General features: G+C 45.1%; 1 protein-coding gene across 1 annotated transcript; it reads right to left on the bottom strand.

Moving 5' to 3' along the window:
• Positions 1-1,945: 1,945 nt before the first annotated feature.
• On the bottom strand, positions 1,946-117,011 carry Susd1 (sushi domain containing 1). Its single transcript, XM_059255808.1, has 17 exons — positions 116,951-117,011; positions 116,298-116,411; positions 111,849-112,004; positions 99,380-99,532; positions 98,619-98,798; positions 77,051-77,230; positions 67,233-67,330; positions 65,836-66,022; positions 54,889-55,001; positions 51,703-51,895; positions 37,526-37,617; positions 35,970-36,156; positions 24,657-24,753; positions 21,458-21,716; positions 12,855-12,894; positions 3,100-3,193; positions 1,946-2,791 (listed from the first exon to the last, which is right to left on the bottom strand). Coding segments are annotated over exons 1-17 (2,205 nt in total). The 3' UTR covers positions 1,946-2,790.
• Positions 117,012-144,179: the final 27,168 nt, after the last annotated feature.

Consider the following 144,179-nt stretch of genomic DNA (forward strand, 5'->3'; position numbering starts at 1 on the left):
GGTATCCCTTGTTCCTCTGCTAGTTAGGAATCCAGTTAAGGAGGGGAAGTATTATGGTGTAAAGTTTAATGCTTTCTTCACGCTTATGGGAGAACAATTTAAGAACAGCAGGAAAATGAAGCGAGGTTTCTGCAAACGCCCACCACCTGCTCCCGTTGTGTGTGTGCACAGAGCGACTCCACATCATAATGTGAAACAATCAGAGGAAATAACAAAGCCTGTGTGTTTGCTATTTTTGTGGCTGTAAATGAACTGTTTTTACATTTCTACACTGTACTACAAGCTGACGATTTACTTAACATTTCATCAGTTATTGAACCAGAAGCTTTTTTTTAATTAGACAGGTGAGATTTCTTCTTTTCAGTGGTAATTATGCTAAGTCCCCACATGGGCAACTATATCTTGGACAGTTATCCTAGAATGCAAAATTAGGGAGCTATGGAAATATTGGTCCTACGTAGCTCAAAGGACAGGGGACTAGCAAGAGCCGGCAGCTGGCATTGAATACACAAGTCTGGGTGTTGCTTCCCTCTGCTGTGGGATATCTTTCTGTAAGCTGTGAATATATGCTGTTACCATAGGTTAATAAGTAAGCTGCTTTGGCCTATGGCAAGGCAGCTCAGAGGCATGTGGGAAATCCAAGCAGAGATACAGGAAAGAGACAGACGGGAAGAGGAGATGCCAGCCTGCCGCCCAAGGAGCAACAAGATGCCAGCCGATGGGTAACACCATGGCCACGTGGCAACATAGAGATTAATAGAAATGGGTTAATTTAAGATGAAAGAGTTAGTTAGCAAGAAGCCTGAGCCATAGGCCATACAGAATGTAATTAATATAAGCCTCTGTGTGTTTACTTGGAACCTAGCGGCTGTGGGACCAGGCGGGACACAGGACAACTTCTGTCTACATCTCTGCCTGACTTTTCCCAATTGAGTAGAACACAAGCCCCCACCTCGCCAAGTTGGAACAGCTTTATGGGCAGTTTGATGGCGTTTTAGTCTGTTTTCTGCTGCTCTAACAGAATAGCTGAGTATCAGTGATCTAAAAAGAACAAAGAAGCTATTAACTTGGGCTCAGGGTTCAGGAGCCTGGGAAGCCCAGATGCATCTTCATAACTTCTGATGGGGGCCTCTTGATGCTTCAGAGCACATTGAGATGCAGAAAGGAAGGATGGATTCACGAGTACCTTGTGATCTTGTGGTAACTAAGCCAGTCCCAGAAGAAAGGAAAGAAGGGTGCTAACACCTCCTAACATTCAATTCTGCTTGTAAAGGTCCCACCCCAATCAAATTTCGCCAGGAATTTCGTGGAGATAAACCACATATAAATCATAGCACTGGGCATCAGGAGACCCACAAGCACCTCACAAGCTAGCAGGGAACACACCTGCCATGGCCCTGGAAGGATTCTCTGTCTTCCTCAGGACCACAGGAGTGCACAGCTCCAGGGCCACATTCTGTGTTCCACCCTGAGGTTATACCATGTAACCACTCCCCTTTTCTTTCCCCCACGCTTTTAATTCTGTGGGTCTACTGAGAAAGGGAGGGAGGGAGAAGGAAGAGAGAAGCCACAGCCTTGGAGTTGAGCTGTGGTCAGAGAAGAAGCTGAAGAATACCAACTGGGTTTTCAAAGTCAAACTGAATGTACTCTACCTGTATAGTCACTATATGGACAGTAGACCAGCCCTGCCTGTAGCTAATGTTTCATGGGCCATGACACAGTCTCAGTCATGGCTACTGAGGTGTAGATAAGGTATGTCAACCACCATTTTCCCCTCCTCCAAAACTCATGTAGATGTTGGCCATGAACTAGATGGATGCTGCCTTAACCCACTCCAAAACTCATGTAGATGTTGGCCATGAACTGGATGGATGCTGCCTTAACCCACTCCAAAACTCATGTAGATGTTGGCCATGAACTGGATGGATGCTGCCTTAACCCACTGTTTCTACATTGCCACCAAACTCAAATTTCTCAAGGGAGGCAGAGAACAATTTTGTAGATGGTGAGTAAGAAAAAACAAAACAAAACCAAGGGAAGAATGGTCAATATTACAAAATGTGTTTTACTGGAAAGTGAACATTACTTTTGATCTCACATAACCAACTGGAATTGTATCAAAGCAATACTGCCCAACAGTCATGAGGGAACCCAAGAGAGTAGCCAGGCTACTGTAGCTTCTAATAAGTTTATCAGTTAACTGTAGACAAGGGCTACTTCTAAAAATGCTTTAAACCTTTATTCATGTCAGTGTTCTTTATCCAATGACCTCTTTCAGAAAGCTAAATTCCAGCCCAGACTTAAGCCCATCTCATTACCTACTGTGAAAGAATAGATCCTGAACTAATTAGCAGGGGTACCTAAAGGAAGACCTGGAAGATTATATCCGGTGTCTACAGGAGCTGACTCTCAGGCTCTGTGGCCTGTGGTCAGTATGGAAGCTGACTCTCAGGGCTGTGGCCTGTGTACATCTGATGTCTACAGGAGTGGACTCTCAGGAATGTAGCCTGAGGCTGTGGTCAGTATTACACTGGGCATGAGTCTCAAGTTCATGGACACACACTGATCCTGAAAGTAGGAAGGACATAAACGGTTCTCAAGTTTTCTCCTTTTGGGAGATTCCACAGAGATGGCTGCCGTCTGGAATTCAGGAATGAGGCCATGCTGGGATGGAGAAAGTCTCAGGTCCACACAAGGGCTTTGGATGGGAGCCCCACAGTCCAGGCACCTGAGAAGCTGTAGGAACTCTTCCTCATCAAGGCAGTCTTCCCATGCAGTGCTCACCAGCCATCTAGACGTAGAGAGAAGGTACAAACAGTGCACACTCTGCTGTTTCTTCACTGGGGGACCCCGTGTGCAGCTCATACACATGTCCACAGGCAGTCAAGCCCGCCTGCTGGAGTGACCGGCCGTCATCACTATCCCTGCTTTTCCTCGGGTCAGGAGGTCATCCCCTTCCTCCTCCCAGCTTCCAGGTTAGTCACACTGGCGACCTGCTGCCTGCGCCCTGACCCTCCTCATGCCCAGCTGTTCTGCATGACTCCCACCCCAGACTCCCCTCCATTCCACTCATTTTTCAAAAGTGACAGTCTCACATACCATACTGCTGAGAAGGATAGGAATGCAAGAATGGCCACAAAAGCCACGGAGCCCAGTCCAACCCCCACCATCTGCTGCGGTGTGAGGGACGAATCTGTGGGAAGAAACCACATGATGAGCCTGGAGCACATCCCCTCATGGCCCTCCCAGGAGATCGACATCCAACTGTGAGCATTCTGTTTTAACCCAGAGCTGGGCTTCATTTAACAAAGAATTCCAAGAATGCCCCTACAGTGCCTCTGTGTCCCCAACAGGTCCTGCAGATGTCAGACCTCAGGAAACCACAGTTTCAAAGTATTTCTAAAAAGGAAGCATAAAACCAAATCGTATTAAAGTTACAAGTGAGAAAAAAAAAAAAAACTTGTGGACACACCAAAGCTACGTGATACATGCTGTGTACAGATCTTCTCTCAGGTCAGCTACACTTGATAGATTTTTATGGGCCATTTCCCTTCACATGGAAGAAGTCATTCTGACATCATTTGAACATGGGCTTCAAAAATGTTAGTCAGCACCAGTGGTGCTGTTTTGTTGAGCACAGTTGACTCTATTTCCCTATATTATCAGCAGGATAGGAATGCCCTGCTCGGCTCAGCAGGCTTCTCTGAGGATTTTTTAAAAGTCCATGTAAAAGTACTTGGAACGCATGCTATTTAGAGAATGTCACATGACAACTCCAGGGAGATCCCTGGTTACAAAATGAAAAATACCCATATTTGTGGTGCACATTTGGGCCAAGAGACTTAATTCAGAGCTTCGTGACTTCAGCAAAGGCTCTGTTTTTATTGGAAATACTTAGTTAGCAGTCGCTGTGTGGCATGCACTGTTATAATCGCCTCACATGGGTTAACTCTGTCTCCTGTGGTAGTTAGTCCTAAATGTCAATTTGATTGGGTTGAGAGACACCTGGGAGATCAGGAAACGACACTCCTGGTTGTGTCTGTGAGACAGGAACTGAGAGGGAATACCTACCCTGGATATGGACATCACCATCCAATAAGCTGCGGGCCTTGATGAACAGATGCAGAAGGGGGCTGGCTGGCTTGGGCTCACCTACCCTCTCTTTGCTTCCTGGCTCCGATGAGGTGGGCAGCTTCCTCCAGCACATGCTGCGCTGCCTCATTCAAGAAGGAGCCCTGGAGCTAGTCAACTACAGACAGACAGCCCTGGGCCTGTGAGCCCAAATAAACCTTCCACGCATGTAAGCTGTTTTGTTCAGTTACTGTGTTATCATGACGAGAAATTAACTCATACATCTCCTAATGACTGCTTATACTGAGAATCATTATTATTCCCTCTTTATAGATGAGGATCTGAGGCACAGAGTAATTAAGCACAGCTCAGATGTCTATGCCCAGCTTAAGGGCAATTTGGTTCCAGTGGAAACTCTGTGGTGTCCCTGGCACTCACAAGTATAGCCATGGAACATACCTCTACTAATAGTCAAGCAAAACTCACTGTCCCAGGAAGTATTGTCCCAAGACTTTCTAGAAAAACATGGACTGGCCAGGTATATGGTATACATCTATAATCTGAGCACTTGGGAAGTTGAAGCAGGAATATCATGAGTATGAGGCCAACCTGGGTTGCATAGTTAGACCCTATCTCAAAATAACAACGAGAGAGAGAGAGAGAGAGAGAGAGAGAGAGAGAGAGAGAGAGAGAGAGAGAGAGAGAGAGAAAAGAAGAAGAAGAAGAAGAAGAAGAAGAAGAAGAAGAAGAAGAAGAAGAAGAAGAAGAAGAAGAAGAAGAAGAAAGGGAGGGAGGAAGGAAGGAAGAAAGAAAAAAGTTATACTTTGTGTAATCAGACCAAGAGGGCAAGAAGGTCTTGACACTGTAAGAAGCTAAATTATCAAATGGAAGAGGGTCAGTGAGGAAATTGGAAGTTACTTGTATCTTACATATGAGAAGACTTGACCAGCAGATATAAAGACAGTGGAATACTAGGTTGGGGGAAGAACATGCTAGAATAAAACAGAGTGTCTAGGAACAAAGCCAACTCCATCAAACCATTTCACAGCTTGAATACTGGAATGATGGTGTCCAAGTCTTTACCTCAGCACCATCCCTCTCTACCAGTGGGACTTGAAACCAGCTCAATGATGGTGTCCAAGTCTTTACCTCAACACCATCCCTCTCTACCAGTGGGACTTGAAACCAGCTCATCAGCCCTTGTGTGTTTCAGTTTCCTCTCCTAGGGAAACTGTAACAATAGCACCACCTTCCAGGGTTACTGTTACAAATAATGACTTGTCACACAGCACCAGCCACCCAGTAACCATCAACAAATGTCAGCTACTGTTAACTGCTGTTCACCATTGTTTTGTAACTGTTTCAAGTAACTGAGTGAAATAATAAATTACCTATAACTGGTAAGGAGAAAAAAATGGTTAATTAGAATGAAGTGATTTTGATCACTAAAGCATATTCAGGTAGATTAAAGAGTTAATTGGAATATGAAAGAACTGAAAAATGTTGGTGAATATTTATATAATATTAAAGGTGGTGAGAATTGTCCGATTATATTTATTAAACTGGGAGCCTTATAGACTTAACCACATTCAAAAGCATGCATTTTATATACACAAAACTACCATTAGTAAAGTTAAAAAGCATCATCTGCACAATTAGTGAGGTTTTGGGTTTTTAAGAGAAAATACTACTTTTAATCCCAGCACTTGAGAAGTAGAGGCAGGCAGATCTCTGAGTTCAAGGCCAACCTGCTCTACAGAGTGAGTTCCAGGACAGTCAGGGCTACACAGAGGAAACCCTGTCTCAAAACAAAACAAAAACAAACAAACAAACGAGAGAGAGACAGACAGACAGACAGACAGAGAATTCAGCGTTGGAGACGGGTGGGGGTGAGGAGGGCTGGTACTTTCATTGATTGCTTCATCAAGGAACTCCTCCTCCTCTCCAGTTTCATTATCAGTATTTCCCCTTATATTTTCCCCATACACTTCCTCCACATTTTAATCTTTGCTAAGTGAAAACATTGACCTGAAGGACTACAGACTGGAGTCCACGCTGTGTGAGTCCTGGATCTGCTGTTGATTCATCAGGAGTTACTAGTTAGGAGATGTCAGCTTGCACCATCATGTGCATCAAATGTCTAGGCCCATCTACAGCCCTCCTATCCCCACTGTGTCCACAGGGCTGTTGCTAACTGTTATCAGAAGTCAAAATACGCGGTTGTCTGCCCTGCTTCCTCGGGCAGTGAGTCTGTGTCAGAAGGAAAGGAGAGACACCTAAGTGACAGCTCATGCTCCGTCTGACTCATTAGAAACACAGCCACTGTCGCTATCAGAGAGCCAAGCCATCACCTGATGATCTGGCCTGCCTTTGACCTCAAGCTATCTTCATGAACACCTTTGGTGGCGCCTCCTTTGCCCAAAGTCCTCGTCCACTCCCCAGCCCCAGCCTCTCTTCCAGATCTCACAAAGGGCATCTGCAGTTCTTTATCTGTCTTATTTGAAAATGGTATGAGCCTGCTCTGATGTGCTTCGTATAGGCGGAAAGACATTAACCAAACCCCTCACAATCCAAAAGGACAGAGGCAAAGCAGGAGCCAAGGAACCCAGCCTCCCCCAGACCATCCACCCGCAGCATCCACCTCAGCGGTTGGCCCAGCTATTCCTTGTTATGGACATTAGTACTAAAAAGTGACCTTCAACCTTTGGGGCTGGTGAGGTGGATGACTGAGGGGTTAGGAGCACTCCTGATCTTCCAGAGGGCTGGAATTCAGCTCCCAGCACCCCTGTTGAGCAGCAGCTCACAACGACCTGTACCTCCAGCTCCAGAGGACCGGACATTCTCTTCTCACCTCTGAGGGTACTGCACTCATACAGCACACACGCACTCAGACACAGGCACAAGCATAAATAAAAAGAAATAGGGAGCGACCTTGACTTATTTACATAGCATAATTTAGACTTCGGCTCCCAGGATTTCCAGTTCTTGATTACATATCTTTGGTTCACTTTGCACAGACTTTCAGGCTAAGCACATTCAGTGGGTGTGGCCACACAGCTTCTTCCTCCGAGAACGCCTAACTAATAAAATTTACAAGTGGCCAATTTGAATTATAGTTTTTTAATAGCCTTGCCATTCTCTGGCTCCCCTCCCTTCCACAGTTTCATGCTGTGGGACCTTTTATTTTCCTTCTGAATCATCTGTAGAATATTCTCCTGGAAACTCAGCTGAGTGACTCATGTGCTGTGTTAGTCATTCTTAGAGAAAGTAAATACCTTTGAACCGTAACCCTCTTCTCCACAGAGACTCTATTCTGGGAGTAAACAGTAAACGGGTCTCTCTTTAATCCTTAGCTGATGGACCACAGGTGCTGAAGAGGAAGTTAGACCCAGGGACAACCTTGACGACTTCCTCTGGGCGTCGACACGTTGTTTTCAGAACTGTACACAAGTATGGTCATTTCCTGAAAGCAACTGATGCCATCAAATGGTACAAATAAATTAGCACCATGACTCTGACTTGGGACATACATATTTAGAGAGCAGTTGTGCCTCAGTTTGAAGACAGAAGAACAAGAGTGCGTTTGATTTCTCTTTGTTATTCTAGGGTCTTCTTATTTGAGTTCCCTGCAGTGGGGGGACTAGAAAAGGGGAGGAAACAGGAAAGAAATCAGAGGTAATTAATGGTCGATAAAGCAGCAACAGTGCTGGGTTCATGTTATTGTAACTGAACACATTGCCATAGGTTTAGATAACTGTAAGGCCGCTGATTAGCTCACAGTTCTGTGGTGCCAGTTCGGATACATTGTGATGGGTTCTCTGCTCGGCACCTTTGCAGGGCTGGACACCATGTGTTGAATGCCCGCCTTTCCTCCTTTTCTTATGGTCTGTCAGCAAGGGCCTCTCTCCTGCAGGTCACCTGCACCTCTTACCCTGTGGCTCTTCAACGCTGGCAGGAAACGCCCAGTGTCAAATCTGTCTCAGTCCCTGACCTGTAGACCCAGGTTCAAAGGTTTGGGTAATACGTAAGGCCTATTAGAATAATCTCCTTGTTGAAGACACCATCCTCAAAGGGCGTCCTCCACAGCATCACTTAGAATAGCCTTTGAATGAAGAGCCAGGGTCCAGAAACGTGAGAGACCCCTTACAGTTTAGTTCTACCTACCACAACTCTGAAGGGGTGTGTGTGTGTGTGTGTGTGTGTGTGTGAGAGAGAGAGAGAGAGAGAGAGAGAGAGAGAGAGAGAGAGAGAGAGAGAGAGAGATATTCCCTAGGGGATTGGTTCCAGAAAACCCTCCCCTAAGATACCAGAATTTTTTAATATTAAAGTCTCACATGAAATGTGTTTGCATATAACCTATTTACAATCCCTTTCATACTTTTTATTTCTCTCTGGATTACTTAGAACACTGAAAACAGTGTAAATGCTAAGCAAATAGCGGATATACTACATTGTTTTAGGAATAATGACAAGGGAAAAGGCCAGCCTATGCTCAGGGCGGCTGCCATTGGGCCAGCCTATGCTCAGGGCGGCTGCCATTGGGCCAGCCTATGCTCAGGGCGGCTGCCATTGGGCCAGCCTATGCTCAGGGCGGCTGCCATTGTTTTCTGGACTATCTCAATCTGCAGTCGATGGAACCCACAGACGCAGAACCCTAGAGACAGCTGGCTGGCTCTGCTCACCCGCACATCCACCTTAAGCTGGTATCTTACAATTTTTCTCTGTTTATTTAATTTGACGAGTATTAAATCTATATTTCATTCTTCATTAAACTGGATTCAATGCCCTGTAGGTGAGCTTCTGAAGCATGCCAAGCAATGATCCAGGTTTTTGTTTTCAGTATTCAGTATTCTCTCCAAGTGTTCGAAAACTCGTAGAAAAAGATCATTGTCAGCTGCTCTGCAGTTTGGGAGAATAGCTAAAGAGAGAGGAAGGTGTGACCCCAGGAGTTCTGAAAAGCTTCCAGAAGAGGGTGTTTGGTTTTCATCTTGAGCAGGTGGACAGCCCCAAGCAGCGAGTCACAGGTAGCTGACGGGCATTCGGGTGGGAGTAATCAAGTCACTGTGTGATCAAAGACCTTGAGAGAAAGATAGAGACTAGCCAGGACACCCATCCGGACAGAGAAGAAGGAGAGAACTAATCAGAAGGCCTCAAGACACAAGGCTGGGAAGCCATGGAAAAGCCTGGAAGAGCCACCAAAAGAAACAAACACTAAAAGGAGTCGTGCAGTTCAGAAGGAGTCCGTGGCAGCAGGCAGGCTGGGAGAAAGAGAGGAAACCTGAACCCCTGTTATGGGGGATGGTCAAGGAGGCTTTGCCATCTGTCTGTGCGACAGGGATGAAGGCCTGAGCTCTGTGCGACAGAAATGGAAGCCAGTGTAACATGCAGGCTGAGAGAGAACTGAGGCATCACCAAGGACTGGGCTTTCACTCCTGTGCCTAGAGAATGTCCCCTGATTATAGTTTGCCATCATCCCGGTGACTCAAGAAATCACAGACTCACAGTACTTTGTGGCTGGAAGGAATCTCAGCCCAGGCAGAGGCAATTGAGGACTGGCCAAGCTAAATACCATTTCAAAGACACTGTCTGATCAGGAGCTTGACGGAGGCGAGGAAGCCCAGGCCTCTGCATTTGACATCAAATGCAATTCCCTGGCTTTGTTAGTGGTGGTACTGTGCAAAATATAAATACAAAACTCAGCACTGGGCAAAAGCCAGAATAGGAACAAGGCTGTGTGTACTTCAAGGACCTGGAGTGACCTGGGGACAAACCTGGATCACAGTCCTTTCCAAATTACCTTCTGAAATGGGAGCTGTCCTAGTCAGGGTTTCTATTGCTGCTCAAAATACCATGACCAAAAAGCAAGTTGGGAGGAAAGGCTTTATTTGGCTTACACTTCCACATTGTAGTCCCTCATTGAAGAAAGCCAGGACAGGAACTCAAACAGAGCAGGAACCTGGAGGCAGGAGCTGATGCAGAGGCCATGGAGGAATGCTGATTACTGGCTTGCTCAGCCTGCTTTCTTATAAAACCTAGGACCACCAGCCCAGGGGTGGTTCTACCCACAATGGGCTGGGTCCTGCCCCATCAATCAATAATTAAGAAAATGCTCTACAGGCTTGCCTCTAGCCTGATCTTATTGAGACATTTTCTCAGTTGAGGCTCCAGTGACTGTAGCTTGTGACAAGTTGACATAAAACTAGCCAGCATAGGAGTCTTCACTTTTTATTTATTTATCATCATCTTTGTCATCATTATCATTATTTGGGTTTTTGAGACAGGGTCTCACTATGTAGCCTTGGCTGCCCTGGAAGTCATTATGTAGACCAGGCTAACCTTGGACTCAGAGAGTCACCTGACTCTCCTCCTGAGTGCTGGGATTAAAGGTTCTCAGTACTGATTCCTAAGTTAAGGGGAGAGAGGGCCACTTGCAAAAGCCACTCAGATATTCTCAAAATCCTTCCTAGTCACCACAGAAGAACCACAGCCTCCTCTCTGGCTGTTTCTTCTGCCTAGTTTGAATGTTTCCCAATCTTATCAAATAGTCACTGGGTAGGGTGGATTCCAGAAGCTGTTGTCTGTGTCAGAAAGCCTGCCCATCTTAATTCACAACTCTTTTCCTTGTAAGAACTCCATTCTGTCCCTGGAGCTCAGGGAGTGGACTGGATGAGAGCGTTTTGGATGTTGGAATGTGTGATTGTTTCCTGTACCCCTCTTTAAACCGCTTCAGAAAAGAGAGCCCAGCCACGCGGCACACGTCTCTGGTCAGAAGGCAATCTACAATACAAGAAGACTGCCAGATAACTCACCTGGCCCAGATCCAAAATCAACTTCTCTACCCTTAGTGAAGAAAGTTTGAGTAGAGATAAATGAGGGAAAGTAAGATGAAGGGAAAGGCAGGCAGACAGAAGCCTCACCCCCTCAGCCCCTCCTCCACACGTCCTACTAATGGTCCCTACTGACAGTAACAGAGCGCCCATTGTGAAGTCCATCCCTGGCAGTCCGTGTGCCTGGCTGCCCCACCACTACAGCCCATTGTCTCATGTGGCTGTGCTCAGAAGTATGGATGGGGTGACAGTGTGGCCCAGGGGCAGAGGGCAGCATCCCTCAACCTGTCACCAGGAAAAGGTCCATACTCAAAGGTTATAAACTTAACAAGATTTCTGGAATTAGCTACAAACTAATGGAATTCTGGGAATCAATTCCACTGGCTGGCTGCCTATTGGTTTTAAAGAAATGTCCTGCCAGGGAAGCCCGAGAAACAAGGATCTATGATTACCCAATTCCAGAGGCAATTTCCCAACCCCTTGGATAACTCTGTCCGCACAAAGGGGAAGGTTTAGCACCTATCAGCAAGAGCCAGCTCTGAAGCAAAAGGAAGGAGGAGGACTTCCCATCCTGTGGACCCAAGTCAGGAAGCCTGATTCATCACGTGCCCTGTGCCGCTGCTAGGACAGCGAAGGTTTCACCTACCCAGGAGGCGGCCACTGTCCAAGGCACTCATGTTTGCCATTTGACGTCATACACTAAAGTTTGAGAGTGATTATGTTTTCCATGTATCGGGATTGCACATCTGGATCTGATCAAGAAGAATGCACAGCCCCTGGATTCCCAGCCTTGGAGCTAGATACAGCAGCCAACCTTTGAACTATGTTCTTTTCCTACATTCCTTTTGGGGTTTTTTTTATTTACTTATTTATTTTTCCTATACGTAGGATAGTTCTAGTTCGTTAATAAATTATTTTTCTTAATATAATTACACATCATTTAATAGTGGAGACAATGCTGAGAAATGTGTCAATGGGTGAAAATGTCATTGGGAAATATCACAGAATGTTTGTTCTTCGGCAAAATAGCATGAATGGCTATGTCTCTAGCTGACATAAACTTTTTGTTCCCCTTTTCGGCAGGGTCTTGTTATGGATCTCAAGCTGACCTCAAACTCCTCCTCCTCCTCCTCCTCCTCCTCCTCCTCCTCCTCCTCCTCCTCCTCCTCCTCCATTTGTCTGTAACTGCTGGGATACAGGCACATATGGTCCACGCCAAGCTTTAGGAGATGCAGTCTTATGTGCCTTCCCCTCTATTTGTGGTCCGCCACTTGCCTGAATTGTCATTACTGGTATGTGACTACTGAGTATGTGTATGTGTGCATACATGGTGTACAGCCAAATAGCAGGCCTCAGGCTTCTTTCCAATGCCCTTAACTTGATAAGAATCTCCCCCTTCTCAGTTCCACTCTGGTGGAATAACTGCTCACACTGCTCTGTCCCCAAGAAGTCAAAAACACAAAACCCAACACAGACTGATCCCTATCTCAAATCCACGGTGACTCAGCCAATGGAAAGTCACTTAAGCTAGGAGAAAGGACTCCTCTAAACTGTAAAACTCTGTCCTCACTGAAGTTGCTCATTTAGAGTGTCCTGGGGGCTCATATCTGCTATCACAAGGCTACAGAAGAGAAACAGAGGCCAACTGGCACAGCAGGGCGAGAGGCCTGATGGCAAAGATGCCCCCACTCATGGTCCTGCATCCAAGTTGAGATGTCTTGAGGACTGGTGACAGCTTTCTGTATAATTCCCCGAGCTCCCACCTCTTTAGTTATGGCTCTGCGCTTAAATACGTCCTACCCTAAGACACGAGACTGTCCGCACTTTTCTGAAGATGTCTTAACTTGTATATCTGTTGTCATCTAGGACCATTTAAAACAAGTCCTCCATATAAAACTGGTGCCGCAGCTTGAACATGGGAGAAGGACAGCATGCATAGAAAGAACACGGTTTTACCTTTCACCTCAGCCCAGACGGCACAGGAATATCTTCTCACCTGGAAGGGAAACAGAAATCCATCTAAGTAGGAGGCATAGGGCATCATTTTAAACAATATAAGTAGGAGGCATAGGGCATCATTTTAAACAATATAACACAGATGCTAAATCCCTCCTTTTCACACTCTAATCTGAACTAGAAAAACCTTTTAAGTCCCATCTAGCTTTTTAAGTGTCTGCATTTATTTTGTGTTGCTGGGTAATAAACCCAAGGCTTCACACGTGATTTACCACCTCTTACACCTTATAATTCAGTCATCTATCACCAGTATTCAAGGGGCCAGCACGGGTAACAGGTGGAGAAGTCTGTGGGTTTCCAAAAGAGCTCAGAAAACTCCCACCCTGAGTAGACAACAGAATGTCGGGAACATCATTCCTGCTGCCAGATTTGAGCAGCTGGCATGGACTGTATGAGGACTGGGCTGAAAATTCTGAGACCACACACACCTAGGTTCACCAAGAAGCAGTGGTGGGTGTTATAGGCAAGCAATGAGAAGCTCTGGTATGTAATAATATTTTGTCTATCTAGATGAGGCTTAGCAACTCCATTCACCCCAAATGTGTCCAAAAATCAGGAAGAAAGCAACAGGAGGAAGCAAGAAATCTATAAACTCACTAGAATGGAGCACCTCATCTTCTGGCCATTGTTAGCACACACATACCTGTCGATCAGGACGTCTGGGACTCTTGTACATGTCTAAAGATTTGGTACAGTCTCCCCTAGGGGAAGAAGCTAGAGAACAACCTCTCCAACCTTATTATGAGAATCTCTTTCACGTAACACACTTGGACATTCTGGTTTTTATGTTGCATTGTTTTGTTTTGTTTGTTTGTTTTTCAAGACAAGGTTTTTCTGTCTGGAACTCGCTTTGTAGACCAGGCTGGCCTCAAACTCACAAAGATCCGCCTGCCTCTGCCTCCCAAGTGCTGGGATTAAAGGTATGCACCACCATGCCTGGGGCTGGTTTTCATGTTCTTAAAAAGGGGGTTTATTGTTTTTGGTTTTTGCTTTTTAAATATATTTAAACTGAAAATTTCTGGGCAAGTTTTAAGTAGCCACAGGTTTTGAATATAATTACACTCTGTCTTGAGGCTAAGTTTTGAAATTAGAAATGGAGAAATATGCTTGTCAAGACAAGAAGAAGCAGCCAGGCGGTGGTGGCGCACGCCTTTAATCCCAGCACTCGGGAGGCAGAGGCAGGTGGATCTTTGTGAGTTCAAGGCCAGCCTGGTCTACAGAGCGAGATCCAGGAAAGGCGCAAAGCTACACAGAGAAACCCTGTCTCGAAAAACCAAAAAAAAAAAAAAAAAAAAAGACAACAAGAAGCAAAGGGCTCTCCGATAGTAAGGTGGTTACTAAGGAACTGAAAACATGACAGCGGAGAAACTGACGGGCCGAGTGAGCAGGAAGGTCACTGAAGTGCCTGGATCAGAGGCGTGGTTTATAGAACTCACCCTGGCAGTAGCTAGGGCAAGGAGATGGGTAAAATAAGAGACAAGAATCTGAACAAGTGATGGGCAGAGAAAAGATGGCGAGCTATGGACAATGCCGGCCTAAAAAAAAGAAAAGAATGATTTTAAAATGGCATTAAGGTGACAGAACTGACCCAATTTGATGACAGAACAGAGAAGCTGAGAGAGAGGGAGGAGTTGAGAATTATTCTTCGCGTCCTCCTTTAGCTACGGGGCATAATGGGGCATGGATTAGGACAAATATATGGAAGAAAAAAGAAAATGGAGATGTTGGAAGACTTATACTTTCAAAGTATGCCACGAACACAGTGTAGTACTAGCACAAAGACAGACATATAAGTCAGTGAAGCAGACTATAGCATCCAGCAATGAATCCTTGCAAATCTTAAATGGTCTTTTAATTTAAAAAAAAAAAAAATCTGGTACCAGATACTGGGGTGAAAGCTGAAAGGTCAGAGAAGCAGAGCAAGCCACAGCCACCACCTATTACCTCACCAACTCCGCGAATCCTCTGACTGAAATCCTGAGTCTTCACCCAAATGAGTCTCAGCTGAACTGCCTTAGTTCCTGCTTCCTCATGGCTTATAAACCTTTCTCTGCCCAGACATCACTTCCTGGGATTAAAGGCATGTGTGCTTCCCAGTACTGGGATTAAAGGTGTGTGCCACCACTGCCTCGCTCTGTTTCCAGTGTGGCCTTAAACTCACAGAGATTCAGACAGATCTCTGCCCCCGAGTGACAGGATTAAGGGTGTGTGCCACCACTGTCTGGCCTCTGTGTCTAATCTAGTGGCTGGCTCTGTCCTCTGATCCTCTGGCAAGCTTTATTGGGGCATATAATATATTATCACATTTCCCCTTTTTTGTCTAAAATAATAAAAGGTTATAACTAATATAAGTAAAACTATATACAATAAGTATATACAATATATACAATCAGGAGTTGCATTAACAATGTCCAGTCCATAAACATTTGACAAATTCAGAGAAAATACTCCATTATCGATCCTATTTTGGTGAGTCCAAAATGTTGTACCTAATTCACTTTTTATCCTAACTTGTATTACCAACCGAAAACTATCTTTTGATGTCTTTCAAACTTATGCACTTTACACCTCTTTAGTGAGTTTCTTTTCTGAATTTGTTAACAAGGAAAACTATAACTATCTAATCTTCAACTCCCTCAGAGACCTAAGAAGGAAATATTAACTGAGTAAGCAGGAAGTACAAACAAATGACTTCCAAAAAATCGTGAGAAATAACAGAAACAGCTGGCTGCCTGAACAGTCACCCAAGATTTCTCTGCAACGTTGGGGCATCCATTTTTGGCCTACAGCCCTAGCATATCTGACTGACTCAGCTGTGAAGCAGGATTTTCTAAAAAAGAATCTATGTAATTAAAACATCTTAAATGCTATATTCTATAGATCTCTGAAGTGTTTGAAGATGACCTCTTTATCTAAGATATATCTTTGTTTGACCTTGAATACATACCTAACATGACTACAAATTCGAGTGTTAATGGGTGACTAACTACTAACTTGCATTTCTTTATATTCTAATCAGTTGGTAATAATAACTTTCAAGGATTAGCAATTTGCATTACATTGTTAAATGAGCTGTATAGGCACAATACCTTGAACAAGAGTAGAAATAAATATACAATATTTTCTCACAAAATCAATCTCAAATTTGTATCAATATATATAATTTGTATACAATATACAAAAATTCAATCCATTGTAAAATATTTAAAAATAGTAGTTGCTTTCTGTAAGTAGATTCAATAATCTACCTTTTTATTTTATCATATCCATAGTCTCCCTTTTTTCTTTTCAGAGTAGAATCAATAATCTACCCTTTATCCATCACTTCCCTTTTTTTTTTTTTTTTTTTTTTTTGGTTTTTCGAGACAGGGTTTCTCTGTGTAGCTTTGCGCCTTTCCTGGAACTCACTCTGTAGCCCAGGCGGGTCTCAAACTCACAGAGATCCACCTGCCTCTGCCCCCCAAGTGTTGGGATTAAAGGCATGCGCCACCACCGCCCGGCCACTTCTCTATTTTTTTCAGAGTAGATTCAATAATCTACCTTTTATCTTATATCTATATTCTCTTTTTTCTTTTTCTTTTTTTTCTTTCAAACAAGAATCCTAAATCTAATCTCCTTTGTTTAGACTTTTTCCTGACCATTAACAATAACAACTTGTAACCAACCATCCTAAACAATGACAATTATCCATAACCCATTCAAAGACCAAAAACCACCCACCCCACCTCTTGGGAATGTGTGTGTCGTGTTCTTAAAATTACTTCCTGCTGTCTAGGGTCAAAGGCATCTTTAGGGAACCCTGAAAAGAAAATTTTTGAGTTAATTGTCAAGCCTTGGGAGAGGTAGCTATATCATTTGTTGTCTGGTCTCTGCATAATGGGAACTTGCAGGGCTAGTCTCAAGTCCTTGTTCGAGTAGTCTGTAAAACTGGATCACCTCAGCTAGCCATCTCAAAATTGTCTTGAGCAGTTTGTAGTCCAAAGCCAATCTCTGGGTGGTGTTTGTCAGCTTAGTGGTATTATCCTGATGGAATCTTCATTGTGGGGTTCCATCATCTTTTTGGAGACTTCAAAATTGCATTGGGTCAGATTATTCCTTTTCTTGGTAATTTTTTCCAGGTAGTTCTCTCTTCTTCTTTAGATGTTTATCTGTTCAAACATCTTTAAATTCTTCAAGATGGTTGTTTTTATTTTCCTGAAAAGACAAAAACAAATCCCTTCTCCAACTCTAACTTTGGGGAGTTTCCAAATCTAATCTTTGTCAATTTTGATTTATGGTTTCTCCTTAAATTTTTGTTTTATTTTCTAAAGCTGTTCTATCATCCAGAGCAGTATGGTTTTTCACAATAGGCATTAGGGTCTTTAATTGCTCTGGGAAGGGGTTTCTTCCATGATGGCAGGAAAGGACTCAACGGAATTTGTCATGGGGGCCTGCAAGAGGCCCCTCAGGGCATTTCCCAACAGCAAAGGCAAGGAATTACCTTGCCTGTCCCTTTTTGATCTACATTCATTAGTCCAATGTCTGTCTTTGCCATACCTTCTGCATAATCCAGAAGGGAGGGGCATTCTGTTGGGATTATTTCTTGAAAGAAACGTTTCTAGGAACGCCCTGTTTACAGTTCTTTTTAGGTGACCGTGTTGACCACATTTGAAACATCTGACATTACTATTTTTCTTCAAACCTCTGGAATCACCTCTCCTATCCAAGCATCATCATGGTCATTTTGTACAATATTAATTGTATCTCTGATTCATTCCTCCAAGGGTGCTGATCTTGTCTTTAACAGCCTAATTACCCTTTTGCATTGCACATTAGCATTTTCAAAAGCCAGAGATTCAATTATTATATGTCTAGCTTCTGAATTTAGTATCATTCTACTTACTGCTGAAGACAGCCTTTCTAAGAAATCAGTGAAGGTTTCTTTTGGTCCCTGTATAACTTTTGTAAATGACTCAATTTTCTTTCCTACTTCTTCAATTCTGTCCCAAGCATTAAAGACTGCCATGTGGCATAAAGCCAGGGAGCGGTCATCATACAGAGATTGCCTTTCTACTTTAGCATAATCTCTCTCTCTAAAAAGTTGATTTTGTGAGATTTTCATACCTCTAGCCCTACTTCATTGTTCAATGGTCTTAGCCTCATCTTTCTGCCAGGTCCTCCATTGTAATTGTGGACCAGCTTCTAGGACAGCTGTAACCAAATCTCTCCAGTCTTGAGGGATAATTCTATCACAAGTTGACCACAAGTTTAACATCTGCTTCACAAATGGGGAATTCATACCACACGACACATAGCTTCTTTGAATCTCCTCAAATCTAGCATTTTCACAGGAGTCCAGTCAACTCTTAATATAGCCTTGAGCATTTGGCAGATCCTGTAAGGTTACTGGATAGATTAAGGTTGGCTGTTTGAAAGCCTTAGGCTGTTTCTCTGTAACCATAATGCAATGCTGAGATTGGTTTACCTTTAAATTCTTCTGTCTGGGTCTGAATATCTCTATGATATGTTTTAACAAGTTTTTCTAAAACTTTTATCTTGGCACTCATATTAACCAACTTTTTTAATGATAAAACAAAAATGATCAAACAAATAATATTTATAATTGACATTACATCTATCCCATCAACTTAATTATCCTCTCATTTAATTGTTCTATTTTCAGAACATTAATCGTATTATCAAACAGAGACCAAACACTCCCCATTGTAAAAACATTCCTCATTTCTTAATGTGGGGAAAAAAAAACTTTCTTTTAACTAATTCCTCCCTTTAAGAAATCTTAATTGACTCACCAAATCTGCTGATAATGAAGATTCAGATGATGGTGTGGCAGCAGCCCGAGGAGGGGGCCCAAGGAAAGCCAGAACCCACCAAGAGCGGAAAGAGGACAAAAATCCAGCTTTCTGCATGGGGGAACATGTGAAAGCAGCTAATTCTGGGGTGTATGGAGCCTGAGCCTGGGGAGTTTGCTGCAGAGAGGCTGCAACAGAAACTTAGCCAGTGGGGTAGTGACTCTGGCCACATGCAGCTCATTCTTGAGCTGGGGCCTACAAGACCACAGTCAAGTGGCTTTTTCATGAGTTTATGCCCCACAAGTTGGATGCCAGATGTTGTTCGAATCTTAGATGGTCTTTTAATAAAAAAAAACCCGGAGCCTGGTATCAGGGTGAAAGCTGAAAGATCAGAGAAGCAGAACAGCTAGTCATTAGTTCTTACCTCTACAAAATCTTCAGCCTAGAAAGAGTGAGTTCCTGTAATCCTCAGCCTAAAGAGAGTGAGTTCCTATTTCCTCACACCTTATATACCTTTCTCTGCCCAGACTTCCTGGGATTAAAGGTGTGTGCCATGACTGCCTCGCTCTGTTTCCAGTGTGGCCTTGAACTCACAGAGATCCAGACTGATCTCTGCCTCCCGAGTGACAGGATTAAGGGTGTGTGCCACCACTGTCTGGCCTCTGTGTCTAATCTAGTGGCTGGCTCTGTCCTCTGATCCTCTGGCAAGCTTTATTGGGGTACACAATAGATCACCACACTTGCTTATATGTCGGATCTTTTTGAAAGAAGCACTTGCAATAGTTGGTTTTGTCAACTCAATGCAATCTAGAATCACCTAGAAAGAGAGTCTCAGTAAGGGACCATCTAGATCAGGCTGGTCTACAGCATGCTTGTATGCAGGTATGGGAGGTTATTTTTATCATTTTAACCAACAGGGAAGACCCAACCTACCATGGGTGGCACCATTCCCCATATTTGGGTCCTGGACTACATAATAGTGAATAAAGAGTGCTGAGTAATCATTCTCTCTCTGCTCCTGACTGACTAGTTGCTTCAGGTTCCTGCCTTGACTTTCCCAAATGATGTGCTGTAACCTGGAATTGTGAGCTGAATAAACTCCTCCCTCAAAGTTGCTGTTTGTCAGGGTATTTTATCATCACAGCAACTGGGCTAGAAACTAGAACAAATACCAAGAATTCAGTGGGGACCAGTCTTTAAACAAGTAGTGTTCACAGGTAAAAAACACAACAAAACCCCAAAAAACTAGGCTAGACTTTTACCTAATGTCAAATGTAAAAATTAACTCAAAATGGATCAAATGCCCAAAAGTAAGACTTGAAACTACAAAACTCCTAGAAGTCAACACAAGTAAGAATGTCATGTCGATGGCTTCTTGTGACTCCAACACAGACAGCAAAAGAAAAATAGACAAATTGAACTTCAACAAAATTTAAAACTTTTGTGCACCAAAGAACATTAACAGTAAAAAAAAAAGGAAGAAAATATTCTCAATTTCATCTCATAAGAGATTAATATCCAAATTATAAGAGCACTCTGAACACCAAAAAAAAAAAAAATCGAACAACTCAATTTAAAAATTAGTAAAGTACAACGGGCAGTGGTGGTGGATGCCTTTAGTCCCAGCACTCAGGAGGCAGAGGCAGGTGGATCTCTGTGAGTTTGAGGCCAGCCTGGTCTGCAGAGTGAGTTCCAGGACAGCCAGGGCTACATAGAGAAACCCCGTGGGGGGAGGGGGGGAGGAAAGAAAGAAAAGGAGAAAAAAAAAAGGAAAGTACTTGAATAGACACTTGTCCTAAAGGAGTGACAGCCACCAGGCACTTAAAAGATGCTGAACATCCTTAATCTTTAAGGAAATGCAAAACAAGACCTGAGCAAGGCACTACCTCACACCCATTAGGGTGCCTGTTACATTGATATTTCAAGGTAACAGTACTCTGGGCTTAGGCTTCCCATTCTTAATCCCTATATTATTGTCACCAAGCAGTCCTTGGCCTCTCTGCTGCCCGTACATAGTCTTAAGAAGTCAGCCTCGGTTGGCTGTCAGCACGCCGTGGCTCGTCAGACTCCTGTCCTCGATTACAGAATGTAATAGATGCCTGTTTTAAATATGAAGAGCCTCACAAACGAGATGGCTACGTACTTTCGCTTCAAATGTCTCAGCCGAGAGACGTTTTGTTAGTATTTCTGTAATTTTCCTAGTTTCCAACCCATATGATTTTACACCCAGTTTAGAATTCTCCTAGCTCATTACATTTGCTAATTACGGAAAGAAACGCAGCTGGCAGAGATGAAGCTTTCTGAAGAGAGGGCTGGGGAGAACGGGGCCTATGAAAACTAAGACAGGGCCGTCTGATTTCTGTGTCCGCCGCTCTCTCCTGCTTCTCTGGAAAATGAGGGAAGGCAGCAACCTGGACAGGCATAAAGGATGCAGCGGATCTAAACATTCCTTCCAGCTCGGACTTCAGCAGTGCTGTTGAATGCTGGTGCTCAGGAAGCTGGAGCCACAAAGTAGATCAGTCCCCAAGCAGACGCAGTAAGACTCCAGAAGGGTGGGCTGTCATCTCTGCAGGTCCCACCCACCCACCCTTTAGAAAGACAGCACCATGAGGGAAGAGTCACAACGTGTTTCTGCACTTATTCCGCATGGCATCTGCCGCAGATATGGGGGCTGGGGGAGGGGCCATAGTCAAACAATTTAAATCTCATGTGAAAGAGAGAGAGGTCACAGCACCATTTTAAAAACTATACCTTATTCCATTCACTTGTGATCCGCAATAGAATGCAGTAATCATGTCCTGGTTTCAAAGGTGCGTTGTAATATTCCCCATAGTACAGCCTGTCTCCAATAGGTAGCTCCAATGTGTCATCGGGAACATCACTGGCCAGTACTTCTGCAGCTACATATCCATCAGCATGAGAGGTGTTGCCAAAGAATGAAGTCATACCTTCAGAACCACAAAAGAACGTGCTCTCCAAGGACAGGGGAAGGACCAACAGCTGATATGAACTTAGGAAAGGAGAAAAAAAAAGCAGAGAAATTGGCAAGGGCCCCATTAAGAAGGGAGATTTTAGTCATCAGGCCCTTAACCAGATGTGCATTTTATAAAGCTCACTATGTACTCCTGTTTGGAGGACTGTGTGTTTGGGTTTATTGAACTCATACTATGCAATAAGCACCTTGGAGGCACTAGAGACACAAGAGTGGACAAGAAAAACTTCTGGCTCACATGGGATTTAGTGTCTGCAATTCCAACAGTCATGGACCTCCAAGTTTACCCACAGCCAGATGAGAAGAGAAGTCCCAGCTTCCCCAGCTGGGAGAAACTGGTGCATGCATCACTCACTGCCTTGTGTCTGTCATACGGTTTCACGTGGGCAGTGGGAAGGGTTTAGAAATCACATGAAGGTCAAGCACCTACAAGAGTGAATGTGCTAAGTCTGAAAAACGGCTCCAGACAGTCATGTGGTGACTTAAAACAGAACTCATATGATTTACATTCCCCACAGTTCAGAGGCTGACGCCAAAGTTCACGCCAACCCAATGAGCGGTCAGGAGTGAAAAGTCACCACGAATTAACCTGGGCTGACAGGATCCTGGGAAAGTGAAAAGACATATGGATCTGGTGGAAACGTCCCCTAAAGGAGGGGACAGGAACACTAGCAATCAGGTGTCATTTTGTCATGCATTTTAGTAATATTTATCCACCGAAGGGGAAAACCAGCCAGAAGGACGTGTAAGGGTGAAATCGAATCATGTCCCCCTTTCCATTCCTACCAGCTCGGCCTTTGTTTCCCACCTCTGGCATCATAAACGTACGAACATCTGTCTCTACTGAACTTGACAATGTGGGTTTGCAGGACTGTCTCTCACATCTGCAGGCCCTTTCCCACTTCCTTAGCTATGATGAACTCCCCATAATTGCTGGTTGAGTTGAATTTTCAATAAAGGGAAAAAATGCCTGGATCAGCATCAAATATGATTAGGGTGATTTCCAAAACTCATTAGGCCACGTAATTCTATTTCACCACCAATTTTGTATTTCCTGCTCCACATTTCTAATGCCCCATTTCCTGCTCCCAAAAAGCACATGAATCACTAGGTTAGGAGGGGGAGTCCACCCCACAGTCACTTTGGAAAGTCTCCAGACACCTGCTATGTACCCAACTATGTTAGGTGTCCCTAGGACCCTGACTTCCACAGAGTCTGGCTCACTTTCAGAAAAGGACTCTGAACAAAAGAGATTAAGCAAAACCTGCAGGGTAACAAATAGTTACCAGCAGCAACAATAAACATTGACTGAGTTCCCACTGCCTGTGGGGAACACCTGGGACAGCTTTCCTGGGCACTGGAAGGTATGGTGGCCATGAGGCCATGAGCAAGAAGCCCCACGCTGTCCAGAAGCACATTCTCAATCTGTCTCATCCTGATAGGTGAGTGACTGTGGGAAGTTCAAGGCTCCCCTGCATCCAGTCCATTCTGTACATGGCCCATCACAGGGCAGCCTTCTATTTGGCCTGGTAATTATAGGAATGCCCAGGTCCCATCCCAAACCTACTGGATCAAAGTCTCCAGGACTAGAGTTGGAGCTACTGATAAAGCATGCTAGCTGATTCCTGTTAGCTAGTAAAGATAAGAGACATTAGCCTCCAGGGAGCCCAGGGACAGGTCTGACCACCCGCCCAAGCTCTGTGTGCTCCATGCCAGGGTTCACACAAAAGACCCAAAGCAGACTCTGGCCTGGCAAAGCTGCTACGTGCAGCTCTGGCCAGGCAGCCAGGCTGTGGGAATGGCATGCTCACCTTCTGGTAAACAGCCCCAGTGATGAGACGAAGAAGCTGTTGCAGTGGTCTGGAACCGGACCACCTGACCAGTTTGCAAGGACTTCTCCCCACCGCCCTCTCTGGATGACTCACAGGTCTCCACTTCCTGTTTTGAAGGCACAGGCTGAACACCGCCACAAGGGTCGGCTGTCACTTGGCTTTTCTTTTTGCCTGACGCAATTATTTGGCTTAAGTATCACATCTGCTCTTGTAAATTCATTCAGGCAAGGATGCCATGACTTCTGTTCTCCTTACAGCAACAGAATTACAATACTTTCCAGTAACTTACCAGGAATCCAGAAACAGAGCTGTATGGGCAATGTCTGTCCCTGAAAAGACTTGACCTGCCTGAAAGCAGGGTAACCCTATCTCCAGACTTGCCTTTTCATATTTTCAGAATATCTCATATTTATTTTTACCTTGGTTGCACTGAAAGGGTCACTACACTGAAAGGCTAGGGGTGATAAAAGGCCGAGCAGGTCAGGCCCCGCACATCGTAACTCCGTGACCTGCTCCCCATCTGCAGGCCAATCTTAATCTTCCTCTCTGAGAAGGGGGTTAATTCAACTTCCCTAATCCTTCTGTGACCTTTGTAAATAAAATGCAAAAACTGAGCAAACCGTGGTCCTCCAACAGAGGTAAATTGATTCCATCTTAATGCCATCTGGAATCCCAGCAGGTCACTAACTACACAGTGTCTTGCCTGTAACTCAATATGTGAACAGATAAAAAGCATTCTCTAAATGACCTTTTCAGAAACCACTACACACACGCTCAAGATCAGCCTGACATGAAAAGGGACATCCTGTCACAGTCCTGTGTCCCCCATCGTTAAAGTGATGCAAGGAGCACTGCCCGATGCTGTCAACCAAGGTCTGTGACCACACCAACACTTAATTTCCTGAGTTATGCTGCCCAAATGCCTGTCTCTGGTCCCTCACAAGTTTCACTCTTGATTCGGAAGGATGTTACTGGGATGAAAAGCCCCGCGTGCATTCAAGGAAACAAAGTAAGAGTCCCTGTTGCACTGCCCAACGCAACCACCCAAATTCAGCCACCCCCAGGGAGTCTTCTCACTCACATAGTGGGACCACTGGGCAACTGTGGGGAAAAGACAGGTACTCACCTGATAGGTCCATTTATCTCCTCGGCTTTCCTCAGCCTGAAGTGTGGTAGAGGCCTTCCTTGCACAGTGAAAAATTCTACCTCTGGAAGCGGGGGCTCTGAAGACATTAAAGAGGAGGAAAGACGGGGGAACAGGAGGTTAGATCAAGGAAAAAGCACAAAGAAAGTGGTCCTCCAGGATGCCATTCCAGTTGTTAAACCAGAAAGTGAAATATCCATACACGAAAAAGACAAATATTGTAGAGTCCACTTTCGTGAAGCATCTAGATTAGTCAAATTCACAGAGCGGGTGGCCAAGGACTGATGGGTGTGACAGGGTGCAGAGCTCCCTGCTTAGTGCTCAGAGGTTTACGTGGAGTGACAAAAATTTTTGGAAACAGGTAAAAGTGGTAGAGGTTGCGCAACATGGTGAATGACCTAAAGCTTGTAACGTATATATTTAAAAGTGGTTAATATTGTTACATTTTAGGTTGTACACATTTTTTTTTCACAATAAAAAGAAGTGATAACATGCTCCCACACCCACAGGGGTTCTGATGGGTCCTGCGGTTCTGATGTTTGCTAGACAAATCCTTATTTGGTAGGTGCTATGGTTCAGAGATGGTTTGAAGGCGCCTCCCAAAACTTCGGGCATTGCAAGCTTTGTTCCTAGAGCAATGATGTGTAAGAGGTGGCGAACCTTCTAGATGTAGAACCTGGTAGAGGCTGAACTGGTCACTGAGGGTGATGCTCCTGGGAGTGACTGGTGCTGGTTCAAGGAGTGAGTTAGTTCCCAAGAAAGTAGGTTGTCATAAAAGGAAGAAGACAGGACCACCATGCCTGTGCTCACTGCTAAGACACATAGACACTTCCCGACATAATCCATTAAGAAGCCATCCATGGAGCCCTCGCCTGGGGCCAAACTCATGGAGCAGCCCCACCTTGAACTTTTAGCATCCTAAAGTGCGAGCTGGAGAAACCTGTCCCTTTTCCAGCTTTGCACACTTTATTACAGCAACAGAAAGAGGACTAAAGTAGTACAAAGGACCAGTGCGTCCAATTTCTATGTCCTTATAATCACAGTGTTTTGTGTGTCACACACTCCTGCCTCCCAGCTCTTGACCACCAGATTCCCTGGGGGTTTTTCACGGGCTGAGAAAAACACACTGACTGGCTGACCCCGGTGTTCTACCACATCACTGGTAGTTACATCCAGGAGGTCAGTGCGCCAGCTGCCAGTTTACCCGTGGGCAATGTAAAAAGAACCATTTGGACATTGGTATCGCACACTAGATGTGTCCTGCCGATGTTTCACTTTAATGGTGCTCCCCAGTAAAGCTACCAAGAGGGCAACATGTATGGACACAGTCGTTCCTCCCTCTCTTGCTGTTCCTACTTGATCTCTGCATTGGGAACATCCTCTCCGAAGGATTATGAGAAGCGCCCACCTGTCCTTCTAGCCATGTGACTCATGAGATGGACTACACTTGGCTGCTGTCCCCTCTGGTCACACCTTTCTTTCCTTCCCTTTTGCTTTTTCTTTTCAGGGTATCATCTGGACACAGGACAGGTGTTTTCACTCCATATCCAACCTCCACGCACTGGTCAAGACAGGTCTGAGGCCAGGCCTACAACTGTCACATACACTCAACTTCTCCACAAGTGGAGTTCCAAGTTTGAGGTGGCAGGGTCTCGGGAAGCTTTCTTTTGTCTCAGCTCAAGTTGGTTTCACCAGCCACAGAACCAACAACCACATACTATCTCACCATTTTTGTTTTGTTTTGTTTTGTTGGGGGGTGGGGGTTGAGACAGGGTTTCTCTGTATGGCCCTGTTTGTCCTGGAACTCACTCTGTAGACCAGGCTGGCCTCAAACTTGGAGATCCACCTGCCTCTACCTCCTGAGGGCTGGGATTAAAGGCGCGCACCACTGCCTGGCCTCTATCTCACTCATGTATATTTTTAAGTTTTCCTAAACTTAGAGGTGGTACCGGTGTGATTAGTACTCTTGACATCTATTCTTTTGACCATCTACAGATGAGGAAACAGAGTGTAAGTTCTTTGCCCATGAATACCCTATAGCAGAGGCAGGATAGGAACACATTCTCTGCTACTCACCTTTCTCATTTACCCCCTCACAGGTCTCTTAAGCGCCTGGCTCCACAAATCTTCCACTCAGTGAATTAATAACACCCATTTTTAATACACTGAATGAAGAAAGGCTTTGTAGCATGTCAACTCCAGGGCAAGAATCCGTTTTCACAATCATACTGCAGTACCAGAGTGTCACTCACACCAGAGAGACAAGGCAGAGTGAAGGTTCAGAAATAATCACCAAGGTGATGGGTAAGACCAAGGCTCTTGCTTCCGTGACTTCTGTCTCTAGCTGCCCATCTATAAAGTGGGAATAAGAACAACACCCACTTTGATCCTTAATTGGCACCCTGGAAAAGGTAGTGCCTGTAATATTTGGAGTGCCTTCGAGGGGCCACGGCTGCCTCAGCTCCCTGACCTGATCAGTCAGTGACTTGAAGAATGTCAGCCTGGATGATGCCAGTGCTTCTCATTTAAAGGTGATTGTCAGCCAGGCGGACAAATAACTTGATGGGATTTGATGCAGAAAGAAAGATCTGTATCATTGATGTCATTGACTAATAACATCCACAAGATACCTCATTAACCTGTGGTGGTCAAGTTGGGGGTCTTTGGGGGAAAGGTTCTGGGTATCTCCCTCTTCATCTCTTCTAAAATCTGAAATACAAATTCTACTGCGCTATTACACCAGTTTAATTGTGTTAAACCTCTTTCTTGTGTTATGTTTAAAAACAATAGATAAATTTAAGAAACCATTTTCTTAGTAGTAGCCCCTCCCCTTCCCATGCAGTTCCTATGGGACTGTCACTCATGGTCCTCCAAACCCTATCTGGCCCAGGCCCTAGAGACCATGGATCACCACACCCAGGACTATCAAGAACAGTGATCCTTGTAACTGAGAGAAGACAGCTCCCTGTTCTTATTCTTGGATCACAGCTTAAGTACCACATATGCCGGTAATGCCCATCTTTCCAGGTCTGTGTAAAAGACCTCAGACAAAAAGAAGGCGGAGCAGCTGAGCGACAGCATGGGGCCCTGACGGCCCATTTGGGGATGGACCTTACTGTGCTTCAAGAGAGATCCCTTCCTTGACTTCCATCTGCGATCCAGTACATTCCACAGGCTTAGGCTGTTTGGAGCTGGTTCCTGTCATTTACAACCCAAAGAGCCTTGACTAATTTTAGAATGCTTCCAGCCACCCTCACATTCTGCTGAAGGGCAGAACACACAGCTGCGTGCCCATCGGAGGGAACTCTGGCACCAGGCCGGAAGTGGCTCTTCTGTATTTGTGTGAGAACTACTGTGAATCTAGGCCCATCCCCGACCCCATGGCCAACCAGCTGAGCTCTGGCAGTGGAGAGAGAGGGAGCGGGTAGGCCTGGATCCAATCCGAGGATCAGGAAATAAGGACAGCTAAAGGAGATCTGGATCAGAAGTACAGCGGAAGAGCAGAAGAGAGGGTGAACTGGAAAAGAGAAACGCTTCCAGTCTGAAGAGGGCCGGTATAAGAGACACCAGAGAGGTAGGACATCATGGAAGACAGAGAATGGAGGAACATGAGCTGCTGCTACAACAGCCACTGAGTCACCCATGATGTCACTCACCAGAGCGTGGAGAAAGTTTTGAAGTAGCTCATGTCTCTAGTGCTGAGCCTGACATATGTGTGGAGCTGTCAGGAAGGAAGCCAGAAATCCACACCAAACCTAGAGGGGCTTCTGAAGTCACCGTGACACAGGTCACATCCTCACTGCCAAGAGCTCCGGGAAGGGGACTCACTGGGAACAGGCCCTGCTTACAGGCAAGGCTTCACAAAACACCTTCGCTGAGGGCCTGTCTTCCTTTCGAGAGGAATCCAGAGAGAGAGGTCACGATACATCTGAGCAACATGGCTGCAGAAGTGGTAAAGGAGAAGGAAGCAGCCGAGGCCAGGGCAACAAGGCCCTTCATCTGAGACTGCCCTCCGGCCTGAGTGCCATCACCATGCTGATGGTGCTCTGTAGTAACAGTAAGATAACTGTCCCTTACCTCACAATGCCTGTGATTCAACCCAACGGGAGAAACTGATCATGTTTGTTTTGTTTTTTTGTTTTGTTTTGGGGGTTTTTTTGTTGTTTTTTTTTGTTTTTTTTTTTGGTTTTTCGAGACAGGGTTTCTCTGTGTAGCTTTGCGCCTTTCCTGGAACTCACTCTGTAGCCCAAGCTGGCCTCGAACTCACAGAGATCCGCCTGGCTCTGCCTCCCGAGTGCTGGGATTAAAGGCACGCGCCACCACCACCCGGCGAAACTGATCATGTTTATCACTCAGCCTTCCTCATGCTCTTCTCAGGTGCTCCTCTGTTCTCCTCCAAGATAAATAATCCTAGTTCAGTTCATCGCCTGACTACCCTTTCAACCCAGCCAGTTTCTTTCCACCCTCCAGAGCAGCAGAACTAAGCTCACGCGCCCTGGAGAAGGCAGGTCTAGGGAACAGCAGGAAGGCTATCTCAGGCATGTTCTGAGCACCTAGTGTAGGATGCAGCTTACAGTTTCACGGTGCCACTGCCACCTGGCAGCCAATCAGCACATGATTTCCAGGTAGCTTTCTGGCTTGCTTGCACAAGGCCTTCCCGACTTGATCTGTTCCACACGTTACAATTCTTAAGAAATGTAGAAGCTTGAACCCCAGCGTGCTGATTCTTGCCCCATTTCGAGGTGAAGTAACCCTGACTTCCTGCTCTGTTACCCAGTATTGTTCCTCAGTTCCAAAGTTGCTGTCCTGAGCAAATCTGCTCTCCTTTCCATGGTCCTTCTTACTACATCAAACTCAGCAAAGCAAAACAAAACAGTCCTATCTGGGGTAGGAAACGCAGTCTTTTGCCCTGGGTGCCTGGTACGGCAGCAGGACCAGAGGCAGAAGCTTTCCATACCATTCAGAAGCTCCAGTAACTTCGATCCTCTACTAGAAGCAAACCATGAAAGGCTATCAGGTGTTATCATGTGAGAAAACCTTGAAGAATCCAGAGAAAAGTAAAGACAAAATTACAAACAGAAACAGTACAGGGAGGAGCATGCGATCCAGGAAAACCACAATCCAACAAGCTGAGCCTATAACACAGATATTGCTTCAAAAGGCAAGTGAGAGGTGGCTTAGGTATCGAGGAGAAGAAAATTCCTATGTAGATTCAGCTTCGTGTCTTCAGTCAGAACAGTCTAAATGAACCCAGATCACTACCAAGTTAAGAAAATACTAGAGAACAAAAATTACCCTAAATTTCAGAGATGAGGGACATCTGTTTTTTGGTACCATTGGAGGACGAAACTTTAAGACATCAGTAGAATTTGTTATATGAAATTTTCAAGTATCTGGCTAGAGAGATGCTCAGTGGATATAAAGCTTTCCCCATTGCTTGAGGGTCTGAGTATGGATCCCTGACGTCCATGTAAATGCCAAGTGTGGCAGTGTATCTATAACCTCAATGCTAGAGGTTGGGAAAAGTGGATGAGACAGGAGGATCCCTGAAACTCACTGGCTAGCCAGTCTAGTCAAAATGCTGAGTTCAAGGTTCTTCCTAAACATACATACACACATACATACACACATACATACATACATACATACATAAATGTGGAGTACAATAGAGAAAGATGCATAACAACTTCTTGCCTTCATACTCACAGATATGTATACACACACACACACACATACACACACACACACATGCACATTCACCCATACATATACTATACACATGTTAAAATGTCTAAATGTCAAAAATAATGAAAAGAGCCAGGCGGCGGTGGCTCACGCCTTCAATCCCAGCACTCAGGAGGCAGAACCAGGTGGATCTCTGTGAGTTCGGGGCCAGCCTGGGCTACAGAGTGAGTTCCAGGAAAGGCACAAAGTTACACAGAGAAACTTTGTCTCAAAAAACCAAAAAGAAAAGAAAAAGAAAAAATGAAAAGAATAAATTATCTTGATGTGGGAAATGTATAATATATATCTAAAGATTAATACTGCTAAAATAAGCAAATCACTGAATCAATAAAAGGAAATGCTATAAATGCAAATGTATTAAGTTTTTTTCATCTAAAACTAATGACAATGAATTTTTTTAAAAAGGAAATTTTTACCTGTACCAAAAGTAAGCAAAGGTCCCAATTTTACGGTATAAGCACACGGGATTAAATCAAAACACAATTCTATTGCCTGAGAACTCGGTATAACGCTGCCTTCCTGAGATTTCTAGAACAAAAGTGTAGGAGGAAAAATGAAGACACCTCTTTGCTAAACTTCATGCATGGCTCCATGCAACCAAGATGTGCTCAACAGAAGCTCACAGAAACAAAGAAATGGGAATGTCCACCGTAAGACATCAATACAAGGTCAGACAAGCCTTCCCCACCCACAGAGCTGTGAGGATCGGCCCCACTATATACCTCTCAGCATTTTGCATAGGTATTTGTACATAACCAGTTAATAAATATTGCCTGAATTCAAGTGTTGAGTTTCAGCATGGTCCTTCTACCATATCCATCACACTCACAGCAATTCTGGCTTTTAGGTTTCTGATTTAAGGAAACCTTCCCATGCACTTTTTTGTTTGTTAATTTGTTTTGTTTTTCTGAGACAGGGTTTTTCTGTGTAGCTCTAGCTGTCTTGGAACTTGCTTTATAGACCAGGCTGGCCTCGAACTCAGAGATCCGCCTGCCTCTGCATCCCAAGTGCTGGGACTAAAGGTGTGCGCCACCACTCCCAGCCTCATACACATTTTATATGGTTAAAATTTATGCAAGAAAGTGACCCAAGTAGCCCATTTCCGGGGGGAGGTCATCTGGTCTCAATGAAGACTAACAGGAACTGAATGGTTTTAGTGAGTGGAGTGGAGAGTGGTCCATGTCCACTGTGCCATTTACTTTGGAGATCTGTGATAGAAAGTAGCTGGGATATTTCAGGGAATTGGAGAAGGGCATGAGCTGCAGAAGCATGGGAGATTCTGGCCTGACCCAAGACTGTGTCTCCAGGAATCAAACAGCTTGTATTTATCAAAGACTTTGAAAGGAAAACAGATGAGTGAAAGCCAATCCTTATCCAGATCTCTAATGCAACTTTAGCTCCCCCTGACACCAGGTCCTGGTGTCAGGATCACTGAGGTGCCCTGGAACCAGCTGGGAAGAATGGGGTCTTCACTGAGGACACAGGGTGCAAAACCTTTAAATAATTGGTGGTCACCCAAAATGGAACAGAAGTCTGCAGGAGAAAAACTCAGGAGAACTGGTCCTGCATGATGCTCCCCAGTGATGTCACTCAGCGATAAGAAAAGGGGTTCCAGAGGCAGGGGCGGAGGGAACGGGAAGTCCACATCTGTAGATCATCTTCTCTTTTTGTTAGCATGAAGGCCAGTAGAGACAGGAAATTTCTCACACGAGTTCCCAGCATTGGCACTGAAGTCAAACATAGAAATGACTTCTGCCCTTCCATCCCTTTCCCTTTTCTCCTCCAGCTTTCTGCGTTCCAGAAGAAACAAACTGACTTCAAACAACAACCATGTCATGTAGAACAACTGGACTTTATCATCACATCCACAAGTACACTTACTTTTGCCCCCACTCCGCCCCCCCCCCCCCCCGGGATCCACCACCACCACTTCTCTGGTTTCCTGCCTTGTCTCTATGAAAAGAAAAACTCCTTGGGGTCTACATCAAGGATGAAAGCTTGTTTGTTCTCCTCCCTGCCCTAAAGAGAAGCATGAATAAGCCTGTTCTAAAGAATGAGCCGCCTCATGCAGCACAGGAGCCAGGAGCCAGAAACTTCCCTTATCCCCAGCCAGCACCCGCTCTCCTGCTTTCTCCTGTCTGTCTCTACACTCCTCTTCATCTCCTCTGAGGTCAGCAATATATTTAAAGTTCTTGTTTTCATCGTTCCCATCAGTAAGATTTAGTTTAATGGGAGGCTCACCGAAGGGAAATTCCACCCGCTTTTCTTCTGGGAAAGCATCCGCTCTGTTTTCCAGACCCAAATCCTTAACCTAACATTTCTGGTAACATTTCCAAGTTCCTGGCTTTGCTAAAACAATGAATGCCACACACATCTGGAAGATCCTTTCACATCAGCATACCGGGTTCTCTTTTCTCTCATTTTTATGGGATGAAAGGGGTTTTTTTTTTCTCCCTCAACTCTTTAATAAAGTCTTACTAATTTGAATTTTCATGCTTTTAAAAAAAAAAAAAAACCTGCCAAGTCTAAAGCAAGGTCATATAACAGCCATGATCTCAATGCACTAAAACTGGCTGCACCGTCCCAGTGAACTTGAACAGCTCGACAGTGCCCCCTGGTGGCCGTGAGCACAGACACAGGACACGTGAGTGACATTTAGCCTCAAAACAAAGCAAAAATACATAAATAAAGACAAAATACCTATAGCAAGTTGTTCTGTGACTTACACATATATCCCATGGCCAGCCCTCTCCTGGCTTCACACACAGAAAATAAAAATAATAAAGTGTAGCTGAAATATTTTTAAAGCAGTAAAACTTACCCAAGTATGACAAGGACCAGAGAATAGGACATAAACGTTCAATTGAGCATCACTTGTCTCTGGCACAAAATACTCAGAATTTCTCTTGAAATTAGATTTTATAATCTAACTCCTCAGCATCAATTACCCCCTGGCCATTATTTGACAAATATGGATTTAATTGTGCTAAGTGTCATTTGTATTTGTTGAGGAATTCAATATAGAAACAAACAAAGGAAAAATTTGCTTTCAAAAAAACTCCATTTTTAGAGGGGGAGAAAGATAAGAAAACAGTTTTTAAGATCTGAAAAACAAGTTCTATGAAGAAACTCAATGAGGGTGAGTGGCAGAAAGTAATAGGGTAGGGGCTGGAGAGATGGCTCAGGGCTTAGGAGCGCTGGCTGCTCTTCTAGAGGAGCTGAGTTCAATTCCCAGCACCCACATGGCAGCTCACAAACATCTGTAACTGTAGTCCCATGGGATCCGACAGCCTCTTCTGGGGTGCAGATGTACACGCAGACAAAACACCCATACACATAAGTAAAGAGATCTTCAAAAGAAAGTAACAGGGTAGAGAGTGAGGAGGGCATTTTTGAAAGGATGGCCAGGTGAAGCCCTCTAAGGGTGTTATGGTTTAAATATGTCCCCCAGATATCGTGTGCCAAAAGCCCACACATTAGCAGTATTTGTGAAGCAGGACTTTCGGGAGGTGATGGAGTCATGAGGGCCTTGTCCTTACTACGGTGGGTTAATCCATTTATGGACTCACGGGTTATTGGGAGAGTTGGTCTGAATAAAACCCAGCTGTCTGGTTATGCCTTCTCCACCTCACCATGTGATACCCTGTGCCAGGCCATGGCCCAGCAGGAAGGTTCTCACCACCTCTGGCCAGATGCTGTCCTCCAGTCCACCCTTTCCAACATCCAGAACAGTGGGCTGAAGGAAACCATTCTTTGTAAATCACCCAATCTGTGGTCAGTTGTAGCAACCGAGAGTGCAGTGAGACAAGGTGGTACCAATCACACCTGAGTGCTCATGGGAAATCACAGAGAGATCACGCCAATGGAAAAGCAGGGACAATGCTTACCTAGTTAAGAAAAAGCAAGAAGGAGAAAGAGAAGGAGACAGCTGGTACCTGATGAGGAAGGAGATGAGGGGGAGTCGAGTTAAAGGAAGTGGTCCAGGGTTGGCGTAAATGCTCTATGCTAAAAAAAAAAAAAAAAAAAAATGGATTCTAGTCCAGCTTTAGAACTCGCTGGAGACCTTTGAGCAGGCACCATCACATTCTTACTGACGCCGTAGCTGCTGGGTGATCCTTTTAAAAGCATGGTGAAAGCTTAGGTTACAGTTTGTGGTGGAGAGCGGCAGCCAGGAGTGAAAGCAGGAAATTGGCTACACAAGCCAGGCGTGGTGGTGCATGCCTGTAGCCCTAACACTTGGAAGGCTGAGGCAGGAGGACCACCTGATTGAAGCCAGCTTGGGCTACACAGAAAGTATGATGGGAAGCTGAAGAAGGTAAAGTAGCTGGGGGCAGGGGGGGACGGGCTCATTGTTAAACAAGATATTGCAATATGGGCTTGGTAGCGTTAGGAATCATTCTGCACTGGATGGAAGTTGGCAAGGAGGGATGGGATCGAGCACACACTGGAGGGGATGGCAGCTTTAGATAGGAACGGGGACACGAGGGAAGGCCATATACATGGAAGGAAGGTAGGAATGGAAGGGGTGAGAAATGAGTCTCCACCTCAGCATTTTTAATTTCTCATTGAGACAAAAAGCAAGAAGCGACATTTGGGCTGGAGGTCAGGGGTCAGGGCTCAAAGACTTGAAGACAGCAAGATAAGTTAGCAGAAGGCGAATTGACTGGAGGTCTAAAGGGAGACTGCTTACTATGCTCCCGGCACTAACCTACACTTAAGGCAGTTGCTCCAGAATGCGAGTCTATTGATACATTCACTGTGTGAGTGTGTGTAAGTCACAGGGCAACTCGTGGGACTGGCTCTGTCCTTCCACCGTGTGGGCTCCGGGGACAAATGCCAGGCTCAGGCTTAGCGGCATGTACAGTGGAACCATCACCTTAGTTTTGGAGATAAGGTTTATCACTGAACCTAGAGCTCACCGATTCAGTTAGCTACCTGATCAGCAAGCCTTGGAACCTGCCTGCCTGACTCCAGCACTGAGTTACATGCCTGACATTCTAAGTGAGTGACGGGTCCCCCCGATGCTTGTACAGTGAATAATTTGACCACTGAACCGTTTCACTACAACTAGAACACTAGTTTAATGTGTCACTAGAAAAGAGTAACAAGAAATCTTTTCAGGTATGAAACGTCTTAGACTTGTTGGCTGTTGTTGTTGATGATGACGCTGTTTGGTTTATTTGGGGATTTGGCTCAGGCTGACCTCACACTTGTTATTGAACTCTTGACTCTCTTGTCTCTACCTCCCAAATGCTGACTGCGGGCATGAAACTCCATGCCTGGCTGAAATGTTTTAAATGTTTCAAACACCCAGAAGGGACTTAACTCACAGGCTTATACAATTTCAATGTAATTGACATTTTGTTTCAGATAATTAAACAGTGCAGGCACAGCTGTCGGCCTCTTCGGCCCCCTCTGCAATCCCACATCCTTCCTCCCTTCTCTTTCAAGTTTCATTTATCGTGACAGAAAGCAACAGTATTCCTTATCTGGGCTGCCAACAGCTCTGCGGCAACCTCATGAACGCGCATGCTGTTATCCAAGCTTTACCTGCTATCTGGGTTGTCAGGTGGAGGACCACAGGAAGGGTTGAAGACAGAGCCTGCAGGCTGACGTTGTAGTTGGTACCGGGATGCAGGTCCAGGCATATCTCAGGGGCCTGGCTGCTGCTGGTGGTATTAAAGACTATTTCCAGAACAAATGCCTTCTGATACCATCTCTGGCCCCAAATGTGGAACTGAAAGATAAAAAGCTCACGGGGTGAATCATCGGCTTGAAGGTTCTGAATGCCTCGAGAACTACACGCTTACCAGTTTTCTCCCCACTCCCTTCTTCGTCCCCTCTCTCCTTTAGAGTTTTTTTTTTTTTCAAGAAGTAAATGCAACAATAAGCTAATAGTCAATTTTCAACACTATACATATTTTGTACATGTGGTGATTACAATACCATGAGGATAATACATATATTTTATCGTAAAAGTACACAAACTGATCGTTATGGTTGATAGCTGGAATCGCAACCCTCGGGAGGCTTGATTTATTTATATTTTTATATTTTATTTATGTGTGTAGGGAGTGGGTGGGTGTGCCTCTGTGCAGGTGTCCACACTGAATCCCCTGGAGTGGGGATCACAGGAAGTGTGAGCTGCTGGGTGTGGGTACTGGGAACCCAACTCTGGGCTGCTGCAGGAGCAGCAGACACTCTTGAGTAGTTTATGCCATGCTGCCCTACAAAGGCCAGCCTAGGAGACTGACAGTAAAACTGTCTCAAAAATAAGATGAAAGAGCAAAGCTCAGAGGCCCCTATACAGGCAGCTTGCTCTTTTTCATCCTTGCACAGACAGTGTGGAAGCCTGCCAGCAAAACCACAGAAGCATAGCCAAAGAACATTTTCCTGGAGAGAAAATCAGGAATCTAACCAGGCACAGCCTGATTAGGGAGCTCCTTTTCGGGACATCCCAGGAGCTGAAGCTGGAGACCTTTCTCTTCCCATGACCACCTTTCACTCAGTTATCATCTACCTTCAGAGAGTGCCTGTGACTGTCGGGGCAGCACACTTAGACCCTGGGCTCTGCACAGACACCAGTGTGCTCAAAGATAACCGGACTCCTACCAGAGACTCTGCCTGAGTATTGACTCTGCACCAGGATACACAACTCGAGAAACTTCCACGATTTCTTACCACCCCCAAGGAGTCTGTCTGTAGACAAACATCGGATGTGGTTGTCAATGCTTCTTACTCAGTCTTCAGGACATCTGCTGCCAACAGCAGCCGCAAACGTATTTTTCAGTCTTGTAGATCTAAAATTTCTTTTTAGATTTATTTATTTTTATTTTATATGTATGAGTGTTTTATCTACATGTATGCGTATGCACGTGTGCATGCCTGGTGCCTGCAGAGGTCAGAAAAGGGTAGTGAATTTTCTGGAAATGGAGTTATAGATGATTGGGAGCTGCCATGAGGGCATTGGGAATTGAACTTGGGTTCTCTGAAAGAGCAGCTGGGCCATCTCTTAACTGCTGAGCCATCTCTACAGCCCCTAGATAGGTTTTAAGCCTTCCACGTAGTACACATATCTGCAAGTAAGGTAAATTTTAGAAACTTACTAAATACATCTCTTCTACATTGGCTGACTTCAGGCTTCTCCATCTCAGGCAGGTTTCATTATATATTGAAATATTAGTGATGGTCTGTTTTGCTGCAGAGGGAAAAAAAGAACTGAATTTATACTGTATGGGGAAAAAACCCGCAAACCCACTAACTTTTCATTGAACTATTTTCTAGGAAAGCATTTACATAGGATGAATTCAGCAGTATTGTGATTCAGAAGTTAGCGGCAGCAGTTTTCAAAAGACACCATGTCCGTGTTTAAGTGACTGAGTCCTGGTGAAGATTTAAGAACCAGAGATACCCAGTCAGAAAATTCCTCTTAAAATATTTAGGCTAGTCACCGTCGACCCCCTGGGTTTACTAGGTTTAAGTCAGAACTCACTGCCCTGGGCTTTGGGAATCAGGGGGCATCTGTTTGAAATTCTGCATTAAAGGGGACATTTCAGTAGGAGAATCACTCTGAGGAACTGAAAACTGCCATCTCAAGCAGCCTGACTTTTTGTGAAAAAGTGAGGTTCCCCTGACTTGTGTTTCCACACCACGTTCTCATAATCTGCTCATTTTCATGCTCATGGATCTAAACGCCAAAACACAACCTTAAACAATTTGTTCCAAATGCACAGCTACCAGACCACCTTACTTACTGCCAACCCTGGTACCAAAGGTGACTACAACTATTCCCTGGACTGGAAATAACATAGCTGAAATGCTAGGCGTGTCATAGGAACACTGCAGTGACCACGATTAAAAGACGACTCCCAAGGCACCTGGAAGGAAAGTCCCATGGGAAGCAGGGCTATCCTGGGCAAACCTCCGACCCGACAGGTGTCTATGAATGAAGCTGAGTTGGTAGATGTGACCCTCCTGTGTGGGCTGAGCATGTTACAATGAGAAAACTTGCTCCACATGTCACAACCTCACTTCAGATGCTACAAGACAGCAAGAGAGGAAGAACCTCGGGTCTGGGGGATACGACCCCACTGCTCGGTGACTGAAAGGTGGTAGGACAGAGTAGAAGCAGGGACCCAAAAGACCTAAGTCTCTGGACACTTGAAAGTGCAAAAAATATTTAATGCTATTATAATGTCATTGCTTATTCTGTTTTGTTTTTGTGGGATTAGGGTTCAACCTGGGACCTCAAATATCCTAGCAAGCATCCTTCTGCTGAGCTACATGCCCAGTCAAAAACGCCAGCATGAACAATACTATCCCACCAGTATGAGATCACACAAAAAGTAGACTGGTTTCCAGTCCGTGTAACTAGATGATTCACAGTGCCGAAGCTGTACAGGGGATGGCAGACCAAACACCAAACAGTCTGTGCCAAACTCACTGCCTGATACACACACAGGGGATGGCAGACCAACACCAAACAGTCTGTGCCGAACTCACTACCTGATACACACACAGGGGATGGCAGACCAAACACCAAACAGTCTGTGCCGAACTCACTGGCTGATACACACACAGAAGACACAAGAGCAAACAGGGCTGGAGAGACGATGGCTCCGCAGTTCGGCGCGCTCGCTGCTCCTGCAGAGGACCTGGACTCAGGTACCAGCGTCCACAGGGTAGCTCACAAACATCTGTAACTCCTGTCCCAGGAAATCCAATACCCTCTTCTGACCTCCATGCACACTGCTCACACACATGGCACACATACATACGTGCAAAAGACTCATACATACAAGATTTTAATTTAGCTGTTTTGAGATAGGGCTCACTCTGTAGACCAGGCTGGGCTGGAACTCATAGAGATCCACCTGCCTCTGCCTTCTAACTACTGGGATCAAAGGTGCATACCATCACACCCAGTCTTTTTATTTTTTATTTTTGAGTAAAATTGTATGTACATATCAGCACATAGAAGTGGGTAGTAGTTCACAAAAAAAAAAAATAATGACCAAGAAAAATTTATTCCCAGAATACACACTCATGATTGGAAAAGCTATTACTAGAATAAAAGAGACTGCGTGGTTACTTTCATATTCATAATGGCTACTACATTTAAATATATTCCTGACTTAAAATCTTGGTTTACAAGGACTCAACTTCTCAGAAGCCCTTTTGTGTAATCATGTTTATTAGAATTTACCATGCTCAGTGGTAAAATAATTAAGCAATTTCTTGTAAAATTACCAACAATACAAGGATGTCTGGTCTCAAGGCTATTATTTGGTATTAGTCAGGACATTCTAGACAAGAAACAAGAAAACAATGAGGTACGAATGCCAAAACGAAATCGGGAAAGGGATGTAACTGCCAGTAAGTCTCAGGGAATGAAGAGCACACCAACTGCCTGAAGACAACAGAGAAACAAGACAAGATCGCGGGATCTTGGCAAAGTGCATTCAGACAGATGAACCGGGGAGCAAGCCATTTTCTTTCCGTGTACAAGAAAAGCATGATTGTCTGGGTGATGCCCTCAGATGTACAACCTCAGCTCCTGAGACGATGGCTGTGTGACCTACAAGGGGTGATTGAGACAGAGAGATTAGCCTGGATTATCCAGACAGGCTCAGTGGAATAACCAGGATCGCTATAAAACAGGATTAGAGTTAAGGAAGGGGGATGTAAAGCTGGGGGTGGGAGGTGGGGTGGAGAATGGCTCAGTCAATCATGCTGTGAAGATGTGAGAGTCTGAGTCTGGATCCCCAGCACCCATATAAAAGGCTAGGTGAGTGCATCTCTAACCTCATCCCTGGGTGGGTGGGTGTGGGGAGGGGATGGGTGGATCCCTGTGGCTCATTCAGCCAGTCCAGCTGAATTAGTGAGCTCCAGGTTCAGTGAGAGACTCCAGTCAAAAACGAAGGTGGAGAGTGACTGAGGAAGACACTTGATGACGACCTCTGACCTCCACATGCATGGGCGCACACACACACACACACACACACACACACACACACACATCACACAAGAAGGAAGGAAAAGGGGTGAAGGGGGCAGGGGGAAGATGAAAAGAAGGAGGAGGAGGAAGACTGGAGGGAGGAGGGGTACTCTTGGAATCCCGGCACTTCAAGGCTGAGGCAGAGCCGCAGGACTATGCAGGGAGGCCCTGTGAGTGACAGAACGCTGCAAGCAGAGAGCAAAGTGGCAGAAGGTGGGGCCACGAGCTGGAGTCGACACACAAGCAGACTCTAAACTCTAGGAGTAAGGAGATGGGGTCTCCCGTCGGACCCTTAAAGGCACGTGGTCTGTTCACACACCGGCTGCAGTGTCTGACCTCCGCGACTCTGTGACAGTCGACCTGTGCCGTTTTAAGACACCGGGTTCTCAGTGATACAGCAAACCACCAGGAAACTAGTCCAAATAACAAAATACAAAACTGAAAAGACCCGACTGAAGTGATAACAACTCCAAGTAGCCTAAGAGAAATCTAACAGAAATATCAAAAAAAGTCAGCCAGGTGTGGTAGCACAGGCCTTTTTAATCCCAGCACTCTGAGTTCGAGGCCAGCCTGCTCTGCAGAGCGAATTCTAGGACAGCCAGAGCTACACAAAGAAAACCTGTGTTGAAAAACAAAAACGTAGAAGCAGAGGAAGAGGAGGGAAAACATAAAAAGTTGGTAAAGGGTATAAAAGAAAATAATGCATAGAGAAACGTCATGAACGGAAAGATTGAGGAAACCACAGGACGAAATAGAACCAACAGAACCCAGTTTGGCACGAAATAGAACCAACAGAAGCCAGCTGGCACACTCAACAACCAGAAAACGATCACTGCTCTTCTTTGGGGAGATTAATGAGAAAAAGCAAACTGGTGATGGTGGGGTTGATCAACTGACAAGGGACATGACCAGACACAATAAAACCATAAGGGGCTGAACATCTAGCACCTGGGTTAGGCAGCTCACCACACCTATAACTCCAGACACAGGGGACTCCAACAACCTCTCTGGCCTCTGAGGGCACTGCATTCACACGTACACACCCACATGCACACAGATAATTACGAACAAAATAAGTCTTAAACGAAAAATACAGCATTACCTCTCCACGTTCTTTGTGATGGTCCCAGCAAGAGATCTTTCTTGGATAGATATTTTTCCTAGTTCGCTTATCTACCATAGATGTGCTCTCTTTACAGTTTTTCCATGCTTCATACTTTAAAAAGGGTACCCACCCCCCTTTAAAAAGCAATCTTTTTGGTTTTGTGGGAGGTTTTGCCCCTCTAGGAGTGATATCTGCCATGATCAGAATGCTGGAGTAACGATATATTCTATTGTTAGTAAAGGAACAAATAAACTAATCAATGGGAAGGGCAGAATCAATCAGTAGGCCTATCCACTCGGGGGACCTTAGAGATGAGAAAACAGTACTTCAAATCAGTGGCCAAGCAATAGTAGATTTCTACCTGGATATAATCAGAAAAAGATGTTCTCAACTGGAGCAAAAATTAAATTTAAAATATACTATAAAATATGTAAAAGAATAAATAGTTCTATAATCCTAGGAAGGAAAGACATACTAAGACAAAAAACTAATTTTAAAATGATTTTTCTTGTGTGTGTATGCTGCCTGCATGTATGCTTGTGTGCATACGTGCCTGGTGTTTGTGGAGGTCAGAAGAGGGTGCTAGATCCCCTGGGACTGGAGTTACAGATGGTCATGAGCCACCATACAGGTGCTGGGAACCAAACCTGGGTCTGCTGAAATACTAGCCAAGTGCTCTGAAGCACCGAGCTATCTCTCCAGCCCCTAAATATTAATTTTAAAAAAAAAATTTGACTAAAGGAAGTTAACTTTTCTGTGTGGCAAAAGATATAATAGCCAAGTTTGAAAGGTAAGTCACAAACAAGGGTGGCAGTGGGGTTGAACAAAAAGTGGCCGCCCTAAAGTTTGAATCTGAAACGACTCCCACAGGCTGACATTCTGAACAGTAATCCCCCAACTGTTGGTGATATGGGGGGTGCTACCAAGCTCTTAAAAACTGCCTGGCTGGGCATGGAGATGCAGTCCTTTAATCCCAGCACTCGAGAGGCAGAGGCAGGGGGATCTCTGCAGCTGGGTCTACAGAGTGAGTTCCAGGACAGCCAGGTCTACACAAAGAAACCCTGTCTCGAAAAACCAACCAACCAACCAACCAGAAACCGGCTGCTGAAGTAGGCCACAAGGGACGGATCTGTGTGAACTGCAGCCTGGCCCTGCCTTCCACCTGTTCCCTGCTCTAGTCTAACCGCCTCCGCGTGGACAGCTGCCACCGCAAGGTCCACCATGGTGGCTGGTGCTCTGCCATGCCCTCTCCACCAGGAGGAACAGAAACTTCGGGAACCATAAGCCAAAATTAATAAATAAATAAATGAACCTTTCCTCCCTTAAGCCATTCAGTGCAGGTGTTTGGTGACAGGCACACCAAAGTATCTACCACAGTCTGACAGCTGGAACACTAACCACGGCAACAGCACAAAGATGGGAGAAAAGGGAAAAGGCGACTCCCAGGGCAAGTCCAACAGGCCTTTCAACAACAACGAAGTTCCCAATTAAGATAAAGGAAGGGCAGGAGCGTGGCTCAGCATCAGAGAGCAACTGCTGAGCCATATGCAAGGTTCCCGGCTCAGTCGCCAGCACCAAATGAAAGCAGTTGTTGTTTACTGGGCTCTCAAACACTAAGAGTGGTCATATACGATGCCAGCAAAAACGTTTTCCTAACAAGCTTCCATTGACTATTAGTATGCGTGTAACTGGCACAGTCTCTGTAAAGGTGATTTAAAATCGAGGTGAGACTCAATGTTACAGAGCCATGGGGCCCTCCAAGTATGCAAACATCAGCCATCTCTTCAAATTTAAGATAACATTCTTTTATGAGACACCAGTATCTTGTATATTACTAAAAAAGAAAAACTTCTACCCAGTGAACAATCATGATTGTTTCCTTATCTTACCAAATTATGCTGCTTGAAAGCTTTTTCAGACTCCTGTAAACACTAAACTTGTATCATGTTATAAACAAAAATGTTTCATATTTGCTGTCTAAGATTTCTCACTGTTTAATTGCAGGAGCAGTGTCTGTACTGGGTGAAAGTGAGGGGTGTACCCATGTGTGTGGAGGCCAGAGGAGGACTTCAGGTGTCTTGCTCTATCAGTTTCCACCATATGCTCCTGACAAAGGGTCTCTCACTGAACCCACACCTACGCTGGCAGCCAACAAGCCCCAGTGACACTCCTGTCTTGGCCTAGGCCCCCACCGTGGTTATGAGCATACACATGAGTGTGCTGGCTGTTTACATGGGTCCTGCAGACTTGAACGCTGGTCCTCACGCTTGCACAGTGTGGCAGTTGGAATGAGACTATCTCCCACTGGTCCCCTGTTGGTGATGTGTGCTATTTGGAAAGGTTCAGGTGGGGCGGCAGCAGCCTGCCAATTCTAGTTTGCTCTCCCTGCTTCCAGCTTGCTTTTGAAGATGTGAGCTCTTAGCTTCCTGCTCCAGCTACCACGCCTGCAGCTTACTGCTTGCTATGCCTCACCCTCACCCCCACCCCCCGCCCGTGATAGACTCTTATCCCTCTGGATCCATAGCCCAAATAAACTCTGTCTTCCACGGCTGCCTTGGTTATGGTGTTTTGTCACAGCAACAGAAAAGCCGTGAATACACAGTGCCCTAGTTAGGGCTTCTACTGCTGCAGCGGAACACCACGACCAGAAAGCAAGTTGGCGAGTGTGATGGCGATCAAGAAATGGGAGGGCACACCCGTGAGAGACTTTTGCTTAGTTTGAAGTGGGTGAATCCACCTCTCGTCTGGACCTTTGAGGTAGGAAGACACACACTTTGATCTGGATCTTAAGGTAGGAAGACACAAGTCTTTAATTAGGATCATGAGGTGGGAAGACACACCTCTAACCTGGGCCACACCTTCTGCAGGAAGCCTATGTAAGGACACGGAAGAAGGAAGCTTGTGCTCTTTGCCGGCTGGCTCTCGCCTCGCTGGCAAGTCCATTCCTTCCCTGGCATTAGAGCCCTGCTTCTTTGGGACTCATGGCCTGCCACTGTTGGATTAGTTGGACCATAGGCTTTCAGTGGTTCTAATAAATCCCACATACACACACACACACGCACACACACACACACACACATATTCATTCTATAAGTCCTGCTACTCTAGAGAACCCTGACTAATATAGGGAAAAGGGTTTATTTGTCTTACACTTCCAGATCACTGTTCCTCATCAAAGGAAGTCAGGACAGGATCTCAAACGGCAGGAACCTGGAGCCAAGAGCTGATGCAGAGGCCATGGAGGGGTGCTAATTACTGGCTTGTTCCCCATGGCTTGCTCAGCCTGCTTTCTTATAGAACAGAGACCACCTGCCCAGGGGTGGCACCACCCACAGTGGGCTGGGTCTTCCCCCATGAATCACTAATTAAGAAAATACCCACAGGCTTGTCTGCCTCTATCTTATTGAGGGCCCCCCTCCACTCTGATGACTCTAGTTCGTGTCAAGTTGACATAAAACTAGCCAGCACACACAGCAAGCACTCTTACCTGCTGAGCCATGGACATCACCCCGGATCATGTGATATCCTCATACGGACTATCTAGAGTTTTAATGAGGGGCCCTTCCTAACGTCAGTCCTTCCTTCCTTCCTTCCTTCCTTCCTTCCTTCCTTCCTTCCTTCCTTCCTTCCTTCTTCTTTCCTTTCTCCCTCTAGCCTTCCTTCTGTGTGTATGTGTGTGAGTGCATGCGTGTGTGCGTGTGCATGTATGTGTGTGTGTGTGTGTGTGTGTGTGTGCGCGTGCGCGCGCATGTGTTACTGAGGATGGAACCCAGGGTCTTCTGTGAAGCATGCAAGCACTCTATGATGGAGCTATATTCCCAGCCCAGTATTTCTTTAAAGTGCACTCCACATTCCCAGCTTCTCCTGTGAGCCCCTGACAGCCATTCCGATGCTGACACTTGATGTCACACCTTCTGTTGTTTCCATGGTCTTCTGTATGAAGGGTGCTTTGTCTCCGTGTCAAACCACTTGGAAAAATTTCTAAAATAGCAATGAAACTCAAGACACAAACATCACTAATGACTGTAACTAAATATATTAAATGACACTGTAAACAGCCGATCACACTAAGTTAGGACCAGTTCGAGGTGTACATGGGCAAAGACAAGTTCACAGCAGATAGACACCTGACTGTAGGCAACGCTAAGAATTCATAGATGTCAAAATGTGGAAATGAAGATCTTAAAATCAGTAAGACATACTACACACTTGCAAATTAACAGAAGGGTTTCCTGAAGGGAGAAAATTCAATATCCTTCAATAATATGCAAGTTAATAAATTAGCACACTTTTACATGAACTGGTAAGAAAGTATGCCTATAAGAATACCGCAAGGACAAAAAAAATAAGAAATAAAAAATCAAGATGCCCCTTCGCCGTCTGCTACTGGAAACGCTGTGCACATGCCTCTTGCTCCCGTCCCTGGCCATCCCTCCATCCTCCCTTTTCCCACCCACTGGGTCAATCTAATCTAGAATAATGGAGCTGAAAAACCAGACCTGCAAGAATGTCTCACAGAAAGGAAGACCTGGCTCTCAGTCCAGCAGGCTCTTGGGAACTTTGCTTTCTTTCACACTGTGGAAGAGCGACTCTGGGGAATTCAGGCATTCCTCCTTCTGCTCAGCAGAACCCCACAAACTTAGAAAGAGCACTTTATACACTGAATTGTAGATCTTTGTCAGTGGTCCTTATTAATCTGGGAGCTCTGGGGTTGGGGAGGGGTGAGATTCTGTCACCTCTGTGTTCCCAGGAGGAGGAGAGTGGCAGGCAGTCTTGGTCATTTAAATGAAGCCATCAGCAACAAGGAGGCCGTCAAGCAGCTGACATTAGCCCGGTGGAACAGAAGCTAGAAGACTTACTTTCTCCCTGGGGATGGCTAATGCTCATTATTAACCTGACAGGAACTGGCCTAGAGACCAGCCTGAGGGACTGACGGAGCTACTGAGCACGCCTGTGAGGGACTGTTGATTAGGTTAGCTGGTAGGGGAAGACCATCTCAACTACAGATGGGTGGGGTCCCTGCATTGTATGACATGGAGACCGTGGACAGATTGGCAGCAATGTATGTCCACCACCCTCTGCTGATGGACTGTGGTGGGATGGGTCCAGCTGCTCCAAGCCTCGATTGCCTTGACCTCTCCACCATGGTGGACTGTTCCCTTCTACTGGAGCCAGATTAAACCCTTCCTCCCTTAAATCACTTTTGTCAGGGTGTTTTATCATGGCAAGAGCAACGGAAATTAATACACGATCTTAATTTTACTTAGGAGAGGAGTCACTTATTATGTAAGTGTAACAAAAATATAAAGGGGCATATAACAAATATCATTAGATAAAATTAGGTAATGCTTAACATTTTACAGACACAGTGTGTCACATATAGACTGGTTTTCCATGTGAACTAACCCATGCAAGTGCTCATCACAAACTCACCACGTAAGTACATCACTCCCATAGTCACAGCTAAGGTAACTAAGGCACAAACAGGTTAAGTAACTTATTCAAATACATAGATCTGGCAGATGTGAGATTTGAATTTAGACAATCTGGTTCCAGAGGAACGCTGCCACACCACCTGAAATCAATCATGGGAATCCAGAAAGAAGAAAACTTAGTAAAAGGAGGCAATATATGGACTACAGAAAAGGGGGGTTCAAGGTAGGAAAAAAAATTGAACCAGTAAGACACAGAGATAGAAAGTCGGTGCTTTGCCGGGCGGTGGTAGCGCACGCCTTTAATCCCAGCACTCGGGAGGCAGAGCCAGGCGGATCTCTGTGAGTTTGAGGCCCACCTGGGCTACAGAGTGAGTTCCAGGAAAGGTGCAAAGCTACACAGAGAAACCCTGTCTTGAAAAAAAAAAAAAACAAAAAACAAAAAACAAAAAAAAGTCAGTGCTTAAGAACATATTATAGAGTTCTAATTAGTCCAAGGAAAACCATGGTCCCTTCAGTCTGAATCTCTCTACATATTCTCCAAAATATTCTTCAGGTCACAAGGAGGAACAGATAAAACAACATAAAAAGCAGTGCTATTCGGCCTGGGAACATGGCTCAGGGGGTAAAGTGTGTGTGCACTGAGCAAGCATGAAGCCCTGAGTTCATGTCCCCAGAACCCATGTAAAAGCCAGGAACAGTAGCTTGCGTCTGTAGCTCCAAGGACGGAGGTGGGGAGTGGGAGGTGGGGGTGGGGGTGGGGAGGTGGGGGTGGGGAGGGGGAGGGTGGATACTAAAGACTGGGTGAAACAGTGAGCTCGTTTCAGTGAGAGACCCTGTCTCAAAAAGCAAGGTAGAGAGTGACAATCAAAGACATTCACACCCGCCTCTGGGCTGTACACATGCATACACGTGTGAACACACTCCCGTGCACACACAGATGCACGCAGCGCAAACACACACCCACAGCCATCATTCTAACTGGAAAGCAGAGCGAACACAACAAGCTTAAATAGAACAAGAAGCACGAAATCCCAGCCTGGTTCTCTCCACTTCCTACCAGCAGAGAGCCGGGGGGGCGGGCGGGCGGGGGCAAGGAGCTAGAGTCCTTCACAGCAAAAGAAATGCCACTTTCAGCATGAAAACATAGGACGAGGGACCAGTCACCAGAGCACTGGCTATGGAGAGAGGCTATGGCATGGGAAGGAGCCGGGAGCGGCTGAGGAAGTCACTGCTCCTGGAGAGAAAAGGCGAAGAAGAAAGAAGCGTGTGCACGTGGCCTTGGAGTCGAAGGGTTGAGAGGAAGAAACACGAACTTTAGTGCAAGATCCCACGTACCGGAAGAACCCTAAACTAGAACAGATGATTCATGCTCAACCAAAGCGCAAAACCCCAAAGCACCCTTTCCGGCGGCTGCACTTCGGCCCAGGACTGAAGAGGGCGCTCTTCGCCCGGCTAAGCTCTTCAGCCGCCTCTGCAGCCATCGGCTGGATAGGCAGGAGCAGTCTGTTCAAAAACAAGGTTTCATGACCGAAACCCTGCAGCCTGGACAAGCTATCTTTGTTTAAAATCACAAACGAGGAAAAAGAATACACAAGAAATAATCATTTGCGGCTATGGAGAAGATCTCTCCAGTCAGGAAATCAAAGCTCGGAACAGAAATAGACAAAGTAGGAAGGAAATTAAACAGAAGTGACCAAATCCAGGAAATCGATGAAAAAAAGGGACAAGATGGCGCTGGGAATAAAAGCTGAATTTCTTGGTGTCTATGAAAGAATAGATTTGAATAAAATTTATTAAAAGGTAATAGAGAAATTTTAAAAATAAAATGAGATTTTTCTTTTCAAGACAGGGTCTGAGTATGTAGCCCTGGCTGTCCTGGAACTCACTCTGTAGACCAGGATGGCCTCAAACTCACAGAGATCCTCCTGTCTCTGCCTCCAAGAGCTGAAATGAAGCGCTTGGCCTAAAATGAGGTGTTTTTCTTTTTTTTTTTAAAGCACAAAAGGTCAAAACTGAAGTGGCTGAAATGAAATACAGGTAAAGGTCCAAGATATACATAACTAGGGTTTCTGACGTGGGGAGGAAAAACATTGAGACAGAATTAATATTTAAAAGTATAATTCAAGATAATCTTACAAAAAAAACAAAACATACTTGAATATAAATATCAAAATGATACTCCAGGTACCTAAGAAAGCTGAGTCAAAATGGCCTCAAAACCTACCCAAATACAATGATCACATTTTAAGGATAAAGAAAAAATCCACAGGCTCTCCACTCAAATAATCAAAAGAGACGGAGGGTTAAATGAATCACTTCTGAGTGAAATGAAAAGATTATACATTTCTACAGTTTCGTTCCCTGGAAAGAATGTCAGCTCCTACCTCTTTTAATGTTTCTAAATTTTTGTCAAGCTTATTCTAGAAATAGTTAAACACTTGTAAACATGTACATCCCTGCTGGAGAGAGTGAGAGGACAGGCGTGTTCTTAAACACGCACACACGGCGTGGTCTTTAGGAACCTGCAAGTCAGTGAATTACATTCCTAATACAAACTCTTGGGGTGATCACGGATATGCATATTCAAGCCCCTGATGTTCAGCATCGCAAAGGGCAGCTCCATTGCTCAAGGGTGCTAATGACCACTTCCCTGCCATACTCCTTCCACAAAGGAAAAGACAATTCCTCACTCGTTCACCCTCAAGGGACAGTAAACACACGACCTGCCGGACAGGAAGCTACCATTCCTCCGGTCACACTTCCCATTGCACAGAGTTCCTGTGTCACAGGTCACCGAGTAAACAAGATGCAGATTGCTGATGTCTGCAGCCTGTGGTATTTCATGTAGCCCTAGCCTCCAAGAAGTGGGTAATAGGTTATCTGCCCACTGCCATCTCTCTGCTGTTCAGCCCAAGGCGAACATATCACGTCATGAGTCTGTGTTGAGGGTCATCCTGGAAATTGCCCAGAACAGTAAGGATGATATTTTGTCTATTAATCCTGTGCGATCCCATGTGGAAAGGAAGGTTAAGACTTGGTTTCTCACTACAAAATGTGAATACACTGACTGGGCAAAGACAAAGATCAGAGCTGCCTCAGCGAGGTCTCCAAATCAGGAATGCAGAAACAGAGGAAGTGAGTATTCGATCATAAGGAAAAATACATGATCAGGCCAATTTTAGTACACTAGCTTCCTGGAATGAATATTTTAGTTACTCCCCTCCCTCCTCCCCTCTCTTCTTTCTTGTGTCTCTGCCTGCATGGACCTTGTCATTGCCCAGAAGTGGCTAAATTGCATGTGGCTAAAACAACACCATCAAAGATGTGGACTGGCAGAATCAGCAGGGCAGAGTTTGCTGGAAATTGGACTCTGGGTGCACACCTGTACCTTCTGACTTGGAACTCCTGGGACAGAGCCTGTGAACCTGTGCTTTAATAATTCTCCTGTAATCCCAAGCTTGCCCACTTGTGAGATAAACAGTGAGTGCACTAGTGTATTGAGAACTGCAGTTTCCTAAGTACAAAAGCCAAACCATCTGCCCCCTACCCACTCAGAGCAAAAGTGAACCAGAAACTGAGGTCCTGAGAAGATGGGGACAGCCTCATCATCCTGCTGCTTCCTTCAAAGGGGCAGCCTCTTTCCCGGGATGTCTCGAAATACGACTATTAAAGAATTAAAGAAATGGTGGAAGGGGCCTGGCAATGTGGCTCACTAGGGCACACTTGCCTCCATGTGCAGAGTGCTGGGTGGGTGGGTTCTCTAGGGAAAAGAAGAAAGGAGAGGGAGGAAGGGGAAGGGAGAGACCTTGTGTCCCTCAGCACTAGCTGGGAGCTATGTGGTTAACACTGCTAGCCTCTATGTGGCTTCCAGGAAAGTCCACAAAGGAAGAGTTTCCAAGGAGCCTGTGTGTCAATAGACCGCTACTCTGAGTCAGGTTGTTGGAAATATGATAATAAAAAATCCAAGAGACTAGTGAACACGAAGCAGTTCTTAAAATATCATTCTGTAGAAAAGACAAAAAAAAAAATGGCCAAGTCATTGATTCTGTCCTCTTCTCCTATAGTCTGGAACTTGCATCCCCTTCCAAACTGCCCATCTCATAGACCTAGAACACAAAGCCTCATCCAGTGAATAATCTGGGGCTTGAGGCTACCCCTTTTCCCCTGGGCCCAATCACACGGATTTGTCTAACCCTCAGAGGCCTGAGACAAACAGACCCCAGCCTCCAGCTAGAAAGGGAAGGGCCCAATGCCTCCTGGAACTCCAGTGCACTCCAGCTTACCTCATACTGAAACTGGACCATAACACCCTATTCTTTAAATGTGTCCATGCTCCCGTATGGCCCAAGTGTGAGCCTTCTTGATTCTGTCCAACACAGTGGGGATGGTATTTCTGTCTCCTGGAAGATATTTCTAGTTGTCTCTATCAATATCCTCAGAGCCAAAGCCATTTTGAATTTGAGATGAGAGACAGAGGCTTCCAGAATTCTCTCACTCTAAGGCTGCCTAGAATCCCCCACAGGAAGCAGCATCTCCTTGCCTGGACCCTCTAGAAGCCAAAACACTACACAAAGGGACAGAATGGCAAAATTTGAGCATCCTGAACACAAAGCAAAGCTGGTAGTTTGTTAGAACTAGAACACAGGGCTCTTTACCCTACCCTTCATGTTCCCCACATTATACCACTCAAGTCTCACATCTAAGTTGTTGTCCTGAGGTACAAAACAGAAAGGCATCCGTGCCTACCTGTTAGTGCGGTTGTTATGGTTATTTGTGCCGAGGGCAGCTCAGTGCTTCGCAGAAGGGTGATGTTTATTGTGTAATCAGTGGCTGGGTACAGATCTAAACACACTTCCGGAGCTCGGTCTCTTGTTGTAAAGTTAAACAAAGTGGCATGATAAAAGTTTTCCAGATACCACCTCTGACCCAGAACTTTGACCTGTCACAAGATGGAAAGTGAGCGTTGCGTTAGCTTCCTGTCGGCTTGCAGATTTCTAGACTTTAAGTCGAGGGGAGGTACGACAAACTTCCTTCTGTTGATCTTCTTAGAATTATCTTTAAGACACCAGCAAGCTAAACTGAGGACAACCTTTACAAAGCCACTGTACCCACCCTACCCAGTTTCCCTCTCAGCCAGGTGTAGGGCTAAGATTAAACTGCATCACCACTGATGGTTAGGAGTAAACACATCTCAGATGAATAGGACGGAAGGCTATTCTAAAGCAATCCCTTGGTGCCCACTCAAGTGAAAGAGACTGTGATGAAGTTACTGGGCAAAATTCTTTCCATTTTCTTCCATCCTGAGAAACCCATAGACAAGCCCCACCGTGCGGGTACAAGCATCATGAGAACTACCCCAGGCTCTGCTTTTAAAGCAACAATGCCATCTCCCTGCTCCTTCCTTCCCGTCAGAGCTTAGTAAAAGCCTGTGGAGGCATCACACATACTGCTGTCTGAATCATCCCACTCAAGCAACATTGAGTGACAAGGGGAACACTTCTGTGACGATTCCAGAATAATCGGATCAAACATTAGCAACCAGTGCACTTTATCTGGTGGATACTGTGAGTTTAATGGTTCAGTTGGAGCTCACGTCCTAGGCTCCACCAACCTCCATCCCTCCTCATTACGTCAATCACTGAGTTTCCTCTTTAAATTTAAGGCTAAAATCTAAGCCTTAAATCTTCATCCAAGACCTTGATAACTAGCGCATAAGATTCATCCTCAGCTAAGTCCTCCTTCTCTTGGATCCTTCTCTTGGTGTCCTTAGGGATAAACCATCAAAACTCGGCCTCAGAGTTCCTTGAGCTCAATGCTACGAATGTTCTCCACTCCATTCCAGCCTTCCACAGCCATGCTCCAGGGTCTAGACAGCATCGCCAACAGAGGATCACAAGATCTCACGATGCCCTATTCTTCTGGACAACTCTCTAATACAGGTAGTACATTCATATATGATATGAACAACGTTATATTCTCTTATGCAGACAGCTTTTGAAATGTTCGTTTTCCCCCAGTGTATTTATCTATATTTCATGTGTTACATAAATTGATCACTGACACATTAAAAGTTTAGTTTCCTTTTCAATTTTATTCTTCAATTATTTTAGTGTAGGGAGTGTGTGTGTGCGTGCGTGCGTGCGTGCGTGCATGCATGCCTGCCTGCACGTGAATGCCCAAGGCTGGATATCTTCCATTATTGCTCTGTACTTTATTTTTTGAAACAGTCTCTCACTGAACCTTGAGTCCACTGATTCAGCTAGCCTGGCTGGCCAGCAGCCAAAAGGGTTCTCTTTTGGCACACACCCGTACCCTGCTCTTTAGGTAGTGATGGGGTCCAAACTTAGTTCCTCATGCTTGGGGTGGCAAGCACTTTATGAACTGAGGCATCTTCCCAGCCCCAAGAATCACTTGTTGTCTTAGTCAAGTCTCTGGCTAGCTAAAATAAAACTCCTTTCAGTACTAATTTGAAGAACCATTTTAATCATAGAATAAACTATTTGGGTCCTTGAACGTGTCTCTAGCCCCAGGGCTCTTTCCAACATGGAAACTTAAATACCCACTTACATGCTTAAAATCCTCCAGTGGCTCCTCACAAGCATTCAAATTCAAAGCAAGGCTTTACCAGCCATTGCTGGGCTCTCTGACTCCCCTCTTCCCACCTCCGCCTCCTGGCTTCTCCGGTTAGCGCTGTGCCAGCCATGCACCCACAGCTCCTTCCTTGCCCTTGCTCCAGCTAGTTCCTGCTCATTCTATGACACAACACAGTTTCCCTTCTTAAAAAACTACACCCTGGCGGGGAAAAGTGGAGCCCTGGTTCTTCTGGAGGACCTGGGTTCAATTCCAGCACCCATAGGACGGCTCACAACCATGCGGAACTCTAGTTCCAGGGGATCCAACACTCCACTTCTGGCCTCCATGGGCATAAGGCACATACATGGTACATACACACACATGTAGACAAAACATACACATTAAAATAAAACATAAATTTTTTTTAAAATTATACCTGGGAACACGCATGTGCAAACACCACACACACACACACACACATACACACACACACACACACACATACATACACACACACACACACACACACACACACACACACCACACACGTCCCATTCCGTTATTTATTGCATTTTTATCAATGACTCATCGTACCACATTACAGTTGCCTGTTTATTTGTACATTCCTACTTGTTTGAATTAAAACTTCCAGGTCATAATATATGATATCCTCTTGCTAAATATCTATGGAATGAATAATTAATAACTTTATTGCATGCTGCCAGAGTTGCTAGGCACTAAATACGACAACAAAGCAAATCCAGATCCCTTCCTAAATTTGCTTATGACTTGCTTGGCTGTAGAAGAAAACTGGAGTGAAATGAAAGCCAGCAGCCAGCAGCCACCCAATGAGCGTCTCAAAAACCCATGCCCAATGTGTGGATCTGAAGGCAAAGGAGGATATAAACATTAAACGCATTAAAACTTAAGTGTGAAGGCGCAGGCAGGAAAACGGTAGAAAAATCACCAAGTACACAGTACCTTCTTTGAACTTAGTTCCTCCTCACGTCCATCTCACACGCACTCATCTCTAGAAACGGCATCACAAACAGTGTCTTTAAATACTCTGGACCATCCATTGGAGATAGCCCACATTTTTTGTAAGCCGAGTTGTGGTTTTGCTAAAGATATTTTAATATAGACTTGATGCTAGGACACCCCCAAAAGCATGGGTGTGGACTCTTCAAAGAAGAGTCACAGCTCAGGGAAAAGATGTGTTCAATAAATATTTTAAGCTCCGGGGTTAAGAGCAAGAGAGATGCTCAGGAACAGAATAATGCATACCCAGTGTGGGAATGAATCACTCGATTTTTTTGAATGATAAATTCTATAAAAGATAAGAAAAAGGGTTCATCTTACTTGGTACATTTGTTCTGATCCATCTTTCCTAGAATGGCTGCTGTTCAACCTCAAACAAGTTTCATTAAATACTGAAATATTGAGAATTCCGCCATCTTCTAAGAGATCATCTTCTAGAAGACAAGAGAACATATAAAAAGGTCAAATCACCAAGGAGACAAACCATGGCTGAACGTAAGTGCAGCTGGGACCCTTTGAAGGGCCGGTAGGTGTTTAATGTGAAGAGCACAGCATTTACATTTACATTTGGTATTACAGACTTAGACTCAAGCGCTAGTTCCACGGTTTGTTTGAATGTTTGTGAGTATTTTCAATTGCTCTCCACCTTATCCTTCGAGACAGTCTCTCACTGAATCTGGAGCTCCCCCCCCCCAATTCTGCTAGACTATCTGGGCAGCGCCCAGGATCCTCCTGTCTCTGCCTTCCCAGTGCTAGGATTGATTACAGGTGTGCTCCACGTCTCCTGGGTGTGTTCCGTGGGTTCTAGGGATCAAACTCAGGTCTTCACACTTACACAACAAACGGTTTAACAACTGAGCCCTTTCCCCAGCCCTTGTCTCTTTTCTGGTTTTTCATTTGTTTGGGGGTTGGTTTCCTTTTTAAGATTTATTTATTTTTGAGTGTTTTGCCTGCATGTATGCCTATGTACCACATGCCTTCCTGGTGCCCTTGGAGGCCAGAAGAGGGCATCAGATCTTCTGGAACAAGAACAACCAATGCTCTTATCCACTGAGCCATCTCTCAGCCCCCTTGCTTTGTCTTTTGAGCCAGGGTCTCACTTTGTAACCCTGGCTTCCTTGGACTTGCTGTGTAGCCCACTCTGGCCCCTTACTCCTAATCCTTCTTCCTCAGCCCCCCTAGAACTGGAATTATGGGCACGCACCACTACACCCAGAAATGCACCCTCTCCTGAGTTGTATGAACTCAATGAGATTCAGAAGAGTTTCTTATGAATCTTGATTTTCTCATTGTGAAATCACGTTATCCAGCTTGCTTTCTTATATCATGGGCGGTTGGGAGAATTGAGTGAAATGCTGAAATATTGCCAGAAACTACTCAAGCTGTGACCTTTGTAGCAGGTAGTTGTACTTAGATGGACTGTGTTAAAATGTCCTGAAGTGTATCTGTGGACAGATGTTCTGAGAATGAGGGAAATGGTGAGTAAAACCTATGGGTGAGGAGTCTCGGGGCTGGTGCTTTCCAATGAAAATGACCAGAAGTGGACTATGTGGCAGAAGATACGCGCTCTCACAGCAGACACACTGCTCCAGCTCTGTAGCTGTGCTCAGCTAAGGCAATTAACAATCAGGAGGCAGGCTTGCTCTAACCATTATTTAGAAAAAGTCATTCCCCACCTCCTGTGGGCAGAACATTCCTGCAATCCTTTATTTTTTTTAATGCAGTCCAAAGGAAAGACTCCATAGGATGAATTGAAGAACCCACTTTGAGTCTAGGAGTAATTTCTAAGGAAAAGCAAATTTCCTAACAAATAAGCCTTTACATTCTCTGCCAATGAAAAAAGGTAGTTTGTTTCTTTGTTGGTTTTTCTTTCTATAGTGCTGGGGATCAAACCTGCAGCTCGTATGTGCAAACCATGCACTCTCTCCTGAGCTGCATCCATGGCTCCCAAACAAAAGCTTAAACATCTATCAGGGAGACTCTCTCCCATGGGAGTCTGTGTCACCTAAGAAGTAGTCATGAGAATGGCAAATCACTCCACTCAAAAGCTGGATTGCCCAAAGCATTTTCAACATTGCTAACATATGCAGCACAAGGCAATTAGCTGGGAGACAATATTCCTGACTGTAACTGGAAAATGTGAAAATACGGTTCTAAGAGTTTGAAGACCTGTCAAGCTTCTTTACCTTCTCAGTGTTTAACATTTTCACAAGGATATCAGAGGGGGAAAAACAGCCACAGGATTTTGAGGATCGTCCAATGTATATGTGTATGAAATGTACAGAAGAAACAGCACATAGCGTCTATGACTGTCCACAAACACAACACACACACAGAGGTGCTCTCTACAAGTTCCCACGTAGCAGTCGGAATTCAGAGGATGACGGTGCCGGGAACAAAGGCGTCTGGCTTCTACTTCCCACACCCGCTCCTGACAGAAGTGACTGAGAATAACTAAAAATGGGTCAAAATTTGCATCTGGGTCAGAAGGAAAGGTTGGTTGCCATATGCAAGGCAGACACACAAAGACATCCAGGCTTAACACAGTGTAAAGAGACCAGGCTATAGGGAGGCTCAGAGCAACTATCCAACCTGCCTTCCAAGCAAATGCACATGGTCCTCAAATTTCAAAGGAAGGACTAGAGAACTCCAGACCTCGGAAGAATCTAGGCGGGCTACAGGACAAGTCAATGATGAACATCCTTGTGGAGCCACAGTCCATCAGCCCCCAAATCTAACTGCACATCAGAACCACACAGACACTCTAAATGGTGTTTGGACATCTATGGCATGTCTTAAAATTCACCCGGCAATTCTTTCAACCAAAGACTAACCGGGCCCAGTGCTGCTTAGCTTCTGAGATAGATGAGATCAGGCACATTCTGGGTCATCTGGCTGGAGACTCACCGGCCAATTCTGAGAGGTCAAAAAGTGTATTCACTACCATTGCTAATGCCAATGTTCACTCTTCAGCACACTGGAGATCAGCAACAAGGAAGAGCATCTAAGTGGAGGCCCCAGGGCCAGAAAGCTCCACGTGACAAAACCCTGGGCTGACAGGACAGCCTGACTCTGCAGCTTCAGTAGGCTGCCGCTGCATCCTGAAGCCAGCCAGTGCTGCCCAGAGAGACAGGGCTCAGCAGGTCCGAGAAACCGGAGAGGAGGCATGGAGTCAGCGAACTACTGGACAGATGCACAGACACACGTGCGGATGTTCTCTGAGGCGGCAAAGCTTAATTCTTCATTTCATTTTTCCTCTTTCTGCTGCTCCTACTCTTCTTTCTCTGTTCTGTTCTAACCTGTTGTTTTCCTCCTCCTCCTCCTCCTCTTCCTCCCTCTCCTCCTCTTCCTCCTCCTCCTCTTCTCTTCTTCCTCTTCTTCTCCTCTGTTGTTCTCCTCTACTTCACTCAGTTTTCACTTTCCCTTTTATACTTCCTAATACAAAGATTTCTATGCAAGACAGCCACAAGTGACATATTTCCAAAAACAAATGAGAATCTGTTTGTTTGTTTGTTTGTTTGTTTGTTTGTTTGTTTGTTTTTTGAGACAGGGTTTCTCTGTGTAGCTTGGATCTCGTTCTATAGACCAGGCTGGCCTCGAACTCAGAGATCTGCCTGGCTGTGCCTCCCGATGGCATGCACCACCACTGCCCAGCTCACAAATGAGAATCTTTAGGCAGGAAGAAATCACATTATGATCACAAAGTAGTTGTTCTTCTTAGTAACCCACAGGTAGACAAACATTTTCTTTTGTATTAATTTTCTCACCATAGCATCTTCACCCCCAAAGCAATGGTTCTTTTATTACTGATTAACAAAGTTGTAAGCAAGCCAAGTATATTTCAGCCAGCTCCTTTTGTAGTGGCAGGATACTGTTCACAGTTTCAGTGTAGCAGATTCCTACAAAACTTTACTCAAGTGGTCAGCTAAACATCTATCTTTCTTGACACACAATAAGGTCATTTAATTTCCTCTCACAACTTTGTTGTTATTAGGTTTTTTTTTAAGGTACATACCAAAACCTGTGAACTGGAACTCAGGCTTAACCTTGGGTGTAGGGACATAATTGCTTTTTTTTTTTTTTTTTTTTTGATCATCAGCCTGTTTTTCCACAGGCAGAATTCATGGGTCTATAATGCATGAAATGTCCTGGTTCTTATTTCCCGTCCTCTGCAAATCTCACCTCTAACAACGGGGAAGGAGATTTCTAGCCTCTTTTTTGGTCTTTTTTGTATCTCTTATTGGAGCAATTGACAGAATAATCTGAACCATTGCCCTCATCTTTACTCAATGTCCCAACCACCTGTATCTAACTCGGAAAGTCCAGTTAAATCACAGATCTAACTAATCATTATCGCTCTTATAAAAATCATCTTCACTATGATCTGCAAGTAAATTGCCCAGTGAGGAGTGGGATTTTCCCATGAAACAATCATGCTTTATTGGATACAGTGGAATCCTTTCACGTAGTAACCACACCACGCCAAATACAGCAGGAACCCAGCAGCAGCAAGCAGGAGGAAGTACAGCGGAAACAAGGGGCATTCTAGAGACAATCCCCCCCACTCCCCACCCGGGCTTTGCCTCTGCAGGGTTTACTCAATGTAGCTTCGCTACTTGGTGAACTGAACTCCGTAAGCTCCATGGTTGACTGCAGCTCCTCTGACATGGCCACCAATACAGTGCAGAGCTGGCCCAAGACTAACCGCTTCACAAGTTAACGGAATAACCAGCTCAGCAATTACACTGAGGGGGCTGAACTTCCCTCCCCTGCCTCCCGCTGCCCCTCAAAGGTTCACCCAACCTTTACAGGGAGGTCTGAGAGAAGGACACTGATATTTTCCAGTGAAAAGTAAGGTCAAAGGGAATGACGTCCATCCTATGAGGAAGCATCAGGCTAGACAGCGCTTAATCATCCTGGGATAAGTGATCTAGAAGCCTGTGAGATGAGAAAGGGAGGAAGGCATGCGTACGAGGTCAGGATTTTTGTTGCTGTTGCTTTGTTGTTGATAGTAAGATTAAGCAGCACCCGCCCGTTCTGTACTTTCAATAATAACTTCTTAAAAACATCCGAAATGATTGTAATGAAAGAAGAATGTACTTGAAAGGAAACGTTGAGAGAGGTAGAAATAAAAAAGAGAACTAGCTGAGATTCTCCACACACTCCTCAAAGAGGAAATGAAAGTGCACAACAGAACTTACAGTGCATTACACACACACACACACACACACACACACACACACACACAGAGTAGGTATGGTACGCACTCCACAAGGCAGAGAGAAAAGGACATGAACATTAGAAGGAGAAATCAGAGGGTTTCACATTGGTATATTTGGGAAAATAAAATTGAGTTGGGAAGAAGCAACAGTCTGCGATGGAGATTTGGTGAAGGAAATGGCTCCTAATGTGTGGACAGATCAAAGTCCCCCAGGGCACTAGAAAGGCTGAGCCAATGCCCAGCACCCACACTCCCCATACAGAAGCTTCCTGTCCTCACAGTTGAACTCAGTGCCTGCAACCAGGCTGTCAGTGGGTACTCACCATTTGCGTGAACACGTGACTACTGGCTTAACTTTACTGCCAAAGGAAGCATTTCTGATATCCACAGTGAAAATCAGATTACCTCATAGGATTAAAAACGGAGGGAGGGGGAGCTTGAGGTGTAGCTGGATGCTAGAGTCTGTGTTAGTTAGCATGTGTGAGACCCAAGGTTGATTTTTCAGCAACTCCTCCCCCCTCAAAAAGAGACAGAAAGTCACACCTTCTCCCAAACCCTCCACTAAGGCTTTAAATCCCAAAGCCAATGTGATCTGTTCACAGAATTCTTAAAACAAGTTTATAACTCAAGAATTTATCTCCACTGGAACTTTCGTTCATATGTGAAGGCAACAAAAGACGTTCTCAGATAATCGTAGACCCAGAAAGGATCCCATTTCCACAGTGAAAACAAGACAGAAATCATCCTTTAGACAGGTGCGCAGAAGTGGAGGAGGAAACAGAGAAAGGGACTTCATGAGATTCGCAGTAAACACTGCACCCATTAAAACACAGGCCTAAGGTTAAATGGCTGCTGCAAACATTGCTATGAGCCGTATGAAACAAAAACAAACGCCAGACCAAACCAACAGCATAAGGAAAGTAAGGGCAGAAGTAGAAGCGAGTGTACAACTCTGCCTTCCTTGCTTATTCAGAGAGACGTTAGCGCTGTGTGAGCGTTAACATTGGTAATCAGAGAAACATACACCCAAATCAGTTCTTTTAAAAACACAGTCAACTGCAGAAGAAAAACAAAATATGTACTGCCAACTCACTGCCAAAAGAACCCTGTGGAGATGATAGAAAGAAAAGAGACAAAAGGCATAGGAAAATAGCATGAAAAAAGAAAATAAAATGTTAGAAGGGAAATCCTAACCCAGGAAGCATTAACAGAAGCCTGTTCATTTATCTGCTCCAATATTAGCCTTTCCCCCAGAAATGTTCTGTGTGTTCTGACCATGGCAGCCTCATCCAGACATGGCATGCTGTTAACTATCCAGAATAGTTAACAGCATGCCATGCAAAAGCACAAAGAAATTGAGAAAGTCGGTACCACATCCAAGTGCAATGTAAGCCGAAGGACGTTAACCAGATAGAGGGAGGAGCCATTTGCTGCTAGTGAGAGACTCTATCCACACGCCAGGACCATCGAGAACTGCAGCATCAAATCATACAAGAGACACCAATTAGCATCCACAAGAGAAGTAGAGAAAAATGAGAAACAACCACTGATCTAATAACAAAGACCTGAGACTGATCTTACTCCACTTACATGCCAACACATTACATTCTTTCCCAGCATCCACCACGGTGAAAACAGCCCAACCAAGCAGTAAGGTCCCCACAGGTGCCCATTAAATCCTCTAAGCATGTCAAAATGTAATAAGACTGGAAATTAACATTGAAGTGCAATTATTAAAAAGAAAAGGCTAGGGGGCTGGAGAGACAGTTCAGCGGTTAAGAGCCCGGCCGCTCTTACAGAGGACCTGAGTTCAGTTCCCAACACCCACCTCAAATGGTTCACAACCATCTGTAACTCCAGCTCCAGAGGATCCAACACAGGAAACAGAAACAAAATAAATCTTATAATAACAATAGAAGGCTGGAGGCAGGGCAAGGAGTTTAGTGAGAGATACAGGAGATGACCAACAAAAATAAACAGGATGAAAATGCCATAAGGAAACAGATTAACTTCATATACTAATTTAAATATGTATGTATTATTGTGGTAGCTTGTATGACAATGGCCCCCATAGACTCATAGGGAGTGGCATTATTGGAGGTGTGGCTTTATTGGGAGAAGTGTGTCACTGGGGGAGGGTTTCGAGGTTTCAGAAGCTCAAGCCAGGCCCAGTGCTCACCCTCTTCTCCTGCTGCCTGTGGATCTTGATGTAGAGCTCTCAGCTACCTCTCCTGCACCATGTCTGCCTGCATGCCACCACGCTTCCCACCATGATGACAATGAACTAAACCTCTGAACTGTAAGCCAGCCCCAATCAAATATCTTTCCTTATAAGAGTTGCGGTGGTCATGGTGTCTCTTCACAGCAATAAAACCCTAAGACATGTAGATAGATATGTGTGCACATCTATCACACTAATTGTGTGATGTGATACAACTATAATTAATTTTTAAAAGGGGAAATCAGCACAGCAATTGTACCATTAATGGAAGTACGAGCAAAGAGAACATATATTAGCACACTTTAAAATAATTATTTAAGCCAAAGGGAAATCGGCACAGCAATTAAGTCACGCCTTGGAAGCCAAGACAAGAGAATAACTGACAATGTCTCCGGGATCCTGTCAAAACTTCAATCTGCACGGAGAGGGACGCCTTCGGGACTTTCATTATTAAAATGTGGGTACATGCTGGGTTTGGCATTCCATTCCAAAATTTAAAAATGTTCTGGGTATGATGGCATATCTATAATCCCAGCACCAGCGAAGTAGAGGCAGGAGGATCAAGAGTTCAAGGCTAGCCTCAGCTACATAGTAATTTTGAGGATAACCTGGGCTACATGAGACCATGTCTCAAAAACAAAAAGAAACAAAATCCCAAGAATTTATAAACGTATCAATGAAGACAACATAAAGAGAAGCCTGGAGAGGAAATAATAAAACCTAGAATGGATTTAACAAGGTAGAAATGGGAAACAGAGTTTAGAAACCAGAGTCCATTCTCTGGAAAGAGACTAAACAGACAGGCTGGGGCTGGTGGTTAAGTACACAGGCTGCTCTTGCAGAGCAGGGCATGACAGTTCACACCTTTAATGCCTGGCGGAGGGTCTCAATGAGTGTAAGGCCAACCCTGCTGTCTATGTGGTGAGCTCCAGAACAGCCGGGGCTACATAGTGAGACCCTGTTTCAAAAACACCAGGAAAGGTGGAGAAGAATAGAGGAAGACATCCAAGGTCAACCCTGGGCTTCCGAACACACACACATACAAGTAGGTGAGTATTCTAACACACACACTCACACACACACACACATTTAAGATCACACTTTTTGTTCTAGGGGCAAAGTCATTTGAGGGGTCATTAAGTATTGGTGAGAATGGCCGTCATTCTGACTTAGAGACAGATGTGTTTGAAGTCCTCCCATGACCTCTTCAAGGAGTGTCATCCCTGAAAGCCCACAGGAGTTCATTCACTACAGTTTCTCTAGTTACGTATTGATTTCTTATCTTTTCTTCACGTTATATACCTGAAATAAAATAATTTTTATTCATTAAAAAGTCTAAAGAGCTGCAGCGGCCAGGACCGTGCTGATGTCTGTGGTCCACGTTACTACCGAAGGCCAGGGGGTTGTCCGCGGTCTGTGCTACCACCTGAAGCCTGTTGCCAAAAACCACGTGGAAGCCCATGACCCTTGCTGCCCTGACCATAAAGGGCGAGGAAGCTTTTGTTGCAGTGGTATGGATGACGGCAGACTCACAGCTGAGAATGAGAGACAGAAGGCTTCTGCGACAATCTCTCTCCCCCATCCCCACCCCCAAATTAACATCAAAGAAACAGTCTAGACATGAAGCCATTGAAGAGAACTCTTTAAAAATGAGATAAGGAAGCTGGAGTGTAGCTCTTCACAGCTGATGGCTTCTGGTAGGGGTGGGGGTGGGGAAGGACTCGTTTTTCTTTAAAGGGCTGGCTACTGGGTCATCTACCATGTTCCAGTGAGTGTATGGGCAACACAAATTGGACAACCACCTTCTGCTTCTTCTCCTCCTCCTCCTCCTCCTCCTCTTCCTCTCCCTCCCCCTCCTCCTCCTCCTCTTCCTCCTCCTCCTCTTCCTCTTCTTCCTCCTCTTCTTCTTCCTCCTCCTCCTCTTCCTCTTCATCCTCCTCCTTCCTCTTCCTCTTCTTCTGCTTTGGGGGAGATCACAAGGGTTGGGGGCAGACCTGGGAAGACTGGTAAGTGAATGTGATCAGGTGCACTACGTGAAATTTCCAAATAATCAATTAAAATATCATGCTTTTTAAAAAAAAAGTCTGAAGAGGCCTAGCTTCATAGATGGTCTTATATCATTTCAAGAGGCAAACTGTATCATTATTTCTCCCCGATCTTAGGTTGTCATCTCCCAGTATATGGCGACAGCAATAGCTGAAGTAGGCTTTCTTAATGGCACACCAGACAACTAGTTACAAATTAACTTACCTAAAATAATAAATGGCACCAACTGCTGCCGCAAGTTTATCTCCAAGGTATTATTAAATACAAATTCTCTTCATTAAGTATTTGTAGGGTTTTTTGTGCATATGTGTGCATACACACATGTATACGCGTGACCACAGAGACCCGAAAAGGACATTGGCTCCCCTGGAACTGGAGTTACAGATCGTTGTGAGCTGCCCTGTGGGTGCTGGCCACCAACCGTCTGCAACACAGTAAGGACTCTCATCTGCTGAGCCGCCTCTCTGGCCCTCAGGTCTCTCTGGAAGAACTGACGTGCTGTGGAGACGGCTTAGTTGGCAAAGAGCTTGCTGCGCAGACCAGAACATCCGTGTTCAGAGGCCCACACCACTTCCTCTAACTGTGTCACAGTCTTAAATCCCGTGACAGTGACATGCAGTAGTTTATTCCTACTTTTTGCATACATGCTTGAATTTGCATGTGTTTGTACTTGTGTGTGTGTTGGGGGGGGGTGGTTAGGGGGGTGCAAATCACGTGTGTGTGGTTCGTGTGAACCAGAGGCAACACTGGGTGTCCTAAATCATTCATGTTTTGAGACAGTCTCTCACTAAACCTGGAGCTTACTGATTTGGGTAGACTGGCTGGTCAGCAGGCCCCCGAGGTCCTCCTGTCTCCCAGTGCTGAGATTTTAGATGCATAACTACTGAGGGCTTTTAACATGGGTGCTGGAGATCCAAACTCAGGTTCTGTGTGCTAGGGTTTCACTCTGCAGCCCTGGCTGGTCTGGAACTCACTATGTAGACTATGCTGGCCTCAAACTCACAGAAATCCACTTACTTCCACCTACAGAGTGCTAGAATTAAAGGTGTGCACCACCACCTCTGGTTCCTATCCCACCTGCTTAAGCTCCTTTTGGCCCACTCCCCATTTACCAATATGGACCTTTCTGCACGCTAAGGCTGCCTCCTCCTCTCATGTAACCACTCTTTTTATTTTTTTTTTTTATTTTTATTTTTTTTTTTGTTGTTGTTGTTTTTTTGAGACAGGGTTTCTCTGTGTAGTTTTGGTGCCTGTCCTGGATCTTGCTCTGTAGATCAGGCTGGCCTTGAACTCACAGAAATCTGCCTGGCTCTGCCTCCCAAGTGCTGGGATTAAAGGCGTGCACCACCATCGCCCAGCCCATTTAACCACTCTTGACCTGAGTCCCCAGCCAGAGCAGCTCATAGTAAATGAGAAGGTGACCTTCAGCCTCTGTTCCTCCTCTTTCTTAAGCAAAGGGAAAGAAAGGCCTGTTGGACTTCCCAGCAAACATAGGCTGTGAGACGCTCTATTCCCTGTATACATGCAAATCCCTGGCATCATCATCTAATGTCCTTTCTGTCACCACCTACTTCTCTCCCAGGGCTCAGTGGAGAGATAATCGTCAGTGCCACTCATCTGGATGACAACAGAATAAGACTCTATCCTCCTACAGCTCTGGTTCTACCGCGGGGCAGCCTCATCCCTCCACTCACACCAGCAGAAACCCCCTGCCCTGCTGGTTTCCCACATCCTGCGCTCAGAATTCTCCAGGAGGAAACGCCACTTCCCTTCCACCTACCAGCCATCTGGAAAGCAAGGATGGTGGGCACAGAGCGCCGGGGAGGGGCTGCCGAAATGCTCATGGTGTAATTGGCACCTTGTTGGAGGTGAAGGCACACTTCTGGGGTCCTGCTGTCTGTGGTCACATTGACTGTCTCCTCATGAACGGATTCCACAGCATCTGGTTGCTGTCTTTCGATGTGTATCTTTAGACGAGGAAAGACAAGAGAATTCACCATGACTCCGGACAGAATGATCAAGACGTCATGGTGCTTGGCGCTGTTTCTTTGCCGTCCCATTTCAGACACTGGGTAACCAGGGAGGAAGGATAGGGCCAGCTCTGCCATGAGGGACCTGAGGACAAGGTCTAATCATCCCCGGGACCAAGCTGTGATGGTCCTAAGCTGTGATGGAAGTGAGAACTCTATTTGGGAGTGCTCTCCTGACCACAAATGACCAACAATAAAAGGAGGTCCCGGTACCTAATCAGCATATACTTCCAGCCTTGCTGAGGGAGAAAAGTACAAGTGCTTGGAAACAAGCCACATGAGGATGCCAAACATAAATGCATGTCCCACAATCACACTCTGTTGGATGGCATATACGTTAGACATAAAATATGCACATATCTTAAAAATCCCATCCACTTTTTTAAAAGGGCACTGGAGCTGGAAAACAATCAGACTGATCTTCCCATTTCTCTTTCAAACCATACAGTTGGTAGACACCAGCATTAAACAGCATGATTTGGTGGTTGTTCCTAGTTATGGAAACATCATTTTACTTTCATGGTTACTTGTGTGATATTAGCATATAAGACCCATTAAAGAAGATAATTCTTTTCTAATGAAAGGAGTTTAAAAGTATCTTCTAGCCAAGCCACAGTGGCACACATCTTTAATCCCAGCACTCGGGAGGCAGAGCCAGGCAGATCTCTGTGAGTTCGAGGCCAGTCTGGTCTACAAAGTGAGATCCAGGACAGGCACCAGAAACTACACAGAGAAATCCTGTCTTGAAAAACCAAAATAGTATCTTCTAAACTTGTCTCAGGGTTGTGTTGGCTCTAACAGAAATGTCAATGTGTGTTTTCAACACTCTTTGCTTAAGGAGGTATCCCAAGAAAGTTTACAAAATGAAGGATGTTCACCCAGACTTTGAATATGTGAGCAAGACTCTACACTCAGTGATTAACTATGCTGTTTCATAAGTTAAAATAGCCATAGCTTGTTATTATACATTTGCAAATAAATGTGATTTCACTTTCTGTGACTGAAGGAAGGAAAGGACAGTTGAAGGGGAAGGGGGGAGGAAGGCAGCAGGAGGGTGGGGGTGGGCGAAGCTCCTATGTAGGCCAAGTCCTCCTGGCTCACATTTCCACTTCTGCATTAGCAGGGTAAAGCAGCTCACTTTACTTACCATGTACACGATCTCGGAGTTTATGCTTTCTGGGCTTACTTGCCACCTCACACAGGTGTCATTAAACACAGACACGTTATGAATTTCTATCATTACTTCTAGAACAGAAAAAAGAAAAGAGAAGAATTGGCTCATGAACTGCATCAGAGGGCTTTGGGGAAATCCTAGTGGACTGGGTGCATCTGTCCAGCTGGTGTCTCCCCTGCACACTAGTAACACTCTGATTCGGAAGCAGAACTGAGCAATCCAAGCAATCCCAGATGGTTCATCATGAACGAGCCTGGCCCACTGCCTGGCCAGGCAAAGGGTGAGGAAGAACTCCAACTGTGATTAGCCTGATGGGCCACTGGATGCCACTGGTATTCCATCAGGGAGGCAGTCCAAGGGCCAGAACAGAGTTCTGATTGGAAGCTTCCCAAAAACCACACAAGGAAGCCCGGCTTCTGCCTCCCTCATCTTACCCTGGGTGGTAGAGCATTCACTCAAGTAACCGCTGTTCCCAAAAGGGAAATGTGTCACCACAAAGGCAGATTCCTCAGGAGAAGCTTGGGATGAACTGAGTAAGTTCTCCCTAGAGTCCTGATTCACCCTGGGACACCTCTAGCAGAATCCATGTGATCTGATCTGTGGGAAGCCATGTTTTCTCTGGGTTCTGCTTGTTCTAAATAACTCTCACTTCTGTTCCATGTGGTGAATCTGGCAATGTGGGAAGACATAAGGGTTCCCTTAAGTGAGATAGTTTCCAATGGACCCAGCCAGCCAATCACTTAAAAGGTGTTCAGTGTGGTATGGGGAAAACCCACCTTTTCCCTTCTTAAAATCAAATTTCCTACAGATATGCAAAGCTATTCCTATTTGCAAATGACATGATCTTATTTGCATACACTCCTAAGGAATTAAAATTTAAAAAACAAACAAAAAAATCCATGAAGGCTAAGAAAAGAGTTCAGCAAGGTTAAGGGACACAAAGTTGATATTCATTTCACAATAGAAATGAATGATTAAAGGAAATTAAAGCATTTTTTTTTTTGAGTTGAGGATCGAACCCAGGGCCTTGCGCTTGTTAGGCAAGCGCTTTACCACTGAGCTAAATCCCCAACCCTAAAGCAATTTCTTTTGCAATACAATCCAAAAGGAGGAAAGGAGAAAACAAAACACCAAAACACTCTTAAGGTAGGCACTGCACTATCCTCCCTGGAGACAAGAATTCTCACTTCATCCAAAAGGAAAAGGAATATTCCACGGCCCTGTTTCCTGTGAACAGACATCTCAGAGGTTCCTGGGTCTAGTGTGGGCCAGCGCTGCACATGCTGTGACGACATGCTGGTGCCACGCCTCCTGATCCGAGGCTTCCTTGCTGTGACACATACTCCCCAGCACATGCAGCCTGGAAGAGGAGAGGAGTTGAACCCTCTGAGGACAGGAGCTAGAGGATGGGTCACTGTCCTTTGTTCCCTGGAGGTGCTGTCCTAGGTGTCCAAGTTTCCATAGCCTTTCAGAATGCTGTACCAGCAGTGGGCAATCCCTCCTACCCAGGGAGACCGGGGCTGTGGCATCCTCACACTGGTTCTTTCCTTCCCTTATTACCCCTCTGGGTCCCGGATCCTGCTTCCTGGGGTTTTACTCCCCATTACATAATACTACAAACTTCTGGTTCTGTGTTGGGAGAAACTCAAGGTTAAGTCCTGCGTCAAGATACGTGAGAAGGCTGCTTGACTCATAAGCACGAGGACTCGGGTTTGAGCCTCAAGACCCGCGCTTGTTTGTTTGCTTGCATACTCATCTACTGTGGTTAGCCGGATGGGCCACTGGTGTTCCACTCAGGGAGGCTGGAGCAAGGCCCAGAACTGGGCTTCGTGTTATATGCTTATAACCCCAACACTAGGAAGGTGGCAATTGCTGGATCCCTGTCCCACCTAGTAGGTGAGCTCCAAGTCAGTGAAAGACCTCATTTCAGAAGCCCAAGTTTGGTTCCCAGCATCCACATCAGACAGCTCACACCCACCTATAACTCCAGCTCCATGGGATTTGATACAGGCACCAGCAATCACTGCACACACCCTTACAGACTCATTCAAATTCAAAAAGCAAAACAGATGGTTCCTGTGGAACAATATCCAAGGTGACCTCTGGCCGTGTGTGTGTGTGTGTGTGTGTGTGTGTGTGTGTGTGTGTGTGTAAATGAAAACTATAATTCCTCTAACTAGCTCCTGTTCCTTCCCTATAATAAATCTCTTCTCAGTCACCAAGAGGAAAAAAGAGCCTGAACCTTAAACACCTGCAGAATTAACTCATTTCTCCTGTACAGAACCAAGGTCAAATTTGGATTCACCTGGTCTACTGATCTCTATGTCCATCAGTGATTTTATACATTTACTAAATCATTGTATCCTGGCATTATCTAGAATCTATGTCCCACCACACCTGTTTTTGGGTAAAGCCAAGCTACCTATTAATAAGTAAGAATAAATTGAGACAGAGAACAAAACACAAATCTCTTTAGAGATATCAGAGTATCAGCTATGAAGCCTAAAAAATCCCTAAGTTTCTACACCAATGCTTCTCTTCAGAACACAGGTAATGTGGAAAAAAGAATCCAGTTAGCAGCATGAATAAGCAAAGGAATGTAATGACCCTGTTGGTTCACCTCTTTGGGTAGCAAAGAGGATGCTGATGCCAGTGTACCAGCCTGGACACACTTCAAGTATTACTGGCCACTTCTGCTGCTGCCCTTCAAAGCCCCAGAACCTTCAACATCTCTGCTCATTCCTACGGCCTTCTGATGATAACTCAGCAGCTGGTCCAGAGGAAACAGCCCCCCTCCCCATCTTCTCCCTGAATTGCAAACAGTCTTCCTATTTGGGGTGCCTGTGTCGCCCAAGTAGAGATTAGAAAACGGTTTCCTTTCTTGTTCTTCCTTTTTGCTCATTCACTATGACAACTGTAAATGACATCTCAAAGATGCCATCTGCCTCCAGCCTATGCCATGCTCTGCACAGATGGGACCCAGATCTGATTATAGAGATGCCAGATATTCCATCCCAGAGAGCAGCTGAGCATGGCTGGTGACTCTTCCCACCAAGTACCTACAAAAAGGTGAAAAGACTTTTTTTATATATATAAAAATACCAGGTGTTGACTGTCTACATCAGTGCTGTCCTTTGAAAACACGACACTTGTACACTAATTCTAACTATGCCAATAACCGAAAAACAAATACAGGCTGATAAGATGGCTCAGTGGATAAAGGTACTTGCCAACAAGTCTGATGACCTGAGTTTGATCTTGAAACCCTAAGGAGAGAACACATTCCCATAAATTGCCCTCTGACCTCCACATGTGCACAGTGGCATGCATGCTCCTACACATACACACCAAACAAACACCATAAAGTTTGAAAAGAAGGGAAAAGAAAAAGAGGAAAACACATGTAGAAAAGCCTTTGAAGCAACCTCCTCTTCCACTCACTGCTCACGACGTACAGCATTGCTGCCCGATGCCAAGCATCCTACTGAGTCTGTTTGATTGTGTCTGGGCTGTGAGGAAGACTAGAGCTCAGGTCTTCCCTCAAGGAGCATGTTGCCTAATGGAAGGAGCAAACACAGATGCAGGCAAACTGCAACTCAACAGCGTTATCACAGGCTCCACACAAATACTGAAGGGTACAGAACAGGAAGATAACAGCTCTCACTGGAGGGCCCGGGAATTTCAGGTTGGTACTGGAGTGAGGCTGCCGAGGGAAGCACAGGATGGAACTGGGGAGGGGATTGCTTGCCGGATTAAAGACAGACACTCCTCCAAACAGAGACAAGCTGCGGGGTAATGATAGGGACAGTTTTCCATTTGGAAGGAAGCACTAGAGTGCAGAAGAACCGGAGGTCATAAAATAGAACATAATACTGTTTACTCAATGACAACTATACGTCAGGCTCGGACTGCTCTTGACAGACGTGATCTCATTTTCCCAGCAGTCATAAGAAGCAATAATAAAACCAATAAGAGTGAACACTTATTGAGTTATAACCATGGACCAGAGAATATGCACAGGACTTGAACCTTCAAAATAACCTGATGACTAGACATCACCATGTCCATTTTATAGACCTCAGGTTTGGATATTAAGGAACCTGCAAGGGATAGACAGCATGAGGGACTGAGTCTGGACTCACAATTAGACATGTTACACCCCACCACAAAGAGCCTTTGCACTGAAGTAGTTACTCAGGCAAGAGGTTAGGACATGAAATTGGGGTACTGTATTATGAAACAAGAAACAATTCTGAAGGAGATGAATGGGAGGTGAGGAAACAGAACAGAGAAGAGTCCAGGCTGACTGCCAGCCTTTGAGCTCAAGGGTTAGATGAATGGCCCTTCACTGCTCTCCAAAGAAACATGAGAGGAGGCCGAGCGGGCCTGTAAAAGAGAGCGATGAACTGTATTGAGGACATGCTAGATATGAGCTGTCTGCTGACTGCCCACTGGAAAAATCGCCTTAAGAGCCGTGGATTTGTGGGTGAAGTAGAAGACTCGGGTGAGTGAAAGACACACAAGCAGGTCATGGAGAGGGGCTCAGTGGCAGAGTCCAGAGAAACACTGATGCCCAAGGAGACCCAGGGAACAAGGGTAGTGCAGGGAAGAGAGGGGAGTGGCTAACAGAAGTATGCCCAGGAAGTGAAGGAAAGGAAGGACATGGAGGTGGGTCTCTTCCTTGGAGCAGTCTCCCCCTTCTCACTCAGCTCCCTCACTCCGCCAGGTAGGGTGTCACATGTCATTAAGGCCCAGAGGCAAGGTCAACCTCCCTCTCTCCCATCCTTCATCTTTTCTCCTTGATGAAATGCCCACCAATGCTTAGACTTGGGCAGAAGTAGGGAGAGCAGGCCTTGGATCTGTCCAGTTATAAGACATATAGACAGCTCCGATTTGACAAAAAGAAGGGCCCTTCAAGGCTTAGCTATAAACAGTCTAATTCTTCCTTTCTTTGTGTTAAGTCCTCAGTTAAAGTTACATAAAATCGGTAAAAGTGGCTAAATTCCTAAAGTGTTACATAGTTTATGGTGATTTTTTTGTGGCATATGAATGAATAAATGTTGATATGTTCATTGGGTGTTAATTTTTTGGGGGGTGTTAATTTTTCATGCACATTAGGAAAAATATATCTAGGTGTTACATAGTTTATGGTAATTTTGTGGCATATGAATGAATAAATGTTTATATGTTCATTGGGTGTTAATTTTTTGTGCACATTAGGAAAAATATATCTAGCTCATCAAAGTCATGATATACCACATACTACAAAGAATTCTTGGTTGGTACATTAAAACTACAAGTTTAAATTATTTGTCAGGTATCTTAGTTAGGGTTTCTATTGTTGTGAAGAGACACGATGACCACAGCAACTCTTATAAAGAAGACATTTAATTGGGGTGGCTCGCTTACAGTTTCAGAGGTTCGGTCCATTATCATCATGACGGGGAGCACGGCAATGCACAGGCAGATGAGGTACTGGAGTAGTAGCTGAGAATCCTACATCTTGCAGGCAACAGGAAGTCGACTGTGGCATTGAGCGAAGCTTAAGCAAAAGACCTCAAAGCCCACCTCCAGAGTGACACACAACAAGACCATAACTACTCCAACAAGGCCACGCCTCCTAATATTGCCACATCTTTTTGGGGGCCTTTTCTTTCAAACTACCACATCAGGCAGGGTGATAGATGTCCATAGACTTAGCTGCTTGGGAGGCTAAGGCAGGGATATCTCTTGAGAACAGTAGTTTAAGACAAGCCTGAGCAACATAGCAAAATTCCATCTCAAATGTGCCTGTGTGTATAAAATGTGTGAATATATTATGTATATGGGTGTATATACATATGTGTGTGTATATATTATTTTTTAAAAACAAGCTATGTAAATAATTCATTAGTTATATCAAAGATCATCAGGGTAGTATGCAAATATTTCAAGCTTGGAAGAACATGAATAGGAAAGTGTGGGATTCCAGGGCTCCCAGACTTGAGTTCAAATCATAACTCCATCAAGTACTAGGCACAGAATGACCCTAAGAAAATGGCTTAACCTCCGTAAGTCTTAGATCGCTCAGCTATGAAATAGAAATACTTGCTTTCCAAGTTTTTCTCTGAGGAGGAAACGAAGCCAAGCATTAAGGGCCCCAAGAGAACCCTGGGTGTGCAAGCTGGTGTTCAGTGAGCATCGTAATGATGTTGGTAGTTCAAATATTACACACATATTCAGATCCAACCCCGCTGAGGGTCTATTGTAGTCATGTGTCTATTTACCCCAGATGTCCTTTCTTGTCCATTTAAAATGTGCAGAGCTGCAAGGGAGCACTCACTGGGGTGGTGACGAGGGCTGACAAGCAGGAGGGACAGAGGGTAACAGAGCTCGGTAGCATTTGTAGTAGTACAGTAGTACAGCATAGGGCAGGTTATGGAATGCAGAAAGATCCTGGCAGATCAGCAGTCTGTGTTTCAAGAGAGTTGTTACTCCCCCCAAGAGCATGGAGTGATGGCGAGATGGAGCATGGAGGGTTAACCTTGTAATTATTAACCCAGACTCTAAACATAAAAGCTAAATGACCTGTGTAGAATGGAAGCCGGGGACAGCCTTATCAAGAACAAATCGGACTCTTTGATCTTGAAGTAAACTGACTCACTAACATGAAGCTTCCACCTTGGGGTTTTTCCAGACACTAACATACTTGCTTAATTCCCTGCTGTCTGGAATTTCCAGTTCAAACTAGCCTGGGAGAAAAAAATCCCACCACCTTCGGCCTTAGGGAAGAAGGTCTGACCACCTTGTTAGAGTTCATACTCCACGAAAAACATTACAGATCTGTGCCACTAACACAGAGGCACGGGGCTCCGAAAATAGTTTACAGTAAATAAAAACAGTCTGTGTCCAGAGAGGTCATTCCACCCAGCTTGGAATTAAAGACAGAAAGAGGAGTGAATGGAGTGAAAACCAGAAAGGATGGTGATGGGAAGAGGCTAAAGTGGACCCTGAATACAATATAAACTACACAGGGGGAGTCGGGATGGGGGGACCAAGACATTGATGAAAACCAGGGAAGGAAAAGAGAAGAGGGGGCAGCTAAGCAAGAGTCATGACAACCAGCATCTCTCGCTTTTCCAGAAGCTTCTCCAGCCTCCCCTTCCATGAATTAATCAGCATGTAAATCGCTCCCTTTATCTGTGAAAATCGAATTTAGCTGCCAATCGTGATGGAGGGCACACAAGCCTCCTCACAGAAAGAGCCTCGCTCCCCGGGAGAATGCCTTTTTCTCTCCTTAAATCAAAGCTTGCATAAGCCCACGGAACAGCTGCAGCTGGAGCCACAGACTTAGTGAAAGGTGGAAGACTGAGGACAGTAATTATAATTAGCGGTTACATAACATGTTTGTTCTTCAAAGTGCTGTGCAAGGACCAGCTAATTAATAGCTTACTGTGCTCCATGCTGATCCCCTGGTTTTTCATGTAGTGACTAATCCTTGTGCCCCCACTGAATTCTGAACGGTGGCAGCAGAGGGCCTTGAGCAGCAGGCCAGGTGGCGAAGAGGCCATAGCTCTACCCAGCTCCCTCTCCAAGCCATTCCTGGGGAAGAGTTCCTGGAGAAAGCTGCCTTACCCTCCAGATAAATCTTGGAGGTGCTGATAGAGGTGTGACAGAGAGCATCAGTCTAGGCCACTTTGCTCTTAGAGAAACCAGAAGACCGGGCCCCGGGAAGTCCTTGGTCTTTGCTACAAGCTTGGCCTTGCTTCTCTGCTCAGCCAGCCAGACATCTCCAAAACAAGCCTGCCTAGATCTCTGGGTTCTCATTTTCTATTTTCTCCCCACTCTCTAGCCTACATCTTTTTGTATTGATGATGGAGATAGCTAAATGTAAGGATTTTCTGTCTACTCCAAGGATTCTTTACCCACAAACTTCAGCAGTCTGTGCTGGTTTGAATTTCTGTACAAAAATATTACAAGGACATATGAACATGTATTTCCTTGGGGAGAGGTCTGTTTCTTCTACCACACTGTAAATTCCAAAACATTAGTGCTTCACACATAGTACACACTAAATAGACATCTTTGGGATGAATGGATGGGTAGGATAGATATCCTCAAATTTCTCTCTCTCAGGGGTGGGGAAATGGCTCAGTCCATGAAGTGTTTGCCATACAAGTGTGAGGACCTAAGGCAGATATCCAGAACTCCCATAAGAAAGTAGGGCACGTGAGCTACTCTTGTAGTCTAGTGCTAAGAAGACAAACAGACAAATCCTTGGGGTTCACTGGCCAGTCAGATTATTCTAATTGGTGATCTCTGAGCCAATGAGAGACCCTGTCTCAAAAACATAATAATACGGTGGATGGGTCCTAAGAAACCACATCTGAGGCTGACTTCTGGTCTCCATGTACACCTGCACACACATGTACAAATACACCTGCATAAACACATACACATAAAGAAAGAAAAATATAGTTAAAGACATAGTGTTGTTAGGGGATAATCTTTTCATACACTATGAAAATGTGTCTCTGCCAAGTCACCTTATGATTGGTTTAATAAAGAGCTGAATGGCCAATAGCTAGGCAGGAGAGGATAGGTGGAACTTCTGGGCAGAGTTAGGAACTCTGGAAAGAAGAGAGGCAAGTCAGATATACGGTATGGAGGAGAGGTAATGAGTCACATGGTAGACTGTAGATTAATATAAACAACATAAATAATACACATATGTATGTATGTGTGAATGAATATAATAGAGTGTTTCTCACCTTTAAAAAGTAAGGAAAATGGCATATCCTACATTGTTGGTGTACCTTAAAAATAGTAAGCTAAAGCTGGGTGGTGGTGGCACACACCTTTAATCCCAGCACTTGGGAGGCAGAGGCAGGTGAATCTCTGTGAGTTGGAGGTCAGTCTGGTCTACAAAGCGAGTTCCAGGACAGCCAGAGCCACACAGAGAAACTCTGTCTTGTAAAAGCAAAAAAAAAAAAAAAAAAAGCTAAGTGAAGTAAGCCAAGCTAAAAACAAACAAACAAAAAACAACTCAAATACCATATGATTCTACTTACACGGAATGCCTAAAGTAGTCAAATTCCTACGAGATAGAAAGCAGAATGGAGCCGGGCGGTGGTGGTGCATGCCTTTAATCCCAGCACTCGGGAGGCAGAGGCAGGCGGATCTCTGTGAGTTCGAAGCCAGCCTGGGCTACCAAGTGAGTTCCAGGAAAGGCGCAAAGCTGCACAGAGAAATCCTGTCTCAAAAAACCAAAAAAAAAAAAAAAAGAAAAAAAAAGAAAAGAAAAAAAGAAAGTAAATGGAAGGGTGCCAGGGTCTATGGGGAGTTCCAGTTTTAAAAGATACCTGGATACACATAACACCAATGAATTGCATAGTGTAAAAGAATCAATATAATACATTTACTTGTATTTTGTGTTTTGACACAATTACATAAAACTTAACTCCTTGCATTTTGCCATCTTTTGTCTGAAAAGCTGTCTTGCCAAAATGTGTTAAGAGTATGAGAAAATGGTTCCATAGAATAGATTTTTCTCAGCTCGCTAAGGAGAGAGAGCAAAAAAGCATAGTGAATTATGGTGTTTTAAAAGATGAATGCATAAAATTCTCTATATAACTTATTTTCCCAACCTACCTTCTAAATCATCAAGATTAAGCTGAGAAATCTAAAGCCAAGTTCCCACCCAAGTAAACAGCAGAGGCAGGCACAATCCAGAGGGAGGTAGCTTCATACTCCCCGATCCTTCCGCTGTTGAGGTCCCAGGTAAGAGGGGCCCAGCAGACCGGAATCTGTACCTGTGCATGTATGAATGACGTCACTCCAGGAGCCTTTCTCTGTGCAAACAGAAGTGATCATTCCTCCAGAACTCTCAAAGCCCTCCTGACAGACATAGTGAGCCACACTGCCCAGGCTGGAGGTGTGATTCCCCACCAAGATGGCGTTCTGGACTTCAGGAGGGCTGCCACAACTGATCTCTGCAATGAGAGGCAACAGGACACCTGTGAGGAGCCCTGACTTCCATGCCTGCAATTAGTAGCTCAGAAATAAACATTTCATGATGACAGAGGCCATTCATCTGGGAAAAGAGAAAACCCAAACTCCTTCAAATAGTTCAAATATAATTATACAAAATGAAGGTTGTTCAGAAGTACAGGAAACTCGTATGCCTGGATTTAATGAAATTTTCAAACGTGCACACAGAGAGAAGAGACAAATTATGAGATGGCTTACTCATGGAGCTCCTTGTCTATGAAATAATACTCCTTAGGGTTCATTTGCATCCTAAAGTTCTGTAGAACTTTTTACTATGTATCTTCAAATCATTAACTCTTGAGAGTGCATTGTAGCAACTGTTGTCAACTGAATATAAATAAAATATTACAAAATCCTTGACATTCTTAAAGCAAAGCAATTCAGAAAGTGTTTCTCTTCCTGCATTCAACTTACAGGCAATTCTCAAGGGAAAAGGACACTTGCAGAGAGACAGATCAGAAAGTATTGAACTGATGTGAAGTTTCTCTTCTACAATCTTAAACGCTAGTGGACTATTTACACAGAACTCTATGTGAAAGAAAAAGTATGATGTAACCATCTCAGGCCATCCAAACCAGACCTCAGAACACAAGGCAGTCATCTTCAGACACTTTTAACTTTCAAAAACATCCTGTGTACCTTTTCTGACAAAAATTCAGAACAATTTAATAAAATACTGACTTTACAAACACTTGTAAGGCCAGCACTTAGGGGGCTGAGGTAAGAGACTGAAAGTTCAAGGCCAGCCTGGGCTGCAGAGTGAAACACTGTCTCCAAACCCAATACTTGTGGAATGAGCACATTATTTCTTAACCCTCCTCCTCTTCCCCTATGGCTACAGACATTGTTCATGGCCTCTGAGGTTTTTTCTTTTTAGTTTTTTTCTTTGAATTTCACTGATTGGCATGACTTCAATGATAGGGCTCATCTTTCAGATCTAAGCCTACTTTGCCAACATCCTTTTGCCCCTGCTTTCTTTAAATTATTTCAGAAAAAAAGGACATAAAATATGCACATAAATATGAATGAATATGCAATATGTCTTGAATATGGAAACATCAGAAATGACCCAAATGTTTATCAAAAGAGAATTGGGTGCTAGGTGTGGTCCTGCCTTAATCTCAGCACCCTAGAGGGAAAGGCAGGAAGAATAGGAGTTTAAAGCCAGCCTGGGCCACAAGAGGCCCAAGAGATGATAGAGAATATTAGGCAAATAAACCACAATGCTACTGAGTAAGTCATAGAAAGACTAGAAAGATTCACACACTGATGTGAAAAGACATCCATGATACAAAGGCATAGTATTGAGTCCAACAGCAGGTCTCTTCTAAATACACAGAAGTCTCTTTTGCATGGTTTTCCTTCTTTGATCCCAAAGTTAATTACATACATATGTTGAGCAATGGATTGTGTAATGTATGTTTCAAAAAAACACAGGAACTTTAAAAATACTGCTTACTGTCTGTTAATAGATTCTTATAGTTCCTTCCCCCCCCCCAAAAAAAAAAAATCAAAAGTAACCTAAGCTGATAAGAAAACGAATCAGGCAGTGGTGGTGTACACCTTTAATCTTAACACTCGGGAGGCAGAGCCAGGCAGACCTCTGTGAGTTCGAGGCCAGCCTGGGCTAAAGAGTGAGTTCCAGGAAAGGCGCCAAAGCTACACAGAGAAATCCTGTCTCAAAAAAACAAACAAACAAAGAAAAAAAAGGAAAACGAATCAGAAAAAACTGGGGAGGGAGAGACAGGTGTTAGGAAACACATGGTTGAACTATGAAATTGACAAGGTACACAGATAAGTCTCTATAGCCATTTAAATTGGACAACTTGAAATAATATTCTTAAAAGATTTTAAAGGTTGAGCAACATTAAAAAAAAATTTAGTAACAGAAACACAATTCCAAAGTTTTTCAGTAAAACTTGAGCAGCAAGGCCCAGGGACCATGTAAAGGTAAATCTGTCACGGATGCCACAGTGGGCCGGGTACAGGTACGAGGCTATCCAAGGAAGAAGAGCAGCATACGAGGACTGGGAGCGTAGCTCAGCTAGTAGAGTGCCCTCAAAAGCATGCTGCAAGTTCCATCCTCATCCCCAACACCACTAAACACAGAGTAGTGCTGCCTGCCTGCACCCCAGCATAAGTTCAAGGTCAGCTTTTAATCCCCGCACTTGGGAGGCAGAGGCAGGAGAATTTCTGTGAGTTCAAGGCCAACATGGTCGACATAGTGAGTTCCAGGCCAGCCAGAGATAGACTGAGAAACACTGCCTCAATAAATAAATAAATAAATAAATAAATAAATAAATAAATAAATAAATGAATGAATGATAAAAGTTCAAAGTCATCCTGGGGTCACACACACACACACACACACACACACACACACACACACACACACACACCGGGGGTAAGGGACAACTATAGTGATTCCATATGTAACCAGTAGTCTCAGCTGCACCGAGAAATGAAAATGGGGAGGCAGGGACCCCTTGTGCTATTCATTTTGATGTTTAGTTTTCTACTTCATCTGTAGAAAGCCAGAAAGGGCTGCCATTCCTGACATCCACAACTTCAAAATAAAAGTTCACTTACTGAGCTAAAGCATTCAGAATAAAGAAAATGATGTATTATGTTCCCACAGCTCCATCAACCGTGCTTGGCCTTAGAACAGGCAGCCTCACTAAGCATGCTGGTATAAGCTGGCAGCCCAGTTACCTGGGAGGCTGCGGCACGAAGATCTCTAGTCCAAGGGCTGTCCGAGCTGCACTGTGAGTTCAAGGCCAGATGGGAAAATGCAGTAAAACCTTGTGGCAAAATAAAAGGTAAAATGCAGAACAGGGGTATAGCTCGGTGGTAGAATGCTTGCCTAGCATGCACAAGGCCCTAGGTTCAATCCCCAGCACTACAAAAAAGAAAAGGAGGGGGAGTTCTCTTAAGTCCTTGACACAGAACCCCTGGATCTAAGGAACTTGCTCTTCTCTGTCTCATTAGGGATGCTGGGCTTGTTGTAGGACCTAGAATTACTTCCCTAAGAGACGCTTTCTAGATCAGAGTTCTCATCTGCTGTTGTTGGAGTTATCCAAAGATCTATGATAAATACAACAGCCCAGCTCACCTCATCAGTATTCTGGCTGAAATTTAGCTTCCAGTCAACACAAACTCAAAGCACAAGCAGTTATGGGACCAGAATGAAGTGGTCACTTCATAAAGTCCCAGCTCTATCTACTATGTCCCATGTTTGTTTACAGGGGGGCTCTGTTCTCTTTTCATACACGTTTACCAAATACAAGACCCCTTAGCCTTCATGGTGTTTTCCCAGCATCAAACCTTTACTGGCCCCAAACATTGCCAGCCATCAGTATTATTTGTGTGTACATCAGCAGTCAACCAAACAAGTAGTTAATGTTTTCTAAGACTGCCAAGTCACTTGCATACAAAATTTCTAGTGTAAGCCAGGACTCAGCTAGAGCAAACAGAAGAGGAAATACCAGAGAAGGGCTGGAAACTGAAATATCAATGAAGAACTGAAGCTGAAAATACAGCTTTGTGTACCTTGACTATGGACTCCTGAAGATCTCAGTGGCGAGGTTAGAAAAGGAAGCCGGTGCTGTGGGATGGTCTGTATGTCAAATGTGTTACTCTGATTGGTCAATAAATAAAACACTGATTGGCCAGTAGCCAGGCAGAAAGTATAGGCGGGACTAACAGAGAGGAGAATTGAGAGAACAGGAAGGCAGAGAGGGACACTGCCAGCTGCCGCCATGACAAGCAGCATGTGAAGATGCCGGTAAGCCACGAGCCACGTGGCAAGGTATAGAATTTATAGAAATGGATTAATTTAAGATATAAGAACAGTTAGCAAGAAGACTGCCACGGCCATACAGTTTGTAAGCAATATAAGTCTCTGTGTTTACTTGGTTGGGTCTGAGCGGCTGTGGGATTGGCGGGTGACAGAGATTTGTCCTGACTGTGGACCAGGCAGGAAAACTCTAGCTACAAGCCAGCAATAGATAGCTGAATTATTAGAGGAATGTAGGTTGTAAGAGAATAAGATTATAAAAGACAATGAGGTTGGCTTTCATCTTAAACATATTCAAGAGCAATGGATAGCATGATGACTTTAGTTGTGATTGCAAGCTCATAATTTATAGTAAAAAAAAAAAAAGTGCCAGATTGATGAGAAATAATTGGCTTGGTCTCTAGAGAGGAAGATTCAAAGGCAGACAGTACCTACAGCTCTGTGAGTTCCCATTACAGAGATGTTCAAGTTGCACAATCTCTTGGCAGAAGATATTAAGAAATACTGTGTGATTTGGATGAAACACATTGTTCTAAGCACTTATCACTAAGAATCACATAGGGAGTGTATGAAAAATATGCATGTGGACTATTAGGGCTTTAGTGTGCAATAGCCTCCACATTTGAGGACTTGTTCTTTAGCCAATGGCACTGTTTTGGGAGACTGCAGAACCACTTGAGTCTAAGTCCAAACTGGGAGACATATACTGCTAGGCATCAGCCTAGGACAATATCCTAGCCCTGCTTCTAATCCCCTCTACTTCCTAATCCTCCAAGATAATAAGGTATGCCATGAGCTCCTGGCTGTCACGGACGGAACTAGTCACCATGCCTTTCCCACCATAAAGGACCATTTCCCTTGAACTATAAGCTAAAATAAATCATTCTTCCCATAACTTGCTCTGTTCATTGTTTTGTCATGGTAACCAGAAGAATAACGCAGAATTGGTGCCAGGCATTCCAAGATGAAATTTTAAGGCCTGCATGGCAGCAGGAAGGTCCAGCCTAAACCCCCAAACAGCCATACAAAGGCATATTTATTGATTGGTACACAAAGTATTTCCTTATACCAAGGTCCCTAATCTAATTTACATGTCTCACTAAAGGAAAGCATCACATGCCCTGCTAAATTTCCACAACAGGCCTTCTGAACTAGCTTGTTGGAGAAATGTTGAAGAATTTAGGGCTCTGGGTTAGAGAAGCCTTAGTATGCTGTAAATCAGTGGCCCTCACCCTTTATAATGCTGCGACCCTTTAATACAGCTCTTCATGTTGTGGTGACCCCCAACCATAAAATTATTTTGTTGTACTTCATAACTGTAGTTTTGCTAATGTTATGAATTGCAATGTAAATACCTGATATGTGGGATATTTGATATGCAATTCATGTGAAGGGTCTTTTGACCCCAAAGGGGTTGAGAACCACTGCTGTAAGCAGCACTTAATGGGTCATTCTGGTGGAAGCTGGGAAGGTCAGAACACCAAGAGAAGTCACAGTGAAGACTCAGCTCATGCGGTTTCGGAGAACCACAATTCTGTTGGGGACTGGCGAGGGGCTATTTGTGTCATGCTCTGTCAAAGGGCCTGGCGGTCTGCCTGCCTCCTCACAGTTTGAATGAAGCTGAATCTGAAAGTATTATGTTCACTTGTTGGGTAGAGGAAACTTCAAGATGTCATAACATTAAGGACGTGGCATGGCCACTGTTCACTTCTTCCAGCTACATTTATAGCAATGACGGGGATTTAAAGGCAGAACAGAAAGAAGTTTTCTCAAGCACATTTTTGGCAGGGAAAGGAGCATGGGAACTTAGAGCTACAGATGAGGCAAGTGTGGACAAAACAGTAGCTGTTACACTGGTACCACTGAAGGGAAGGCTCAAATTCTTATGCATAGAGGCGCACACTATGGGACCATGGGCATGAGAGCTCACCCAGCGAAGGCTTTAGAACGTAAAAATGCAAGCTAATTTTAAAACTTACTTTTAAAAGAGAGTGTCTGAAGAAAAGAGTACACAAGCAGAGCACGCCGCTGAGGATTTCCTGCCCCTGCTCAAATAGGACAGCCTAGGAAATGTTTTGCCTGCAATCAGGCAGGCAGGCGGGCATCAGAGACCACTACAATTGTGGGAAATGAAAGCCAGGAACATCTCCAATTGACAGTGGGATTCGGTGCTAGTTCTGCAGGTATATAGAATGCAAATGCTACGGGGTCATGGAGGCTTACAGCAAGATTTCAGGGAAAAAAGGTATTGAGGCCAGGCAATGTGTGGCAGGGTTGGATTACCTACATGGGGCTCCTGAGTGGGTTGTGTGTGAAACTGTTGATGGTTATGTTAGACATGTCAGAAATGTGGCTTTGTGCCAAGGATGCCTTCAGGTACAAAGGAGAGCTGACCCAAGAGAAAGGACACATGTACTTCAGGCAACAGAGCTACATGGGGCGGAGCTACTCAAGGCTCTTGGAGTCCCAGATGATGCTACTACAAGCCCTGGATACTGGGCATGGAGCTTCAGAGGTTGGTGCTTCCCCTGATAGGCTACAGCCTTGTTTTGGTCTAGCCTTTCCTTGTTATCATCCAATTCCTCCCTTTTGGGATGGGAAGATTTACTCTGAACCAGTGTATACTGGGAATATACACATGTTTTGACTTCACAGCCAAAACTATGCCTATGGCTCAGAACAGACTTCAGATTGCAGACTTTTGACCAGTGTTGAAATTGTTAAAACTACAGGGACTTTTGGAGTTGGACTAAATGTATGCTTCATTCTGTTATGGCCAAGAGCCTATTGAGGCCAGTAGTAGAGTATTATGATGTCTATGTGATGTGTCTCTCATAGGCTCAGGTGTTTGAAAACTGAGTTCCTAGCTGGTGGTACTGCTTTGGAAAGCTGTAGAAACTTTGGGATGCAGACCCTTCCTGAGTGATGTGGGCTACTAGATCTTGAGGTCTAGTTACAGACTGGTCCTGATTCCAGGCCAAGCTCTGTGCTTCCTCTTCTTTTCTAATAGAGCAAGTCACTTCACAAGCTCTCACTGCCATGAACCCAGACTCCTCAGTCACCCTGCCTTCCTCACCACCATGGACTCTACCCCTCACCACCATGGACTCTACCTCTCAAAACATGACCCAAGAGAAACCATTCATCCTTGGAGTTGTTTGTGACAGGTGTTTTGTTACAGCCATGGGGACTGTTAACTAGTATGAAGAAGCACTTCCTGTCTCTACTCAGGGAGAACTCCTCTGGATCGGAAGTACTTAGCAGAGGTCTTAGACACCCACATTTTTACAAAACTCAGCTGATTTTGATGTGCATCCTCAGCTGGAATTTGGGGTGAGATTTTTGTTTCTGCATTTGTTGTTTTGATTTTTCTTGCGGGGTGGTTTGTTTGGTGTGTGTGTGTGTGTGTGTGTGTGTGTGTGTGTGTGTGTGTGTGTGTTTGTTTGGGCAGTGTCTTGCTGTGTGGATCACGGCTCACAGCAATGGAATCTGAATGAAATAATGGTGTGAATGATTACCTTTAGTCATCACATGAATTCCAACAGTGCTCAAAGACTAAGTAATTACCACTCAGAGTAACCCTCCACAGTAAGGAGCATTTTCCCATATACAGATGGAGATGTCTCAAGTGGAAAACAGACATTCAAAGTCACAGGAGTTATTAGGGGGCATCCTAGAGCTTACTCAAGAGCTGCTCCATCTCTGAAATTGTCCAGTATTTTCCCTTCCACTTATCCTTACTCTTCCAGAAACACTTTCTCCCTCAGACCTAGAAAAATCCTTCTCAAGCACTAATGCTCCATGACTGATAGAGCTGTGAGTGATAAAAATTCCCTCCACTCTTGTGGTCTGTGCTAACTTGTTCAATTGGGTGCCTGTTTATGGAGTAACTAGTTCATGCTGGTCACTATAGTAGCGAACACATGGACAATGCTGTCGCTCCCACCGAACCTAGTGGGTCAATAGACAAGAAATCATGAGATGAATTCAGACTGTGGTGAAAGTTAAACATTAATGTGTACAAGAATGTGATGGCACACAAAAGAAGTTTCCAACAGAGGATCAGGGACAGTCTGAACTCTCTGGAGACGTAACCTCTTCATTAGGCCCCGAGGGATGATCCAGCCACGTGCAGAACTAGAGAACATCTCAACCAAATAAAATAGCTCCAAGACAACAAATGCTGACTAGGGTGCAGGGGGAGGAATCATGTATGGCTCACTGTTGGGGGGAGGGTAACACAGTACAGCCAACATGGAGGTAAGTACAGGGGTCCTCAAGAAGTTAAAACAGAACACCATATGATCTAGCTATACCATTCCTGGGGACATACATCATAAGAAATCTAAGTCAAAATGCTACAGAGATACATACTTGTTTGTATTTATTGATGGGCTATTTGTAACGGTCAAGTACAGAATCAGTCTGTGTGGTATAAACGCATACAGAAAGACAGATTCATACATTCAACAGAACATTATCCAGCCTTAAAGAACAACTAGACTATGCAGCCTCCAGGGGAACGTCTGGAACTATAGATCACCATGTTAAGTGATGTAAGCCATTCTCAGAAAGTACCTCATGGTTTCCCTCTGAAGTGCAATCTCTATTTTTTTTTAAAGGATTTAAAAACAGCAGGAAGACTATCTGAAAAGAGATGATGGGTCAGGGAGAGAAGGGGAGATCTTTAAATCCAGGCACCAAACAACTGGGCTCACACAGGCCCTGATTAGCACAGACTTGATAGGGTAGCTAACACTTGAGCTGAAGTCACATGAAGGTGCATTCAGATCAGACTACAAGGACTCTATGGCAACCTCCCAGGCCAATCTTGTCTCTGAAAAATTTCCCAGAGCAAAAGAGTGTTGGGATCAGACCTCCCAGCCATATAGACTTCTCCACCAGAGCTGGTCACCATTTCCTCCTAACTGAAACACTGCCTCCTAGAGGGAGGAAGGAGGCTGACAAGATTCAGGAAGCTCAGGAAATGACAAGACTCACGAGGCCCCTGCCCAGGTTCACATACACAGGGGCAGTGCTGTGAGAGCAGACTTTTCACTGGAGTGGTCTGCAGGTTAGGTGGGACTCAGTTTTCAGGACTTGTCTCCTACGCTGGGGAGAGGTTTTCTGTGACATAGCCACTCTTGAGTCACTGTGCTCCTCTATCTAACACCTCCCCCTCCGACTTCACTCAAAAAGAAAAAGAAATAGGAAAAACACCTCACTGGTTCGCCAAGCTGGACTTAGGTGAAACCATTTCTTCGATATGTCATGCCACAGGCATCCCCAACAAGCTTAAGGTTACTCCTATTAACAGTCAGTCCCACAAAGGTAACAAAGATAAACTTCTATATTAAAGCCTTCCAAAGCCCCTACCCTCGCAAGGAAACAAACATTAAAACAGTTTATATGCAAAAGAAAGAAAGATGAAGAGCACAAATCTGCATGGCATATGCATGGGGTTGTTCATTAAAGCGCATGTCTCTCTGGCTAATTACATTATTAAGTAACGATGCCTCAACCTGCACTAGGAATACAGTCAACTAATTAGGAGCACGGCTGGGAATTTTTCCCTTCGTCTCCCATTGTCTTCAGTTTCATTTGAATAATCAACTTCAGAATAGGTCTCCCCGGCGGTGGGGGATGGGGTGGGAGGGGGGGGATGTATTGTGGAAGTTCCAAAGATCACGTCTCATCTTGAGGTGTGATCCTCTTCCTACCCATGAAAATAGTCCAGCAGGAGATCTGTTTGATGAAAGGTACAGGCAGTTTAAGGCATCTAATCAGAGCGGACTGCCCTGCAATGTCCCCCACGGTGGCCGCTGTTTATTATAAACACTGGCACAGTGATGGGGTAGATGAAAGAAACGCAGAGTAATATACGGCTTCACCTAAGACTCTTCAGAGATCAATAAATAATAAGCTAAGAAAGTGACCGAGAGTGACTATAAACTGTGGCAGGTGTCCTCCAACCCCCAGGAGAATGGACAATTGGGCCATTCCACTTACTGACTCCAACTCCTCCCCAAAACAAAATCTTCCCAGAAAAATAAGTACGAGTAAAACTCCACAAAAGAGCAGAAACAAGTGTGCAAACTGGAAAAAAATCATATTAAAGTCAGTTTTTCTTTTTTCCAGCAATAAACAGGGATGGCTCTATCATGCTGAGGATCCAATCAACAGTCAGAAGAAACCTGGAGAGCAGTGGGATGGGGGGCGGGGAAGGGCCCGGGTGATTTAGGCAGACCGGCCCCAGGATCTACACGACCCTTGTATTTTGAATTGGATAATCCAACACAATTCCTAGACGTTGGGGGCTGTGCCTACCACCCTGTATGTTTAAATATCCCCTGCAGATGCGTGAGTTTAAACACTGTTGAGGGCACTGACCTTGTTATGTTCACACGCATATAATAAGGCCCGAGACCTAAAGTCTGGAATCTGCAGCAGACGTTGATACGCTGTCTAGCACCTTCTGACTCCGCCGAAGTGTCCTTAGACCCTCCCAGCAGGGCTGTTTGGCCACTACATGTGTTAGTCACTGGGCTAGGGGTTGGAATATAATGTCTCAGTCTGGGGCAAGTTGGATTTAGAAAATGCTATTGTAACTATTCGAGGAAAAGGGAAGAATTATTCTATGCCATGACGCTCTCTGTGCACAGTAGCTTATCAGCTGCTCTAACTAAGCTAATGAGCTCATTAGCACCCACAAGGCCACTTGCCCTTAAGGCAGGAGAAAGACAAAAATTACTTTTTGATGTATTCTGTGATCTGAAGTCTTCTATCAGCTTTAGCCCTGATAAACAATATATTTTCTCCAGCTCACGTTCATAGACAGAGCCCGCTTGGAAGAAAAATGTTCATTTCACACAGTGGCCCGCACTGTCAACAGCTAGTGTCTAGTTTGGAAACAGCTAACATTGAAACACTTGAGAGGCTGCGGAGGAGGTGACAGGGTGGGTAGAAGCATGAGTGTTAGGATGGGCACTGGGGGTTATCGGCAGGTTTGTCAAGATCTTCTGTTTGTTTAGGTGTTAATCACGTTTAAGGCTCTCGGGCTGCTGTGCGGATGTCTCTCTTCTCAAAGGATAGCGTTAGAGCCCTTCATCTTAACATTCCAGCTGTAGACAGACCCTCTGGATTAACAACAAATAACTGAAGTAAAGTGAAGATTGAAGAATTTCACATCTAGCCAAGCATGGTGGCGCATGCCTTTAACCCCAGCACTCAGGAGGCAGAGGCAGTAAGATCTCTGTGAGTTCAAGGCCAACTTGGTCTACAGAGTGAGTTCCAGAATAGCCAGGGCTATATAGTGAGACTCTGTTTTTAAAAAAAAAAATCCTGAATTTCACATACATGCACTTTATGATAGAAAATGTAGATTTCCAATTTTGGTTCAAAATAGAGGCAGCTGTGGTGGCACTCACCTGTAACCCCAGCAATTAGAAGGCTAAGGCCAAAAAATAGGGACTTTGAAACCAGCTCTATATGGAGGCGCCTCTGAATTTTAGGCCAGCCTCAGTTTCCAATAAGACTCTGACCTGAGGCTGGCTAGGAAGGTGGTTCAAGAGTCTGGATCTCCAGAACCTCCATAAAAGTCCAGGGAAAAGTGGCAGCCCCAAGTAACCCAGGAATCCCAGAGCAAGCCGGCTAAGCACACTTGTTTAAACAGCCAGCCCTGGGTTCCATGAGAGCAATCAAGAGGGACACCTAACCTCAACCTTGAGCCTTCATAGACACGTGTATACACATATGGGACACACATATACAAAGGCACACCATACACACACACACACACACACACACACACACACACACACACACACCCGGGCGGAGAATGGCCCTCTGGTTTGTGAGTACAACATTAATCCAGCAGCAATTCTCTCATCAAAGCTCACAGGGTGTTAAAAGGAAAGAATGTATGGAATGAGACGCATTTTATCCCTTCTATACATGGAAACAAGTTTAGAGAGCTTCCAGCAAGTAACTAATCCACAAGTCGCGAAGGTCTCTCGGTCTCCAAAGCTCCTATTTCATTCTCTTAGCGGTTTCATGAGCAAAGCCATAGCTCATTTGGCACAGTCGGGGGAATCCAAAACACAGTCATATTTTAACCACATCTACTTATTGAAGACATTTTTAAATGGTTTTAAAGGGAAGAAAGGCAATATAGCTTATTAAAATGTTTTTTTAAAAAAATAGTATATGGTAAGATACCAGAAAATACATTCCAAATGAACTAAATTTCCCATTACCTCAGCACAGGCCACAGACACCCGATGTGCATATGTCTCCCTGCATCCCTGCTTGGTACCATTAGTCAACAGAGCACTCTCCATGCTAAGTCTGGATGTGGTCTAAGCATCCTTTCCAAAGCCCAAAGCAGTGGGGCAGGCCTGTAGCTGCAGCTACTCAGGAGGCGCAGGAGTTCAAGGACAGCCTGGGCAAGAGCAGGATCATCAAATCTCACACACAAAGAAAATTCTTTCCACATAGCCATCAGCGCTCAGTACTCAGAGGCAGCCACACAGGTAAGCTAACCCGCCACCTGTTATGCAGACGCACTAGTGTGTATTAGACCTTTTTCAAACTTTGGTGAACTTTGTCAGGATGAGACAGGACTCCAGAAAGGAAATTCTTCACTCTGATAGGAATGGGAGGGAGATGGGAGAGAATGGGGAGAAAGTAACCAGAATGCAGGCACATTCAGAAGCCACAGTTAGGAGGTTATTTCTTTCTAAATTCAGTGGTCATTTAGAAGTTGCAACACTCTTAAGTAAAGAAAATAATCATACGACTTATACTTTAGAAGGTTCTTTTTTGTTGCAATGTGGGGAAGGCACTGGAGAGGTCAGAGCAAACACAGAAACGGGTCTTTCGGTTGGAGGCAGGGTCTCACTAGAAGGCTCAAGCTAGCCTCCGCCTCCACCTGTCGGTGTTATAGGCTCACACCACCACACCTCCTGCTTTTCTACATTTTTAAAAAAGGAAGTGATTGTCCCAGATCCATTTTTTTATCCCAGTACTAGGGCTTGAACCCGGGGCCTCACACACACAAGGCAAACACTATACCACCAGACTACAGCCTCAGTGTCAGACACACTGATGGTGAGAAGTCCCATCCTGAAAGGATAGATGATTGGGTCCTGTAAAGGAGAGGAGAAGATCTGAAAGGCAAACCCCAAAGCTGGTCTGTCCACATTCACCATGCCTCACTGGATCTTGTACAGGAGGGCAGACAGCACTTGGCACACTGCACGAAGTCTCCATGTCACCACCCCATTCCCTGTTCTCCCCCAACCTCTCAGTGCTTTGCCTCTTCTCCACATAATACTCATATCTGTCCCCAACAGGATAGATGCTGGTACACTTGAGTCTCACTCAAGACTTTCTTAGTCCCAGTGTCCAGCACACACAGTGGTAATCCCAGACTTTAGATTGGTCGTTAATGATGACCCAGTGTGCTGGCTACTTTCATGTCAACTTGACATAATATGGTCATCAAAGAGAAGGGAACCTCAATTGGGAAAACTGCCTCCACATGATCGGGCTGTAGGCAAACCTGCAGAGCATTTTATTAATTAGTTATTGATGTGGGAGGGCCGGCCCACCTCACCATAGGTGGTGCCATCCCTGTCCTGGGTTCTATAAGAAAGCAGGCTGAACAAGCCATGAGGAGCAAGTCAGTAAGCAGCTCCCCTCCCTGGCCTCTGCATCAGCTCCTGCCTCCAGGTTTCTGCCCTGTTTGAGTTCCTGTCCTGACTTTCATCAGTGATGAACAGTGTTGTGGAAGCATAAGCCAAATAAACCCTTTCCTCTTCAGCTTGCTTTTGGTCATGGTTTCATCACAGCAATAGAAACCTGTGGAATATTCCTTTACACTGTGTGAATATATGTCACTGTGATTGGTTTAATAAAGAAGCTGACTGGCCAATAGCTGGACAGGTTAGGTGGAAGAGCCAAACTGAGAATGCTGGGAAGAAGGGCGGAGTCAAAGAAGGAGCAAGAGATGCAGAGTAAGAAGCAAGATGGACATGCCATACTGAGGTACCAAGCCATGTGGCAGAGTGTAAATAAAAATATGGGTTCATTAAAAATGTAAGAGTTAGCTAGTAACAAGCCTGAGATATTAGCCAAGCATTTATAATTAATATTAAGATCCGTGTCAGTTATTTGGGAACTTGTAGGTGGGAAAGAAAAGTCCACCAACAAAGCCCTAACTAGGAGTCCAGTTAGAGTAACCCCTGCCCCTCTGCTCATCAGTTGGTTAAATTCAAAACTGTAAGTTCTTTAACCTGCCCCTGATAGCTTGCTTGTATCTTCTCTGAAGAATAAAAAATAACAAGACTTATGGGAGGTTCAGGCAGGCAATTCTCCCTTTCCATTGAGTTCATGGAAATGTGTGACAGGCATTTCAATACACTGTCACCCAACTGGGAAGGGGGACCACAGGAGCTGCCATGGGAAGGCTTTTAGACCTCACATCCTATTACTATTGTGGGATGTCTTTCTGTACACTGTGAATATGTGTTGCTATGATTGGTTAATAAAGAAACTGCTCTGGCCTATGGTGAGTCAGGTTATAGCCAGGCAGGAAATCCGAGAGAGAGACAGGAAGAAAAAAGGCAGAGGCAGAGGAGATGCCAAACCGCCATCCAAGGAACAACAAGTAATGGGATTCAGGTAAAGCCATGGAACACGTGGTGATTCATAGATTAATAGTTATGGGTTGAGTTAAGTTTAAGAGCTATCTAGCAAGAAGCCTGAGCCATAGGCCATATAATTTGCAATGAATATTAAGCCTCTGAGTAATTATTTTATAAGCAGCTATGGGACCCCTGGGCTGGGCAGGACCAGAGACACATGGGACTGCGGGGCTGGATGGGATCGGAGAAACTTCCAGCTACATATTACTATTTCAAGTCTGTACTTCAGGCCCTGCTCCAGGAGATACTAAAGACAAACACAGGTGAGCAGATGGCAAATGCCACCCACCAGTTCTCTGATAAGGGAAGCCCATCGCTGATCCCCCAAGCCACAGCCACAGCTGTCATCTTCGCAAGCTCCCTGCCCATGGCAGCCAAGTTCACAGTTTCAGGGTGTGTTTGGTGGAATTCCCAATTCCTGTAGCTTTAGAACACGGCTAAAAATACAGTGTCGGCTGGTACATGGCCCAGATTTGGGAGCCAAGAGGAGCTGAAGGGTAAATAAGAAGAGGTGCTTCTTCAAGGGGAGCAGCCCAGGCAGTGTGAACCCGGGGGCCACGGGGTGACACAGGAGAGGAGGGGGGAAACAGGAGCATGATCCTGTAAATAACAATGCCCTGGGGGCAGGGAAGAGGCTCCCTCTCTAAACTACTCTCCTTTGCTCTCAGTCCAAACAACTGCACCACACAGTCCTCTATATGAGCCCCAGGTTTGGGATTTTCCCCCCTTGAGATAGGGTTTCTCTGTGTAGCCCTGGCCATCCTAGAATTCTACTCTGTTAGACCAGGCCAGCCTGGAACTCAGAAAGACCCGCCCACCTCAGCCTCCTGGGTGTTGGGATTAAAGGTGCATGCAACCTCCGCCCAGCTAAGTCCCAGGTTTTAAACATGCAATTTGCTATGTTTTTTTCTTCTTTTTACTTGACCTGTGTCTTAGTTAAGGTTATAATTGCTGTGATGAAACACCATGGCCAAAGCAACTTGGGGAGGAAAGGGTTTATTGGGCAAACACTTCCATATTGCGGTTCATTGTGGAAGGAAGTTAGGACAGGAACCCAAACAGGGCAGGAATCAGAGGCAGGAGCTGATGCAGAGGCCATGGTGGGGTGCTGCTTACTGGCTTGCTTCCCCTGGCTTATTCAGCCTGCTTTCTTATAGAACCCAGGACCCTCAGCCCAGGGATGGAACCACTCACAATGGGCTGGGCCCTCCCCCATCAATCTCTAATTAGAAATTGCCTTACAGCTGGATCCTGTGGAGGCATTTTCTCGGTTGAGGTTCCCTCTTTTAGATACCTCTAGTTTGTGTGTCAAGTTGAAATAAGACTAGCCAACACAACCTCTAACCATATTTGCTAATGGAGTACAGACTGATAACTTGATATATATACACACAATGTGTCATGGTTCAATTAGAGTAGTTAGCATTCCCATATCCTTAAACATTTAGCCATTCCTTGTGATGGAATCTTTGAATTCATTTTTCCTATTTATTTTAAAAATTATTAACCCCCCACCACCCCGAGGAAAATTGAAAACGTTTAAAGAATTCTTGTAAACAATCAAGGTAGCTCAGTCAGCAAAGTACTTACTATGCACACGGGGCCTGAGTTTGCTCCCCAGGACATGGTAGTGAGCACCTGTGATCCCCATGCTGGAAAGACAGAGATGGATGGATATACAGGGCTCACCACAAGTCCCAGGTCCCAGTGAGAGATCCTGAATTTAAAAAAAAAAAAAAAAAAAAGTGGATGGCTCCTGAGGAATGTTACCTGGGCTGATATCTGCCCCCCAACACACACACACACACACACACACACACACACACACACACACACACACACACCGGGCATGATGATGCACACTTGTAATTCTTATGATTCCAGTGCTAAGGGGGCAGAGACAGGTAATTCCTGAGGCTGGCAGGCTGGCCAGCCTGGGTGAATCAAGAAGGTCCAGGTAAAAGTGAGAGACTATTCCTGGAGCAATGGGTCACATGGAACAAGTATACCGCCACACATTCCACATACTCCCCGGCCCAAGGCTCAGGAACCAGGGCAGAAAGGCAGGCAGAAAGCATGACAACTGGGGGAAACGGTGTCCTCTGGACATGACAGAACTATTGCCCGTGAATTCACAGCAGCTGTGGTCACCTGCACAAGATCAAACCAGACAACACTCTAGCACTGAGCAGGAAGAGGTTCGTGGAGCTCTGCCCCGAGGAGCTGTGGACAGCTCAGGGCTTCTGGGAGAGGAAGAATCAGTTCTCTTTAAGGGTATGGCCCCTGGTATGTTGAGCACCCTCCAGGGAATGACCCGCCCCCATGTGCATTGAATTAGTGACTTATTTTTAAAAAGAGGAAATCAGAAAGGGGTGGGCAGGGGAGGGGTGGACTCAGGTGGAGTTAGGAAAAGGAGTGGGGAGGTGAATATGATTAATGCATTGTATGAAATTCTCAAAGAACTAATTACAATGTTATATTTTTTGTTTTTGTTTTTGTTTTTATTTTTTATTTTTTTCGAGACAGGGTTTCTCCGTGTATTTTTGGTGCCTGTCCTGAATCTCTCTCTGTAGACCAGGCTGGCCTCGAACTCACAAAGATTTGCCTGGCTCTGTGTCCCAGGTGCTAGGATTAAAGGCGTGCGCCACCACTGCCCACCTCAATGTTATATTTAAAAAAAAAAAAAAAAAAAAAGTAGTTCTGAAGCAAGAAAACCAAAGTGAGAGACCCTGCTTCAAAGGACAGGATAGACAGTATCCTGTGGAACTTCTAGAACACTTCCCAGTCTCTGATGACCACTGTTGATTTTCTACTTCTAGGAGACAAACTTGAAGTTCTTTTACTATTAAACTTTGTTTATTGGTTTTGAGACAGGATCTCTTTACACAGCCCTGGCTGTCCTGCACCTCACTATGTAGACCAGGCTGGCCTCAAACTCACAGAGATCCTCCTGGCTCTGCTGGGTTTAAAGGCATGTGGCACTACACCTACTTAATCTTTACTTTTTTATGTCAAGGCTTTTAGTGTATGTATGTAGGTGTGTGTATGTAGGTATGTGTATACAGATGTGTATGTAGGTATGTGTTGTAGGTGTGTGTGGGGGCATATGTAGGTGTGTGTATATATAGGTGTGTGTGTAGGTGTGTATATGTACAGGTATGTGTGTAGGAGTGTTTGTGTATAGATGTGTGTGTAGATAGGTATGTGTGTAGGTATGTGTATGTATAGGTATGTGTGTAGAAGTGTTTGTGTATAGGTATATATATATATATATATATATATATATAGGTGTCTGTGTGTAGGAGTGTGTGTGTATATAGAGGGATGTGTGTGTGTGTGTGTGTGTGTGTGTGTGTGTGTGTGTGTGTAGGTGTGTGTCATGACACCCATGTGGAAGTCAGAAGACGACTTGCAGGAGTAGGCTCGCTCTTTCCACCATATGGGCCTTGGGGGTCGAGATCAGGTTGTCTGGCTCAGTGGTAAGCACCTTTACCTACTGAGCCATCTCACTGGCCTAAGATCAACTTTTCAGATTCAACATGTAAGTGAGATCATGCAGTGTTTGGCTTTTTGTGCCTGAGTCATTTCCTTTAACAGCCCTCCTCCTGTCCTTTCATGCTGGTACAAATGACAAGATTCCTGTCTTCCTAAGACTCTAATAGTCCACTGTACATATGGATAGAAACACTGTTCATTTACTGATGAACACCAAGACTGATTACACCTTGACTCCTTGTGACTGGGAGCAGTGGCTGTGCTGGGAATGCACGTGCAGGTGTCTCTGATCTGCTGACTTCATCTCCTTTGGGTGTATGCCCAGGAGTGGGATAGCCAGCCCATGTGGCAGTTCTATTTGTGTTTCTAAGGAACCTCCTTAGCGTTTTCTATAATGGCTGCACTAATTGACTTTCCCATCAAGAGTCTCCCATCTTCCTCACCCTCCCTGCATTTGGTATTTTTTCTTTAATGTCTTTTAGATAATGGCCAGATAATGGGATAAGACTGTGGAAATCGATTTGCATTTCTCTGATTAGGGATACTGAACTTCTTTTTCCATATAGTTGCATGCATTCTTTTGAGAAAGGTCTATTAGATCATTTGCCCATTCTCTTAAAAACATTTACTGTATTATTTTTTAATTATGTATATGGGTGTGTGTCTGTGCAAGTACCTACAAGGGACAATGATATGGGATTCCCTGGAGCTGGAGTCATAGGCTATTGTGAGCCACTCCATGTGGATGCTGGGAACTGAATTCGGGTCCTTTGTAAGAGCAGTTCATGCTCTTAACTGCTGAGCCATCTCTCCAGCCCCAATTTGCCTGTTCTTTAACTGAATTATTTTTTCTACTGAGTAGTTCAAGTTCCTTGTACATTCTAGATACTAACCCCTTGTTAGGTGGCTAATTTTAATAACTCATTCTGCAAATCATCTGTAACTCCTCTCATTCAGGAGGTTCTCTTCCCTCAATGGACTGCTTCCTTTGTTGCCAAAGTACATTTATTCTAAGTGTTCTATCTTAATTGATCCATTGAAAGACAATCTGAGAACTCTTATAACTTCTTCACTCTGAGGATGGTAAGAAAGTATCTACACATGTTTAAAACCCCAACAAGTAGAACAGTAGCAAGATTAACTTAGTCCCATACAACACTACTTCTTAGCTGTGCAATAAATTCAAAGAAAATTGAGATTTTTCCCTTTTCCATCATTGCTATAGTCGATGCTTTTCTGGTTGTGATAAAACAGTCGACAGAGAGGATTTATTTTGTCTAACAGTTGGAAGGGACACAGTCTATCCAGCAGAAGGCCTGGCAGCAGGAGAGAGCCAGCTGCTCACGCTGTATCCAGAGATGATTTATTTTGTCTCACAGTTGGAAGGGACACAGTCTATCCAGCTGCAGGCCTGGCAGCAGGAGAGGGGCCAGCTGCTCACATTGTATCCATAACCAGGAAAGAAAGAGGATGGATGCTGGTGCTCAGTGAGTCCTCCCCTTCTGAAGACAGCCCAGGACCCCAGCCTATGGAATGTGCTCCTCTCTCTTCAACTACCCTAACCTAGGAAACCCCTTCACAGATATGCCTACAATCTTGTCTCCTTGGTGACTCTAGATCCTGTCCATTGACAATCAGTATTAACTATGACAATTACCTTTTTTTGTTATATCAAAAGTCCCTTCAATCTAGAAAGTATCTAAGACATAAAATCACTCGGGATTGCTGCCCATAGAGATGATCCTTTGGATTGGAGTTTTTAAAATACTTCAGGGGCTAAAATTTGCCCAAAAGTGTCACATCCAGATGGCTTTCCAAATGAAATCTCCCAAATCTTTAAAAATTCTACAGAGCAAGGAAAAAAATGCTTTGGTATTTTTAAATTCCGAATGTCATTGATACTAAATATAACAAAAATGGCACCCTTTGAGTATCAGTGAAGAATTCTAAGTAATTTATATTTAGCAAATACAATCCTGATTAAAATAAGAAGCCAAAGCCTCAAAATAATTCATCCTAACAATACTAATCATTATCAGAAAAATGTATTAGTGAAACTCACATTACTGATTAAAAGAAAATGTGTGTAGTTACCTTCATACATGCTTAAAAGACATGATAAAAAAATAGCTAGTGTCTGATTAAAACATAGTAAAAGGAACATGGATGGACACTTCCTCAAGATTATATGGAACCCAAGAACTGTTAAAATGGAAATCACTGAAGATAGAGAAAGTAAAAAGTAGAAAATAACCACAATAGTAAACAGAAAAGCGAAAGACAGAGTAACTGAAAACCCAGCCTCTGAAACTGGCATCTCTGGCTTCTACCCCTGGTGTGTGACCTTAAACAATTTAATCTCTTGATGCCTGGAGAGGGCAGCCTTCTTGTCCATTCACAGGGATCTTCTAAACACTAAATGACTCAATTTCAGGGAATTTGATTAGCATGTACTTGGCACACAGTGCTATATGTACAGCACATAAAAAGATACACACACATCAAAAAACTGAGCTCACGGCCAGTGACATGGCTCAGTGGGTAAAAGGCACTAATTTCCAAGCCTGATGACAATGAGTTAGATCCATGGGACTCACATGACGGAAGGAGAAAACTGACTCCATCAAGTTGTCTTCTGACCTCTACACACACATTATGCTATGTACACACACACACACACACACACACACACACACACACACACACACATTTATATATACATATACACAAATAAATAAAGGTAGTTTTACATTTTTTTTAAAGCTAAATTCATGCCAGGTGGTGGTGGTGGTGCATGCCTTTAATTCCAGCACTCAGGATGCAGAGCCAGGTGGATCTCTGTGAGTTCGAGGCCAGCCTGGTCTACAGAGCGAGATTCATGACAGGCACCAAAACTACACAGAGAAACCCTGTCTCGAAAAAACCAAAAACCAAAAAATAAAATAAAATAAAATAAATAAATAAATAAATAAATAAATAAATAAATAAATAAATAACTGAATTCATGTTGAAACACCAAAATCATTTCCAAACAAGTCAAAAATAAGATTAAAACATTCAATGTTAACCCCACTATTTAGGTTTTCGTTCTGGAAACACTAGTCAAGACCCTGAAATAGAAAAACAGAATTTTATAAATGCAGAAGAACAAAAGGTAGGGCTGTTGTTTACAGACAAGATACAGACCCTGAAAATACTAGAGAACCAAATAAAAACCTGCCAGAAACAAATATGACCTGTTGGATTTATTAAACACATTTACTATCCCGAAGGGAAACAAAAAAAACACCTCAGGACACTATAACCAGGAGGCTAAGGCTTTTGAAAACCTACCTTGGCAATGTAACTTCGGAGATTCCCACATGCCCAGGGCCGTGCAGCGTGAAACTGTATCTCCTGAGACCCTGAGAAACCCTTCCTTGCAGCTGTAATGGACCTGACCACCCAGCGTGGAGCTGTAATTTCCTGTGATGTAGCCACCAGGGACTTCAGGAGGGGTGCCACAGTCTATTTCTAAAAAACAAAACCATGTCAACTTCTTTACTTTATGAATACAAGTTTTCAGAATCCACCATCTCTCTACACATACCCAGTGCCTCACACCCCCCGGCCCTATTTTAAGAAGAACACAGATTCATTTCCATGAGGCTTCTGAGCACATTTCCAATGATTGTCCTTATTGCTCTTCTGGCCCTCCGTACACAACAGCATCCACACATGCACAAAACAGAAAGAATCAGCAATCAACCCTGACTCATGCTCACTAAAGAGACACCTTGCCCAGCAAAGTAAAAATCTGATCACAAGTGCCCTTAAATTAGGTGTACTTTCTTAATTTTCAAGGTCACTTTTGAGATGCTGGGCTCTTACCAGACCTAACAGGCAAGAGTTAATAGCAAAATATCTGTGAATTGATAAAAAGTTTATTAACACTTGAAGTTGGCTTTTTTTTTTAACATGACTCTATCTTGATTAGGCCATTTGTTTTATTTCATAAAAATATGGGAAGCGATGTGTACTCATGTCTCCACTGCAGATCTATAAACACCCACCAAATCTCACCTTCAGATGCTGCATCTCTGGCAGACACCTACCTGTGCATAATGTGCCGTCCGTGCTTGGGTGGAAAGGCTCAGGCCCGTTCTTTGACAAGTATCCTTCCATGCAGTAGCATTCAAAGCTCCCAGGAGTATTGATACACTGACCTCCATGCCTGCACAGGCCAGGAACGTCACACTCATCTATGTCTTAAGACCCATCCCAAAATATGAAAAGGGGGGAAAAACAGAAAAGAAGGAAGGACATTGTGGCAGTCACCTTTTCACACTGTCCATCAACCCCAATAAATGCATACACTTGTTTGCCACTGTACTGTAATTTTATTTTGTTCCCTATAGGTTCTTCGTGTAAATTCTTCATACCAAAGACATTGAAAGCATAGGAAATGTTCAATAATAAATACTTGTCAGTGTGTTGACAAGTTAAAAAAAATCCCCAAAATGAGACTCAAAAAACCAACTATATTAGAGGGCTCAGGATGTAGGTCAGCGGCAGAATGCCTGCCCAACGTAAATAAGGTCCTTGTTTCAAGGCCCAGCACACACACACACACACACACACACACACACACACACACACACACACTCTCTCTCAACAAAACACTTAATGGTAGGGGAAACCCTTAAGTCATGTCCTTGCCACACAGGCATGAAGAACTGAGTTCAGCCCCCAGCACCCACATAAAAGCCGGGAATATCCAGAGACCCATCATCCCAGCCCTGGGGAGTGAAGACGAAGGATCGGTGGGACTCGCTGGCCAGTCAATCTAGGAAATCATTAGTGAGAGATCCTGTCTCAAAAACCAAAGTGAAGAGAACCTGGGGAAGACATTCAGTGTTGATCTCAGGCTCACATATATGCATGCACACACACACACACACACACACACACACACACACATCTATCTATCACGCTTCTTCAAAAAAACCTATGCAGGGCAACGAAACGGCTCATCAGGTAAAGGTGCCTAACAACTTCAGTTTGATCCCCGAGATCCACATGGTAGGAAGAGAGAAGCTGCTCCTGTAAGTTGTTCTCTGGCTGCCATTTGTGTGCTGTGGCATGTGTGCATGTACACATACACATGCACACATATTACATTACGTTAAAAAACTAATTTTAAAAATTAAAAACTAGGGCTGGAGAGATGGCTCAGCAGTTAAGAGCACTGGCTGTCCTGCTAGAGGACCTGGGTTTGATTTCCAGCACCCACATGGCAGCTCACAATCATCTCTAGCTCCAGTCCCGGGGATTCAACACTGTCTGCTGGCTTCCGTAGGCACCAGGCATACACACGATGCACTTGTAATTCCAGCACATTTGAGGCTGAGGTAGGGGGCATGAGTTTTAGGCCAGCCTGGACTGTGAAATGAGATTCTGTCTCAAATAAAACCAACTGTAGGGTTGAGATGCAGCCCAGTGATGAAGCTTCTACCTAGTGTGCATGAGGACCTGGGTAAAATCTACAGCACTACAAACAAACAAACAATAACAAAAACTTCAGTTCCTGTACAATAAGGATGCTTTCAGAGTAAGCTTATGTCTAAAATGAGCTGGACATGGTAGTGAGTGCCAGTATCCCAGTACTTAGGAGGCTGGGGCAAGAAGTTTCTAAGTTTGAGGCCAGCTTGGACTAGCTAGAACATAAGACCCTGTCTTAAAAAACCAAAAGCAAATGCTGGAGAGACTAGGAAGTGGTCAAGAATGCTTGTGGCTCTTGCAGAGGACCTGAGTTCAGTTCTAAGCCTCCACATCAGGTGGCTCACAAATGCTGTAACTAGTTCCAGGGGATCCAAGGATGCTCCTGTCTGACTTCTGAGAGCACTACATACACATGGTGCACATAGACATGGGCAGGCACATGTGTGCACACGTGTGCACATGCACACACTGCATAGAAATAAAAATAAGTAAATTTTTAAAATCCAAACATAGTGTCACACACCTTTAAACCCAGTACTCAGGAGGCAGAGGCAGGTGGATCTCTATGCATTTGAGGCCAGCCTGGTCTACAGAGTGAGTTCCAGGCCAGCCAAGGGTACATAGTGAGATCCTGTCTCAAAAATTAAAGAAAAAAAAAAAAAACTAAATGTTTACAAAGTGGTGGGATACTTTCCTGGCATGCACATCAAATGCCCTGAATTTGATCTCCAAAGTGGCAAACATTAATAATAAATCAAATAAAAGATCTAAACTGAAGAAATGAAAGACCTAAACTGAAGTTCTTAGCATAAAACAAGTTACTGAAGAGTTAAAAAAAAAAAATGCTAGGAACAGGCAAGCATGGCTTTCCAGCCCATATGCACTGTGTGTGTGTGGTGTGATGAAGAACGGAGTCACTGGTTCTTCAGGGTTGGAATGTAGTTTCATCCCTGACATTAAAAGTGGAGAGTGGAGCTGGAGACACAGCTCAGTGACTAAGAGCACCTTTTTACTCTTTTTGAGACCTTGAGTTAGGTTCCCAGCACCCATACGGGGCCACTCACAACTGCCTTTAAGATCCAGCTCCAGGGAATTCAACACCCTCTTTTGGCATCCAGAGGTATCTGCATACACATGGCGTATATTCACATACACACACACACACACACACACACACACACACACACACACATATAAATAATAAATAATTTTTTTTAAATAGTAGAATTTTCTAGACATGTCTTAAGACTTGCTTTGGTCGACAGAATACAGCAGAGGGAACACAGAACCTGTAAACACGGTATCTTAGGGTTTCTATTCACAAAGAGATACCATAACCACAGCAATTCTTATAAAGGAAAACATTTCATTGAGGTGGCTCTCTTACAGTTTCAGAGATTCAGTTCATTATCGTCATGGCAGGGAGCATGGCGACGTGCAGGCGGACATGGCTCTGGCTACATCTTGATCAGAAACCAACAGGAAATGGACTGTCTCACTGAACATGGCTTGAGCATATATAAGACCTCAAAGCCCACAGCTTCCTCCAACAAGGCCACACCTACTCCAACAAGGCCACACCTCCCATTAGTGCCACTCCCTTTTGGGGGCCATTTTCTTTCTAACCTCCACACATGGTCTGTAAGAAGCCTGGCAGCTTCCTCATTCTTTTTCTTGGAATTCTGTGGCCATGCTATAAGAAAGTCTAGGCTATTGTGCTTAGGAGAGGCCTCAAGGAAAGTCCCTGAGGAGGAACTGCCATTGGAATGGAGAAGCCATGTGGGGAACTGAAGTGATAAAGCCTTTTGTAAGTATGGAGGTTTTAACATATGAAAGGCCTCCTTTTGTCTGTCATCTAAGGCACCAGTTCAGTGTACGCACACAGTCACTCAGTCCATAGCAGATACAACAAGAATCATATGATTGAACCAGAAATTGTGGGAAATATCAAAATGTTCAGTGTGTGTGTGTGTGTGTGTGTGTGTGTATACATGTTGATGTGTGTGTGTGTATACATGTTGATGTGTGTGAGTGCAGGCATGCATATGCCACATGGCATGCAGGTGGCCAGGGAACAACCTCAGATATTGGCCTTGTCTTCCACCTCATTGGGGGCAGGTTTCTCTGTTGTCTAGTGCTGCATACACCACACTAGCTGGCTCAGAAGGCCACAGGGATTCCCGGCTCCACCTCCCATCTCACCATGAGAGAGCCACATTACAGCTACCATGTGTTCCCACATCCGGCTTTACACGGATCTGAGGATCTGAACTCCAGTCTTCACTTTATCCACGGAACCACCTTTTCCTCAGTCCATAAATTGCTCTTTAAGCCACTAAACGTGAGGGGATCTTTGGGTGGCAGCAATAAACAATCGGAATACCCTGAACACATGAAGGGCTCAAATAAGTGCAGTTAAGAAGATAAAACATCGATTTTCAAGGGGGAATTTCTAGGAATACAATGAAACCTTACAAACTGAAAACAAAATGTGAATGCTAAAAATAAAAACTCAAAAAGACATTAAACCATAGACGGGCTACTGCTGGAAAACAGGTTTGTGAATCCCAACTTGAGGAATCCTCCCAAGACACAGTGAAAAAGTTGGTGTGAGACAGAAATCACGAGATAAAAAGCGAGGTCTTACAGAGGCAGACGAAAAAGAGCCGAGAACTGTTGAAGAAAAACTGAAGAAATAGAGGGAGCCTGTGCAAGAGCTCATCTCAGTGAGGGAAAGGCGCCCCGGCCCACACATCCCAATCCCGGTCACAAGCATGAAGACTGCAGACAACAGCTACTCTCCTGGGGACAGCACAGGACTCTGGCTGAAAGACGAAACTCAAACCTGGCCATCAGGGCTCCGGAGGGGTGCGACCACACCCCTCCCGTTGGCTCTCCCTGAAGCTCCAGTACCTGGTCCCCAGGGCCCAGTCTCAATCTTCCCATGGCTCGGCACAGGGCACCTACTGCAGCCCTGTCCACACCTCCAGGAAGAGGGCAAGCATGTAGCTGGTAGGGAAGTCTTTGATACAAGGACCAGAGCTACTTCAAAAGCCCGGGATAATAAAAGAAGGAAGGAGTACCACGACCACGTTCAAAAGCAGTCTCCAGAAGAACCAAACCAGAGACACAAAAGCGGGTTTCCGGTTGCCTTGGTCAGTCGGAAGTGAGGAGACTGGTGAGGTGGGCTTTGGTGGGAAGATGGAAGATCTTCAAAACTCAGTGGTGATACTGTGGAAATCTATGACTACAATAACCACCAGTGCACTGTACAGTTTAGGTGGGCAGGCATGTTTCAGGATACTTGATGAAGCAGCTAGTTTTAAGAGAGAAAGAGCAAACCGGGTACGGCAGTTAGTACTTGTAATCCTAGCACTTGGGGGCTGTGGCAGGTGGATTACTACCAGTTCGAGGCCAGCCTGGCCTACTTAGTAAGTCTCAGGCCAGCCTTGGCTACAGATTCATATCCAGCCTAGAGGAAGGAGGGAGCGAGGGAGCGAGGGAAGGAGGGACAGGCAGACAGGAATATACCCCTTGGGATAGATCATCAAAAACAAACACATAAATATGTGTGTATGGGTGTTATGTAAATGGTAGTTGTTAAAAGAAAAGGAAAACAAAACTTGAAAGTCGTTCTGAAATCCATAAATAAGAAAATAAGAAAGCCCCCGAGAAAAGGAATGGGAAGCTGTGAGGACTCACTCGACCTGACCTAGGACTTCCTGTCTGGAACACAGGGCTTCCCAGCAACTGAGTAACATTTAGAGTTCTAAGAAAGGGAACAAAACAGCATGCTCTGGCTAAGCAATGGTAGTTCCGAATAATGATTTCAGGAATTGCACCACTGACATTTCTTTTCTAAAAAGAAGAGCTGAGAAAGTACTCTAGGCAGTGAATCAGACCAGAATAAAGAGTGTCAAAGGGAAGTGGTTGGGAGTGTCGCTCAGACGCAGAGCAAGTACTCAGCAGGCTGGAGGCCTGGGTTCATTTCCCAGCACTGCAAAAATATTGAGGGAAATTAAAGATACCACGAAGAATGAGGAGGTCGAAAACCAGTCAATGATTGACAACACAATCACAGGACCAGGGGCACTTGTTATGAAAAGAGTCTTAAAGTATAAATAATACAAAATAAAATCAACACCAATTTGGGTCTATTTGTTTCTTTTAAAAAAAGATCTGTTTATTTTCATTTACGTGTATGTTTGCCTGCATGTGTGTATGTGCATCATGAACGTGCCTGGCGCCCAAGGAAGCCAGAGAGGGCACCAGATCCCCTGGAACTAGAGTTGCAGATATGGTTCTGAGCTGCCATGCGGGTGTGAGAATCAAACTCAGGTCCTTTGCAAAGGCAACAAGTGCTCTTAACTGCTGAGCCATCTCTCCAACCCTAAGGACACATTTTAAGATGATTTTGTCCCTGGAGACATCAACACCGTTGCTAGGTTTGACTCATTCTAGCTTGTACTGTACTTCTGCTCACCTGTCAATTGAACGAGAAACATCTGCAGAGCTATTCAACAAACCACAGCAATAGAGACAGCCACCCCACCTTCTCTAGGAAACATCTTGAAAAATACCGAGTGAGAATAAATGAGGGGCTTTTCATTGAACTTCCAAATGTGGGTAAGTAGCGAGGGTATGGAAAAGACGTGGGACTTCTGGCTGCTGACCAACGCTGTAGGAGTCACCACAGTCATTATCAGTTAGCTTTGTGTACAGTCACTCAACAACCTAATAGCCATAATTGTCATAATTATTGCTAATAACGATAATGGCTGCATGTCATCTTCCACATGTCAAGCACTGTCCTAAACACTTCATTATTTATTAAATACTATATTCATCTTATTTAATTTCCACAATAGCCCCTTTGGAGGTTACTAAAGCAGACAAAGAGGTTAAGCAATTGGTTCAGACATCAATGGAAACTCCCGGATTCGAAGGCAAGTACCTACCTAGAAGTCCACATTCAGAACCACTCACTACCATCATTCAATTGTGCCCAAGTACTTACCTAGAAGTCCACATTCAAAACCACTCATTACCATCATCCAATTGTGCCTAGGTACTTACCTAGTAGTTCACATTCAGAACCACTCACTACCATCATCCAATTGTGCATTATGCAATCAATAGTTCTCTATCTTATAGAATCAAAGATGTAATTAATTGCCTTAGTTAAGTTCAGATGTGCCTATCACATACAACTAAGATTGCTGTGACATAATTTTGACTTTTTGTTTTGTTTTTTTGAAACAGGGCTTGTGTAGCCCTAGCTGTCCTGGAACTTGCTCTGTAGACCAGACTAACCTCAAACTCAGAGATCTGCCTGCCTCTGCCTCCCAAGTGTTGGGATTAAAGGCATGTACTATCACCACCTGGCAATTTTGAATTTCTTTTAAGATTTCTTTTTATTTATGTGAATGTATGCATGCCTTTGTGTATATGTGCCACATGAGTGCAGGTGCCCTTGAAGGCCAGAAGAAGATGTTGTATCCTCTGAGCTAGAGTTACAGGCAGTTGTGAGCCATCCAACGTGGGTGCTGGGACCTGAACCCAGGTCTTCTAGAAGAGCAACAAGCGCTCTTAACTACAAAGAAATCTCTCTAGTCCCATGACTTTGATTTTTAATCATCTGCTGCCTTATAATGTTTAGAAATTATCCCTTCTCTAATCCATTCTAGAATCTTAACTGATTGACCTATCAAGCTTACCAGAATTACCCCCTGAGGTGGGAGAGACTCCATGTCATCATCAAGACTTTGTGTTTAATGATAGACTATTTCTGTTGATAATCTGCACTGCGTTTGAGCATTGGAGCTGAACATCTGAGTAAATATGTAACATTTTAACGATAAAATAATAATGTGAAAATTACCATCTTAACCATTTTTAAGAGTACAGTGTAGTACGTCGGGAACAGTCACAGGGTTGTATGCCATGGCCCCCAGTAGCCATATTTAGGACTCTTTCTATCTCGTAAAAGTGAAGCTCTATGCCTATTGACATTAATGCCCTTAGGTCCCCCTCTTCCCATCCCCTGGCAAACACCCTGTCTCTATAAATTTGGCAATTTTGTGCCTCAGTGGAATGTTTCCTCAACATCATGTCTTTAAAGTTCATGCACACTACAGCATGTGTAAAATGCGTGTGTATGTGTGTGTGTGAGAGAGAGACAGAGACAGAGACAGAGACAGAGAGAGGTTGAATCTAGACCATTGCCCATGCTAAGCATGTGCCCTATGCTGTGCCCCCTCCCTCCTTCTGAAAGCTGAACAACGAACGCTCACACTGATGTGCACTGTCTCCATCTTCCATCTGTGGATGAACAGCTGGAGCACTTCTGTGACGTTCCTTGGCTATCATGAACAATGCTACTGTGAACGTGGGTATACAAACGTCTTTTTAAGATTCCAATTTCAATCGTTTGGGGGCAAATGTCCAGAAATTGAATTGCAGAACCATGTAGTAATTTTATTTTTAATTTTTGAGGAAATATCATACCATTTCTTCACACAATACCCTATTTTACATTTCCACTTGGAAAAATTCCTGGAGGAAACCCTAAGGCAGAAACAAGCCAAATGGGTGGTTCACCACAGAGAGCAGGCAGTCTGAGTGTCATTACACATTTGAGCGGAGGCCAGGCCAGGCTCACGCACTGAGCAGCAGGAGAGAAGCAGCTTGGGAACATTTGCTCTCTTAGAAAAAGTTTGCTGCCCTAGGCAAAGGCCAGTTGACCTAACCCGGACTGGGAAATGGGTAAGAACTGAGATCTAGGCATGAAGGTGTGAGGCGGACACGGACTGGAAAATGGGTAAGAACTGAGATCTAGGCATGAAGGTGTGAGGCGGACACGGACTGGGAAATGGGTAAGAACTGAGATCTAGGCATGAAGGTGTGAGGCGGACACGGGTGAGAGAGAAGTCCCCAGGAGCTGCTAAGTGACAACACTCCTCGGTTCTTTTTGTCACTTTCTCCTTTCTCAGCCATGAGTGAAGGGGTTCCATTCCTCCATAAGCAAGAGCACAAGGCCCAAACAACGCAGGAAATTCCCATGCAGGATGGTACTCAAGACTTGGGGACTCAAAAGGCATGGGGAAGTCACCCTGAAGCTTTCGACAGACCCTGGGAGACCCATGCCTACTCGGAGGCCCCTGGGCAGGGCAATGACAGTCCCCAACCTTACTCCACATGGGTCTCAGTTCTCTCCACTAACTCTCAGACTACTCTCACACTGCTGTTGCTGAAGACCTTGCCTCATGGCAAGGTTTCGGTGACTTGTAGAGTCATGCAGGGCATCTTCGGACACCAGAACATCTTCTGGTTTTCCAGAATTGACTGGCGTCAGTCCATACTCGAACCACTGTAGCTCATTCCTCCTCTATCACTGGTGACCTCCAAAGACGTCTGTCACCAGCTCTGGAGCCTGGCAAATTACAACGTATTCCTGGAAGAAGATCCCTCAGAATACAGGGAGCTGGCTTCAGGGACCGAGGCTCCAAACAAACACCGGATAAAGGTTGATACCCCACAAACTGGACCTACACCCCAACTAGCATCCACTCATGTCTCTCTGGCAACTGATTTTGAAGTGTTGGGCTTCTTAGCACCAGCAAGAAAAAAGCACCGATCGGCTTTTCCAAGGGGCCAATTGACCTCAAAATGAAAAGTCAAGGGAATGACCACCAATGAATATGGGCTTCATTATGGGGTTATGGCCACTGGCAACAGTAGCATGACTGTAAATATCCTAAACCCACTGAATTAAACACTTCAAAAGAAGGGAAATTAGTGAATGTGAATTGTGTCTGTTTTTCAAAACAGGAACGATCACCAATAATTGCAAGAAATAGAATAAATACACGAGGGCCTGTGCAGGATCTTGTCCAGGCAGGCTGGTTTTGGTTGGCTGGCACCTATTTGACCCTTGCAGAAAATATTTCCTTCTCTCTTTTCCTGTTCTTTGCCCCCCTCCCCCACTTCATCTTTCCAACCTCTGCTTGTTTGCTGTGCAAACCAGAGATCAAACCCAGGACCTTGCTTTTGCTAGGTAAGTGTTCTACCACTGGGGCTACAACCTCAGCTCCATTCTTTCTTCCTATCTTTTGGGTGTTTTTTGTTTTGTGTTGTTTTGTTTTTTATTTTTTTTTTTTTCTTTCTTTTCGAGACAGGGTTTCTCTGTGTAGCTTTGCGCCTTTCCTGGAACTCGCTTTGGAGACCAGGCTGGCATCGAACTCACAAAGATCCGCCTGGCTCTGCCTCCCGAGTGCTGGGATTAAAGGCATGCGCCACCACCGCCCGGCCTGTTTTTTATTTTTTGAGACAGGGACTCACTGTGTAGTGTGGCTTTGCCTGGCCTGGAACTCACAGAGATCCACCTGCCTTTTCCTCTCAAGTACTAAGGTTAAAGGTGTGTGCCACCACACCCGGCCATTCTTCCTAACTTTTAAAAGTTGAATGCATCCTTCAAAACAATACTGACGCAGGTTTTAAAGAGCAATCTCAGGTATCATGTCTCCTAGACCATCCCCAGGTCTCTTCCTCACTGCTAAGATAAGGGCCACCCTTGGATTCCAGGTAACACCTTTGCTCACTTTTCACTGACACGTGACAGGGAAATTGTCTGCCTGTCATCTCCCACTGGTACTTCCTTGGCAGAGAAGAAAACCATTAGAAATGTATCTAAATGAGCTTGATAATAGATCATCATCATACACGGTTTTTAAAATTAGCATCTCACCAGGCATGGTGTCGCACACCTTTAATCCCAGCACTAAGGAGGCAGAGGCAGGCAGATCTCTGAGTTTGAGGACAGCCTGGTCTATGGAGTGAGTTCCGGAATAAGTTCCAGAACAGTCAGAGCTACACAGAGAAACCTTGTCTCAAAAAAAAAAAAAAAAAAAAAGCGACTCTTCTTATAATGTGCAACATCTTCTTATAATATGGCAACATCACAGTTTCGTTTTTTGTTTTGTTTTGTTTTGTTGATTTTTCGAGACAATGTTTTTCTGTGTAGTTTTGGTGCCTGTCGTGGGTCTCGCTCTGTAGGCCAGGCTGACCTTGAACTCACAGAAATCCGCCTGGCTCTGCCTCCCGAGTGCTGGGATTAAAGGCGTGGGCCACCACCCAGCATCACATTTTAAAACCACATAGCAGTAATTTGTTGCAAAGACAACATGACACTGGATACAATGTGTTCTCCGGGACAATATACTCATTCTTGGTAAGAAAAAGCTGAATGTATGAATGTATCCTTCCAGGAATTTCATCTTGGCACAGGTCAAGTAGAATGGCAGAGGCCAGAAGCTGGGGTTCCTAGCCATAGAAAGATCAAACACGCTCTGCTTTCCTTCCTTCCCTGAAAACCCGGAAATACCACAAAGCTTTTAAACAGTCATAGAGCCTATGTCCAGCAGCTCAGAACCACGAGGAGTTTCTGGTCTCTCTCCTTTGTGACTGACTGTTCAGGGACCTGAGAAAGCTGAAGAGCTGTATTATCAGGATATACTACCTAGAAACAGAGCTCCCCCAGAGTCAGGAACATCAGGAGGGCTTTTCTTATGGGTTCCATTCAACCAACATATGCCCAGGAATCTCACCAACAAGATTGCTGTGGTGCCAAAAGTCACATTCCTAACTCAGCTGAGCCTGTGTTGGCAAGCCCTCTTCATGACAATGCCTCCTATGAGGCACAGAAACCCTTGGCGTTTAGTGGGTGCTGTGCTTAGTTACAGGAACATGAACCTGGCACACAGTCTCCAGAGAGGCCAGCCTCATGGTTCATAATAAAAAGGTTTAAACACAAGCCAGCAAGATGGCTCAGTGGGTATGAGAATCTACTGCTCAAATAACCTGAGTTCAATCCCCACGACCAGCAGGAAAAGAATAGAACTCCGAAGATAGTTCTCTGACGTCCTCCCCCCCACCACACACACATACACACACACATGCACACAGGCCTATTCTCTCTCTCTCTCTCTCTCTCTCTCTCTCTCTCTCTCTCTCTCTCTCTCTCTCACACACACACACACACACACACACACACACACACACCATACATATATACATCATACATGCACACATGAACACACATACTCATAAACACATATAATAAATTTTACATGTTTAAACACCGAAAACTAGAAAAACAGTAAATCATATCAGGCGCCCACCCTCCAAAAAGCATAAATTATCCAATCAGTGTTCACATTTTGTCATTTAAAACTGCTCACAGAAATCATAACGCAAAATACTTCATAATAATGCCCCAGACAATTCAACATCTTTCAAAATAATAACTTTCTATAGACCACAATACCATTAGCCCATCTAACAGCATGTCTTCATTGGGGTTTCCACTGCTCTGATAAAACAGCATGGCCACAAACAGCTTGGGAAGGAAAGAGTTATTTTATCTTACAACTCTCCGTTCATACTCCATCTCTGAGAGAAGTCAGGACAAGAACCTGGAGGCAGGAGCTGATGCAGAGGCCATGGAGGGATGCTGCTTACTGGCTTGCTCTTCATGGCTTGCTCAGCCTGCTTTCTTTTTTTTTTTTTTTTTTTTTTTTTTTTGGTTTTTCGAGACAGGGTTTCTCTGTGTAGTTTTGCACCTTTCCTGGAACTCACTTCATAGACCAGGCTGGCCTTGAACTCACAGAGATCCGCCTGGCTCTGCCTCCCGAGTGCTGGGATTAAAGGCGTGCGCCACCACCGCCCGGCAGCTTAGCCTGCTTTCTAATAACAACCAGGATCACCTGCCCAGGGGTGGCACCATCCACAGTATGCTGGGCCCTCCCACATCAATCATTAATCAAGAAAATGCCTGACATGTTTGCCTATAAGCCAGTCTTATGGAGGCATTTTTTTCAATTGAGGCTTTCTCTTCCCAAATGACTCTAAGTTGTGTCAAATTGATATAAAGCTAGCCAACCCACAATATTAGCATTCATTCTCTAAAACCGACTAATACTACTTAGTCTATGTCCAAGTTCAAGGCTTTCCACCATGATTCTACCCTCCACTCATCAAGTGCTGTGTCAACACCAAGTGGCCGTCACCACAGCCCCTTAGTACCTGTACAGAAGGTGCCATCATTGGGAATGAATGTCTTGTTGTTGTTTGTAGCTCGGTAGCCTTTGTGGCAAACGCAATAGAACCCTCCAGGGGTGTTGTGGCAGGACGTGTGGTTCCCACAGATCACAGTGGCTCCAAACTGGCACTCATCTTTATCTGCAGATGGACACACAGAAAGGACTCACACCAAAGCTTCCTGTCCACACCATGTGTCTCACCCAGAGACCTCTCCAATGTAGACTAAGGGATCTCTACTCTGCAACAACAGCTTAGCGATCTCTTTGTTTCTCCAGCCTCATGTTTTCCAGACTAACGGGAACCAGACTCTCATAATTATGTACCTTCTGTATACAAAACCACAAGAGAAACACAACTTTCTAATCTGGGAATCCATCTTCCTTGAAGATTGGCAGCAGGTTAGTTTTTAATTTTTTTCACATTTAAGAAAAAAATAATAAAGGGTTGGAAATGTAACTCTGTGGGGGAGTTCCTGTGCCTAGTATCCATGAAGTTCTGGGTTCAATCCCATGAGAGTAATAATACTTTCAAAATTAAACATTAGCGGATCAGCTAGGCCGCTCAGAGAATAAAGGGGCTTGCCAGAGGTTTGACAACCTCAATTATATCCCCAGGACCTACAAAGTTGAAGAAAAGAACCAATTCCCAAAAGCTGTCCTCTGACCTCCAAGTGTGACACACGTGTGCATACACAGATAAAACGTAATAAAAATAAAATGTAAAAGCGTAATGACTGAGGAGATGTGGGTAAAGTGTTTGCAAATCCCCACAACCCACATGGAGCCAGACATGGCAGCATGCATCTGTAATCCCAATGCTCCTGTGGAGAAATGGGGAGGTGGAGACAGGAGAATGCCCAAGGGCTCAGTGGCCAGCAAGCCTGGTGTACACCGTTGCAAAGCAACAAGAGACACTGTCGTAAACAAGGTGGAAGGTGAGGACCCAACACTAGAGGCTGTCCTCTGACTGACAGCATGCACACACTCACAATATACACAAAGACACGTACGCACATGAACAAACACGTACCACACACATACATTAATTTAATTTAATAGAAATTTGATAAAGCCGGGGAAAACAAGCCTAGAACAATCTCATTTCCAACTCAGCCACTTTCTTGGTCTTTTCAGTATTAGAGAATTAGGGCTAGTAGTATATGTTGGCTAACTATGTGTTATGTCAGTGAGTGAAGGTGTCCTTGGAGGCCAGATGCCCTGGAACAGAAGTCACAAGTGTCATGAGCCATCTGACAGAGCTGCCGGGAACCAAACCCAGGTGTTGTGGAATATTACTTTAACTATGTAAAGGTGTGTTACATTTGTTTATGCTTCATTTGTTTAATTATGTAAAGAGGGGTTGCTCTTTTACGTTGCCTGCCAAAGGCATCTGATTGGTCTAATAAAAAGCTGAACAGCCAATACCTAGGCAGTGGAGGGCTAGGTGTGGCTGGTGGGCAGAGAGAATAAGTAGGAGGAGAAATCTAGGCTCGGCCTCCAGGGCACAGAGGTAGGCTGCTATAGCCAGCACCCTTTGAAGTTTTCAGCTGCATCTAGTACACAACTCAAGGGTAAAACGATCTGTGTTAAGATTTGCCTGAGAGAGCAGGGAACTGAACGCTCAAGCCGCAGCTCGGTCGAGTGCACGGCTCAGGTGACAAACGACACAGAGCTTTTGGGCACACGCCGACCTGTGCCCTGGCCTTTGTCCTGCTTTCTCAGAACATGTCTGTGTTACTCCCCTACTCCTGTGATAAAACACCGTGACAGGCAACTAGAAGAAGAAGAAGAAGAAGAAGAAGAAGAAGAAGAAGAAGAAGAAGAAGAAGAAGAAGAAGAAGAAGAAGAAGAAGAAGAAGAAGAAGAAGAAGTGTATTTAGCCTTACAGTTCCAGAGGTGTAGAGGCGTGGCCACAAGCAACAGGCAGGGCTGCAGGAGCAGGAAGCTCGGAGCTCACACCTTCAACCACAAGCACGAAGCAGACAGAGCAAACCAGAAGCAGGGTGCTCTGAACTCTCAAAGCCCACCCCCAATGACGTACTTCCTCCAGCAGGCTGCACCACCTCACCAAACAGCACCACCAACTAGGGACCAAGTGTCCCAACACGGGAGCCTAGAGGGGTCATGTCTCATTTAAACTGATACAATGTTCCCCTGAAGGTTTCAATTGGCCTATTTAGGTTTGTAGAAAGTTTTAGAATTCTTAAGTCCTTTGACGTAATGCCGTATTATGGTACCTTTGGCACATGATAACCTCACTAGTAACCTCCATTGTGCACACAGCAGTCCAAGTACTAGGACAGGCAGTGACTAGTGGGAACAAATGCAGAAACGTTGTGACGCTGTCTCCTCTCCTAGGAGATGCACCTATTGCTTGGAAGTCGAAGGGCAATGAAGAGCACAGTTAGCAGCATCCAGGAGAGAAGGAGTTCCTTAGAGCAGTGCTCCTCACCCTTCCTAACACTGCAACCCCTTAACACAGTTCCTCATGCTGGGGTGACCTCCCAGCCATAACATTATTTTCGTTGCTACTTCATAACTGTAATTTTGCTACTGTTATGAATCATAATTTAAACATCTGTGTTTTCCAATGGTCTTAAGCGACCCTTGTAAAAGGGTTGTTGGACCTCCCAGAGGGGTTGCGACCCACAGGTTGAGAAACCACTGCCTTACAGGACCCGCCATCCAGATCCTCAGCTCCAGCTGCTAGCAAAGGAGCACATACTGTTGAGGGAAAAGTAGGAAAAATTCCCTAAGAAACCTGACTGCAAAGCAGCCACAATTCTTCCAGGAAGAGCCCTCTGGAGTGAGACTGGTCAAAACAGGTGAAAGTCCAGCCTGCAGAATGGGCAATGGTGGCTACAGGGACAGCTTGTATCCGTGAAATGGAATGGGACTCGACCAACCTTTCGAATAGGACTGTTTGAACGCAGGATTGAATTGTTACTTTTCTTTAAGGAGTTAAAAAAAAAAAAAAAGGAAACTCACATGAAGACAAAGGGCTGGGGGATGGCTCAGCAGGTTAAAATCACGTGACACACAAGCCTGAGAGCCTATGTTCAAAGCCCCAGCCAGAACCTCTGTAAAAGGCCAGGCATGGCCTGACCGGGTGGTGCACACATTTAGTCCTAGCACCCAGGAGGCAGAGATGGATGCTACAGAGTGAGTTCCAGGACAGACAGGGCTATGTAGAGAGACCCTGCTTCAAAAGAAAGAAAAAGAAAGAGAGAGAGAGAGAGAGAGAGAGAGAGAGAGAGAGAGAGAGAGAGAAGGAAGGAAGGAAGGAAGGAAGAGAGAGAGAGGAAGAGGAGGAAGAGAGGGGGAGGGAAAGAGAGAGAGAGAGAGAGAGAGAGAGAGAAGGAAGGAAGGAAGAAAGGAAGGGAGAGAGGAAGAGGAGGGAGAGAGGGGGAGGGAGAGAGAGAGAGAGAGGCAGACATGGCCATGGAGGGTGACGGGGACTTCTTGGCTGACAGCCTGGCTCCAGGTTCGATGGGAGACTCTGTCTCAAGGTGGACAGTGACAAAGAACACTCAGCGTCTTCCTCTGGCCTCTGCACATACCTCTACACACACACACACACACACACACACACACACACACATACATGTGCACACACAAGACATGTGCACACACGTCCTCACTCACACACGAAAATCAACACAAACATATTTCAACAAGGCATGGACACTGCCTGTCCACAGCTACAAGGCAAACCCTTTACAGCATATAGCAAGGAGGAAACTGAAAAGTTATCGTGTTTAGTATACTTAAATTGTTAAGACATTCTCTCTGAATTGTGCTTGAATCTCAATGTTATCTGATTGTCCTGGCATGGACACCATGAGGCAAAAAAAAAGAAGAAGGAGGAGGAGGAGGAGGAGGAGGAGAAGGAGAAGGAGAAGGAGAAGGAGAATCATCTTAGCTGCATCTGGTCTAAACAACCTTGAAGTCATTTTAAAGTATTCCTTGAAGTCATCCCAAAGGGTCACAACTACAAGAATTCAGAGGACAGATTCGGATGGACATAAGTCATTTTATCCATTAATCAAAAATCCCCAATAGGAAAGAAGGCTTTATTTTCCTCCATGATATTAAGATAAGCAGTTTTATATCAAAACAACCTAAGAAATTAAGAAATGTAATATTTGCTTTTGTTGTTAAGTTAAACTTGGGACACAAAACAGACTTCAAATCTGTGTAGGTCAAAGTTTCCAGAGAGTTCAGGTCAACGGCATCTAACACGAGGGATTCTTCCTTGGCAACACCAGAAAAGAGCTATATCTTAACAATAAAAGCAAGATTCTGTTGTAACTGGCAAAAACCCATTAAGAAAAATGTGAACAAAGTAACAATGCTTGCCCTGCATGGACTCAAACTGGAGAGCCTTTGGTTTTGATTCACATTTTCAGCTTAACCCACCCCTGAAACTTACCAACACACCGTGTCCTCCCGTTGCCCCAAAACCCGTAGTTGCAAATGCAGATCCTCTTCCCATCTTTTTGCTGGCACGTGGCATGTTCGTGGCAAGTGGCACAGACATCTAAATCTAAGTCAGAAACACATGTGTCCAAAACGGGAAGTTAAAAGTGAGAAATGTTTAGTCAATGGACATGTATCACAGAGAACCAAGACGTGAATACCAAAATAAAACAGGTCAAGTTCCAATCTCATCCTTAAGACCTTCAACAGTGACTCACTGTCCATAATATATAATGCACATTCCTCTGCCAATCTGTCTTCTCATCAACTCCTCCAGCTTCTTGTTCCCAAAATCCAACTGCATGGTACCTTCCAGGCAGAAGGGACAACTACTATCTACTACCTACTACCTACTACCTACGACCTACTATCTACTACCTACTACCTACAACCTACTACCTATGACCTACTACCTACTACCTACCACCTACTACCTACTATCTACTACCTACTACCTACCACCTACTACCTACCACCTACCACCTACTACCTACTATCTACTACCTACTACCTACCACCTACTACCTACTACCTACCACCTACCACCTACTACCTACTATCTACTATCTACTACCTACTACCTACTACCTACTACCTACTATCTACTATCATCCTTGTCATCATGATCATGATGCTCCAACTTCAGGTTCCCAAACTCCAACTGCATGGTACCTTCCAGAAGGGTCTACTACCTACTATCTACGACCTATTACCTACTATCTATTATCTACTATTATCCTTGTCATCATGATCATGATGCTCCCTTCACCTGGAATGCCTATGCCCTCTTCTCTACTTGTCTGGAACTCACTCTTATTTTCAGGAGCCAGCCAAAATGCCTCATTCTCCCTGAAGTCTTCTCCACTCCTAAGGAAAGGTGTACACACTTTCTAATCTCCCATAAAATATGTATACTCCCATAACAATCATGTTAATCTCTAAATATGTTTAATCCTCTCTTGGCACTATGAATGAACCATATGATTTTTACAGCACAATATAGACACTCAACATATTTTTATTGGCTGGATAAAGAGATCTAAAATGGGGACTGGAGAGATAGCTCAGAGGCTGCTTTCCCATAGGTCCCGGGTTCAATTCCTACCACTCATATGGTGGTTCACGACCACCAGTAACTCCAGTCTCAGGGGATCCAACACCCTCTTCCAATCTTCTGGCCTCAGCAAGCACTATATACACATGGCGTACAGACATACATGCAGGCGAAGCACCCATACACATAAAATAAATCTAAAATGTGACTTGCTACAGCTCCAAAAGCAAAGGCAAGGGAGAGGAACGCATCTGCCAATACCCTCTCTCTTTTCCTTTAGGGAAAAAGTGAGTGTGTTTAAGATCCCAAGTCCCAACAGCATGGCCAGACCCCAGTTACTCAGATAAACAGCAGAAATATTTGAAGCTAAAACTCTTAAAACGTCTCAGCTTACCAAATGGTGATATATGACCTGAGATCAAACAAGAATTTCTGCTCAAGGCTGTGTAGAATATTGCGTTTCCTGCCTGTGTCTCTGTAATTTCAGGAGTGGCCTAGTGAGGAGAATGTTCCAGCATAGAATTTCATCCTAGTCTTGGCTTCTTACTTACCCAGATAACACAGCCTAGCCCTCAGGCCGCTCCAGGCACGAGACCAACAGAAACTGGGAGATTCCTAAATACTCTTAACCATGTCTCTTCCTTTTGTTTTTCATTTTACTAACAAAAGACAACACATGAGAGGCCAGCCCAGGCTAAATGAGAGTCCATCAAACAAATGCAAACAATAAATACAAGTAAAATCAAAGATAACGTAGAAACAAAGCAAACCACTAATGCTTACCGATACCAAATTAACCATGGAATATCTATAAACATCCCATGACCATAAAAATGCAAAAAAAAAATATATTATCTGACCATCATGGAATAATGGAATAAAACTTCAAAGCAACACCTATGTCTAGAGGTTGGAGAGATGGCTCAGCAGTTAAGAGCACTGGCTGCTCTTCCAGAGGACCTGGGTTCAACTCCTAACACCACATGTCTGTTCACAACTGTCTGTGACTCCAGTTCCAGGGGATCCAGCACCCTCACACAGACATCTATGCAGGCAAAACACCAATGTGCATAAAGTACAAATAAATAAACAATACTGAATTGTTGAAGAAAAACAAAACAAAACAAAACACTGTCTGAGGTAGTACTAAATGTACATACAGGAATTTTTTTTAATTATGAGTTAAAAAAAAAAAACCCTATGTCTAGTTTCCTCCAAAGAAACCCACTTATGCAACATTCTCCTAAAGCATTCACCAGACAAAGGTAATGTCCAAGCTAAAATGCATAATGATAGATATAAAAACTTACTGCAGAAAATTTGAGTTTGTTATGCTTTCATATTTTTAAAAAGTAATTTTAAAAAAAAAAAAGCAACCACAGAAGAGACCTAGAATTTTAATGAAAGAAGTTTGGGGGGGGGGAAGAAAATATGGGTTTAAACATTAGAAAAGAATATTTTTAAAAACAAAAGAAAGATTTCTTGGTAAACACTGAAGATTTCAAGTACTCCCAATCCCCTTACACCTCAAAAAAAAAAAAAAAAGAAAGAAAGAAAAGAAAAGAAAAGAAAAGAAAAAACAAACAACAACAAAAAACCCATGAAATGAAAGATTAGAAAGGTGTAACTCTTTCTGGATGTGTGTGGAGGGGTGCATGTATATTAGATGTATGTAGAATGTATGTAGATGTGCGTGTATATGTGTGCACCTATACAAGAAGGCCATAGGACAACTGCAGTACTATTTATTCCTCAGGCATTGTCTACATGTTTTGTTTTGGTTATTGGCACAGGATCTCTCACTCCCTCACCAAGCAGGCTAGGCAGGCTAGCTGGTGAGCCCCAAAGCATCTCTACCTCCCCAGCCCCTAAGAGTATAAATCTTAAAATGGGTGATGAGAGCAGACAAAGGATGCTAGCAATTATTTCAGATGGGAAAGAGATCAATTCGTAGTAACTGCTTTGCAGAGAGGAAGAAACAAAAGTCCCTGGGTACCTACAGAGACAAGGTGTAAGCCATATAAGCCATGGAGTAATGCTGCTTACTGGCTTGCTCCTCCTGACTTGCTCGGTCTATTTTCTCACATCATTCAGGACCACAGCCCACAGTGGGTGGAGTCCTACCACATCAATCAAGAAAATGCCATGGACTTGCCCACAGGCCAATCCAATGAAGGCATTTTCTCAGTTAAGATTCCCTCTTCCCAGACATGTCTAGGTTTGTGTCAAGTTGACAAAAACCAACCAGCACAGCAACTCCTTAAACACATCGGAGATGAACCTGCCTGTAAGATGCTGTTCACAGCCGGGCGGTGGTGGCGCACGCCTTTAATCCCAGCACTCGGGAGGCAGAGCCAGGCGGATCTCTGTGAGTTCGAGGCCAGCCTGGGCTACCAAGTGAGTTCCAGGAAAGGCGCAAAGCTACACAGAGAAACCCTGTCTCGGGGGGAAAAAAAAAAAAAAGATGCTGTTCACAGTCAAGGGAGTAAAGAAGTTGTTTTTTTTTTTTTTTTTTTGAGGGTGAAAGTGATATTATTTTATTTCAATTAACGTATTCTTTTTTAAATTTTTATTTTGCAATACAATTCAGTTCTACATACAGGCACAGATTCCCTTGTTCTCCCCCCTCCCGCCCCCCTCACCTTCCCCCCAGCCTGCCCCCCATTCCAATCTCCTCCAGGGCAAAGCCTTCCCCACAGACTGAGATCAACCTGGTGGACTCAGTCCAGGTAGGTCCAGTCCCCTCCTCCCAGGCCGAGCCAAGCGACCCTGCATAGGCCCCAGGTTTCAAACAGCCGACTCATGCAAGGGAGTAAAGAAGTTTGTTGGAGCCCTTGAACTTAACATCTGTCCTCACCTAACTCCAGCTATCCCAGTCGGACAAAACCAGCAAACTCACTGTTCAACCTCCTTGAGATTGCCCTCCCCAAACTTGTGGAGACATTGTGGGAATACGTTAAATAACCAAGTGGGGGACCCAACAGAGTTCAAAAATCAGAAAGAGAAAAATGTCTAGAATTCTATAACAAACTGCACTGTTCCTAAGAAACTACATCAAATTCCAGAGATAGAATCCAGGAGCCCGAGAAATACCATATTCTCTCCTCTCCGGCATCCTTGACAGAAAAAACAGCCTCTCCTTCAGTCAAGTGCACTACCATGGATCTACATCCAAGCCCTTGGCCTCTCCTTTAAATGTATCCAAGACAGAAGGCGTTTTCTCCTAAGCCAAGTAATCATTACAAGTAACCTGAACCCTTGTACCCCCTCATCCCACTAGCCCCAGAACTAACTGACCATTCTGAACCCTTAGCCTTTCCTTGTGTAAGATGTTTCCGGGAGCCTTGGTTTCCTTTGGCCATCTCTCATTCACTTTCTTATCTGACCAAAATCAATCCACAGTGGACCCCACGCTTCACCTCCAGACCAAAACCAAATCCGTAATAAGTACACCCAGTGTCCCAATCTCAACTCTGAGTCTGGAGTTAAGCAGCCATTAATTTGGGGCCCACCCTAACGTTCACATCCAGCCATCAACTACTTCAGCCATTCTATTCTTCCCTCATACTGCCTCACACCTGACACCTTCTCCAGCAGGCTGTGAGTCTTTGCATTATTTTATTTTTGGTGGTGTTGGGATTGGAACCTAGGGCGTCCCAAGCACTCACCCACACTGAGCTACACCTCCAGCCCTGTACACTGTTTTGTAAATCCAACAGACAGCTGTTAGCTACAGCTGCAGACATCAGAGAGCTCCTCTTAGATTCGACCAGAAGAACATGGATGTGCACAGCGTCAAGTGCCTGGGGGTGAAAGGCAAGCCCCTGTGGAAGTCCTTCATTAAGTCTCGCCTCACTCCTCAACGGAAGCCACTTTCCATCACCCTGACACCATCCACTCTCCCTATCTCTCTTGCCTCCTCATGCCCACTATGGTGCGATCACTCACGAAGACAGAGTGGGGACCACGCCTATGAAACACGCGGCAGGTGCACCTCCCTTCACACAGTGGGCATTCCCCAATGCTGCCCATCATTGCTCCACCACGACCTGCTTCTGTCTCTCCCTGGCCTTCCTGAACCAGCCAGGCCTGAGCCAACAGGTCCCACAACCACTCCCAGACTCCGAGCAAAGCCACAGAAAGGCTGAGAACAGGACTGACCAGTTCCACCCTTCCTCGCCCAGTGACAACCTCTGGAGTTCCCTGGGGCCAGGCACCCCACCCACTCACTAACACTCCTCAGTGTGCTCCCCCACTTCCCTCCAACTCAGGCCTCGGCTCACTTCCCCCAAGCATCTTCCACTAATTAAATGTACCTCGGCACAGGCTGCTAGAGAGGGAATCTACAGGGGCAACTGAGATGCTAGCAGTGGCTGCCCACGGCTTGTTATCGAGCACTCAGAGACAGCAGGAGAATCGGGAGTTTGAAGCCAACTGTGGCTACACTGGAAGATCCTGTGTCAAGGAAAAAGTACACACACACACACACACACACACACACACACAAACAAAACACAAACAACACACATACACAAAAAACAACACATGCATTCACAAATAACACACACACAACACATACACACAAAGAAACACATAAACACGTATATATACACATACAGACACAGGCACACACATACGCACAACCAGACCAACCAGAGAAAGGCAAATAAGCTCCCTAAGCAGTCACACAAAATACCTGTAAATGACTGCTAGTAAATAGCCCCAGCTTCCCAGGCGGGACATCCCTAACGCCCTCCCTTACATGTCCCATCAAGTCTCTCCCACCCTGACTGCCGGCTTTGGAGTCACCCCACCCCAAATTCAGGTGGCGGTGGCTGTCCCCCTTGCTACAGCCAGCTCTCATTAACAGTCTTCATTTGCTTGTTACCTTTGTGGGGGGGGGGTCCCTGTTTACTCCCACATCATTCGTAACTTGAGCCACGACCCCTTTTCATAAGGGACTCTTGGTCTAATAACCAAGTCTCACTCAACAGTGGGCAACAGATGTGTGGCCATGGCGTCCAAGGGAAGTGGACAGTGCTCACTGGCCTTCCAGTAAGTGAGAGCAGCCAGCCTGGTTCTGAAATATAAACAGCACTCACTCATGAGGTAGATGACTGGAGAAGGAGGAAATGGCAGGTTGCCGTCTTCTTCCCTCCCCTCCCCTCTCCTCCCCTCCCCTCCCCTCCTCTCCCCTCCCTTCCCTTCCCTTCCTGACTTCTCCAAGCAACCCTGTGTTGTCAGCCAGAGTCACCGAGTCCAAAGGCTTTTTCTCAGCATGCTGTGAGCGCCAACGGCTGGCTTCCTCGGCGCCATTCTAGCCCAGGCGTCCCATGCATTTGGCTGCTGCATCTTTCTCCCTTCCTTGCATCTACCACCTAAACTAGCTCCGCCCCAAGAACCCATCCTTGAGCTGGACACATGGCACTTCAGAGGCTGAGACAGGAGGGTGGTTTCACCCTGACATTTTCCACCTCCAGGAAAGGAGATTTTTGTAGAACTGGATTCTCTGTTCCTAGGTGAAAGGAAAGTGTCTACCTAAGGAGAGGAGCTCAATGAGGCAGCCCTGCGTTCATGTCCCCAAATCATCTCACACCTTCCAAACAGGCTAGAGATGTGGCTCATGCTTAGCATGCAAAAGCCTGAGTTCAATCCACAGCACCAAAGACGTCTAAAAGAGAAGAAATTGTAGAGGATTTGGCGTGACTATTAGTCATGTTCAGCCATCTTAGCCCAACAATTCAATGGGGTCTTCACATAAAGTCTTCACATGGGTCCCAAAACAGGTTTCAAGTCTCCATAGGTTTTTATTCACACTCTCATGGGAGACCCTGCTGGCTAGTTTTGTGTCAACTTGACACAAGCTAGAGTCATTTGGGAAAAGGGAACCTCAGTGTTCCTGCTAGACTGGACCATTGCCTGTGCTGCATTTTCTTGATTGATGGTTGATGTTGAAGGGCCCAGCTCACTGTGGATGGTGCTACCTCTGGGCTGCTGGTCCTGGGTGTTACAAGAAAGCAGGCTAAGCAAGCCACAGAGAGCAAGCCAGTAAGCAGCATTCCTCAATGGCTTCTGCTTCACTTCCTGCCTCCAGGTTCCCGCCTTGAGTTCCTGCCTTGACTTTTCTCAGTGATGGAGTGTGACCTGAGAGTTGTGAGCTGAAATAAACCCTTTCCTTCCCAGGTTGTTTATGGATGATGTGCTGTTTTTATCACAGCAATAGAAACCCCAAATAAGACAGACCAAGTCAGGGAAGGAAGAAAGCCTCCTGGAGTACCAGATGTTGTGGGTGGGAGGGAGCCATTCTAGAAAACTGAGCCATCAAATACCCAAAGTGATAGTGAAAGTCACCAGGCAGCCTTTAATCCCAGCACTCGGGAGGCAGAGGTAGGCAGATCTGAATTCGAGGCCAGCCTGGTCTACAGAGCGAGTTCCAGGACAGCCAGAACTACACAGAGAAGCCCTGTCTTGAAAAGCCAAACAGAACAAAACAAACAAACAAACAGTGACAGGCAAAGAGAATTTGGGGGGACAGGAATCTGCCCCACAAAGTCCACCCTTAGCTCACTTCCCTTCCACTTCTACATCATGTTTGGGTTTTGTGTATGTTTGTTTTTGAGACATCTCACTCTATGGTCCAGGATGATCTCAAACTCATGGCAATCCTCCCTCCTCAGCGTCCCAAATTCTAGGATTATAGGCATGAATTGTTTGGCTTTATTAAAGGAAATGACAATGAGAGACTGGGTGTCCTTATACACACTGTTTGGCATGCTGTCCTACACTGGCTTCTGCTGACCTCCCACCATGAAGGAACAGTTAAACCCAAGCACTATGGTCTGCCAGTCAGACTGAGTAAGACTGAGTCCCTCTTGTGAAACCCAGTCTGTTTTTTAAATCTCTGGTCCCTTCCATGTTGTGCATCCTACTTTCGCACATTGTCGGCAGTCTGGAATTCATCCATTGCGTTGTTTTTTGTTTATTTGTTTGTTGACTGGGTCTCACTTTGTAGACCAGTCTGGTCTGGAACTCACTCTGTAACTCAGGCTGCCCTCGAACCCAAGACAATCTTCCTTCCTGTCTCCCAAGTTGGATTCACTCATTGGTACACACTTCTGTAAAGAGTGGTCAGTACCCTCCCCTGTGGGATGGAATGCCTTTCCAGTCCTCTTCCTAAATCCAAGGATCAGTCCCTAAAGCTCAGTTTCGCTTATCTCACGCATAATGGCTCCCTCTTCGGACCAGTACACCTCCTCAGAGCACTCACATCATTCTGCTTTCTATTCGGTGTGTGGTTAGACGTCATCTCACTTTTCTGTCTGAACATCCATGTCAGGTAAATCCCACCATGTTCCGGTTTGTGTGTTTGTTTGTTGTTTTTCAAATTGTCTAAGACACGGACTATTTGCTTGTCTGTCTCCTTGCGTCTATGCACCGCTAGAGCGCCAACCCTGCATGTTTACATTTGACACAGGGAAAAAGATATTAATGGGCTTTCTACGGATGGATGGATGGATGCACACACAGATACATGGATAAATAGATTAATGGATGAATGAACCAAAGAATAAACTCTATTCCTATAAACTTTCTTATACTTCCTTCTTAGCATTCTTAACATTAATTTCTTTGGGGAAGTGAAAAATACGAAAAGGCGAGGGGGGAATGGCCACAGGTCAAGAATTTGTCCTGCAAAAGCCACTGCGACCGGAAGCTGGGGGGACCTGCAGCTCGCCCTCCCACGCGCTCCCACCAGGGCGCCGCTCCCTGGACCCGCACCCCTGCCCAGTCCCCACCTCCCCACCCACCCCGGGAGGCGCGAGCTGGAGCAGGGCCGCCTCCACCCACGCCCCAGTGTCCCCGGGGCGGGCAGCCCTGGCGGCTCCGAGCCGCTCCGCCTCCGCGATTCCTCCACGCCCCGACTCTGCGCCTCCCGACCCTAAGCGGGAAGCGTCCGCTTCGCCCGGAGCCTCGCACTCACCGTCCGTGCCCGGTTCTCCGCTGACGCCGCAGGCCAGGCCGAGCAGCAGCACCAGCCGCAGCAGGGGCAGCACCCGGCGGCCTGGCGAGCGGCGCGTGCCCCGGGGCCCCCGGCCCATGCCGCCCGCTCCCTCCCGGCGCCCGCCACTCCCCGGAGGCCCCTGTGCGCAGAGATAAGGCCAGCGGCGCGGGGAAGGGGCGGCGCAGAGGCTTCCGGCGCAGGGCAGCGGAGCGCGGGGTCCCGGCGGGGGAGCGGGGGAGCGGGGGAGCGGGGTCCGGGGTCCCGGGACCTAGGTGCACGTGGTGCACCGGCTGCGCGCGGGACACGCCACGGGGAGAAAACGGACTGTGCTGGGGAGGAAACGTCCCGGTGCAAGTGTGACTTGTAGGGTCTCTGGGGAGACCCGAGAGAGGCCAGGGCCACACGAAAGGGTCTCTTCCTGGACGGGATGTGGTGGCCGCCGCACCAGGGAGGGAGAGGAGAAGGCGACAAGTCACGGGCCAGTCCACCCGGGGTGAACATACTGGATCAGGTGACAAAAGTTCCAGCTGCTGGACGGACACCCAGCTTGGCAGGTTAGGAATCGAAAAGGGAGAAACACGTGGTGAGAAAGACGAAGATGAAGGAACACAGTGTATTCTAGAAACTACGTGAGGGAGTGCTTTCGAGTTCGGACAAACGGCTGGAGAAATAAATTTGACCGCAGAGGTAAAAGTCTCTGCTGTGAGAATAAGATCAGCAGCAGGGCGTGAGGGAACCCAGCCCTGAGCTACTGCGGGAGTCCAGGAAATACAACCCTTTAGGGGTGGGGCACGTGATCTCTGAACCTCTGAGAGAAGCAGAAATTGAGTGTCCAGGAACGGAATCCACCATCTGGTGACACTAGTATAATATTAGAGAAAGGGCAGTGAGGAGAAACTGCAAATGTCACTTAGATCGATGGTTTGGGCGAGCACTGGTGGGAACCACAGAGTTAACACTGGCAGGGCGAACTGGGGTTGATGGGGGCTGCGGAGGAGGAAGTAGTATCTGGGGTGAAAGCTTCCAGTTTTGCCTGTGGGGCTGTCCAGGTGAGGGGCACTTGCCGCTTCAGCAGGTCCCCTCCTTTGCTCTCTCAGAGAACCCTCCCTACCTCTAACTACAGGCAAACACACCCATAGAAGGGCTGGGCTGGTGCTGCCTTAGGAAGAAGCCTTAAAAATAAACTTTCCAGTCTCTTGTAACACGCTTTCTCGAAGATTATTTCTGTCCAACAAAGAGAGAAGGCTGCTTTGGGAAGTAGATGGACAGTATGTTAAAATGTCTCTGGTGTTTAGGCAACTTTTTGGTAAATCCAGCTCTCGGTGAACTTTGCCATGCCATTGTTTCAACAAATCCACCATTCGAGGCATTTTAAAACATACTTTATCCCCACTCCCATGCCCTTCTGCAAAAGAAATATATATGTATACTTTTAAAAAGAAATTGTGGCCGGGCGGTGGTGTCCAGCACTCGGGAGGCAGAGCCAGGCGGATCTCTGTGAGTTCGAGGTCAGCCTGGGTTACTAAGTGAGTTCCAGGAAAGGCGCAAAGCTACACAGAGAAACCCTGTCTCGAAAAACCAAAAAAAAAAAAAGAAATTGTGATGAAAAAAAAAAAAAAAAAACCTGTCCAAAACTTGGAAATGACAAGAGAAATTACTGGGTGTCTTTTTATGGGGCATTGGGTTGGGGGTGCTATCTAATCTACTTTGAGGGACTCCAACTCAGAAGTGTGCTTTCATGAATGTCCTATTGACTAGGCTTATTTGCAGCTTTATAAGAGTAGATGTTAACTTGAAGAACCCTGATGACAGTATTACCAACCAGAGCTGACTGGGGTCCTTTACCTGGATAGAAAGAAATCTTTAGAGACCAGACATGGTGGTTCACACCTTTAATCCCAGCACTCAGGAGGCTGAGACAAGAGGATTTGTGTTCCAAGCACCTTGGTCTACATAGCAAGTTCCAGGACAGCCAGAACTGCATAAACTCAGAGATCCTGTCTCAAAAAACAAAAACAAAAACAAAAAAAATTGTGAGTACAAGCAGAGAGGCTCTTCCGGCCTTGGTGCCTCCAAGGGCATGAATCCATAGAGCTGCGGGGGCGGGGGCGCAGGACTGGGCTGAGAGGCTCATCGCTCCAGACTGATAACTAGAGGCCCATTGCTTCATGCTTTAGAAGCCGGAGGCATGACTAGGCATTCAGGCTGGAGGCTCATTGCTCTGGACTTTAACCACCAGCCAACCCCAGCATTTTGCAACTGTTGTAATCCACTCCTTCCAGCCGCGGCATGAGGCAACAGCAGGCAGTTCCTGTGAGGGCTCTAGCTCCTGAGTGGGCTCTGGGTTTTAGACCAGCAGCTCCTGTAGTGGCCACTAGAGCCCTGGGACCCAGTGGCCATTGAAACTGACAGCTCCCTGGAACTCTTCTAGTGGCTTAGCCACACAGGGTTTTGTCTTAAGCTCTCCACAGCCTTCTTTATCTCCACTCTCTCTCCTCTCTGCACGGTCATGCTCCAGAAGTTTTTAGCCGGTTTATTACTGCTGCTGCTGTCTTCCTGGACTTGCTGCCTTCCACTGCTTCAAATAACCATCTCCTCTGTGTGTTCCCAGCTCACTCCACCCCACCAGTTCTAAAGATCAAAAGTAACCAGGGCCTGAGGATATAGAGCGCTTGTCTAGCATGCGTGAAGCCCGGGGCATAAAACTGAGCATAGTTATGCAAGCTTGTGATCCCAGCTCTCCAGGAGATGGAGGCAGGAGGATCAGGAGTTCAAACTGTACAAGTTTAAGGTCAGCCTGGGGTACTTGAGACCTGTGTCTCAGAGTTTTAAAAGAGGAGTCAGGGTGGGGTTAGGAAGATGGCTCAGTGAATAAGAACACTTGCTATGCAAATGTGAGTTAGAATCTACAGAGTGAGTAAAGAGACGGGCATGGCTACACATGTTTCTAATCCCAGCACTGAGAAGAAGCGGATTCCAGGAGCTCACTGGCTAAACAGCCTAACCCAAACAGTAGGCTTCGTGCTCACTGACATCACCTGTCTCAAAGCTGTTGTGTCGAAAGTGTCCGAAGGCTTCCTCTGGCCTCTACACGTGTGCTCCACCACTTGTACCCACACACACACATGCACCATGGCTACACACCATAACACACACACACACACACACACACACACACACACACACCAGAGTAGTCAGGAAAATGCTGGTGAAGAAGCTTTGTAGGCTGAGTACAGTGTCACACACCTTTGATCCCAGCACTGGGGAGACAGGATGGCTTCTGTGAGTTTGAGGCCTGCCTACTCAATACATAGGAAGTACCAGGCCATAGCCAGAGCTGCAGAGTAAGACCCCGTCCCCCTGCAGAAAAAGAAAGAAAGAAAGAAAGAAAGAAAGAAAGAAAGAAAGAAAGAAAGAAAGAAAGAAAGAAAGAAAGAAAGAAAGAAAGAAAAGAACATAGCTTTGAATGCCTCTGGGCTGATCTAAGGGTGAGCTAAGAGACTGTATACACAACCAGAAAGGGCATGTGTGTGGCAAGGCTATTTTCCCCAATCATGACAGTCTTTCAGGCAAACAGTGGACCATGTTTGCACCAATCCAGGTGCAGTTCTTCACGCAAACCAAGTTTATGCCCATCCCAGGCTTTCTACTGGGCTATCAGGACAACTGCCCCCTCCTCTGACCTGGAAGAGAATGGCCACTGGAGTTTTCCAGGCTCCTGAGAGCAGAAAGGTCCGTTGAAGCTGTGAAACATCATACCTGGGACAGTGCCTTCTGGAGCCCGAGACTGCATCATAACCTCAAAGATGATTTCATCAGTGGTGTTTCAGGAGTCAAAACAGAATAGTGAACCAGTTTTAGATCTGGAGCAGGGAAATGGTTGCTGCAAAAATCCTTGGCTTAAGGAAAACGTTTCTTGAAGAGGGTGCAGTGGGCACACCCATGCTTCCTAAAGGGGAATTTGGAAGGACCCTTGATTAAGTGACTTGATGAGTTTGACTTTAATGACTTCATGAATTTGAACTTTGATTCCAAGATGGGGTCCTCAGCCCTAAAAATGCTCTAGCCTTTCCTCCCAAATCCCAGTGAAATGACCAAAAACACATTGTGGCAGACACAGTACTGGGTTTTGTCCCACATTCCCACAACAGGGCTCCTGTTTCCTGAAGGTAGGAAACCCTTTATTATCTATCCATAACGACCCCTGTTATAACAACTGACTTCACACTGATGAATTACTTACTAAGACCCTCTAGAAATCCCAAAGGTGAGGCCCCAAAAGACAGAGTGATGATGGGGTGAGAAGTCCTGAGTCCCTCTCACTAACCTGGGGGGGGGGGTGGTGAAGAAGAGGAAGCTATACAAACACTCTGAGAAAATGCAGTTGGATGAATTTGAGGGTGGGCTGTTAAGCCGGGAGAGCGGCTGGGAGGAAGATGTGTCCCCAGCCCCAGCCCTTCCTGCCTTGTGCAATCTACCTGGTTGTTTGTTACATTCTTTATGTTATCCCTCACAACAAACATAAGTAAAATGTTCTGTGAACCAGCCTAGCAAATGGTTGAAGCCCAGAATGAAAAGCTGAAACTCTGACTCACAGTCAGAAGCAGAGGTCACAGCCTGAGATCTGCAGTCCTCATCTAAAGTGGGGGTGCAGTGGGGTAGTCTGTCAGGTTGAACTGAAGCCTATGACACCCATCTTTTGTCCGCTGAAGAGTTCCTTGGTGTTTGAAGTATTGAGCCAGCCAGTCCGGCTGAGGAGCCTTCAGCTAATTCACTATGTAAACAAACAAAACACTTGAAGAGTTTGCCTCAAGGAATTGGGTCTCTGCCGGTCACAACAGCCAAGCATCAGTCGGGTGTGTGTGGCCAACTGTTCAAGTCACGTCCACGTCAGGCAAACGCCAAGCTCCTACCGATCCAGCTGTCTCTGTACCCCATTTCCTCTTTCTGTACCCCACTTCCTTTTTCTATACTTCACATCCATTTTCTGTTCCTCGCTTTCCTTTTCCTGTTTATAAACGTTATCAAACCGTTTAAGTGTCCCCAACCTCCTCTGGTTCTGAGGGCTGCCCAATTCATGGCTCTTTGTTCAATTTAACTGTTCAATTCGATTTGCCTCGTGTTTTTCTTTTGACTGTGGATGTGGAAAAACTCCCACACATCTGGTCACAGCAGTGTTCTGTGTTGAATTAGAGAGCACAAAAGGAAATAGCAGTTTGGGGGCCTTTCTTTCCTCTCAGATGCTCACAATTAAATAGGCAACAGTGCTTTGAAACAGGAAAACATGCCATCAAGGAAGCAGCTAGCTCCGAGGAGTACATTAGGCCAGCATTGTTACACGTGTCCTCCACAAAGGCAGCCGCTGAGATGAGAAAAATAAAATAATGAACCTTATAAAAATAAAAATTACATGCACACTTCAAGTTTTTATGTGTATACATGAATGCAGTGTGCAAACTTCATAATGTATTCGTTTTTATTTATTTATTTTCAAGACCGGGTTTCCCTGTGTAACCCTAGCTGTCCTGGAACTCTCTCTGTAGACCAGGCTGGCCTCGAACTCAGAGATCCACCTGCCTCTGCCTCCTGAGTGCAGGGGTTAAAGACGAGCCACCACCACCCGGCTCAATGAATTAAATTTTAACTTAGAAGTTTAATTCAGAATCAATGTAAGAAATGCAAAATAAACTTCTTACCAGCGTAAAAGGATTTTTGTTCCTATCTATATTCTTCGCTATGGTCAGCGACTTCTTTAGCCACACAATGCCAGTTTCCCGACTTAAAAAGAACCGTTAAAATATCATTTTAATTTTTTTTTTTAGACAAGGAAGGTCTTGCTCAGAATGGCATGGGATATCAATCTCTGCTTTATTTCATATTTTTTCACAACTATTTTAATTTACTCATCAGAGGACATCCATGTGGTTAGATGAAATACTTCGAAGGCTGGGGGGAGCTGGCTCGGCGGGCCAAACGCTGGCTGCAAAACCTGACGGCCCCCTTGAATTCAGATCCTCAGTACACGCGTCAAAGCCAGGCTGAGCCGCGCACACCTGTAACCCCAAAGCTGGGCCGCAGAAGGGACCCTGAAGGCTCATCGCAAGCTCTAGGCTCAGTGAGAGACCCAGAGTCAAAAAAAAAAAAAAAAATCAAGTAGCGAGTGGTAAAAGAAGACATCTAATGTTGACCTCTCACCTCCTCATGCCCATACACAGGCAAGCACTCCTGCACACATGTGCACACATCTGAACACTCGTGATAGATACACAGCACTTAAAGTCTATCTAACAATGTTGAGATGACTTACCAATATCTGAAGTGGATCATAAAGGACCCAGAACAGGTATGTGTGCTCAAGAGAGCCTTCCAAGAGACCAGACAAAAATTATTTTTCTACCCTTATAAATGCAAGAAGGCAATTCCTGATAATTCTAGAATTGCTAGTCATCTGAGGTTACAAGACACTAAAATCCATTTTAATGCATATTGCTGTGCAGCTAAAACATTCAGGGGCAATGGAAGTATTTATAGACTCATGTCTATAGCAGCATTATTCATGGTGACCAAAAGGTAGAAGCAAACATAGGTCCATCACAGCTGAATGGGTAAGAGTATATGGTTTTTACATACCATGGAACATTATCAGCCTTTAAAAAGGAAGAAATTCTGAAATAGGCCACATACTTACAGATGTTATACTAAGTTAAAGAGGCCAGTCACAAAGGACACTGCTGTATATGAGATCACGCATATGAATTATGTGAATAGAGAGATAGCACAGAGTCCTGCTTGGCAGGGGGCCAGGGGACTAAGGAAGTAGTGTAGAAGGGCCTAGGGCTTGAGTTTTGTGCAGAGGTCAGGAGGCTCTGGAGGAACTGCACTTTTAACAGTGACTCGGGGGTTGAAGAGATGGCGTGGTGGTTAAAGTGCTTGCTGAAGAGGCATGAAGACTGGAGTGTGTGTGTGCCCAGAATCTACAGAAGGGCCAGAAGAGTGTGGTGGCCCACCAGCAATTGTAACTGCTGGAGGCGGAGACACAGACTCCTCAGAGCAAGCTGGCTAGCAAGACTAGCCATACCCAGGAGCTCAGGTTTGATGAGAGACCTTGCTTCAAACAATAAGGTAGAGCAGTGGAGGATGATTCCTGATCTCAGCCTGGGGCCCCCTGCCACCTGCACACGCACACATGGTCATGCGTACCCACATCTATGCAAAAATGTGCATGTGCACACACACACAAAGATGGAAAGAGCACAATGGTTCAAACAGTCATTTAAAAACCAGTGGAAAATCCGCATACTAACTCTATTTCTAGTTCATCAGACAGGCATGAGTGTATAGGGCTCTACAAATCTAGATTCTGAGAAATTAACGTGGCATCAGATTTACAAGAATGGTCCTTTGAAAACCCCCACCTTGATTCCTGATTGGGTTCCAGGAGAACACTGAGTTTGGATACCAAGACCATGAAGAGGGCAGACAAGGAAATAGAGGGATTTCATTTGGAGCACTGGTCCTCTCTGGAGTTTTCCCCTCAGGCTGCCATTCAAAGCATCTGCTGCCAATGTTGAGTCTGGAGTTTTTATGACGGGTTCTCATCTAGGTAAAGGGCAGAAGGGAAGAGGGCCAGGAGGATAGACAAAAACCTCGGGGCTCTCTGGAAAAATCCACTGTTTGATAGCTACATTCCTGACCAGAAATAATGTTTTGCTCTTCCCAGACACTGGTTTAAGCTTGTGTGTATGTGCACATGGGTGTTTCAGGAGCACTGTAACCGTCTAACTGTGACAGACCTAGTATGTTCCCAGGTTTCCACCTTTTACATGAAGTTTATATATTGGAAGCTTTTCTGCTGGCTAAAAATGTGTGCCATTGAATCTAAGGAAAGTCAAGGTCCGTCTGTAATAGCCAGCCCCACCACACACCTATCTCTTGCCCACCACATCTGCAAACACACAAAGACCACCTTGAAAGGAGGTAGGCGCCCCTCCCCCAATAGTTTTCAATTTCGCAGATTTGTTTTGTCTTCGTTTTGTGTCATTTGCCGCGTGGAGGACCCCAGTGCTGGGTAAGCACTCTACCAGGGAACCACGCCTCCAGAATGAGACTCCAGCTGACAACAAAGGATTTGCTCCTCTGGAGAAATGTCACCCCACCCCCACCCCTGCTGCCACCTCTGGGTAGTAAAACTAGACTTCCTCTTGGAAGCTAAGTGGCTCTAACCCTGCTGCCTTCTGAGGCACAGGAGGTTCCGTCAGCCTTCTCATGCCCCTCCTTGCCCACAAACACACCCCCCAAACAAACATCCTACCTGGAATGAGTTTATGGGACTTGGGCAGCAAATGCAGTCTCACCTGCAGTCTGTGGCTGTGCGAGCTCATAGCCTACACCGTGTTGGAACCTTTTCTGTTGTTATTGACACAAGTCCACACTCTTGTCTTTATAAAGGTAAGGGGTTTATTTGGGGCTCATAGTTCTGGTCCAAAGTTGAAAGCCACATCTGGTGGTAACCTTTTCACCAGCAGTGTCCTGAGTTTCCATAGGGACGTTACATAGTAAGAGACAGGAATGTGATGTGCGTGCGTGTGTGCGTGTGTGTGTGTGTGTGTGTGTGTGTGTGTGTGTGTGTGTGTGCATGCTCACCTGTGTGTGTTCTGCCCATTCTCATCTTCTATAAGGCCAATGGGAATCAAATATGGGACTCTTACCCCATGATCTTACCTAATCCTAACTATCTCACAGAGACCCCACCTCTAAACACCAGACAGAGACTAGGGTGCCTGTCTACCTTCATAACTGACCATTAGACCCCAACATGAGGGCTAGAGAGATGACTCAGGAGTTAAGAGCACTTGCTGCTCCTGCGGAGCACGTGGGTTCAGTTCCCAGCACCTACATCAGGTGACTCACAACCACCTGTAACTCCAGTTCTAGACTGCCGGGCAAACTCTCTGGCCTCTAGAAGCACCTGCACACATCTGGTGCACACAAAATCATGCAGACACATATAAATAAACCCTATAAAAATAACCATGATTTCAGGAGAGACGAACCACATTCCAACTGCAGTACCCACCCCAGCACCAGTGTTCTCAGAAAGGCAAAGCCACATGGCAGAAGGGCACTGCCCAGTGCAGCAGGCAGAAACCCCAGCTCCCTGCTCTGACAGTGGCACTCTTCTCTTTGTCTTACACTGGAAGCAGACTCTACAGGGACTCAGACGCCCTGAAGGATCTGGATTTGGGAATAAACTTCACTCTCTCAGAGAAGCTTCGAGAACTACATAGTAATTCTGACCTTACATGAAGGGGTATGGGACACCAGGTAAAGTGGTGAGGTACTCTCTCTCTCTCTCTCTCTCTCTCTCTCTCACACACACACACACACACACACACACACACACACACACACACCACCGCCTGTCCCATTATAGGAAGCTTCATCTGTTGGTCTGTTTGTTCTACGGAGCCTGAAAGGAAGCGTGTTGACAGCCACTTCCGGCCTCAGGATCAGCTGAGAGGCCTTGCAGCTACCCACTGTCCTGGGCAGAAACCAGCCAGGCAGCAAGAGGCAGCAGAAGCCAATCAGCAGCGCCCAGCGCAGCAGCTCAGGCAGCCCAAGGGCTCAGCCTATCATTGTAGATCTCTGCTGGTAAGAGTCAGCTGACAGCGAAGGCCAGAGGCACCAACCTCACAAATGGCAAGATCTTCAGAACATAAAATGCTTGCCTGGCTTTCTTCGCAGCAGGTTTAGCTCCAGGTTTTAACGACTTCTTAGCTCACCACTGTTGAATTCAGTTCCCACCCGCTTCTCCTCTTTCTTGGTCTTCTGTTGATATATCTTTGAGTATCCCCTGAAGAAAGAAACCCTGGATAGAAACACTCTGAATCTTAGCATGTCCAAGTTTGATTTTAGCCTTATAATTTAATTATATACTGAATATAGAATCAGTGGGTTCAAAATATTTAAGAGGTAGCTAATTTTTTCACTCCAGAGACAAACAAAGATCACTGCATCCTAGGCCATCCTGGACTGCATAGCAAGAGTCTGCCCCAAGAAAAGAAAAAAAAGGGAGTTTCATTCCCTCGCCTTGCTGTTCCATGTAGGGGCTAGAGAGATGACTCGATGGATAAATCGTTTGTCATGTGAGCATGAGGACCAGAGTTCAGATTCCCAGAACCCACGTATGCCAGATAGATGTGGCAGCCCACTTGGAGATCCTTGGAAGGCAGAAACAAGCAAGTTGAATAGCTCCAGGTTGAACTGGAACCCCCTACCTCAAAGAAAGATGGAGAGCATCTGATGAAGACACCAGACCAATGGTCCTCCACCTTCCTAATGCTGCGACCTTTCAGTGCAGTTCCTCATGTTGTGGTGACCCCCCAACCATACGATTATTTTCATTGCTCCTTCATCACTGTCATTTTGCTACTGTTATGAATCATAATGTAAATATTTGTGCTTTCCAATGATCTTAGGTGTGTGGTCCACAGGTTGAGGACCACTGCACTAGATGGACATCAGCCTTCAGTCTCTATAGGTGTGCTCACACACATGTACGAGCACCCTCACACACACATGCTCTCCCACACATAGACACATATACACATATGCGCACCACACAAACATGCGCAATAAAATAAGATTTAAAAAAAACACTGCAGTGTGGTCTACAGAGCTAGTTCCAGGACAGCCAAGGGTGTCACACAGAGAAACCCTGTCTTGAAAACCAAACCTAACCAAACCAAACCAACCAAACCACTGCAGTGGTTTGAATGAGAATGGCCCCCATAGGCTTATTTATTTGAAGGCTTGGTCCCCAGTTAGTGAAACTATTTGGAAAGGATTAGGAGGTGTGGCCTTGTTAGAGGAGGTGTGTCAGTGGGGGTGAGCTTTGAGGTTTCAAAAGCTCACACTATTCCCAGTTAGCCCCCTCTGATTGTGTATTAAGACATAAGCTGGGGCTGGAGAGATGGCTCAGAGGTTAAGAGCACCAACTGCTCTTCCAGAGGTCCTGAGTTCAATTCCCAGCAACCACATGGTGGCTCACAACCATCTGTAATAAGATCTGGCACCCTCTTCTGTATACATAATAAATAAATCTTCAAAACAAACAAACAAAAAAAGACATAAGCTTTAAACTACTGCTCCAGCACCATGCCTGCCTGCCTGCTGCCATGCTCCCCACCATGATGGTCATGGACTCTAACCCTCTGGAACTGTGAGCCCCAAAGTCAATGCTTTCTTTTATAAATTGTCTTGATCATGATGTTCTGTCTCAGCAACTGAAAAGTAACTAAAACAAACATTATACTCATGTTTATTATAAGTATTAGTATCATTTATAATGGTGTATTATAAAGCCAGCCAGATGAACAGATACACGGCCGAGATCTGGGATGGTCCCAAGCACAAGAGCTCCTGTCCACAGAACTGGAGTGCAGCACCCTACTGGCTTATGGGAGTGTTGTTCCTCTTCCTCTGAACCTCCTGTGTTCAGCTACTTTGAACTCTTCTGGGCTTTTATGGAGATTTTATTGTGCAGACATGAATGCTAAACTGGGTGGGGAGATCCAGCAAATCCTGTCTATCCAGATTCTTTAGTGTTCCTTTCTTGTGGGTATGCAGCAAGCGGCCTCTGGAATGAGGAAGGTCTTATGACCCATTGTTGAATGAGAGTTGGTCAGAGAATTTATTATGGCCAGCTAAAAAAGAAGGGTGATGTGTGTGTGTGTGTGTGTGTGTGTGTGTGTGTGTGTGTGAAGGGATTAAAATTTGCCTTATCCACCTTGGGAGACAGAAATTCTACTTTGTATAACCTGTCTTAAGGAGTAAGTTAGAAGCCGAGAACCATAATACAGATATAAACAGTGAAATATGTAAATATTAAGTCTATTGCTCTATGAGTTTATATACAGCTGCCAGTTAAACCAAAACACAGAACATTTCGGCCTCGAGATGGCTCAGTGGGTAAAGGCACTTGCCACAAAGTCTAACGACCTTGTCAGCTCCAAAGGAAACTCCACTCCCTCAAATTCTGGCACCTGTGTCCCTCTATCAAAGTAGCCATTCCTCATCACTGTCGGAAGGGACAGATGGCTGCTGTCTGTGGTGCCTGTTAGCATACCAAAGTGCATGCAAGCTGGCCTCCAGGCTACCTCTGTACCTGGGGCTCTTCTCAGCTCTACTCTCCCCCTCCCCAAACTTCTCCAGCTTCACATTCCTGGATAACCCTGCCATTTCAGCCAGCACCCTCTTGTTCCTCTCTTTTCTCTTCCTCTCTCACTCTCCTCCTCTCTCGCTCTTGTCTTAGGACCAAGTCCATTCTTCTGGACATGCTCAATCTATTACTTTCTCTCCTTGCTCTTCCAGATGCTTCTGGCTGTTCTCTCCTTCATATCCACAATAAAAAACCTTCCCCTCAACCATACCTTGGAGCCATTATGTCCTGAGTTATGCAGACCTGAGTTGGATCCCTGGACCCCTCAAGGTGGAAAGAGAGAAATGCTCCCAAAAGTTGTCCTTTGACCCGTTTCAAGCAAATAACAAGTAAATAAATGCAATTAAAACAAAACAAAACAAAAAACAGAACTTCTCAGGCCCCCTGGATGCTTCCTTATTGTGTGTGTGTGGGAGTGGGTATGGTGTGTGTGTGTGTGTGTGTGTGTGTGTGTGTGTGTGTGTTGCCCTGGAGGCCATGTTGACGTCCTTAGGTTGTGCATGGTGTCCATCGGTGGTCTGTAGTTCCACTGTGACCATGCTGAGGTCCAGGGATATGCTGACACCGGAGACCATGTGGATGTCTATGGTCCATACTGTCACCAGAAACCACGTAGAAGTCCGTGATCCATGTTCCCAAAGACTAGAAAGCACAAGGAAGCTACTTTTGCCATGGCATCATGACTGCAGACTCACAGTTGAGAAGGAGAGACATAAAGGTTTCTGTGACAACCCCTACCCCCACCCCACCCCCAAAAGTAACAGCCTAGACAGAAAGCCATCGAAGAGAACTCTTAAAAAAATAATGGTAAGGATGCTGAGCTGGCCAGGCCAGGCCACTGAGACGACCGCCCTCCTCAGGCGAAGGGCAAAGCCAGCTTTCCTAGGGCCTGTGCCATCCGGTCCAGCTCTCACATGCTGGTGTTGAAGGGTGGGTGTGGTGATATTTTGTTGCACCCTAATAAAATTTGCCTGATGATCAGAGGACAGAACAAGCCACTAGATTAAACACAGAGGCCAGGTAGTGGTGGCACACACCTTTCATCCTAGCACTGGGGAGGCAGAGATCCATCTGAATCTCTGTGAGTTCAAAGCCACCCTGGGTTACATTAGATTGACTCAGTCTAGGAGAGAAACAGAGCCAGACAGTGGTGGCACACACGCCTTTAACCCCAGCACTTGAGATCCCATGCCTCTGCCACCAGAATTTGGGAAGCACACACACCTTTAATCCCAGCACTAGGAAGGAAGTAATATGGCTGGGCAGAAAAAGGTATATAAGGCGTGAGGTGACAGGAACTAAAGGCTTTTCGGCTGGACACTTTTCAGCTGGAAGCCTTATTGGCTGGATCCCTTTCAGCTAAGAACTCAGAGACATTCTTGGAGTTGGCAAGGTGAGAAGTAGCTGTGGCTTGTTCCTTTGTCTCTCTGCTCTTTCAACATTTACCCCAATATCTGGCTCCGTTTTTTTTTTTTTTTAATTAAAAGACCTATATTAGCATTCATGCAACAGGTGGGACCATCTCTCTCTACTGTGGGGGGCCAGCTCTCCCGTGGGGGCTGGGGTCAGCTCTCCTGCTGTTCCAGGGGTGTCTCATGAGGGGTGGGGCTGGCTCAGCACAGCCCTCGGATTTCAACACGCATGGTTCCTATGACCCCCTGTGGTAACATGGGCCATGGACATTATCCAGACCCCAGCTGCAGCAGAATCAAGGCATAGCCCTCAGCAGTAGCTCATGGCCCTGTTGGCAGCAAGGACAAGTATTGTTTTTAGGTGACAGCTTTATTGAGGTGGAACTCAATACAGAAAATCATCATTTTTAGGTGTACAATTCAGTGGTTTTGAGTATATTATTCATAGCTAAGAACAAGAATGATCAAATTCCAGAACATTTTTATCATTATTAATATTTTTATCACTTCCCTATATCTTCCCTATTTCCTTTCATCCACTTATAAATGGAATTACATATGTACATGACCTTTTGTGTGCGTCTTCATTCACTTGGCATAATGTCTCCAAGATTCCCCTGTGTATTATTGTATATAAGGACCCTTATGTCCATTGTTGTACAGCAGACTATGAATGGTTTGAGCCAATTACAAGGCTAGAGGGCCCGGTTTCTACTCAAGACTGCCTCCATTTCTGACACCAACCACAGCTTCACCTTGGAGTTTGATGATTCACCAGAAAGCCTCCCAGCCTTCACTGAGGTATTCCCACCATGGTGACCTTTTATTACAGGTAAAAGACACAGATAAAGCTCATTAAGAAAGCAATGTGTAGAGCAGAGTCCAGCAGAATTCCAAACATGAAGTTTCTACTGCCCTTTCCTCATGGAATCAGGCTGCCTTCGGCTCCTGGCCTTAACAAGGGACACTGTGAGTGGAATATTGCCATCAGGGAAGCTTGCCTGTACTTTTGGTCTGTAGAGTTTTATTTCATCTCATAGACATGATTAATTGACTGATTGGTTGATTATGATTGATCTCAGCTTCCAGGTCAACAAGCCAGGTTCCATCCAAAGTCACACTGTTGATTTCTGATCTGACTCCACTTCGTGGGGCCCAGTAAGGGGATGACCAACTCCCACTTTAAATCACCTTGTTGAGACTATCTGTTAAGAACCAAGGCCCCAAGACAAACAAAGACTCTCCTATCAGTCATAACATTCCAGAACAGAACAGAATTACATCCCTGAAGCCAAGGGCAAAGGCCAGATCTTCTTTTGGAAGAGACTAGACTCTAACCCACATACTTCACTGTAGGAACATGCTACAGTCAAACATCTATACCTTTGTTGGTGAAAATTCAGATTGTTTCAACTTTTATTCTAGTGCTTAATCCTTCTATGAGCATTCATACACAAATCTCTATGTGATTAAATAATATTTCTTTCATATATGTATAATTTTATTTTATATATATTTATATGAGTGTTGGAAATTGAACCTGGGACTCAAGCCTGGATTTTCTGGAAAAACAGCTGGTGCTCTTAACTGCTGAGCCATCTCTCTAGCTGCTAAAAAGCATTTCTTAATTTTCATCTGCTGCTTATTCAATTCAGTCTCATTTTTTAAGTGTTTCTTTGTTATAGTAAGTATGTCAAAGGACTGCTACAGAGGTGGCTCAGCAGTTAAGAGTAAATTGTTCTTGCAGAAGACTGAGTTTGACGCCAAGCACCTACATCAGGTGTTTCACACCCTCCAGGAAATCTGCTGCCTCTTCTGGCCTCTGTGGGCATCTCCATTCACTAGCGCACAACCTGCCTCCCTGCATACATCAGGCACAAAGACTGTGCCCCCCTTAAAAGGGTAAGCTCACTGACTGGTCCAAGATTGAGTCTAGGCCCAGCTCAACCTGGACTATAGAAAGATTTCTGGTGGTTTTCCTTCACAATTTCAAGTCTATAGTCCACAGTTGCCTGACCCCATGACCTTGGGCACAGTATCGCAGTGGCAACAGCCTTCACCTCATGGAAGACAGGGAGCAGATAGGACAAGAGACACAGGTAAAACCATCAAAGGTATGCCCCCAGGGACCTCCCTTTACCAGCTAGGTCCCACCTTCCCAAGTTTTCATCACCATCTAGGGAGCAAGCATATTCAAACCCCAACAACCATGTTAGCCAAGTATCACTGTCCCTGGTATGATGCCTCAGGTCTAGTTAATAGTCTACATTTGGAGAAAGGAAGGATTGCTTGCCAGTTGACTTTGATATGCAGCTCAGCTAAACATCCATGGAGCCAAGCAGGGTGGAAGAGGTGGAGATGAATCATCCCTTTACACGTCTCATTTCCTGTTCATTCAAAAGATCCGTGTTTCTTGGATGATCTAGCCCCCAGATGTCTGTGTCCCGAAGGGCCGTCTCCGAGACTCTGAGGGCCCCTGCACTGTTCTGACTTGTTCACATGGTTATTTTAAAATGGATAAGAGTGAGAAATATTGATGCTGTGCCAAAGTGGTGATGGAAAAGGAAGCGTACATTAGTCAGTTCAAAAGGTTTCTCAAGCTTTGATTTTCCCTGGCAGGTTTGTGGGATGAGCTCTAAGCACTCATGGGTAATTTTTAAATCAAATTATGCTTTTGCATCATGGCAACCACTTTGTAAATACAATTTGCTAATATCAGCCACAATGTCAGGAGGACAAGCTACAAACCTTAGATCTTCACATAAAACACAGGTTGCCACACATTGTTTAAATCAAGCTGCCTACACCTGTCCAAACAGGCTGGCTCCCTGAATTATCAATGTTCCAGCTGCTCACTCTCCCCAAATTCATCTATTCTGGGTTCTTCTTTGTCATAGCTTTACTGTGGCCTGCTTAGGAGACTTTATGTTCAAATAACATTTTTTAAAAATGGGTGAGGGATATAGTTCAGTTAGTAGAGGTCCTGCCTAGCACGCAGAAAGCCCTGGTTTTGAACCCCACTACCACATAAGCCAGTCATGGTGGTGGATGCCTATAATATCAGAGCTCAGAAGACAGAGAAGGAAAATCAGGGGTTCAGGATCAACCCTGTCTCAAAAAAGAAAGAAGGAAGGGAGAGAGAGAGAGAGAGAGAGAGAGAGAGAGAGAGAGAGAGAGAGAGAGAGAGGGGCAAGCTGGAATTTTGCTTGTAGCTTCAATGACTTGAGTTGTGATCTGTTGGTGACTCAGATAATGTCACTAGAATCCAGCTTTTCTTTTTTTAAAATAACTTGTTTTTATTTTATATACATTGATGTTTTGCCTGCACAGATGTTTGTATGAGGACATCAGATCCCCTGGAACAGGAGTTACAGACAGTTGTGAGATGCCATGTGGGTGGGGGAAATTGACCCCAGGTCCTCTGAAAGAGCAGCAGTGGTCTTAACCATTGAGACATCTCTCCAGCCCCCAGAATCCAGCTTTTCTTCTCAGTATCTCTGGTTCCATTTTTGCGTCCCCTCAAGATCATAGGATGGCAGCAGCCACAGTCCATCCATCTTCTCAGCTTAAAATCTAGCAGACAGAAAGAAATGAAGCCCAGAGCCTAACTGTCCTAGCAGCGAATGCCCACAGCTAAATCAATCATACCACTGTAATGGATTCTAAGCCCAACAATTAGCTCCTGCACCAGGGCTGAACCTGACTATAGGGCCAGCCTTCTGTAACCCACAGGACTGCACTGGGAAGGGGTGGTTTCTGCAGGTGCCAGCTTGGGTCTTCCCAGAAGGGTGAAGGGACACTGGGCATTAAGTCTGCCGGCAGCACTGAGCTTCTGGGCTTACAGCAGCTCAGATCCTGCCCTTCCTGTTTCAGCTGACACGAATTTTCAGATATGGTAACCTAAACAGGCGGGAAGCTTTCAAATGTCTCTCCATTGGCATTCTAACATGACTTTGGTCTCTCATCATTCTGAGCAACTCTTTTTTTTTTTTTTTTTTTTTTTTTTTAAAGATTTATTTATTTATTATGGATACAGTGTTCTGCCTACATGCATGCTTGCAGGCCAGAAGAGGGCACCAGGTCTCATTGTAGATGGTTGTGAGCCACCATGTGGTTGCTGGGAATTGAACTCAGGACCTCTGGAAGAGCAGCCAGTGCTCTTAACCTCTGAGCCATCTCTCCAGCCCAATTCTGAGCAACTCTTATTTCCGTGTTGTCGTTTTTTATTTAAATTACATGTGGGAAAGGGCGAGACAGTGCAGAGGTCCCACCATCTTGTATTCTTGCTGAGGCCATTTCAGGTTTAACTAAAATTTGCTCTCCTTGAAGGAAAATTCCATGGAAAATTACCTAACTCAGTTCCAGGAACCTGGGGTCAAGATGCTTCAGCTATCTTGTCTGCTTCTGTTAAACTGCTTGCTTGTGCAAAATCTCCCCCTGCTGCTGCTGAGTGAAATACCAGGATGTATTTTTGCCTTAAAAACCCCTACCCCGAATCCTCAGTGCTACAGTTGGGTCCTGAATACCTGAGTGTAGTCTCAACTAGCTAAAATAAAGACTTTCATTTGGCTATTAACTGTGTCTGAGTGGTCATTTCTGGTGGTCTCCCCATAACCAAGTATATAGAAAATTATTTTATGCTAAAAAACTGAAAATAGGGGTTCTCTGACCAGAGTAGAATTAAGCGGATCTTTCCTCACAAACACTGACACTTAAACCCCAGCAAAACGCTTTTTTTCTTTTGATTTTTTTTGAGACAATGTCTCATTAAGTATCCCTGGAACTCTCTATGTAGACTAGGAGGGCTTCAAAATTGCAGAAATCCTCCTGCCTTTGCTACCTGTACTGACATCACAGACATGAGCCACCACACCCTGCTACTCAGTTATTTTTTTATAACTCAAATACAGGACCTTAAATGTCCTTAAATTATTTTATATTATTAGATTCAATCAATCATCATATTTCTTCTTTTAGCATAATTACACCAGAGAATATCCTGAATGACTCTCTAGATACCAACTCTGCCCTCACTTACAAATGATTTTTTTTTAATGATTTATATTTTTATTTTATGTGCATTGGTGTTTTGCCTGCATGCGTGTTTGTGTGAGGGTGTAGGATCCCCTGGAACTGGAGTTATAGAG

Source organism: Peromyscus eremicus, chromosome 2, assembly GCF_949786415.1.
Source record: "Peromyscus eremicus chromosome 2, PerEre_H2_v1, whole genome shotgun sequence".
Classification (NCBI taxonomy): domain Eukaryota; kingdom Metazoa; phylum Chordata; class Mammalia; order Rodentia; family Cricetidae; genus Peromyscus; species Peromyscus eremicus.

Excerpts from the sequence above, each read along its gene's own strand:
- Susd1 (XM_059255808.1), bottom strand. The coding sequence starts at position 117,011 with ATGCAGTTGGAGTTTGGGAACCTGAAGTTGGAGCATCATGATCATGAT. Across the intron at positions 37,618-51,702 it reads CATAACAACCGCACTAACAG|CAAAACAGACCATCACTAAT; the intron begins GTAGGCACGGAT and ends TTCCCTCTGCAG. Across the intron at positions 21,717-24,656 it reads GAGATAAATGGACCTATCAG|TTCATATCAGCTGTTGGTCC; the intron begins GTGAGTACCTGT and ends TCCTTTCCTAAG.